The following is a 138,781-nucleotide window of genomic DNA, read 5'->3' on the forward strand; positions in this document are numbered from 1 at the left end:
GGCATTTTGGCATTTCAATTTTTGATAAACCTCATTATTAATAGTAATTATATGTAAAAAAAGAACTGGAACATTATGAGCCTATATATAATATATCAAGTTATTACCTTTTATAAGGCGAAATTGCATGTTTGATCTATAAAATAAATATAAAATATTTAAGTAAGAAACAAAGTTCCTGAATAATGAGTTAATCTGACAATGGAAAGCGAAGGGCATTCCGATAGTCGCTTTTGTTCGGTTATTGTTTCATTATTCCGCCCGTTGAAACGGCTCTCCATAGCTGGCCAATTTCAATTTTTGTTTTGCCTTTGTTTTAAACATTGTTGACGGCGCTGTTGTTGCCGTTGCAATTTCGAACATTTGTTAACGAATTTGTTTGCTTGTTGAACATTCTGAGCGTTCCGCACTTTTCGCATCGGGCATTGTTTGTTTGTCCGTTGTTGCACTGTTGCATTGTTGCAAGTGACGTGGCAGCAGAAATTCCCTGTTCACTGCAACACCCACTCACACCCTCCGCCCCCCCTGGGATTGCCTACGTGACGCGTTTAAAAAACAATCAATTTTAATTTCAATTTAAATTAGTTGCCGCCGTGCTCGCCACTCGCCCTTTTCGGCTTAATGCCCCTGCAATTCGCCATTAAATTATTTTTGCCCATTTATGCCACTGCCCTTTGCCACTTTTCGCGGCAACTGTAATGCAATTTAGCGCCGGTTGCCTCGCTCTATTGTTTAATTTCATTTATTACTAAATTCCGGCAAACAGTTGCAAAACTGAAAATGCAATAAATTTTACTTTAAAATGTTGCACGTTTTTGGAAACGCTTAACGACGAAGTTGTAAATCTACGAAATAAAAACTGTGTAAAACTAACATGTTGTTCAATTATTATTTCTGAAAATATTCATTTATTATATTTTTTATTTGGCCATTGAATATTTATTATATAAATTCTTATAGTATAGTCTTTTTTCGTGCTATTGAATGAATTTGTAGAAAAACCAATAATGTTTAGTTTAAAAATATTAATAATCATCAAAATTCAAAAAGAGATATACAAAAAATGACATTTTAATGTTAAATGAATTTTCCGAAAAATTATACACTTCCGAAACGCACTGTTTGTCAAACCTAAAAGCAAAAGCTAGTTTTATTTGCATTTCAAATTGGATTTTGTTTCATTTCATTTCTAAATATTGCTCACCTCTGAACTTTTTCACACATTGCATTTGCAAATTACTAAACATAAGCATATTAAAATTGCAAAGAGCAAGAGTTTTTGTGTTTGCCAACATTTATGTATTAACAATCAAAAATGTGTGACTCGCTTTTAGCATTGTTTCAATTTAATTTGGGATTAAAAAGCTAAACACGCGACATCAAGAGGAAACATTTCCCGGATTTGCGGAGCAAACAAAACTCCAACTTTTATGTGGTGTCTAACTTTGGGTTAATCCCATCAGAACCAGAACAGGTTTTTCCCCCACCCCAACTATATAATTTAGTTCGGGATTCGAGATCAAGTGTTGAGCTTAACCCGCAACCTAAATCAATCTGAGGGATTTGGGGAACTTCGGGGATTCCGGGATGCGAATGTATCTGCCGCTGGCGCTAAACTACTTAACAGCAAATTTTGCGTAATTTACGTCCTGGCCAGGGAGCAGATGGCATTCCAGTATCTGTATCCGAGGGATACATTCGCCTGGCAGCTGTGGCTGCAGCCGCAAACATGTGTTCCTTTAAGCAAGAAACAGATTTCTGGGAGGCGGTCTTTCAGTTCTGTGTTCTGGGTTAGGGGATAAATTATTGGGTGCGCCTTCTGGACTCCACCTCCTGTGTTCATCCCAAAGTATCTTTGTAGCCACACATACCCACATCCTCGTACACATTTGCGTATCTGCGGTTGCGTGGTCTTAGCCAGAACCGAATCAAAGCATTTAATGGCGCTTTTAATCTTGTTAATCGCCCCTTTCTGGCCCGACTGAGATTTTCAGATAGTTTCGACCGCCGGATGCCTTGTTTATGTGGGCGTGGCCCGAGAAAATTGCCATGCTACGTAGCGGATATATAGTTAAGTTGTGATAAGCCCCAAAGGTTTAGCAGCCGACAGTCGACTGGTCAGGCAAAGAAGCCCCCGAAATTGTTGCATACTTCATGGCGTCTTTAAACGGAGCAATGGATCTGGACGGAAATAAAGAACTTTAACGTGGGTTAAGTCCGACGGGGAATAAAAGGAAATCATCTTATCCACTTTAGCGTCCGTCAAGGACAATTTTGACATGTTCAAATCCTTTTTGCACAGTCCTCTCCCTCGCCCAATGAATATTATTTCTTTATGCAAATTTCCCCCGGAGCTGCCACTTGTTGGGGAACCAGGGAAACCCCCACCTAGTCCTCTTTCGCCCATTTGCGTGATATTTTGTTGAGCAAGACAAATGATTTCCATTTAATTTATTTTCACTGCTCCGCTCGTTTTGCTTGGCTCGTGGCGGCAAAAGGATTTAGCTGAATAAATTATAGGTTGAAATTGTTACATCTTAGATGGGCAAAATGGGGGTATATAGTTGAAGACAAGTGCAAATAAAGTAAGGGCGCAAGCCGCTGACAAATGTTGGCCGAAAGTGGGAGCTCTTTGTGCAGCCAGCGATACGCTGAACAACTAATTTACCGCCTCTCGATGGCTGCTCTTGAAATGTCCCCAAGATCTAGATACTAGGTTGTGTATCAGCACTGGTAAAAAAAGACTTATAAGAAAGAGAACTCATTTTTATAAAGTTTCGTATCACTTTAATATGTCCAAGATGTGAAAACATTACTTTGTAATGCCTTTTTCACTTTATTGCCATTTTCAATATCAATTTAACATTATTCAAAGGTTATAATGATGCATGCATATAATTTTGATCTTGACAGAAAAGTTGTGAAAATAAAACAGCTGTAATACCTTGATATAAATGTATATGTTATTCATATTTTATTTAAGTAGGTACTGTAAAGATCAGTTCCATTTCTATACAAGACCATATTGGGAAATGGTTCTCTTCCCCGCAATCAATTCCTTTTTTCCACCAAACCCCTTAAGCTAGAAAATCCCCAGTGCTGCATTAATTAGCCAGAAGAGAGAACTTGGTCCGTATCAGGTATTTTCGGAGGGCTTATGCAAACACGGGCAGCTGGTCAACTGGAATCTTCCCTCCAGACGCACACACGTGTGATTCCCGATCCTCCCCAGCCTTTCCCTCCCGCGATTTCCAAGTGGGGGCAACGCTCAGTGAAATTTCACACTTTGTCGCTTTGCATATGGGCACGTAAGTGCCAGTTGGCTGTTGGATGTTGCAAGTTGGCTGGGGGCACAGGGGGAAAATGGAGCTGCAAGCGATTACAAACGCGCCGACTTGTAAACGGCGGCCAATGTGCGGATTTCGCTTTTGGTTCTGCTTTTGGCCCTCTTTTCTGGCATCGCGTGCCTCGTTCGCGATAATGAAACCGAAAGGCAATGCGCACCGAGCCAACTTCCAGCTTGAGCTCTCAAAACATTGCCAACCAGGAGAGATTTAATCGGGAAGTTCCCAAAAACAATAACTCAGGAATAAATAAAGAAGGTCTGAGCATATAAGGTGGTTTTGGTTTGGTTTTAAGACCCATTTAAATGTTTATGGTACTTGCACTACTCCCCAAAAAATATTAGCAAACAGTCTTTAGAATTCGACAAATAGAAATACCTTTTAAGAAAAAAGTTATATAGTAATCGTAATTCATTAATTTCACATTAGTAGTAACATTTTTTTGATGTTTCTATCAACGTAAGATCTAGTTCATCTTAGGAGAAATTTGGTCTATACAATTTATAAGCTACTACTTTGGTTATGAACTTGTTGATCCCAATTTAAATATCTCTTTAGAATGTTTATCGAAAAAAGGTTAATTTAGAAAATCTTTTAACTTTAAAATTTACATTATGTTAAAAAAAATTTCATTACAATAAACTTACTTTATGAAAAAAATGTTCTTAAGGAATATACGATGTTTTTAATTTATAGAAAATTTCCAATATAGAGACAACATTTATAAAATACCATAATATATGCCAGTTGCTTCTATTTTGTATGCCCTTTTTAATTTATTATAATGTATTGAATGATTATTGGTTATTAATATATAAGTAAGAAAAGTAATCATAAAATGTATTGCCAAGACATTATTATTCAGCTTGACTTGAACTTTAGCCCTGCTTGATTTGTTTAAGACCTTTTTTAAATGAAAACGAAATCGAGAAATCGCTGTTGCAATCGCTCCTCCAACCGGGCGACTAATCAAGTGCGAATCCTTCGGCCAACTGGAATGTTTCCGACTCCTTTGGCGAGCTGCCTCCTGGAGAGGTGGAGGAGGATGTGGAGGAGCTGAACCTGGAGAGGAGGAGAATCTGGATAGGAGGAGCTAGCGATGCGTGTAACTTTTTCAATTAATTTGGCTAAGCTTGAGAGAAGTTCTGAGTTGAGCTCGGCTGAGACATGGGGCCCCGATCCGCCGCCTTCCCCCTGGAATCCACCGAGCTCCGGCTGAAACTGTTTACGGCTGAGTTATTTCAAAAATGTTTTGCATATCAGATTGAGTCTCTGAATCTTGGCATGGTAGCCCCGGGGCGGCACTTAAACGCCTTCGTTTTAATTTAATAAGAGCTTGCCAGGCGAACTGATGCTGATTCAACTGGTAACTGGTAACTGGTAGCAGCTAGCTGCTCTGCATCCCAAATGAATGCAGTCCGCGAAAATCCTCCATCTGCGGATGCTCCGGACCACCTCCTCCAACTTTAACTCCAGGTCGGACTTTGCTGCATGTCAAATTTGAATTTAGCTGCATTTTTACAACTGTTGCAAAGTCTCTTTCAGTTTTTCAGTATTCAGTTTGTAGTTTTCAGCTTGCAGTTTTCAACTCCCCGCTCCGGATCTGCATTTGGAATCTGCCGGTGGCGGCAGTGGAAATCGCATGTGAGCCAAGTCAGACAGTTGGCAATTTGCATAAATTTAGATTAGTGACATCTGACGTGAGTCTCTGATATGCGGAGCCCGGCTCCGCCAAGCGGCATTAAGTGGGGGTACTCGGGGCTTGGAAGATGGAGCCGATTGCCACCTCCTAATACTCCGACCAGATAAGACCCGACTTCTGTTCTCCTTGCTCCGATGGAACTGCCGCCGACAATGGAATATGATTTATGGAGTGCACTCGGGATGGGGCAGGGAATCGGGCCGAGGGGCTGCGTGAAATTCAACAGCTCAAGTGGAAAATTAATCGCATGCAAGCTCATTATGAGCATTAGTTGACTGTTTGTTAATTGTCGCCAAACGGGAAGCAGGATAACAGCAGTAGGAGCAGTTTCGGGTCTCAGGAAGGCAGGAAACCAACTTGAGCTGCATGCGAAATTGCCTGCAATATTTCAATCAAACTTGAGCCGACACAGAGCTTAGCTAATTGCAATCAGAAATGGCAAAGCCCCAAAAGAGCAGGCGGTTTCACAGAAAATTTACAAATAATATGCTTATAAGTTCGATAATTAACAACTATTTATATAAGATCTAATTTACGAAAGGTCGTAGGAATATTTGTGGCTTCTTGTTGGGATCGAAGTGCTCAAATCCCTTGCTCCAATCATAGCCCAGGGCATAGGCGAAGATCTTGCCATCGCCGCTGATGGAGCACCTGGTAATGGGTTGATCGTGCTTTTGGCTCTGCATCAACCTGCCGCTCATCCCGTTGCCCCAAAAGCAGAACACCCCATCGGATCCCACGGTGACCATGTTGTTCGTCACCCTGTTGATCTTCACCTCGTTGACCACATGGGTGTCGAGGAAGCCATCTGAAGCCTCCGAGCGATGGCACCTGGTGGGCAGACAGCCGTTTCTCTTGGTCAAACTCTGCTCGTACACCATGCCGTTGGTTTTGGCCAGGAACCAGCTTGTTTGGCCCGTGTGTTTGGCCTGTAATATGGCCAGGGATCGCACCTGGTGATTTCCCACTCCGGGCGCCTTGAGCCGCGCCTGCTCTACTGGTCCTCCATCCAGACTGAAGGCCAGGACGGACTGATCGGCACAGGCCACCACTGCCACTGGGTGGAGGACATCGGCGGCGAAGCTGCGCTCGGGAAGATCCTTTTTGGCCAGTTCCGAGGAAGTGCGCGGATCCCAGAACTATGGAAACAAAGGAATATGTTAGCAAGAGCTGTTCGTATCCCGTGGGTAGACCATGCTGCTAGAGACCACTGATATATTATATTAAAAATCAATGCTTTATCAAAAATATGTAATATTGAAATATCTGATTTCCTTGATAATTACCCTAATGGTCCTGTCCCAGGAGGTAGTCATCAGGTACGATCCCACCCAATGGCAAGTGCGTGCTCCTTGGTCATGGGCACCCACTTTCCTTATCTGGTTGGTCTCCAAGTCCCACTCGTCCACGGAGCCGTTGGTATCGGCCAGGTATATCTTATTGCCCGAATCGTTCCAAGCCGCATCCAAGGGAACGCCATCCAGGCACTTCATGACCTTGGGCTCCACCCTATCCGATTGCACATCCCAAATGCGAATCGACTTGTCCCAACTTCCGGCGCAGATGGCGTTCCAGGAACTCGTTCCCGGTGTGAATTCCAGGACAGAAATGGAATCGGTGGGCGGATCGGGCACCTCGTAGTCCTTCTTCTGCTCTGGACTTTTTGGGGTTGATTGATACATCATGGTAGTTCCTGAGTTTTAAAGCTGACTCTTTGATTTTTTAAAATTTGCTTATAGTAAAGTTCTTTGCCGACAAAAATATGAATAACTTGACATGTGGAGAATGACATTCATTACAAAACGCATACGATGTTCAGTATTATTTCTATCTGACATGGTAAGCAATAAATAGTTTTTAACACTAGAAAGTGTGGTTACACTTTTGTTAACTATGCGGAGTAGTAAAGGTATTCAAGTGCTTTAAAGCGGACTTTATTTTAACCCAGTTAAAGCATAATCCTCGACAGGATTTCGTGAGATGTTCAAACATTTTCAGTTACTTAAATTACATTCACAAAATTAAAAACGTATGCAAATGGGAAGCCCTCAAACCTTGGTATTATCGGATTTGTATGAAAGTTAAATCAAGCGCACTGATGGTTTCCCTGTTGTGTGGATTTTGTGGCAAAGACTAAAGCTGCGGATCGAAAAAGGCGGTGGCAACCGAAACAATTCCCCGGCCAATATGCGAACGGGAATTCCAATAAAATGAACAGCAAACCAAACAGTGCCCCCCCCCCCCCCCCTTTTCGTCCATGGACGTGCAATCCCTGCGAACGTGCAAATATTTTAACTAAAATGGCGAAGAGCAAGTTACTTTTATCTGCTTTGGCGCAAAAGTACGAATCGGTATTTGCGAGGGGGTGCGGTGCCACCCACCGCCCCTGGAATGCCACGCCCCCCTGCACACACACACACACACGCGCTGTTTTTCAGTCAACATAATTTAACTACTTTTATGGGCCAAGTAATACGCCGCTGTTCGGGGGGGGGGGAAAAGTCCCCCCCCACCGACCCACTGAACTTTCCCCGCCCTCACCACGTGTTTTCAGGTTTAAATTTTAGCATTTTCTTTCATCTCACGCGTCTTGTGTGCAATATTCACAATGTATTTTACACACCATGTGTTTGCGAGTGTTTGAGCCCCCCCTCGAGCACCCGCAACCCCCACCGCTACGCCCCTGGAAGCTCTTCGCCCGAGTTTATTGGCTTCGCAGCATACTTTGAAATTTACTGAGCTTCCCTTGTAATGCCTTGCTATATTGAAATTAATTACAAACAAAGGATGCTCCTTTGGGCCTGGAGGAAACAGCATGCTGTGCTATGTCTCATCCGAAACAAGACACCCCCTTCCCCACCGCCCATGGATCACTTTCAGCCGTGATGAAACGAATGTTTCGCCAGCGGGTTCTAATTTCTGATGTTTGTCTCGCATCAAATAAATTGCGGCAACTAAAAGGCCATTTGAAATAAGAGAAAAATATATACATTCTAGGGCAAAAAGGTACATAAACAAACTATTTAAATTGAATTTTTTGCAATTTCACGCTTAACTTACTTAACTCATTTGGCTATAATTGTTATTTTGATAATTGGCAATTGTTGTTTTTTCCCCACTTTTTCATCAAATTAAGTTCAAATGAAAAACTTTAAAGCCATGGAGGCCCAACAAAAAGCCGATAATTAAATTCCCAAATGTGCAACACAATTCAGAGCAATCTTATTTACACTTAATAAATATTATATTATCCAGCCCGCAAGGGAAAAAATTGCAAAAACATCGGGGAATATTAATGGTAATTGAAAAAGCCTTTGAAAAAAGTATTTATTTACGTGAGCTGCTCGTATCTATTGTTATTAAGTAGTATATTTGTTGAGTCTACAAAATACGTTCGCAATGGTATTACATTAATCTACATTATACATTAATTAAATCAAAATATTTATTGACTTTTGGGTTGTTTCCCTTTGTGCAGCCCAAAAATCAATCATCAATGAAAAACCCAACCAAGGCTAATTAAAAATGCTTTACTAAAACCCGGGCAAAGGGAATTTGTTCGATTGTGTAAACAATTTGGCAAGAAAAACAGGGCTGAAAACGAGGAATTTTCTCGTTTTGGCCGGGATAATTGCATAAGCACCAGAGAAATGCATTTGTTTGCCCAACTTTGATGAAGTTCAGCAAAAGTCGGCTGGCAGCTGCGAAGGAAGTGTCTTGAACCCGCTCAAGGCCGCTGATAAAAGTCAACACAAAATGTTGAGAATAAACAGAGAAAGTTGCGAATATATAAGGCATGGTATGTATGTTTCAGAAGAAAGGGAAAAACAATATTCGCATATTTGCACATTACAAATATAGAAGAGAAACGCCTCCCGAGAAGACAATTAAAAGAGCTTCAAATTGAAAGGGATTTTCCTGGCCGAGATTTTCAAGACACGCTGCGCACATTTAGCCAAATTTGATTTGGCCCAGACAGACTGAATAAAATGTTTTATCCCAGGGATTTCTTTTTCAGCGCCCTTTGTTCGTCAGATGATGTCTAGCCAGATGCTAATGAAATTTTCCCCGTTTGTGGCGCTGAAAATTGTCCTGCCACAGGAATTTAAAACTTAATCCCGAGAAGGGGACTTTTCTGAAGGCAGTGCGATAACTAAAACAAAACATTCGATTCAATTTCAGGTCGCAGCTGTGAAAAGAAGCTGGGAATAGAAAGAAAACCAACGAAATTTAATAGACGGTCGAGGGATTTGAATTTGCAAATTTATGGGACAGCTTAATGAAACGTTTAAAAATAATAATACAATTTTAGATTTTATAGAACTTCAATTTTAACTTTCCCTGGGTTTTTATTTTCAATGAATGTTATATTTCATGGATATCAGTCTTAAGGCAATAATGCATTTTTCGTATAAAGTAATCTAGAGATGCTCCTAAAATTATTTAGGTTGTTTCAAAAAATATTTATCACATTTTAAAGTCGAACTAAAAATGTATACAAGTTTGTATAAAATTGTGAAGTTAAAAAATTAGTGTTGGAGTAGATACTTATTAATTTTCCTTAAGATTATTTAATTATAAGTATGATTTTTATAAAATCGCATTTTCTTTTAACAATTTACATATATATTCAAGAATGTTTAAAAAACAGTCTAATCCGTCAGAACATAAAATATTAACTCGTTTCTAAATTATAAATTCTAATCACAATTAAATGGTCCCTCTAATTTGAAACATATATCATAGAAATCTAAAGTATCTACACCCAAAATAGCAAAAAACATATTCTTCATGAGTTGATAGTTTTTCTAATTTATTGAAATTGACATTTTATCAACTCTTCTATTATATTTCTTTTGGGCGTAGATCCCCCACGGCTTAGTTATTTCTCTTAAGGATATATCTCTCCGTAAGCACTTGCATCCGATGGATCCTTTACTCACGCTGCCATCTCTGAGTCTGGCTTCATTCCAAGGCGTCGACTGCGGTGAGACGGAAGTGCGGTCGAAATTAAAAAGGAGTTTAGCCAAATTGCTATTGAAGCGCCGCGAAGCGAGCGAGCAGCGGGAAAATTCGGGCGGGGAAAGGCGTGAAGCGTGGCTTTTGCTCCTGCGGTTTATTTGGGCAAAGTGCCAGTCCACAGGAGACCAAACAGTTGCTACTCATTCGGTTGGCCAAAGGGCCAAATTGCAACTGGGTGGGGGGCGGAGTGGATGGACGGGGTTACTGGGGAGCAGGATTTCAAGGGGGGCTTGTAAGGATGCTATCTGTTCAGTCGGGCGACAGTTTAATTGGGTTAGCAACGTCAACGGCCTGTCCACTGCTGGATCATTGGCGCTGACATGGGCCGCCACATCGCCCCTGAATCCGCCACCCATCCTGGTTTCAGCACCCATCGCCCACCACCCATCATCACCATCACCATCACCATACCACCCATCGATTTTCCTGTGCCTCACTCGCTTTGGATTATTTCGTAATTAAACGCAAATGCAGAAACCAAACTCACTCTTTGGCTGTTTTTCGCGCACTTTTATAATACCCTCTTTAATCAGGGTACATTATAGGGTATATTGAACTACTACCATAAGTTCTTGATCAGAAAAAGCAATATCTTGGGATCTTTGATAGAGTCAAAATATTAAATCCACAAAATTCTAGACCACCTAACCTATTTTGATTTTTAATGTATAATGTTGGATGATACTTAAATTGTCTATCAAGATCTCTAAATATTTTGTAAACAATCTTATCTATCCATATATTTGAATATATTTATTAAATCACAGAGTTCTAGACCATCTGCCGAATTTTTAATACCAAATTATAAAATTAAATAATATTTTAATTGCCTATCCAGATATGTAAATATTTTTTAAATAAATATTTTGAGGGTATCTTTAATGTCTTGCTTATAGATATCTACCTTACCTTTGTTTTTTTGGTATTTCATCAAACATCCCATTAAAGCCTCTTTTTCTGCGCCACATTTTGATATTCCTTTTTTTGGCCTTCATCGATTGTTGCTCTTGTGGCTGACTGTTTTTGTGGCTCTACTCGCTGGTGGAGGAATTAAATGGTTGATTTCACCTGTGCCGCTCACCTCGCTGCTTTGATCACTTAAATGTTAATGACCTTGTTTTCGTTTCAAGCTTAAATTGCGTTGGAAACTGCAGGGGAAATGGAGAAAACCATGGAGAAATTAACTCGAGGGAATTTTGGTATGCCATTTGGGGATTCTGTTTACCTTTATTATCTACCTTCTAAAAGGAAAGGTAATTAGAACTATTAACGATTTTTAATTATCTTTTTAAAAATGTAAGCTGGGCTTGAGGTATATCTATGAAGAAATAAACTTTTGGGTATTCAGTTTATCTGTATTCTCTACCATCTAAAAGGAAAGGTAACTATAACTATTAAATATTTTTAATTATCTCACTTTTTAAATATATATATATTTGCTAGCTAAGCTCTAGGTTATGGTTTATAATAATTCCATTACAAAATTGACTCTTAATATTTATTTTCTCCTTAATACTGCTGTACATTTACATTCAATTTAAAGCCCACTTCATGCACACGAGTTGTTTAAGCCCTTGTTTGCTGGCCAAATTTTCCAAAACATTTCATTCGCGGGCGGAGACCTTAACCCATCGCCAAGCTGCTTATGTTGTTTGCATTTTGTTAAACAAAAAATTAAATAACAGCTCCCGCAAACACCCCGCACACACACTTTCGCGCCCCCAGGGACGGTAAGTGCTATTATTTGTTATTTGGTAAATGCAACAAATGCCCCGCCCATGCGGAATGAAGGGGGGATCGGAGATCGGGGGACCCAGAGACCCGCAGAACCGCGATGGCAGCAGCAAAAACAGCAACAAATTGCAATATCTGCCAGGACACGGGAACGAGGACATGGGGACCTGCATCCAGGCGTGGCATCATAATTAATTCAAATTTGAATTTCCTTTTGGCGCAATGCACGCGCCATTTTACATAGAACGCAGGGGCGGCGGGTCAAAAGAAAGAGGGGGGTACGCCAGCGGTGGGTGGCTCTGCCACGCCCACATGTGTGGCATGTTACGGCATCGGGGTCCCAGCATAATAAACTGTTTAAATATTTAGTCGAAACGAGTTTTTAATACTCGTTGGCGCTTTTAGCAGCTGCCAGCGGTCAGTGAGCAGGGGTTGAGGGTTGGGTCAAAGGGCGCCCGAAAAGCTGACAAGGAAGAGGTAGAGAGGGTCATAAAAAAGGGCAGCTTCCGCCATGAGGCAGCTTTCAAAAACCCAAGTCCCGTATAATTACTGATGGCCCAAAAAATCCATAAGAAACATAAGAAGGCGCAGAAGTATACTCATTAATATATAATTAAAAAGAACAATGTACATATATAAAAATGATTTAAAAATATTGTTACATACAAATACATCTCTTTAATATAAATTTACAATTTGTTAAAACTGAAAAAAATCTTCTGCCTCGTTCTGTCTTTGTTTTTCCTTATAAGCCTCTTCGTTTGAAATTAAAATTCATTTTCATACACTTGATGCAGACTAAATTAAATTGAAAGTGAGCAAAACTCTCTGTTAATGGCATTCATTGCCATTTAATTTGCATTTAAGTTCTTCTAATGTTCGTACTCTCGGCTGCCTGCCCTTAAAAACCATCAAATAATATTCAGCAGGAACTAATTTGCTGTTCATGAACAAGAGCCCTTTCTCTCTGGAGTTTTGTGTGCACTTTCCGATTGCCGGAGCAGAAAAACCCAAAACTAAAACGAACCCAAAGCAGCCACAAAATTGCAAAACGCAAGAAAATTCACAGTGGCAAATGCAGCATTTGTTTCTTGCGCAATTAATGAACAGCATGTGCTTTGTGGATGATGGGGAGTTTGCTTATATGGGGGCACTGCATGTACCGCCTGTCATTTGGCTGAGTGCCGGCATGCGATCTCCTCGAGCTCGTGGACGAGGTGCGAAATGTGGCACGCATCACGGCCAAAAACCTGTCTAATGCACTTTTCGTTTAATTATTTATGACCTGCGTAGACGAACGGCTGCCTCAGCACTATGACCCTGGGGCCCCGTTTCGCTAATAAATCTTAAATGGCATTTGCATATTACAAAAATAGCCCACAGCCATAGAGATCGTAACTAATTTCTCTATCAACAGCTATGACAAAGTATCAAGATGGAGAGATTTTATTGCTTTTAATATTTAACGAAAATAAACAGTGAGTATATAATTCCCAATAAATGTTCATCAAAAACTTAAGCCTAACAAATGGCTTACTTTTAAAATTGCTTGACTTGGTAAAATGAAATACATTTTCATTGAAAGAATTTAGAGTAACAAATACATACCACTTAGTGATAACATCAGTTTAAAGTTTGGAAAATATGTATACAATAAGGTTAATAAACACAATAATACAAATATAATCAATTTGAAAAACTGTCACACTACGCAAATAGAAAACTTCGCCTCGCCCACTAATTTAAATTTTAAGAACAATGGTAATGGAAAATTTAGAAAGAATGATTTCCAGCCATCAGCGCCAAAAAGAATTGCCCCAACAACCGCCAATCATTCAAGTCCGTCAGCCAGTCAGTCAGTCAGTCAGTCAGCATTCCATCAGGATGCATCTCCGGGCGCCCAGTCGAGCAACTGGGTCACCGGGTGATTTTAGCTAAAAATGGTCTTGCTGCGCGCAAAATGCATTTCGCCGGCAAATGACGCGTGCCTCTTGCCTGACAGCCATTGTAGTTGCTGCATTTGTGCGGGGTGGTGCACTGGTGGCGCAAGGACCCTCGGCTGATCCACCACTGGCACTCGAACTGACAGCCGGCAAAACCCTAATTGAAATGGAGCTGAAGAATGAGTTTCCAGCTGGCCCGTGAGCTGTGGCGTAATTAGAAAATGAGCATGGAAATATTTGCGTGTGAAAGCCGCAGACGGCAGATAAATGAATTCGGTTCGAGGCGAAGCTGAAATGGCACGCAAGTTAGTTGGTTTATGCCATGTTTGTGGAACAGGCTGACTCACCTAATAAATATTTTGCAAACTACATGGTCTCCTGTTTGTCGACGACGGCCCTCTTGAGACACTCGAGAGACTCGTTGTCCTGGACAACACCATCCAATACCTCCCATCGTATTTCACCCAAAGTTCCCCGTTTCTTTCTCTGAAAACACTTGATCAGCCGGCGTCCTTTCTGCAACAGAGTAAAAGCACTGGGATATTCAATGATGACGATTGTGCCCAAAAACATAGCCATCTCAACGATGCGCTGCAGGTAGCGATGGCAGATCCATTTCTAAAAGATTAGAATATTAATTAAAATAAGTAATTGCACTAAGTTAGTGGGAGAACTTACAGGATCCGAGTGTTTCTCGATGTAGAAATCGTTCATAAAACTGGCCGTCACATATTGCATGGAAATAAAATCGGAGAGCTGTTTAAACAAATAGGACAATTACTAAAATTAGTTCTGTCTACAGTATAAACACATATATATAAATATAGTCACAAATATATAAATATAAATGAAGATGGGTGTAGTTTTATAGTACAAACCGTTTCCAAATGGCTGATAATCAGAACCGACTGGTTGACATTGGTGGCCAGGGCCAATTGAAAAGCAACCATTAGTAAGTCTTGGATATTATGATCAGTATAAGCCCAATAAATATTGCTGGTATCACCGGCGGCTCGAATAGTGGTTCTCACTTTGGTTAAATCGAAGTCGTCGATATTCTGAGAGGACATTTTTGATATATGTAACTTAGGGAAAAAAAATAAAAATATTTGCTCACCATAGGACGCAGTTGATCCTTATTGTTTAGACAAGGAACCAAAAACCAAACAGTGTACTCGTTAACCGTGATGTACTCGAATATGCGGCGCACCTGATCAAACACCTCCAATATAAACTTTCGCTCCGCCAGACGCACTGCCTCATTTACATGTAGACAGGTCTTGACCAATTTGCAGACCACATCCTGTGGTTGCATTGCCTGGCGATCAAAGAGCTTGACGAAGGTCTCGAAGGGGCTGTCGGGATCTCTGAAAGTAAATGTAATGATAACCAGAACTTAATATTCTTGGAGATGGTTTGTAAACTTATTAATGTAATAAACATCTTTATAACCAATTTATACGACCTGACCAATAAAACCTACTTGATGTTGCTGTAGTCGTCGCCTCCGCCTTCGCTTTGGATCACCTTCAGCCAGTTGCCGGAGCACTCCTGGTAGAGGTGCCGCAAATAATTGGTGGAGTGCTCGGGACGCACAAAGAACTTGGCGTGGAAGTCCTGGATGCTGGCGGTTTCACTCCTGCCTCCATTCATCTGATAGGAAACGGAGTCCAGGGCTGAGAAGGAATCGAAGCGGCGCTTCACGGTTACCCTAATGACATTGGACTGGAGCATCCTCAAGGAGGCCTCCTTGACCTTGCGCTCCTTTCGCCTCTTCAGACGCTCCATTGCCTGCTTTGAGGTGCTGGGCGTCTCATCCAGATCGCTTAACACCTCCTCGGTTCTCTGCGTGGTATCCCCCTTTGCCATGGGATGCAGCTCGAACTTCATGGAAACGCTTCCCTTGCCAATTTTCAGCAAGGGGACCTTGGAAAGACTTTCCTCATCCGGATATGTTAGGGAGCAGAGCAGAAGGATGGCCTGTCCCACGGGACTTATAGCAGGTATATCCACTGGCAGATCCTTGAACACTTCATAGATGATTATATGCACATTGTCGGTGGTCGGAAAATTTATGTTCACTGATTCGCAACCCAAACAATCGTTGATACTCAGCTGAAGGGATAGATCTCACTGATTATCCGAACTATTTTAATAATGCCCCAACTCACGGAAATAAGGTTTAGTTTGTGGTTTTTATTCAGCGCAGCTCCTCTGGACATGGTTAGTTTTATTTGCGAACCGATCCTAACTTTTGCTCAAACTTTTTTCAGCGTCCTCCAGTGTTGAACAGTGCTCAAATATGTTGCGACCTCTTGTAGCACACTATCGATAGGTTTCCTTATCGACTTATCAACTATCGATACGCTGCTATAGCGACTGTATAAAAGTGTTGGAAAATGTTCCCGGGAATTCAAAACGTAATTTTTAAAAATACAACGAAAGAACTAGTGACTATAATTTATAAATAATCAGCAAACTTGAAAAAATAATGGAAAATATTGAACTTGCATTAAAATAGTATAGTTGAAGTAGGAAATATAGTTGTTACTGACAGATTTAAGCTGATGGATTTATGCAGCCTGCTTTGGTGATTTTGTTTAGACTTATATTTAGTCTAAACCTTTTATAAAATAAAACCTTTTTTTCCTATTTAGATCCAGGTGATCTCTGGCCACTACTTTGTTGGGATTAAAATGGCTTGGAGACCGGGACCTCCACCCATTTTTAGTACACTTTTTCCCCAGCCTAACGTGAATTTATGAATCAGCAAGGAATCAACATTATTATGAGCCATGGCAAGTGAGCCATTAAATTGGCTTGGCCAGGACAACAGACCTGGTGCATAAAATTAGGATTAACGGCTTTCTAAGTGCCATCAAACCCCCAGCTGCCGTAACTCCCAAATGCACGCACTGAGCAACAATTAGTCCGAAAGTCTGCATAAAATGCGAGCTGGCCTTGGTAACTTTTAAAAAGCTTATTTGTTGTTTCACAGAGAGATATTAAATTTAAGGCAACGAAAACAAAAGCGACGAAACAAAACCAAAATTGTGATTTTCTTTTAATTTTTATGACACTGTCGGCAGAGTTTTCGCCAGCGATTTTACGACTCGAAAAGAAAAAAAGAAAAGTACACTGATACAAAACAAGGGAATAGTTAAAGTAAACATATGCATACATAAAATAAAAAAATTGTTAATGTTATTATAAAATAGTGGCTATACAAATTTTTTACAAATTAGACGTAGAATTCAATGCAAAACACTAAAACTAAATGATGTAAATCAAAAATATATGAACCAATTTAAAAAATAATAAACATTTTGAATGCATATTAAACATGTTAAATGACAGTAAAAACATTAACTATAATTGTAAAATTTTACATTAATAAAAACTACATACATATACGAGAATCGTACTACTTTCTTTTATCAGTGTCGTAAAGAAGAACATTTCCTTATCGCTGCTTTTGATGATGCCCAAGGAAATCATTTATATTTCTGGGCTCCTCTCTCCTTCTTTTTGGCCAATTTTATGCTTCTTTGCATTTTTAATGATGATTGCCATTTCTGTATTATTTTCCCTGGCGATTTATGACCTCTGCGGGCAGGACCACACGTCTCGCATTTAATTGCGATTTAATAGCCCAAATGATCGCCAAAAACTTTTGTGCGAACTTGGCACTGCATTCAACTATTCTATGATATGTGTGGTCGCTGGAAAAATGGTGGAGAGGAGGGTCAGATTCCCTGGCAGCTCGTAAAGCCAGCGAAATTATTGCAATTTAACGGACAACGCCGATCCATCCGAATGACCAGCAATTAGATGCCAGCCTTGGGCAAAGTAATTCCTGGCTTCGGATTCTCCAGAGAACCAAGGAACCAGAAAACCCGAGAGCCCGAGAAGAGGTTCCAGTCCAGTAGTCGTTGGGGCTTTATCGCCAACATAAATTTCTGCAGATAAAAGCGCGAAAAAAGCGAAACAGCATTCTCTGGCTGCGGGGGAATCCCCCCAATTGCAATGTCCAGAAATTATAGCAATTTGCTTGTCAAATTGTTGCCGACTTGGGCAATAAATCGTTGGCTTTATGGGCCGCTCCGCGTCGCCAGGTGATCGCGATAGAGTTGTTTTAGAAATAAATCCGCCAAAAAGGCTCTTGGCCCGGCCGACGATCCTCTTTAGTGGTTCGTAAACTTGTAAAATGTGCAATTTGGTCGGCCGGCTTTTACTTAAGTCGATCTTATTTTTCCTTTGCCCGAATGATTTCGCTAATTTAATGGTGCTTTGCCAGCAGTCCAGCCAATTGAATAGTTGGCAAAATCGCCGGGGGATCCAGATCGATGGGGAGCGATTGAAATATTGTTATGGTGATTTACCAGGCAGTGGGTGGTAATTTGTGATGTTTACGAGTGAAATGATGATTGGTTGTTGAGCAGGCTAATTTGAGAGGAATGTGCCAAAGAATTTAATAAAAATAATCACGACTTAGCGCTTAGGTTTGACTTACGCCTTCATTAAATAGTAATCCATTTATTACATTAATAATAAAATTTATTTTTTATTAATTTGCGATGATAAAGAAATGGTAGTTTCCTTGGTGTTCCTCTTAAGATATATTTCTGACTAAATCTATTTTTCAAATATTTTTTAAAGCGCTTTCACAAAATTAAAACCTAAAATTTAGCCATTTGCATTCAACGTTCAAACATCTTATGCGGATTCTTTCTCCCAACATATGTAAGTACATTCCCCTCCATTCCATTCCCAATCCGAAATTCTGACCATGATTCGCATCTGCAATTACGAACATTTTTATTGGCTCGCCTCTTGGGAAACCGCTTGCACCTGCTATTGTTCCTATTTTTACAGGGTATACGTATACAACTCGATATAGCAGCTTACATCAGCTATAAGAATTCACATCTAACTTGGTAAAAAAAATTTATTTTACAAATTTTATGAAGTTATGCTTATATTTACTTAATATACATTTTTTAAGAGATTACTTTTTATCTGTTGAGAAAAATATTACTTTACTTTAGATTTATCAAAAATAGATAGGTGATAGAAAAGTGAAAAGTTTAATAAGTTCCTATAATAAGTGTAGTTTATTAAGCAGCTCTTACATTGTAGCAAAAAAATAAATAAGTAAAATATTTTTTTAATTTATTTTAGTCTTTAATATTCATTAGGATTATATTGCATTTTTCGGTTAGCAGATTCCCAGATAATATGCCATACAAAGAATTTTGTTTCAAAAATATCTAATGCATTAAATCGAATAATATAATAATTTAAGAAAATGCTAATACATTTTGGAATACCAAATGAAATGTAAATACAAAGATAGATAATACCTTTTTGTTCCACATTAAATTTTGTAAAGGGTATCTTGAGGTCGTTCAACTCAAGCATAGCGTGTCGCATTGTTGTTGCTGTGGCATGCCAGAACCTTGAAGTTGCTGTAGCTCTCGTAATTCGAAATGTTTACGGTACATTTAATTTCATTTGGATTATTACAATATGCTTTAGGAGGCGACTCCGTTCTTCCCGGGATCCTGTCCTCCCTGCTCCACCTCCAATCTCCAGCTCCAGCATCCACCTCCATGCTCCATTTGCCAGGCCGAACAATGAGCCATGAAGATTGGGTGGTGCGGTGGATTAAAGGGGCAAATACCCAGACTCCCGAACCCGAACCCGAACCCAAAACCCCAATCCAAATCCCCCCTCTCGCCCAGTTTTTGGGCAGGTGTAGCGATGTAGCAAACGGACATATTTCATTGTTGTTGCCAAAGTGTAATTGCGAATTCCAGACAAATGTGAAATTTGAATTTACAAGTTTAACTTTTCTTGTGAAATCATTTGTTTGGGCTGCTTCTGTGGAACTCTCGTCACTGCTCCTTTTGTGGGGTTTATTTCGTTGTGCGACTCAAGTGTGCAGTTGGCAATTCTCGACTTAGTTCATTTGTTCCATTTCAACGCTTGCCAGCTGAAGAAGTCCTTCGGGAGGAGGAGCAAAGGAAGGATGAGGGGGTTCCATCTCCATCTTTTCGAGTTCCCCATAAACAAATGTACTCATGTCGCTGCTCCTTTCTCTACTTTCTGCTCCCATCTCGCTCTCTGCACTCACATACATCCCTTTCACTTCGATTGTCCCATTTTCGTTGCCACATTTCCGGATTGTGGTACTTCGTTCTGGCCAAAAATGAAAAGGTATATTGTCTCTGTTGAGGAACAGGCGTAGATACACGAGGTGATTATATTATTTTGATTCACCCTATATTTAGGATTAAAATAAAAAATATGGAAATATATGATATGAGTATCGAATAGGTAAACATTTCTTATAAGAAGGTTTTTATAATGATTCGTTGTAAAATGGAGTTTAATTTTACACGAGTGTTGCAATACACCTAGATTAATAAATATGTTAAAATAGGATTTAAAAACACGTTTAAATGACAATATATTTATAATGGTTATAATCAATATTTGAATTTGTATGATGAGAGATGATAAGTAAGTGTTGTTTGATTAGTAAAATCACATTATCTTTTGAGATGCATTATAAATATATTTTAAAAGATAGAAAGATCTTAATCACAGATATATAATACGAACATAGAACATGTTTGGGGATATTTATAGATTTATAGTTTATTAGTTTAAAACAAGGAAGAACGCTATAGTCGAGTACCTCGACTATCAGATACCCGTTACTCAGGTAAAAAGACCAAAGGAAAATGGAGATATGCAAGCAGCAAATGCGCCACCTACCGGCGGTAGACAGATTTAAGCGTTGTGGGCGTTAGAGTGGGCGTGGCAAAGTTTCTTTTAAATCAATCGATAGGTATTGACGAGACCAATAAATTTAAGTTAAAATTTTTTATCTAGCACGAAAATTGTGGGCGCCACAGGCTTGGGCGGTTTGTGGGCGTTAGAGTGGGCGTGGCAAACTTTTTTTTTAATCAATTAATAGGTATATACAAGACCAATACATTTCAGTTAAAATTTTTTATCTAGCATGAAAATTGTGGGCGCCACAGATTTGGGCGGTTTGTGGGCGTTAAAGTGGGCGTGGCATATTCGCGTAACAAACTTGCGCTGCGCTCAAGCCTACGGAATCTAAATCTGAAATCCCGTTTTCCTATCTTTGATAGTTTCCGAGATATCCGCGTTCATATTTACGATTTTTTGAAGTTTGTGGGCGTTAAAGTGGGCGTGGCAAACTTTTTTTTAGATCAATCGGTAGGTATTGATGAGAACAACACATTTCAGTTAAAATTTTTGTTCTAGCATCAAAACTGTAGGAGCCACAGTTTTGGGCGGTTTGTGGGCGTTAGAGTGGGCGTGGCACTCTTCTGAAACAAACTTGCGCTGCGCAGGAATCTCAGGAATCTGCATGCCTAATCCCAGTATTGTAGCTCTTATAGTTTACGAGATCTCAGCGTTCATACGGACAGACGGACAGACGGACATGGCTAGATCGACTCGGCTAGTGATCCTGATCAAGAATATATATACTTTATGGGGTCGGAAACGCTTCCTTCTGCCTGTTACATACTTTTCGACGAATCTAGTATACCCTTTTACTCTACGAGTAACGGGTATAAATATTTTCAATAATTTACATTAAATAAGTATACGTAGTAAATTCGTATACGTAATAAAATATAACAAATCTCATTATTACTCAAATAATTTAATATTACAGATAAACAAGGATAATAAAATCTATTTAAACTAAAACTAAATATTTTAATGACAGAGATAAAGAAGACATAACTAATTTAAAGTCTTTTAACACTAAATTTCAAATATATTATTAAGTATACGCATACTTTTAGGATCTAGGAAGAACCCCTTCTGAAAAATATAATCCCTTTAGAAGGTATTGTAAAGGCGCATTATTCCAACCTAGAGTTGGGTCCCTCTAGCGTATGGCTTATTTTGTTTCCTGCGCTCTGCTCCTTGAAGGACGGCATCCGGATCCAGCTGCAGCCGGAGAAGGCTTAGGCCGAGATCCCGGAATGCTCCACCTCAACGTGCCGCAAAACACCGCCACGAACGGAGGGTCCTTCAAGGCGAGGATATGCGGCATTCGTAGAAATTCGATGGTTCCTTCGTTTGGCATTCTAGTTTGGCTCTTGTACACTTGCCCGGCATTTTGTTAGCTGAAAGGTTGGATGTTTTGTGTGTGCGCTGGGGAGTGTGTGTTTTTTGTCCAGGCTTTTGTGCTCGAGCGTTGTGCCGAAAAAGTTGCATTTCACGTCTTGTTGGACTCGGACTTGCTCCTTTCTTGCACTCTGCAGTGCCGCTGATTTGGCTTCTTCATATTTTGCCAGCCATGGAGCCACCAAAGTGGTGCGTTCCGGTTTGCCGCATAAAACACACTGCCACGCCTCCGGCCGCACACGCCCACCGCCCACCGCCCCCCTGCACACACACGTACGCACACAAATACAATTAGAGACTTGGTTTGTTGGTTCAACTTGTTTGCTTACATTCAACTTTATTTCACTTCTGCTGCGATGGTTTCTTTCAGCCACTATCCCTCAACTCAACCCGTTCAGTTGGCCCAGTCGAGTTGGGCTGGCAGTGTGCAAAGTTTTTGGCCAACTTGCAGCAGCTAGCTCCATTGTGTTTTCCAAGGCCGGAAGAGCGGATTCTGATTCTACAAAAAGTGGGTGCCACGGGTGGCAGTCGGAAGCGCCTTAACTTAATTCTGCTGGATTTCTATGCATCCTCCAGCGAACGGGCGCTGGCACTCTCTGTTTGCTTAAATGTTGTATAATTCACTGATTTCTCTGTGGTTTTGTTGCCATTGTTGGATTTTTGTTGATGCTCCTGGCTGTGTGCGCTTCTTTGTGTGGCCATATTTGTGATTACATTACGTATACGTACGTATACGTAATGCTCACTTGGCGAGCTGCAGCAACTTTGCGGTAAGTCCTCAAGAAATGGAATAATTGGAGGGATTACTAATGAATGGTGGACATCAAGCCATAAAAATATTATGAAAGCATACAAATAAAGATAAAGTATTGGATTACAGGTATTTAGCTTTACTGTTAGGAAGCTGGCAACTTATATTATTTTAGACAATTTTTACTACTCATTATTTTTAAATTGTGAACAGAAATGTATTTTCTATTTCAATATTCAATATATTCAATATTTTCTATTTTCAAATGAACGTACGTCCATCTACTCAAGTGCCATAAGTTCCTCCCCTGTTGTAGTTTATACCTTGATCATCACTTTGCAATTTAATAAAATCTATAACAATTTTACATTGGGGATCTCCTTTTCCGACTCGAACTGTTTTGCCTTATTTCTGAAGCCTGGCACTCTGGCATCTTCCTTCGCCCTACTTTTCTTCAGTAGATTGCAATAAAATAACCCAAAATACTTTAACCAGGCCAATCCCAATTCCTGTCGATTCCCTCAAGGAAAACGTAAGAAAACGAACATGGACTGAACATTGTAAATTGTTGTCCGAAAATTTATTGGCAGCACTTATCAGATTCACTCATAAATCTGCAAAAAGCCCGTCTCCAAAGCCGTGCTAGCCGTCTCTTTCGCTCCTTGGCGATGCGTGGGTGGGGGTTTCTGTGTGTGGGTGGGAGTATCTGTGTGAAAAGTAGAGTACACACGGAGAAAAAAATTCATAGTAAAGAATTTCAGAATTTAAATAATTGCTTTATATATAAGTGCAGTTGAGATATGTAAATGTATAAAGGATTCATTAAATGTAAAAATATATTCAAAACTTTTTTGTATTTCCAAGATTATAGGCTAATTAGCTAGTTTGCATTTGGTCAAAAAATAAAATTGCAAGTATAGTCAAACAAGCTAAAATACTCTTTATTACCATTAGTTTGGTTGATAAGAAAAGGTATCATAAAATCATAATATCATTAAAATCGACTCTAATTTTGTTTTGGTTAAAATATTTGAAACCGTTCAGGGATATCTGATAAAACGATTTCACATTAAATCCGCTGTATTTTTGTTACCAAAAAAACTTGTATTATAAAATTCCGAATTAGGGAAGCTTGACCTTTTGGCGTTCAACCATTCTAGCATTTATCATGTCTTTCTCTAAGTGTACCGTGTGGGTGGGTGGACTGTGCGAGACATTTATTTGCATGCCTCGCCCGAGTTTGCCTCTCTTTCGGTGCTCCATTTCGGTCGCACAATCCACAAATTAACATGACATTTTTACAAGCCCAAACATGTGTACACATGGGCCCGAAAGTGAACCGAACCACTCGAAATTAATAGCCAGCAAAGCAGCATCGGGCGCACATAAGCCGCTCATTGGATGCTGATGTGGATGTGAATGTGGATGTGGCCTAAATGGACGGTGGGACCTTCGGCCGGACATTTATGGACATGGCCGAAAAAGTCAAACATTTGAACAGTCGGGGGCGTAGAACACCGGAGCGTCGAACAGGTTGCCATTTTATGCATCCATAAATTTAATTACTCAAAGCTGCAAAATGTGAAAAACAAAAGGCCATTAGCTCAGGTGGAAAATGACTGCAGACGAACTTCCATATCTCGAATTTCCTCTATTTAAAGTTTATAGGGCTATCCGGCCATTATGCTCTATATTCTGTAAATTAATTTAATGATAATAATAATTGTTGATGTAGCTTAACAAATACGAAAAATTCTCTTTAGGGTTTTTTAATAAAAAGAAGAAGCTATAGATATTGTCATTATAGAAACTATTACAGGATCAATGATTTGTTTTATAACTTAACTTACCTCTCTAAATAAATCAATGAAATGCACATTGAAAAACATGTATTTACCAGGTACATTGTACAATGTACATTTTTAGAAGAATAAATATTACCATTTTAAATATAAGTTAACTTTAAAGGTGAGTCTTGGAAATACTTCTTAGTACATACGGAAAAAGGTTAGTAATATATCATTATAATTAATTTTAATTAAATCATTATATTAAACCTAAAACAAACATGCCTAGAACATTATGTTAGTTTAGGAATTTAATCTGAGATTCTTCCTCTTTTACCCCCTATACCGTTCCCTTTCACTCAAATTTAAATGTTCGATAATCTGGGCCAAGAGACGTGCATACCCAGTAAAGAAGCAGGTTTTTCATTGACAGGAGACGAGTCCATAAGACTGAGACCTCAAACATGGCAGGAGACAGCCATATAGAGAGGGTGAAAAATCATGACAAAACATTTGGCCAACGAGTTTTCATTTTCTTTGTGTGGTGTGGTGCATTTTTTGCTTCATTCTTTTCCTTTTTTTTAGTTTTTTTGGTTCCACTTGAATGAGAATGACGAGAGGACGTCGACGATGATGAAGTTATCAGGCAGAAACAAGCCGAAAGTTGGCACAGTTTCAAAAAGTTTGGCCCACATAGAACGTAGGACCGAGATGAGGGGCTAACAATCAGAAAAGCAGACTGCAAATTCTAAAACAAGGCACACGAACTTTGCATCGAGCGAAAGAGACGGCACTAGTGGGGGGTGAAAGAGACGGGGCTAGGTCGGGGAGAAAGAGATGGGGCTTACCGGGGCACCGGGGACATCAGGCATTTCCGTCCAAGTGCGAATGAGTTTAGCTCTCGGATCTCTGTCAATAGCGAGGAGTGGCACATGGACAGGAGCCACAGGAACTGCCGGCAAAAACAACAGCGACAAATACAGCAGATACAACAACAATAACAGAAACAACAACGACAGCAGTTGACAAATGCAACAAACGACAAGTTAAAATTCATGTTCATTGTAGTTGCCACAAGTTTGCCTTTGCTGAGGTTAAAACACAACATTTCTCGACTTCAAGCCAACAAGCTGGGAATGTAAATGGTAATTGACAAACAGCAGCTTAAGTATTTTAAAATGATTTTAAGTGTAGTACTTTCGGTAAGCTAGGGATAAATTAAGAAACATTGTCAGATACTTGAAGGAGAATCAAAGTTTTAAGGGTCGAATGCCTTTTGGACCCAGAAGATTAAAAGTATATGCATAACTTTTAAACAAACACAATAAATTTGGGAGTTTTAATAATTATTTTATAATTAATATATATTCCCAAAAATCCATCAGATATCCAAAAACAAAGGTAGGTACTGGAGTTAGCAGTTTATTCCTTATAGAAAACCTGATGATTAAGTACTAAATATTAGAATAATCCTTATTCTATTTGCAAAAACCCAGAGCTCATCTGATGCCAAGTATTTCAATTATTAAAATTATTTTTAAAAAAATTAAAAAGCCATCCTGTTGGCAGCTTTCATTTCACTCACCAATCCAAAACAATACATTTGCGCAATACAAGTGGCCGGAATATTTTACAGCCTTGATATCTGCAGATGGAAAGTGTTTCTGCCACCTCACCTGACTGACTGACTTCCGTTTCGTTCCACTCTAGACAATAATATGACGTACATGTTAGGGCCAACATGAAGTTAAATAATAAAATGGCTATAATAAATTTCTGTTTTCTGTTTTGCAAAATATTTCCAGGAATTCGGGGATGGATTGTATGCCAGCCAGCCTTTCAAGCGGAAATTGCACATTTTGCAGAAAGTGCTCCCCCGGGGGAATCGGGATGAGATGGAGTATAAAAGGAATTAGGAATGCAATTTGAGGTTATGTTGGCAATGTGCAACCGGGCTAACTGTACCACCACCAACATGGCTGAGCACTGAGAGAAACAGGTCTAGTCTTTTCCTAATTTAAAAACCATTTGCATTATATAATATATAAATTTGAATATAAGAAATCTTTAAACATAGGTATGTTATGTAAAGTGAAATAATGCCCATAGACACCCAAGTTTTTGATTAAAAAATAACGGTATTTAATTTTAATAGTACAAGATTGAAGGAATTGGATGTTATTTCAATCTTAAAAATGGATTTCTTCAAAAACCTTGTTATTTGTATTACCTGTAAAGCATAAAATAAAGCTCAGGGCATATACGTTTTTCAATAAGAAATATCGTTATATCATTTTAGAAGTATGTACATGATTAAAGGAAATTTACGTTATTTCGTTGGGCGTTGTCGCATATACCTGTAAAATATCAATACTTTTACAATTTTAAAAGGCTTTTCTTACGAATGTAATCATTTTTAACAGTTGCGTTTGTCCTTACAATTTACCTTCGTTTAATTAAAACTCCCACCAAATTTCTCCAAGTGCATGGCACCACCAACTCATGCTGACCACATCTGTATGCGCATTTGTTTAGATGAGAGACGGTATGTGTGTGTGTCAGTTAGACAAACAGACAGTTGGACTGACACTTGGACAGATGTTGGGATACGTAGAGAGTCTGGAAGTTGGACCCGGCTAAGGTCTGACAGCTGGACCCAGAACTCCTGCTCCGCCACCGCCCCCCGGAAAACCCTTTCCCAGATATTAATAGACGAAATTTGAGTATTGCTTCCGTCATGAATAAAATTTTGCATCCAGGGGCAGCTGCAGCAGCGCAAGGGGACCGATGCAAGGCGCCCCCCCCGAAAACTTTTGACAATCCTCCCCTGGTTCCACACACCGCCACTCTCTCGAAAACTTCTCATCCAGAGTTGGACCATTCGCATTGTCCAGGACTGCAGTTTCCTTGCCCAAAACTTTTCAAATTGTCCATTCAACGTCCATTCAGCTGTCTGTTTTTGTGGCTTCGTTTTCTCATTTTTATTTTTACTTTTTACTTTTCTTTTAATTTTAATGACGCCCTCTGAAAAATGTGAAACGCTTGCATTGCCCCAGAGCTAAAAACAATTTCGGGTATGTGCATTTTATGGCCGCATCGGGATTCTTCTGTTCCCCATGGGTGGAGATGATTGCCCCTCATGTCTTTTCTTGTGGTTTTAGTTTTATTTCGGAAAGGAATCAAATGGAAGCTTGATAGTGAGGCTTGAAATTGTACTGATTTACTAAGTTTGACTAGCTAAAATTCAAATGTGTTAATACTATATTGTACAATATTTAACCAGTAAAAAATGTAGCAAATTTCGAAAACAAAGCTACTCAATAAGTGACAGCCTGAGCTACTATATACACTTAAAAATACTTTTTTATTCGATTCCCCCATGCATTTTTAAGACCAAATCTCAATTGAAAAATGCAATCTACATTTAATATCCAACTTAATCAATCAAAAACAAAAACCGATTTGGCCACAATCGTTACGGTCATCAAATGAAAACTCCGGCACTGCAAAATTCAAAATGCAGAAATTGAAAGAAACGCAGCGAAACGAACTGAGCTGAAACCACAGAACGAAATGCGGTAACACGCAAAACTTTGCTGAATCAACTACTAAAAGATTTATGGTATCAAAATAGTGCCACATAAAATATTCACACCTTGGCCCGGCTGCCAGAATCTAACGACTCCGGAGGGAAAGGGATTTTCCGTGGGTCGGAAAACGAGGAGAAAGCCAACCAACTGATGCCTTTGGCCAGATAAAGCCATTGTTTATACTCCGCACAGCGACTGGGTTGTGGATTGCATTTTGGCCATAAGTTGGCAACATTTTTTATGCGTTCATCATGCGGTCAGCATAAATTTTTCATCGCCACTGCCACTTTTCCTTCGTTCAATTTTCCTGCCCCTGCCCCTGCCCCCAGACATGTTGCCAATTTTGATGTCTGACGGCCATAAATCAAGCCGTTTAAAGTCGCCAGAAGAAAAACTACCACCGAATAATTCCTTTTTGGCCAGAACATATAAACAATTTATTCCACACCAATATGTTTGTGACCATGTTTAGTGTTCTTGTGTGTTTCAGTGTTTGTTGGGTTGTATGCTTGCGTAGGGGAAGTCGTGGAACAAAGTACGTATAGGCGAGTGCAATTTGAGAGACACCAATCATGAAAAAGTACGAACAACCAACTAATGATGGGCTCAAGGGTCATCAACGCCAATGGGGGACCTTGCTAACCGATTTTCCTGGAAAGAAAAAAAAGGCATTAAAGTAGGATTTTAAAGATCTGTGTTCTAGAGACTTTCCTAGCTCTAGGCTGAATCGTCGTAAGGTAACTAAAGAGGGATAAAATGTATATAGTAGACTTCTATTTTATTTAGAAGTGGACCAGCGGACAAGCCTTTTTCTCAAAAAATATAGAAAGGGTGATTCACTAAAGAATGTGGTTATACGGACGCTCTCTTAAACGGACAAAGATTATCCTAACCTTTAAATTAAGATTCAAATCGTGTAAAAAATTATCTTAGCCCTAAAATTTATGATTCCGTATACAGAAAAAAAAGGTTTTACCGAACCTTGAAATATATGATTTAATCTAGGGAAGGTTTAAGGTTCACTACTCACCACAATTGAATGATTGATTGCCCTTGCCGCACTTCGGAGATTCGTGCATGGATGGTGTGCTGTGGGTCAGAAATTAAAAGGGATTGCTATATACCGGATTAGGATGCTGAACCCCTGGGCAAGATCTACTTACTTCAGTCCATTCCGAAGTTCCCGGTACATGCCAGAGGGCGCCATGTCGTAGGAGGGCTTCATCCGGTTGACCTGCTGCTGTTGCTGGTGGTGATGACTCTGCTGCTGCTGGTAATGGTGCTGCTGGGGATACTGCGCCTGGTGGCTCTGGATGGGTTGGCTGTACTGCCACATGTTGCCGTTGGTCATCATTTGGCTGGAGTTGGGAGTGGAGCTCCAGTTACCAGGATGCGAGGGTGACGAGGGACAGGATGCAGCCATGCCCCCACCATTACCTCCGCCAGTCAGGCGACCTTGGTGCATCTGGGTGGTAGAGCCAGACTGACCGTACTGTTGCATCGGCTGACCCATCTGACTCATTGAGGTCATGGGCTGCAGGTCGGGCAGCACCGCATTTATTCCGGGGGCATCGATGGCTCCCATGGGATTACCCATCATGGGCATCATAGTCATGCTGCTCAGGGGCGTAACCGCTCCAATGGGCAGCTGAGTGGTCATCGTGGACATGGGAGTCATCTGGTTTCCAGCGGGCATCATGCCCAGCGGCATACTCTGCATGGGGTATGAGGACATCTGGGAGCCACCCGACATGGGCATCTGCATCTGCAGATTCATCTGCGGTGGGTTCAGGGGCTGCATGGCCATCGACTGTCCTTGACCCTGTCCAGGACTCATGCTCAGCGGATACTGAGGCACGCTCTTCATCTGAAAGAAACGAAAAGTATTCATTAAGAAACACTAATGAGCTCATACGGACGCTCTCTTAAGCGGACAAACTTTTTTCTTGACTTAGTTTGTGTTATTGAGAAAATACTATGTTTATTTTCACCTTAGAATCCGCGTACATGCCGTAATCAGCTTCGTAGGGCACTGAGCAAAAATTCATTTTTAATTTGTGGAAAATTCGTGTTAAATTCCGAAAAAAATAATACAAAGAATTTTTTACTCTAAATTTTTTATACCAATTTTAGAATTTTTGGTTTTACTTTTTTTTCTAATAGATCTGAATCTTACGATGAACGAAATACGAATGAGGTAAGGACCGAGTAACTCCCCAAACTTCTGACAATGGAGAGAAAGGTCTACTACGATTTCGGTAGAAATACATACAGAAAAGGGAGATATAAAATTTTCATCGCACTGGCTTTGGAAAACTAAAAAATGAATTCATTCAAAATGTCAGTGTAATTTGGTTTTTAGGTTATCCAAAATTTGTTGTTATCAAATCGATTAAATGGGACGAATAGGCCACAAAAACAGGAAGAAAGTGGAAGTGCAATTGAGTGGCCATCATCCTGAGAAAAAAAATGTGAAAAAGCTTGGCAAGAAGAAGCCCCTAAAGAAGCACCACATCTGCTCCCAGTGTCAGAGTCACACTCATTCCCGCCCAAGGATTCTAACTTCGAAGGTTTTCCACGACAACTGCTGCAAGTACAAGATTCGTCCGCGACCCATGAGAACCAACCAGTGCAATCTGGCCACCCAGTGCCCCTCTCGCACGATCCCCCTCTCTGCCTCTGTGCCACTCCTGCGACATCCTGTCCGGCGGAAGGTGGTTCATCTACCGGAAACCGTGGTCATGGACATGCGGAATACGGAGGACGCCCGCCGAGTGGCGGTCGGTAATAAAAATACCCTTGTCCGAACCATTCTCCCAGTTCCGGACACTGAAAATGGACGGAGTCTGGAGGAACTTCGCCAAATAGATCTGAGGCCACGGCATGCTTATAGAACGGGAAGGGAAAGACCTGTACCCAGCGACTTGGATCTCTAAGAGTACTTCCTTGAATAAGGAAATATGTTCCTTCTATAAAGGTCTTTCTTTTCAATGAAAGCTAATAAATATTACTTCGTTTCGCATACAAAGCGATATTTTGTTTATAGTTAGTTTTTTAGTATCCTTGTTTCCAATGGGTTCAGAATGGGAACCCAAAACTGCACTTCTAGATTTCATAACTTGGGGTATGTATACCCGATTTAGAAGTGGGATACCTCTTTGAATTCGTGTTTAAATTCTCTAATAGTCTACGTTTAAATCTATCTTTTTAACGATGGTCAAAATTGTAACTCATTTTCATGTTCGATTTATCCTTGTTTCCAATGGGTTCAGAATGGGAACCCAAAACTGCACTTCTAGATTTCATAACTTGTGTTATATAAACACGATTTAGAAGTGGGATACCTCTATAAATTCGTGATTAAATTCTCTAGTATTGTACATCAAAATCTATCTTTTTAACGATGATCAAAATTTTAACTCATTTTCATGTTCGATTTATCCTTGTTTCCAATGGGTTCAGAATGGGAACCCAAAACTGCACTTCTAGATTTAATAACTTCAGTTATATATACCCGATTTAGAAGTGGGATACCTCTGTAAATTCGTGATTAAATTCTCTAATAATCTACATTAAAATCTATATTTTTAACGATGGTCAAAAATTTGAAGCCATTTTCATGTTCGATTTATCCTTGTTTCCAATTTCATAACTTGAGTTATATGTACCCAATTTAGAAGTGGGATACCTCTATGAATTCGTGGTTAAATTCTCTAATATTCTACATTAAAATCTATATTTTTGCCGATGGTCAAAATTTTAACCCATTTTCATGTTTGATTTATCCTTGGTTGCAATGGGTTCAGAATGAGAACCCAAAACTGCACTTCTAGATTTCATAACTTGATTTATATATACCCGACTTAGAAGAGGGACACCTCTATGAATTCGTGGTTAAATTCTCGAATATTCTACACTAAAATTTATCTTTTTAACGATGGTCAAAATTTTAACCCATTTTCATGTTCGAGTTATCCTTTTTTTCAATGGGTTCAGAACCGGAACCCAAAACTGCACTTCCACATTTTATAACTTGAGTTATATGAACCTTTATGAAATTTTGGTTGATTAAGAATCTATGTTTTTTTCATAAAAGTTCTTCTTGCCAATAAAAGCTAATCCATATAATTTATCTTTTCATACAAAACCGTATGTTTATCCTAACTTAAGGGTACTTAACTCAATCCAATATTTAAACTTGCACTTTATTTCACTGTTTACAAAACTAACTCTCTATTGCACTACAATTTATTTCAACTTGCTCCTTCCGCGAACCACACACCATTACCCCCGGGAGTAGGGATTATTTAAATACCTTCAACTAGTTGCTTCGCCCCATGGGCATATCGTGATCATCCATAAGGCCACGCCCCTCCGCCAGTCACCTCCCGCCCCTTTAACCCACCCAGGCTGTCCAGGACAATTAATTTTGCCCCGGCTTGTCAGCTTATTGTTTATCTACATAAATACGGAACACGGAGAACGGAGAACGGCTGCCCTGAGCTGTCGTGTCATTTATTCTGCTCCTCCGCCCGTTCGACTTTCGATATCCTTACGGCCGCGGTGCAGTTGCCACACCATTTATGCCATTAAGTCATTAGCTTTGTTTAACAAATAACAAACTGTCAATGAGTGATTAACGATGTTTTTCGCATGAACTGCAATTAGCCGCCGCCGTGGACGCTCGCCAGCCGGAGTTCTTCTGTTCCTTCCTGACAAATGGGTGTGATTTCGCTCCCGGCGGTGTTTCGCTGGATCCGAGGTGCACTGGGTGGTTGGGGATGTGGAGGTGGATCTGGATGTGGATTGATGGGTGATGGGTGGCAGTTGTGGTGCTGGTGGGGTTACCGGGTGACAAGCACTCGTTATTGATGCGCCCCCAAGTTGCCGTCACTTGGCAATTATTGTGTATTGTGCTCCAAGTCAACGGCATTTGCCATAGTCATAGACATCGTCGTGGAACAGTCACACTCAAACTCATCACAGTCACCGTTGAACAAGCAGAGGTGGCACGTTTAGGAGTCAAGATATGTTGACTAATTTCAGAGGGAATTAATACAGAGTTTACAAACCTGTGGTTAACAAACCCTAGACTATTATTATAACACGCTCTAATGGTCTAAAAAATAATATACCTTAAGACTCGATTCTATTTATGTTTTTGGATTATTCCTTTAATCATTTTTAAGCTGATTAGCAATAACAATGTTAAGTAGACTTTTTACAGCTACAGTAATAATAAGACTTGCTCCACGTTGATTCCATAATTGTTGGAAATACACTTTTATAAGAAAAGCTTATAAGAACCAGTATATTTAACAAATATTTGAGCAATATAATAACCCTCTCAGCAAGTATAAATAATTATTGGCCCTTAAAAATATATTTTACTAGAATATTTTATTTATGTTTCGGCAACACTTGTGGTAATATCCGTGCTTAGCGCACATTAACTCAACACACGGAATGTAAAATAGAAATAATAATTAAGAAGCTCTAATGGATTTGACTTATCTTTGGTTCCTAAAAGTTGGAAGGGCACTTTTATTATTACAGATTGTGTAAAGTTCACACTGTAAACCCTTCCTTATAGACATTATTTCAGTCATACCCTAGACATTATACCTGCCAACTCTGATGGCAAGTGGGAGTGGGTGGTGGAGAAGGAGCAGCAGCGTCAACGCAATTATACCCGTTGACAAGTGTAATGTCAGCCAACCGCGGCTGCCATTCTCATTGGCATCTCGACGAAGCTCCATTTGCCAACCATCCCGCTGTTCCTTCTCCCGCTGCTGCTCCTCCTCCTGCTCCTCCTGCTCCTCCTCTGCTCCCCCTGCTGTTCCTGCTGTCGACGTGACGCGCTTCATCACTCACTCGCTGGCTGCTAACACGCTCCCCAGTTACCCACTTATCCAGCCCACTCCACTTAGCCACTCTGCTCCACGGGAGGACTGCGACTGGCGCCCAGCTCATTTCGATCCCTGCACTATGTTTCCATGTCCAGGAGCGGAGCAGGAGAGATTAAAATGGGGCCTAATATTTAAAATTATAAAAGAATTAATCTTAACCATAAAGCTTCTCAGAACTCGCAGTAATCGTTCTATATTGCACTTCTTTAAATACCAAAACAACCTCTTGAAATCAATTATATCCCCTTGAAAATATCTGAAGTAATATTTTATGAACAACGTAGGATTCTGAAAAAAACACCTAAATATAAAAAGAAAACAGTCTTTCTTGTCCGCATGTTAAAATAAATGTAGGTTTTAAAACTAGAAAACATGAAAATTAGGTGACAATTTCTTATCAACATTTAAGCGGACATGAAAACGTCTGTTAGACTTTAAAACCTAGTTTTAGCTTCCCGTATATTGTTCCATCGATTAAGGACCTTTTCGTTCGCATGTTAAACTAAAAGTAGACTTTAAACTTCAAATTTGTATACGTTTTCTAGGTTTAAAGAGTACTTTTAATTTAACATGTAGTCAAGTTCAGTATTAAATAGTTTATATATAGTAAGCACTCCCGAGAAAGCCTTGAACCGCTCCTGACTAGATATATTTACACTGTAATTATTATGCAAAATGCAATTGAGTCCATTATTTACGATATTGTTAAACTTCGTGAGCTGAGTGCTAAATGGGGTGAACCACATTGGATGGCGACAACAAAACTTTCAATATATATACATAGCTAATTCCATATTTCTATGTACATTTTACATACAAATATATTTTGTAATCAGGCAGCACAATATAAATGAGTTTGTGTGCGGTCGCTAATTGCCTTTGCCAGAAAGTTAATTACGGCGAAATTTGAAAATTTCAAAATTGGACTTGTCAAAAACATTTTGACGTTTCCCCTCAGCCACCCCGAAATTCAGCCATCAGTTGGAGGAAATTAGTTTTACAAACTTTTGCGTTTTTGCATTCGCACTGTTTTGGTTTCAGTTGACTTTTAACTAAAAGTTGCTCTCCCATTGTTGGGCTTCGACACTCATTATACCGCATTATTATGACTATTAGCACTCGAATATCAAACATAAATGAGGAAATGCCATTCATCAATTGGAGTGTTGATGTCCATTTGCATTACGGGCAAACATTTGCGCGAACTAATTAAATAGGTGCGAATGTCGGTTTCAAAAAACTGCATTTAATTTGCAAGCGAAACTAATTGTAAAATCAGCATTTCAGTTGGCTTTCAGCGATATATCATTTGTGATATGATTTTTGCTGGTGTCAGGGTGGACAGGAAATTAAAATGTCGTTTTAAATAACTATACAAGCTATAGCTAGTTAGGGAATGAATACAAGTTGATGCAACATTTTACGAACCCTACACCATATACTTAATACTATACCTTTGTTAAGGATTTAACGAGCTACCGGGAAATTTGCATTGTTCGTAGCAGCAAGAACACAATCTTTTTGCTCATTACAGGGAAGATACTGAGCAAATAGGGAGGACTTCGGAAGAAACTTTGCCAGTACCCTCCTCATTACTCATTAGACATGCTAAGGTCTTTGATTTAACACCTCACAGAGGAGCCGTGCTGGGGAGACAAAGGCCTCATTAATTAGGAATGTTAAGATGATGAAAACTAATCTGCTAAAAGCACACTCTCGCTACTTTTTAGCACCCCCATACCCGGTTATGCCCGCCTTCTGAATCCTTTAGGTGAGTCATTTGTCTGCCAGGATCAACCGGGATGGTGGGTCTTGCTAAAAGGGGAGTGGCTTTGGAGGCGTCATTGTTTGGCACCGGTTCACATGCGCTTAATGCACTTCCAAGGAGGCCCCGGCCTCAGCTTCACCTTCGACAATGTTGCTGGATAAGCACAGACGGCAAAACACGGACAACAAACTAAACCAGCTCCGAGGACCTGCGGAAGCGAAGGATCCCAGGACCAAGGACGTCAGGTTGAAATCTGTGCAAATCACAAAATTGGAAAAATCGAGGCGAAACGTGGGGAGGGGGCATCTGAAACACTGGAGAGACGAGCTAAATGCCAAGCGAAGTAGAAGCCGGAATCAGAATCGAGTCCTCCATTAGAGTTCGCCATAAAATAAGAAACTTGTATCGGTAGCTGCAGCTCCGCCAGTGGCCTCCGCTTTCCCAGCTCATTTTCCACATGGAGAAAAAGGTTTCCTCAAAGTGGAAAGCAAAACCACAGTGAAAAAAGTATAAGTTCAAGTCCAAAATGTATACCCTATTTTATATTTTTTTTATTTTAGGCAAATTATTAAATCGAATGTTGGGTAATCTATTAAAAACATTGAACTCTTAGACCTATTGAAAAATGTAATCCTTCCTTTTATATTAAAAAATCAGTTCGTGAAAAATAAAATATGCATTATAATGTCATCAAGTTAATTAGTTAGTGAAGTTAATGAGTTATGTTTATTATGACCATATGACCTTTTAATAAAATTTCGATTACCTGACTTGATTTATTTAAAATATTCAAAAAAGGGTCTGCCTCTTTAGTTTGTACGATTTATAAAATAAAAAAATAAAATAAAATGAATATTTGAAATTTTTATTTTGGTCATAACTTTTAAGCAAGTGTCATATTACCATAACCGTTGTTTGTTTTATTTAAATATTACAAAGTTAAAATTGTTGTAAAAGTTGTGTAATTTCTTTGGGGTTTATCTATTGGGTTTTAATTATGGCCTTATGACACTGGCTTAAATTAAATTTATTTAAAAAGTCATTACAACTTAGAGACAAATGGGTTCACAGATCAATCATACATTTTTTACCATTTATATACAGATATGATATGGGTAATACTTACTTTTTAAATAAAACCAGTTAGTTAGCTCAAATTTAATCTTGTGTCATATGGCCATTAGCTTCATTGCTGTGGAATACATCCCTAAATTCTGTTATTTTTTTTAGTTTTAGTCAAAAATATTTCTCTCACTGCACTCGTAAGCTCATGATGCCCCAATGCATGACGCTTGGCTGAGTGCAAATTCAATTAACTTGTTACAACACAAGCTAAGGATCAGCTTTGGCATCAGCATCTGCCCAGACGGGATTGGGATTTGTATCTGTGTGCACCGGAATCTGGGCCTGCAGATACTGCTGCGCCAAAGTAGAGTCCGGAAAAGGGCTTTCTTGGCCTCCGTCCTCCGCCGACTTTTGTTTATTCTATTTCGAATTTTAATTCCAATCAAATTGGTTTTTGCGGTGCGCGCTCAAACAAACAGTTATTCGATTTAGGCCCCTCGTCGGAAAATGCATTTTTCCTCATTCAATTAATAAAAGATTGCGAAGGCAAACATCCATAACCAAGTGACATTTACATTGGCATTGATGGACGGCCACAAATGGAACTTCTGGAGCCAAAGCCATTACATTTCGCATGCAATTCTCAGCAACTCAAATTGAAATTAATAATGAAATGCCAATTACTCAATGGATTAGCAGAGATGGAGATGCAAATAGATCTGCTGAATATTTTGAGGGTAAATTTACACAAAGCTTTTAGAGCTTAGAGAACAACATTTTATTTTATTTCAGTTTCCACAAAGCGTTTTTAAATAGGCCAACTGCAAAAGTTAAATTCCTGCTTAAACCCCTTGGTCCTAACTCAAATTTGGCTTTAAATAAAATTCCATTTCACCCACTCAACTGACAACAGCCGACGGGCAAAATATTCATCCTGGCCCCTTTTTTTCCGCCATTCTCGACAGTACCTTAAAAATATATCCCCATCGCAGCGGTCCATAATTTATGGCCTGTCCCAATGCCCGCTTCCATTATGAATTCATTAGCACCTGAGGGCTACGCAAAAGAACAGGGATAGCAGGAAAAAGGGGGGGAGTGAGTTGACGTTTCCAACAGAATACCAAAAAAAAAAGGGTTTCCCAAAAGCACAAAGTTCGGCGGCATGTTTCAATAGGTTAAAAATTAGGGCTCAACTTTCGGCACTTTAAAGTGGCTTAAGCACGGGATTCTTTTCAATGTGACCCGCCCGTATATTTGCATATCCCGAATTGTTATACTAAACCAACAGAGTGCTCCGAATCGGAATCAGTAGCGAAATCCCCTCGACTGAAACTGATTTACCCGGGACGCTGCATCGTGTGGGACGTGCTCCGCCGTTTTGGCCGCAAATCGATGGTCCTGTTGGCCAACAGCTGCAGCTCGCAACTGGCTGGCTGCATTCGCAATTAGATGGCCGAGTGGGTCTCTCAAGGATTCGCCGAGATTTTGCGGCGCTAAACAGCTAAATGGCCGTGACAGCTGCAATCGAACTGGGATGCTCGGCCAGCCAGCAATTTATTTTTCTGTTAGCCAAATCTTGCGCCATTTTATGACGTCTGCTCCTTGGGTTCCCAGGACCCCCCAGTCCCTGTCACCTTTAAGGCGTTGCCAGCAAATCAACGTCACGTCCGCCAATCCAAGGCGTCCATAAAAAATGTCTCCGTGTCTGGGTTCCCATCCTGCATCCTGCCATCCTGAATCCTGTCATCCCCTCGTCCTGCCAGTCTCCATTTCTCTGTGCGCACGAGTTGAGGAATAGTTTTGCTGACTGCTGCAAAAGTAGCCATCGCCATCCAAAGTCACCCTTTTTCCCCGGTTTCTGGGCGGACATGTGTGCTCAGGTTCGTCTACGTGCCTCGATCTGCTTACAAGTTCAGAGTTCCCCGGCGTTTCCTGTGGGCAAGGTCATCGAGGGTCAGCGAGTGGGGTGGTGGGGTTGTATATCCAGTTTATTTGTCGCAGTTGACAAATTGATATGGATTGAATGGGAAATCTGTTGCAGCGACAATCGTAGATGTAACTCGATATAATCGATCTAAATAATTGACCAATTCAATGATTTTTTCAGTCTATTTCAAGGTAGGATTGTTTTCATGGTTATACTTTAAGCAAATCTCAAGATGGTATATATGATATAAAGGTATTAAAGAGCACATTTTAAAAATGGTTTATGAATAAAATAAGCAAAATATATTCTTCCTCAATACTTACACAAACCTTGAACTCCACACATGGAAATATTTTATGATATAATAACCAAATGAATTTATAAACCATATCTCGTACATCACATAGATGGGAACCTTGAAATATGATGATATTTTAGATTTTTCTTTTTCAAGCTATTTAGTTTTGTTTTTATATATACATTTTTCCATCACAAAATCTTTTCTAAATTTTCTTTGGATGGTATAGGCTAAGAATAACCATACTCTACCAATAATAATTCTCAATCTTATATCTTATTGAAAACGTTCCCTTGAGAATATTAATAACCAATCAATTCAGATTGATAAATCATGTGTCCTCCATCTGATGGTCGGGTAACCTTTTGCTATAATTGCCCCTTGCCTTGTGTGAATGAAGCTTTACCTTTCGGCACTTGAAATGTCAAGAGTTCATTGCGTTTCCGTCTGAACTTTTCAACGATTCTCGTAGCTCGTATCTCGTATCGATTGTCGGAACACGGAGAAATCGGCCCATTCAATAAGTCAGAGTTCGGCATTTGTCATGAATCAGTGCCATTCCTTCACAGGTCTTAACCCCCTGTCGCCCACCCTGCCCTTCCTGTCTGCTAATGTCGTTGCACATTTAAGTCCACGTGACCATCGTGTGTATCCACCGGAGAGCCCCCTTCGAGGGGGCATCTCCGCCCATGTGCTGCTGAGTGTTCGTCGGTTTGTTTCACTTCAATCAGTTGTCGGTTGACTGCTTTCGTTAAGTGCCATCTTTGCATGTGTCCGGGGATCCCTTTGCCCCTTTAACATGTCCGTCACATGAGGATAGCACGCAATGCAGAACGCCCCTCCCCCGTTCGACCCCCTTTACAGACGCCCCTGGTCCGCACAGCCACATTGCAAATTATTTGGGTCTGTCACAGCCGTGATTTGGACTTTTGATTACTTGATTACGTTTGCAATGCGTTTCCTCTCTTTCTGTGGCACTGGGCACTGGACACTTGCTGGATTTTTCCGATGCCATCTGGCCGGGTCTTTGACATCCCTTCACCGACTCCCTTCCATTTTACACACTCAAAAAAAAAAAGAAAGATGCACTTTGGATTACAATCAGATTTATATCTTTTTTAAATCAATATGACACAATATGACTCTTTCACCAAGTTCAGGCTCATTAAAAAGAGTATGTGCTTTCGACATCCAATGTTAATAGCTATATTATTTAAAAAACTTCTTATTCCTAAGGATTTTTAAAAGAATTTTATTTAGTAAATTTGAATTTTTGAAACCACAACCATCAAAAAAAAAACTGGTGGTTAAGTTAACATTTTGTATAAAGAATTAAGATGATGAATCCTTTCTTATAAGGCGTTTAAAAATATTATGAAGCTTTTATTTAATTACTATTATAAGGACAAAACAAAAGACTACACCGATAAACAAAAACGCATTATATATAAAACTCATATTAAAATAAAAAACAAAAATATTTTAATGAAAAATTGACAAGAATATTACAAATTTTTAAATAAACTGTGAAAAACAATTGGTTGAAAACCAAGGAGAAAATATTATAAATGAATATATAAAATCCTTGGATGTACTTCGTTTTTTTATCAGTGTGTACCATATCTTTCTTCTGTCCATTTATTTCTCTGAGTGCACCAATGGCACCGACAAACGCCATCATCGGATGCGGGCTGGCTCTCGTCAATGATTTAAATGGAGGTCAAGTGGAGTTCTCTTGATTGACGCAGCACATTGAATGGTTCGCACTGCCTTCCTCCGATTTGCCCATCTTCTCAGCCCATCCGAGTCAATCTTTTAGCCAAAATGTAATTTGCACATTGATTACATGAAGAGAAAATGAGTTACGCTGCAATTTAGTGCCGCAAATGAAGTGAAACCGATCGGCAATTTGTTGATAGTTTTGTCCCCAGCTGCGTCACAGATTACAATTGTGGGCGGGGAGGGAATTGGGTTGTTAGATGACTGAGATTGGATACTCGGATGAGTCATGGACTGGAGCAGGTCAGAGGCAAGTCGGCAGACTAGGACTGACTTCGAAGAAGGCAAGAGATTTCTCCAGGCAAGGCAACTGGTGCATGAAAACAGCAAAAACAAATGGAATAGGGACCAAACAATCAAAAATATGAAGACTATCTTACCTCATATATTTAATTTTTGTACTGTACCATTAATCCTACTATCGACATAGTTATTAGTCAGACAACTAACTTATAACGTAAAGTCTTGAACCCATAAATCCTACGATCGAAGAACTAATGAGCCGCACACCCAGTTCCTGTGATTTTGTTCACCAACAGCCTATCTATATAAGTAAGGGTCTGAAAAATGTATATCGTAGCAACCCTCTTAAACGATTATACTCAACTCATTTCCTACTTGTCAAAGAAAAATCAGTATTCCTTTGGAAGTGAAAGTGTTTAGTTGCTAACGAAAACAAAATGAATGAGATTCTAATGCCGACGGACATTTGTGCCAGCATGGAGGATATGCAACTGCATACATGCATTGAAAAAGCGGTGAGTTCTTGAGTAATATGCACATATTGAAAAGGAATTAAGTATATATTTCTCAGCTGACCTGCTACTCCAGTGGTAAAGAGGACACCTTTGTGACCCTCCTGGAGGCAGGCATTAAAAAGTGCACAACTCCGTACGAATCCTATAAAGAGGATCTGGTCAGGGCCAATATCCTGCTGTCGGCCTTTTTAGCCAACATGGCCTTCAAAGAGCACGGCGAACTGCGCACGGCCCTAGAGGCCAAGCTTGAAAATATTTTCAAGGCACTGAAGGGCTACAAGGGATCTTGGGATCTTAACCGCCAGTTAATCAAGGGATTCACCCTGATGCTAACACCCAGCACGGCCCAAAAAGCAGATACGTATTTTGTCAACATACTTAAACAGAAGTCAAACCATATTTTAGCCCTGATTGGCCGTGGGTGCTTGGCATTCGATCGCCAGGACTACATAGGATCCCTGGGCTACTTTAAGAGCGTCCTGATGGCAGATCCTCGAGGATCCGCGGATGTTCGCGTAGGGATAGCCCACTGTTTTTGGAGAATGGGTGATCTGAGCCGAGCCCGTCAATTTTTCGAGATGGCTTTTAAGCAGAATAGCCGTTGTAACAATGCCCGTATTGGAATGGCCATTCTACAACTTAACCAAGGCGACGAACGTTCATACAATGAGGGTTTATGTCTCCTCAAAGAGGCCTTCCATATTGATAAACACCATTCAAGCATTCTATGTAATCTTGCATCTCATTACTATTCTATTGGCGATCACCTGATGGTGCTGAGATTGGCTGGAAATGCGATTATGTATACGGATGTCCCGGAGCTGCAATCTCAACTTTGGTACCAGGTGGCCAGAAGTCATCACGCCAGAGGAGAATATAAACTCGCTATGAAATATTATATGAATACCGTGGCTTTTGATATTAAAGGCTTTGTGCTTCCCTGTATGGGACTCGCCCAACTTTTCCTGAGGGACGGCGATTTCGACAATGCCAAGATCGGCCTGAGACACTTCCTCAGTTTTATACCGAACGAGTCCAACGCAAAGCAACTCTTGGAGCGAATTAAAGTTTACGAAAGGTCCAACAAGTCACGGAAAAAACTACCCGAAGAGGATTCCAGTAAGGCCGAGGAATGTGCCGAGAAAAATCAGCAGGATGTTGAGGGAGATGGAGATCAGGACTCCAAGGAGAGTACCGCCAAAGACTCCAGAAAGAGAGCTGCTACCAAAGAATTGGATACAAGTTTGGTTAAAGTACCAAAGTCATCATCATCATCAAAATCTACAAGTTCTAATGATGACGTTAATTTGGGAGAAGGCGAAATAACAAATCCCTAAGATATCTGAAGGGCTCAATAAACAAATAAAAAAAACTAGTTTGTTAAAACTTTTTTAAACTGGGTTCTGTTTTCCTCATCTAATACGAGAATATATACTTTATAGGATCAAAAACGCTTCCTTATACCTGTTACATACATTGTATTCGTCGCATAATACCCTTTTATTTTATAAAAACAATGTTTCCGAATAAGTCATTCAACTCGATGACAAAAGCTAACATGACATTGAGAAATCGACCCTAAGTGCTATAGATGAAAAAAGACTAGACCTGATAGGATTTCCCCTAAGTACACCCTTGCTTTTCCACCTGACCTCTGCCAATATTGACCCACCCCAGTGAACTATGCGAAGTGCTGAACACCTGCAAAAGGGGCCAAAGATCCTGCCAGCAGACAGTTTTCTTCGGCGGCTCCGGCACGTTTGGCTTTAACCAACAGAAAGCCGCTTAATTGCCGGCCATTTGACCGGCGGCGATGTTCACTCCTCCCCGCCCATTATCGTGTATAAATCAGTCAACACCCAGTCGCTCAATTTTCAACACTTGACTATTAAAAACTTTGGCGAATTTATTTAAGCAGTCGAGAGTGGAGTGGCGTCTCCCGGAGGCGCCAGTCGGGATCCGGAGTTCGCCGAGTTAATTGCTCGCTTCCATGTTGTTTATTCTTGGTATTTTAAAGAAAATAATTCATAAATTAATTTGGACATGGGGGAAATATGAGCGAAAAATACCAGAAATATTCGTTGGCCGAGCGGTGCGGAGAAAACGTTTTATGAAAAATCACCTCATAAATTTGCAGCTACGTGAACGGCAGCAATTATGATGGGTAGTGTACGGATGTGGTGGAGGGGGCTTTGAAAAGGGGGGGGCTTACGTGACCAGGTCGCAGAATCAACATCCACTTTTATTTACTCAACAATTTGGCAACCTTTTTGTTAACAACTTATCAAAAATTATGTCAAAATTGCAGCGCCCAGAGGGCCTGCGATGGCTGGATGTTGCATGGGTTAAGGTTAACCCACTGCGTCCTGGCCGTTGCCGCTGATTGGCATTCAAGCACTTCATTACAGCAATTGCCCCATTGAAGCCCAGCTCCCAGTGCGAGGAATTGAAATTTCACGCAAGTTGAGCACACAACAAGGAGTTGCCCGTAAGTGGGGGGTTAAAAGGGAAAAGGGATGGGGCAGGGCCCGGGTAGGGGTTAAGGGGGCGCGGCGGCAAAAGGGGGAGTGGCAGCAAAAGGGAGTGCAACACATGCAAAGCAATTTAAATGTCGGCCATCGCCTGAGTACCCGCTCGATTTTGCACTGGGCAAAAAGTGTGCATAAATGCCATATCATAATAATAATAATAATAAATTGAGTCCTTGACATGAAGAATGTTTATATTATTAATAACTTTGTAACTATATTTTGTCCATCTAAAGTTTTGTTTTGCCTGGAATACATCATAATACTGAGGTACTCGTAAAACCCCTAAAACCCACTAAAGTATGCAATGGTTTTTTAAAATATCTTTTCTATCTTTTAGGAAAATATTTATAAAGTTGTTTTCAAAAAGAGTTTTATGTTTTAAAATCTACCAATGGTACTAAAATACATTATAGCATAAAAACCTTATTTTGCAAAATTCAGATAACTAAATTAATCAAGTGATTAGAACATTAAGAAATAACTTATCAAACGTTTATTCCAAATACAAGTTTATTCATATTTTATGCAGACATAAATATTTAAGATTTAAATATTTTGTAATGGAAAATAATATGATACTTTAATGATACTTTATTAAACATGTCCAAACTCAAATCGATCCAATCAAAAATTTCCATATGGAGAATGCCGTCTGAAGAATTCGCGGTTTCATTTGGTTGAAGCTGAAATCTATCTGTGTTAGGTTATGTGGTCCCTGTTGGGTCCTCATATATGAATTATATAACACTTTTTTTTCAGTGCTTGGCCATTGGACATGCTCCCGTTTTTGCATTGTTGACCGCTGAGTGATGTAGGTTTCCCCCTCCTTCCTGGCCAACCCTTTTCAGCTTGTTTGGGGCTCCTCGCGTTTTTCGCGCCGCGCAAGCCGATAATTTATTAAAGGCGATTATTATGGCCTGGTTCGAACGAGTTTGCACTCGTCTGGGAACTGGGAACCAAGAATGGAAATGGGTTGGGGAGTGGGGAATGGGGAATGGGAATGGGACCTGCGTGTTGTGGTAATTTACTGCCAGAGGCAAAGGGGAAAAGGCGGCCCACAAGGGGGTTAAAAAAAATAAAAGCGACGATCCATTGGGATCCCTGGCAGTGTTGTACTTTGAGGTATTTACATATGAAATGTGTTAAATTGAGCTCTTTTTTAGCACAAGTTTGTTTTAGCGAACAAATTGCTGCCACCCCGCTGCCCCTTGTGAAATTATAGTTTCAACATTCCGGCAACTCAGTCGCGGGGCCCCACATAATCGGCCGACGATTTGATTAAAAAATCGCACAATCATCGCAACGAGGACCTGACCACAAAGGCGCCCCAAGGGTCCCTCGGCGAATGACGATGACGTCGGCGATGGCTCCTTCAACTAATGAAAAATTTGCATATCCCATGTACAGCACCCCCTCTCAAAAGCCTTCCTCCTTCCGAAAGCTGAAAGTTTGTTTTGTTTGGGGGGCGTGGCATCGTAAAGTGCATTCAACTGGGCGAATTTTTAAAACAGCACATTTGTGCCGCCCTCCTGTTAGTTTTTGTTTGTTGCCTTTTCACTTTGTGGTGCAAATTTTAATTGCTTTTATTTGAAATTAAAATTAAAGAGAGGTTTAAAGCGGTTTGCAAAATTAAAGGACGCGGTAAAAAACTGCATTTCATAGAGCTTTTTATGTACTACTTGGTTTTTATTGTAGGAAATTTTAAAGGCACTCACTTAAATCAGTATGAATATATTCATCAAAGTTTAGTTAAGCTGGTTAAAAAATGATTTTAAAGTGATTTGATCAAGTTTGCATTGCCTTTTATATCCTAGGTAAACTTAAAGATTACGCATAATAAATTATTGGGTTGAGCGATAATATTTAACATGAAAAATGAACTTAAATCAATCTATAAATTCTTTAAGTCATCTTAACTTGAAAACTCAAAATAAGAAAGGAAATAAGAGGCCTAACTAAATGACAGGTAGTTTGTTTAAGCCCTAAACTGTGCTAAATGTTTATCGATGGTCAATAGATTTTGTCAACCCAAAGGAAAACTTTGTATCTTTTTCAGCAACCCCATTAGAGCGACTTAAGTAAGCCACTCAAATCAGAATTGACAGCGCAATCAAATCTACGATCCTAGTTCCTAGTTCCTCCCAGTTGGTTTGGCCAATGGCCAGGATGGATATCTTTCCATATCCCTGTTTCAATCCCACCCCTTTTGGTCATGGAGCCTACTTTTTATGGGCCGCAAAACTTTACGCAAGCTTCCGTTTTGTGTTTCTGGTTTTTTTCGGTCCCTTTGGTCTCCCTGAGGAAATGTCCAATTTGACAGCCGAGACGCCCAAATTGAAGACATGTGCTGAATTTTATGGCTTTTAAATAAGAAACCATAAAAGCCAACAAAACAAAAGGACAGTCGACAGGGAAAGGAGCAAAAAGGAGTCAACAAACCGGAAATTGTCAAAGGAATCAAACTAAACGGAAAGCGAAAACAGCTCGAATGTACAATATATATATTTATTTAAAAATAGAATGATCAAATTTTATGCGCGTTTCGGGCAACGAAATGGAAAGTCCTTAGGGGCGAGTACTTCATAATGAATGAACACTGTTCCGAGGCGACGCCTTTCTGTCTTGGTTAGAGTTACAAGAGTCGCCGGGGAGGGCTGACTTCGTTAACTTGGCCACAGAGGGTCAGGGGTCAACCCAAGGGAAGGAGCCGGGGTCAGGGGTCAACGATAAAAGGTAATGAAAACAAACGAAACGAAACGAAACGAGACGAAAATGAAACGCATTGCAATGCCAAATGTTTTTATCTCGCTTTGACTTAAAGGAAAGTCCCCTCTTTTCCACTGAGTAACCTACCAGCAAATGCTATTTACACATCACAAAAAATAAAGAAATGCAACACTGAAAAAAGTAGAATAGTAAAAACAAAACAAGGAAGGACGCTATAGTCGAGTATCTCGACTATCAGATACCCCTTACTCAGATAAAGGGACCAAAAGTAGATGGAGATATCTCGATACCCGCGATCTCAATATATGGTTATGTGGGTGGCAGTCAGATTACTAACGATTCTTTGAAAGTACATCAATCATAAAGAAAAAACTAAAAACGAAGCTTAAGATTTTTAAATATTATTAAATTTATTTCATAGTTGGAAATCCCTATCTAAAATTTAATGAAAGGGAAAAAATAAAATGGCTAGTATTTAATATTAATATGATATCTTAGGATTTACTACCGTTTTTATCAGTGAAGATGAAAATGCTGGAAAAACGAGGAGACGACAACAAAACGAATTCATGATTCTGCCAAGTTAAACGCTGCCAGTGATAATGGTTGGAAATACTGAAAAACTACAGAGCCAGGGAAGAGGAAAAGCCAACTGTTGGTAGTAAAAGCATTTAGATTTCACTTAAAAGAAACTAAAAATGCAAAACGAATGCCGTGCAGCCCCCTCAAAGCGATGATGGAAGGAAATGAAATAGTAAAGGTGTAAGAAAATCAAGGTGGAAAATGGGAAGGGGAAATGGTTTTTCGGGGGGTACGAGCATGACCACAGTCCAATGGGGGTACACAATTCCCATTCAGGGGCAAAGCGGGTCTGAGAATTGCAGGAGTGAAGCTAAAAGCTTTGCAATCTTTGTTAATTGCGTGGTGCACAATGAAAATTTTGGTAGGGGGTGACTGGAGGTGGTAGACCCATCTAAAATTTCCTAGCACCTCAATTAAGACGAAAGCTCAAAGGGGAAAATCGGAATGCTCAGACAATGAGAGAGCAAAAGTTAAATGATTTAAATGTTCCCAACTGGGAAGCTAACAAGGGAAAAATCCGGAATGAAGTCTGATTTCGATGAAATAGGTAAGCATTGTTGGGCCCTTTATTTTCCTCTTGGGGAACACTTTTCGGAAAAGCCTCTTATCGAAGGCCCAGTTCATTCCCCCACTTATCCATCGATATAACCGATAATCGTCTTCTCTAAGCCGGGCACAAATCACTGCGATTTCTCGTTTTCCCCTAAAAGCGGTGTTGTCCATCCGATGAAGCAAATACTAAATGTGTCTTCTGGAATACAGTTCAACTTCATTAAGGACTCCCTAATAAGGAGGTATAATAATTCCAGTCTGGAAATGTTTACCCTACAACTCAATTTAAATGAGTATAAGTTTTTGAGCCCTTGAATATGTTTCTTTAGAAACGCTCTCAAAAAAGAAATAGGCTTATATGAAGAACATTTTTTAAAGATATTACTCTTTAGTTTTTTAATATTTTTTTTTATTATATGGTTAGTAATAATCCCGCAATACACATTTTCCCCCTTCCAAAGACCATATAATATTAGAATGCCTGCATTTTAACCCAACTTACTAACTAATTGGCTTTTTATTACTTTTATAAGTTGTTGTTTTTATAGGGTTGGTCAAAATTCTCTCTTAAAGACCGCATAGCCTTCACTCCCCATTTTTATCTCAGTAAGTAAACGAAACTAACTAGTCGTTATGTATAAGTCGGGTATTCCATAGAAGTACGACTGTAACTCTTTCTTTTCCCGGCTATCCCTGCTCTTTGTTTGTGATTCCCTTTCGTAGTTGCCTGGGCATAGTGTGACAAAATCGCTTGAGCCGGCTTAACGAGGCTTGTAATTGAATTATGCGATTTCATTGTGATTATTTCCAAAGCTCCCCTTCTTATAGAAGAGGGCGAAAGCGGAGCACTGCCTGGTTGCCTTGTCACTTCTGAGTAATGAGATACATAAAAGTTATTTAAACTTTTAAATCCGCGTCGCTGCCTTTTACTTTAGCATTTCATTTCACCCCCCCCTACCAGTTTTCCATCGGCGCCTGTTGGAATGCTACGCCCCTTAGGAAAGGGGAGAGGAAAAGGGGGCTCAGGGCAGGAGGCTAGTTAAACGTTTGAAAAGTTTTCCAACTGAGCCGCTGAAATGATTTGGAAAATTACAACAACCAAGGACCGCAGCAGGCTGAGCAGAGCAGATCAGAGGAGCTGACAAGGAAATACAAATGAGTCGTCGTTTTTACGGCCGCCCCTGAAGAATGCTGCTGTTGACAGTCGCTCTCACCCCTTGTTTTCCCCGAAAAGCCCCACCCCCACCCACGCTTTCGTGCATTTTCCACATGCCAGAGGAAAGGGTTGATTGGCATTTCTCGCAGAGTAAGCAAAAGTTTTTCTTCTCCTCTCTATATTTTTTTTGCCCCGACGTTTCTTTGTTTCAGTGGGGCGCCAACACCTCCCTGTCAGCCACCCGCACACTCAAACAAATGTCAATCACTCGGGAAAACCTGGCAAGAATTCCGAAAAGTGTTGAAAAACGGCATAGTCTTGGATTATATTATTCCAAGAAAAACTTTTACCTTTTTGAGGGAATGTTATCCATTAGCGAAACTCTTTTTAATAATAATGAGTTATATTTACTCTTCATAAACGTATTATAACTTGGCTAGTCCTGGCCAAAATATTCCAGGGAAATATTAAACCTGTTTCATAGAATGTTACCCAACACTCCTGCTTTAAATACGAAATTCATGTTACTTAAAAAGGCTTGTAATATTCCAACACATATTTGCTTTTATTACATTTTGGATTGTCTTAAATTAGTTTATAAAACAATTTTGGATAATATATATATTTTTTTAAAAAGATTTAATAGAACATGCATGATAATGTGATATTTATTGTATATTTTATAAGGAGTTTTTCTTGAGTGTAGTTCTTGGCACATAGGCAAGTGTTTCATTTTTTGGCTGATTGCGAGGGCTTGGCTCGGTACATCTCTCTATCCCCTTCTATTTGGGAGGACTGGGGCTCCCCAGCCCCATTACCCCCTGGCTCATTGCCTTTGTGGGCGCCTATTTGGCCTGGTTGAATCTCTCTGTCTCTGACGGCCTCCAACGGAATGCCGAAAATTCATTTGTATTTCAAAATCCCTTTTTGATGAACTCTACGTTTTCCTCCTGCTCGTGTTTGCCAGCCGCTTGCTGTTTTTTCCTGTCCCCAGTACGCCAACGTGTTCCCCCCTGGATTTCCATCTGTCGTCGCCCCTGCCCTCAGCCCCCCTACTCACTTTCTATTTTCCTGCTTTTCCTGGTGTAATGCGATTCCCTAAAATGTTTAAAGTTACAAAAGAAAAGTACTCACTTTATTACACTTAATTTGTTTTAGAAACACATTTTATCCTTTTACACTTGTCATCTATAATATTTTTTTAGGCCAAAATGTTTTATAAGAGAATACATTACCGTTTCTAGTTTTGAGAATTATTAACCATACTTTGACGAATTTATGAATAGGAATGTATATGTTATGACAAGGAATTTATAATTTTAATATCTACTTCATTTGTAGAAAAAACTATATAATTTAAAATCATATGATAAGGTTTATTTTATTTTTAAAAAAGGTTTACTTGACCATCAGTTTGTTTTTTCTATTAAGTTTCTTAAATGTCTTTATAAAAAACATCCCTAATCATATAGAGAATTTGTATACTATAACAAAATTATAAAAACATTCTTTTCAATGCATTTTTCAGGGTTTTCGGGTAACATGTATACCGGTGTGTTTTTCTCTTATTAGTTTACAAGAAACAGAAGTAGTCAAGTTCAACGAGAATAACTTTACTCGCCGTATAAAAAAAAGCTGAAGAGAGTCAAGAGACGTGGTCCCTGAAGGAGTGGAGTAGACCATAATGTCTGGGCTGGGAAAACTGTTTTTCCAGCAGTTCTCCCCGCCAGCCTGATCCCCAATCCAGACGCCATAAATTATCATGGTAATGTAGATTTGTGCGAGACGCCAGAAGGGTCCGTATCCGGCCGTATTATGCCGGAATCAGAACCAGAACCAGAATCACAGGACCCGGACCGGCCTCAATTACCTTTTGTCTTTGGCCGAGGAAAGTACCAGTACTCGTTGAATCATAATTGCAGTTGCGGATGGCCCTTGAAAAACTTTAATTGCTTGGTTGGGGTATGGATTGGGGTGGGTGTGTGTACTTATATAGTGAGTGGGTGGCAGGCCTTAAACCGATTTATTTGATTTATGGGCTGTAGGTGCTTAGTGCTGCCAGACAGGTTCCCCTCTGCAGTTCGCATTTCGCCAAATTGAATCAATAAATGTAGCTCGCAAAAAAGGGGAAAAGTTTTGCGATTATAATTTATTGTGTTTTTACCCCCACAACAGTTGGTTGTTTTTTTTTGCACTTGCAATTAATGTCAGACACACAGACGACAAGGAGCGGAGAAAGAGACGGAGACAGCGGCGGGGAAAGAGACAGAAACATAGAGGAGACGAATAAAAAACAATAAAAGCGAATTACATTAAAATTACACAATCAGCAAAAAGCAGCGACGAAAGAAGAAAATGGAAATGGAAACCTTGTTACACTGCACTGGAAAAAGCGACGAATTGTGACAAGTTTGGGAGGCTGAATATTGTATACCCTTTTTTATTTTATTTAAAGAAAGTGTTGTAAGAGCCCTTATCTCCGTAGAATACCATTTCTGAATCTATGGTAAGTGGAATAACTTTTAGGAACCACAGCTGTTACCATTCGGTTAGTGCTTTCTTAAAACAGTACCCCCAAAGCACAAAAATAAAATCATCTATACAATACTTAAAACATTTCTAGTCAAATCTACAATGATATATGATATGTATGATATTAAAAAAATATATATATTATAAATTTATAGGCTAAGAAAAATAATTTGGAGAATTCAGAAAATTGCCAATATTAGTTTAGTGTATATACTATAATATATAGTACCAAAGTCTGATCTTATCGAAATAGTTGTGCTCCCTGTGAGGGTATAAAAAGTGAAACGACGATGGGGTGGGTTAGGCGGATTATTTCAGCGGGGAGTCTTGGCAACAGGTTCTTGAAACGCAATTGAAATTGTTGCTAAACGAGTTTTAATTAGACAGGCGAAGCTCGGCTGCTGCAGCTAAAAGCGGCTAAAACAATGAGCTGGCGGCGGGATGAAAGCCAGGTAATTCCGCAAAGGGGCAACTAATGGTATCCTAATTAGATGATAGTCGGACCAGTCAATGCGAATGATGTGCTGAATTGTGAATGATGTCTGTGTGTCGCTTGTGCCGAGTCCCCCTGCGTTAAAATCAAATCGGAACTGCAGCGAAAAAAGTTCACTTAATTACTTTCTTTGGCGAATTAGCAAAGACGGAAATGAACGCGGAGATGAGTGGAAAATGGAGAAGGGACTGTGAGAATGGGGAGCGGATGATTCTCCAGAGACAAGACCCACAGAACTGGCAATAAAATAGCTAATCACTGCTGATGGGACTGCTGAGTGGAGTGCCAGGGGATGGACTAAATATCAAGTGAGCAGCGCGAAATTAACTTGCTGAATTGGAGAAAGATGGTAAAAAAAGAATTGGGGCTTAGGGAGTTCCTTGAATTTATAGTACATCTATTGAAAATGGTATTTAAGGAACAACATAATTTTATAATATTTTAAGGCAAACAAAGCTCTTGATATTATAATATTTAATGATAGGACTCCTGTCACTTTCCAGTATTCTCCAGTAAATCAAGTTACATCACTGACTGAAATCGGTTTACCTTTGAAAAATAAATCAAGGGCTGTTATAGAATCGGTACGAAGATGAATAACCACCTACAGTCTAATAATACGTACCTCATTCCAGCTTCCATGCGCCCAGATGGCTCATGGCGAAAAGCTCGTAGGGTGAAGGAGGGCTACGTTCCACCGGAGGAGGTTCCACTGTACAAGGTCAGGTTCAAGGATACAGAACCCTCTGTCAAGTGCCCAATGTTTATTTTAAACGGGACCAGATACAAGAATGTGTGGGAAGAAGCCAGAGAGCAGAATTGTACCAATCAGCCTTCTATTAACAGAGAGGTCAACTTGATATCGAGGACACTTCAAGATACTTTGAAGTTACAATAAAATTACAGAGCTTAGAAAAAATCGACAACATCACTTAATAATGGGCATTTGGTGAACAGAAACTTCCATATTCTCAATAAGCACACAGCTATAAGATTCCAATTATTACTATATTGGTCCTTTAAACAGAAGTTTGTAAAACCCTTTAGTTGAAACAAATGTTATTCTCGAAATCAGTTTTATAAATAGGATCCTTTAAACAAAAGGATAGAATAACTTTTGAATACAAATTTAAAGAAAATAAGCACTGACCGTAAGCTTGTGATTTTGTTTTTAAATGACCACTTAAGATATTTGGGTATTTCTTTTTCCAATTTGGCTGATTTTTAGATACATTGCGGGCAAGAGAAAATAGATAGTGAGTTTCTCAACAAATTGGGTAATTTAAACAGCCCTCGTGGACAAAAGTAAAAATAGTGGCATTTTTGTCATCTAAAAGTAAGAATCACAGTAGTCTTTCCAAAATAAATCTCACAAATAATGATTATTTTCGGTCCACGACAATAAATATAAGTTATCTAATACAAGTTTTACCCGGTGCTTTTAAAAGCCAACATATTAAATATTTTATAATTAAACATAATTGCTATTTTGAATTTTTTGAGTTATGCTTGCGTTTCCGTTCAACTTTAATATGGCCCGCAAGAAGTCGACACTTAATTAAGCCAATGAGGTAATTATCATGAATAAATCATGGGCAGCTAAATGAAATGAATGAGCCCATAAGCGATGTGGCAGGCACGTGAAGTGGAGACACCTTCTGCTCCATCCCCTCTTCAGAGACCCGGTCTTTTGGGCATACCCCACTATACTGTCCAGACCCAAAAACAGACGGACATTTGTCGCTGGGCGAGATTGATTGAGCGTAACCTCGACGCGTTTCTCATTGTCGGGCGAATCGCAGAAATTTCTTGGCGTTTCGCTGTGTGTTAAATTGCTGGAATCGCTGGGGATTGCGAATGGGAATGGGATTGGGAGTCCCAGCCCCTGGACAAACCATCTAGGCTGTGGCCAGCGATGCATGCCATCCATCTGGTCTTGTATCTTTTTTTTCGTATTTTGTGTTGCCTTTTTTTCTATACCTATAGATATATATACCCCCGTTTGAGGATTGCGCGAGCTGACAACGGAATTGATTTAATGCCTTTTTTCCAGCAGCCACAGGTGGAGTCCAGTTGTCCAGCTGTCCAGCTGGGTCTTGGCTGTCGTCCGCATCTCACCGATTCGACTGGCTCCCCTTAATTGGGCTCACTTTGGCGGTGGCTGGGCCACTTTTTTCCACATCCCGCCTGGCAGAAAACATTTTAATTATGGCCGAGTGATAGGAACAATCGTATGGGCATTCCTGGGGTCCAGAGGCGGGGTGTTGATAAGCGCATAATTGCCTTCAATTAAGCTGGATAGCTGGCGGCAAAAACTTGTGGGACACCTCCAAGTCCAAGTTAATTGAGTTCTCTTGGCTTGAGAGTAAAATGAGAATTTCAACAAAGTTTTGCTGAAAAAAGTAGACAATAGTTGACTTTAAAGTTTATATATCAACTCTGTATTACCCGTAATATTTATTTATTATTTAAATATCAATAAATAAACATTAATTTAAGGTATTTTTACTACAAATTTTGTATACTCTTTAAGTTACATAACATTTATTTCAGTCAAAAAATATTATTTTACACTTCCACTCCACTGGAATGTTTCCAAAAATAACATTGAGCAGAATATTTCAATAAAGTTTTTATTGCTTTGTTTTATTAACCCGTAACAAAGCCAGCTGAAACCATTTTTAAACAATTGCACAGAGTCCTTTTGAAAATAAACACAGCTCAGGTGTCACAGAATTTTCTAGTGCCGGCCAGAGAATAAATCACAGGGCATCAATTATCTCAATCGGGCTTGCGTTTAAAATTAAATCGTGACATGTCGACCCAATCTGTGTAGACTCTTGAAAATCCCCCCAATCCACCCCATTCAACTGGAAAATACCATGCATTTTGCTGTCCTCTTTCATTTCCAACTCTGAAATTTTCATTTTCCAAACTAACAAAACAAAAAATCAAAAACAAGAGCAGTCGGAGAAAAGGAATTTGCATTTTCCTCACATTTTTTATGGTAAAATTGAAACATTTATTTATAAACAGAGGACAGGCCAGGCTGAAATCGATAAATAAAAATAGGATAAAACGGCAACAAAGGACGAAACATCAAAAATGAAACGGCATTTCAATCAACACACAAAAGTGTACCATCGAAGTGGATTGGGAAGGGAATGGGAATGGGAATGGGAATGGGCATGGGTTCGGTATTGGGATTGGTATTGGGAGGAGGAATGGCTTGCAGCAAGCCCGGATTCTGGTTTTGGTCGAGTTTTTGCCGATTTTATAGGGTATTTCTTTTTTTTCGGTTTCTGTTCTGATTTACCCCACTTTTTGTTTGTTGCCAGCAAAATGTTTTCACACCAACTTGGCCCGGAGAAGATTTTTTCTGGGCATTTAGCTCGCTTTTGTGATTTATTCGATGCTTTTCGGCATGTTGCATAAAAAGAGCAGCGGGGGCGGTGCTTACTGGCCTTTTTGTTTTAATTAAAATACCAACTTTAATCAATCGCCAAGGCCCGTATCGGAAATTGGGAAAATGCAGCTGAAGGAGGGTCACTTTAATGCCCCAGCATTTAAATGAATTTCAAGATGAGCAACGTGCAGTTGGAGTATGGGTTGTTTGAGTTCGACGAGCTCTTGTCCACAATTGGTTTTCCATCAAACAAATTGAAACACTCGCTCAGTCACTCAGTTAGTCAGTTAGTCAGTTAGTCAGTCATTCAGTCAGTCGGTCGACTCTCTTGACTGCACTTAACTTAAAAACGTTTCATTTTATATGGTCCTCCTGGTCCTGGTCCCCACATCTCCTCGGTGCTTCGTCTCCGGGGACTTTGGTCGAGGTTGAGGTTGGGCTCGGGGTTGGTCTCGGGCTCTGGGGTCGGGGATTGCGCCCATAAAGTATGCAACTTCATTGATAACATTTATTTCAAATGCACTCAAAAACCACTCAATAGTATGAAATTTGTTGCAGTTTACCTGCTCTACACACACCCACTCGAACCACACATGTGTGTGTACTCCATCCCTGGGGAAAATGTGGAGCGTGCTCGTATCGCATGTCGCCGCTTTAGCCCTGGCAAATGAGCAGCCAGATGAGCATTCAAATACTGGGTATACCAGACTTGGGTATACCTCTTACAATGCTATCAAAAAATAGTTTTATTCATCTGTTCACTTTTACCAAAAAGCACAAACAAGAATTTAAAATTGGCTTGCCCATTCTGTAGATTAACATCTATACATTTATGATATGTCATAAAAAGTCCCTTCTTAAGTGGCCAAATAATGTAATTTAAGTTTTTAAATCTCCCCTTGTTTTTTTCGTATACTAATAACATTTGTATCTCAGCCTCTTTAGAATGTGTTTTTGATTCCTTCCTCTCAATAAATATAAAAACATTTTCACATTTTACAAAAGTAGAAATATATGTATTGCCAAAAGCATCATATCATTCTGATATCGAATATGCCTGGGTATAAATAGTTCTTTATTATATTTCCCACATGCTTTGCATGTCTGCCCTTTCCCGCCCCAAAAAGAATGTAACAATATATTTTGCCTTTGTATTACATAAATTTCATTGAAGTGCTTCCATTCATTTCCGTTCGATATGTGTGCAGGCAGGCTCTATAAATATTTCACTGGGGAGATCGGGCAAAAACACACACGTGCAGGGAAATTCAAGGATTTACATATATATCTTCACATATATCGATGGGGAAAAGCAGCTGCCGCGTGCCTATCAGGTTGACATTCAATTAAACTAAACCTGGCCAGGTCCCAAGGGCTTTACAGCCATCTCGTACCCGTAACCTTGAGCCACTGTAAATGGCATCTTTCATCTGGCACTTGAGTGAGTTTTCCCAAAGATACTAGTAAATGTGTGTAGTAGGGTAGTTAAAAAATATAATATTATTATAACCCTTAAATTAATAAAATTGTGTTTTAGTAGTGTTCTCAAAAATAACTTATACGACAAGTATGCCAGTTTAAATGTAGTCCAAACAAAAAACGTTTACCCATTTATAATCTTTAAAACGTATTGATTATTAGTTGGAACAATCATAAATATAGCGGAGAGCAATAGGAAATATTGGTTTCCGGATTAAAATAAACTTTTGGTCTAAGGCAACAGTGCGTATGGGTGATAAACTTTGAAGCCACGGCGCAATAAATTTATTTATTTATTACTTAAATGTGAACCGCCCTGACATTCATATACATATTCCACCCAACACTCGACCGCTTTTCACTTATCCTTGAACGCAAAAGTATTGCATTCTTGTTTAATTACACTCATATTTTTCAAAGGCCTAGAAGTTCTTAACAGTCGGTTGCAATCACTTGGCGTCCGGAAATTAATTGCATTTGAGGAATTTTATTGGTAAACGCTTCATCGAATGTCTTTCTTTTGTTATTTAATTGCAAATTAAAAACTTGACAGCACAATCATTTGGTTCAATTACCGAAGATGTTACATGTGTTTGCTAAGCTCTGAGAAATCAAATAAATAATTTGAGTACCTTGACTTTAAAGCTCCTCTGCACGGCATTAAATTACATTTGCACTGCCTGAAATTTCTGGGAAATATATAACCAGGGTTTACCAAATGATTTAGCTGTCTGCCCACAATTTCATTCCCAATTAATGTTAGTTGTGCGGCCTTTAAACCTGATTATATTGCATGCTTCCCTTTGTTTGATATTTCCCCGGCCGCTTCATCAGCAGCCATAATTTCCATTATAACTTATTGTCTTTCTAATTGAATGAACCGTGGATGGAAGGAAGGGACCGGGGGCTGGCCTTGCCCGTGGCAAAAATCTATTCATCGTTGTATTTGCATACAATATGCCAGTTATTACACATGGATATGGCCAAAACATATATAGTTTTGTCCGAGGGAATTCGGTTGATTGTGTCTGGGCTGAATGGCTAAAATACGGCCAGTTGGCTTGCCAGGGTCGATTTTTGCATAAATTAGGCATGCCTCGCTTACAAAGGGTTTTGTATTTGTATTTGGAGGAGTTGCCAAGCTCTGCAAATTAGGTTACGTCGTCAATGTTGTGGAAAATAAAATAAATACACTTAGTGTACGTGTTCGTGCGATTATGAGGAAAAGTGCTCGGCAGATGGGCAGATTTGACCCAAATTCCTGCCGGATGCCACACATGCAAAAATGCAATTTCATTAAATGCCCAAAAAGACATAACAATGCAAAGAACTCTGCACAGATAACAAATTACTTGCCATGAATAACAATAAGGTGCAGGACCCCCTCTTCGCCACCCAATCTCCTTATGTTGCAACTGTAATGAATATCAGATGATGACGATAATGATAGAAGTGCAACGGAGCGACATTCACGATGACAATGCTGACAAGCCGATGAACATAAAAGATATGAGTCGGAATTTCCATTGGGCTGGTGGAAGTGTTCCAGAAGGTGTTCTGGTAAACAAATTTTAACGATAAAAATTTAAAACTTCTCGTTCATGTTTATTCAAATATTTAGAGGTTAATTAGTGCTTAAAAAAGTATTAAGATCTTTTAAGAACTACATTATAAAGAAATGCATCTAACAAGTATCAAAATATAAATTTCAAATAATAAAAATTATTAAGTTTTATTTTTACTATTGAATATGGTATATTAGATACTGAGAAATTGTTTTTCTTCGAATTTCTATCTTTCTATAGAAAATAATCAAACAAAACCAAGACTTGTTCTATAATTTTAAAAAATATTCTTGGATTTTTCTTTGTAATGTGAATGTAAATCTTATATTGAGAAATAGTATTTCATCGACTTCCTTTCTTCCTTCTTTAGAATGTGTACACACAGAATGAAAACATTGTATTATCCTTTTCCAAAAAAGATCCTGGGGTGTTAAATTGAACTTGTATGGATTGAAAGCCAGCTTTATGAAAGACATACTCCAATTATTTTTGTCTTTTTTGAGAACAGCTCCATGGCAAATTGCCAGTGCCAAACTGGAAAACAATGAGTAAAATTTCATTACCGGACGATGGGACGATTTCCACTACAAAGATGAGAACGCTGATGGGATGGCACAAAAAGGGGTAATAGAGGAGGAGGAGAAGGAGGTGCTGCAATCTTGACGGGCATTGAAATTGAAAAGAAAATGAATGAAATGTCGAGGAGGGGGTATAATGGGGGGGTTCTGTAGAATCAGGACCCAGAGAACAGCTTACTTGGCTGAGCTCCCTGTGAAGTCCTTTCCCAGTTGTCGGTCCTCATTGCCATTCTTGCTGCCTGTCAACGCGACTGTCATCTCGTCCCGCCTTATCCCCCTGAAACCCCCCAGTTATCCTCTGGTTATTTGCATTAAAAATATTATTCATTGCAATCACAAGGATTTGCGCAAAAATGCCTGCAATGAGCCGTTGTCGCTACACAAAATGCAATTGCCGGGAAAAAAGGATGAAAAGTGATGGAATGAATCCTTTTTGTCTCCAGCGGAATAAGCGAATAATGATATAACTGTGACACAGTTTAAGTGCCGGCACTTGTAACACTCGAAAAGCGATTTGAATTTCACAAGATTAACGATGGCAAATCAATGAATAAAATTCATAAAGCGAAATGGTTATCGAACATCCAAGTTCACAAACTGTTTTTAAATTAAAAAGAAATTATAAATCATTTGCATTGCAGTTAACAAAATGGTTTTCCAAATTGTTAATGGCCTCAATCCTCTTACAATCCATTCAACTTGTTAAAGGCATAAACCCATCAGCAAATTAAAAAAATCGTATTAATAAGAAATCCTCCTTTAATCGATTAAACTGGTTAAAAATGGCCATATGCACAATAAGCTGGCCGACAACATATCCGCTTTCTTGTTTTATTCTGGCCAATGATGTACAATAATTGAGGCGATTTCAATGGTCTATAATTAACTGGCTTTGATAGCTGATTTCCATAATTGCCTTTTCCACTGGGCCGGCAACTAATTGCCGCGAATTTCAACAGATATGCGACTAATGTGCAGTTGCCGCCAAAGTAGCAATAAATGGAGAACACACAACGGCAACATCTAGCAGCAACATCGCCCAGCAGCAACAGCAACGGCGACAGCGACAACAGCAACAGCAGCGGCAGCATCAACAACATCTGCACTTTGATGTTGCCTCATGTTGCACGAAGACCAGGGCCGGGGGAAAGGGGGATTCAGGGGGCTCTGGGGCCTCCAGAAGGCAAGCCAAACTGGCAGCCCAGAGCTGATAAATTGGAAGTGCATTTGACGCTGCTGGCGGAGAAGATGTTGCCGCAGTTCCACTGCAGAAATGACTTGGAAATTTGTTTGTTCTTATATATAAATATTTATTTGGTGGAAGGACGGCGAAGCCATTCAATTAGATATTAGGTTTAAGATTGTTAAACTCACTAACAACTTTAAGACAACACGAATATTATATCTTTAAAGGGAAGTCATACGAAAGAAATGCTTGAAATTAATGTGAGACTTGGACCTCCAACTTATTTCCTTCATCCCCTATTAAAAGGCTTTAACATCTTAATTTATAATTGGTTATAAGTAGGTATACCTTTATACAACATACTAAATATGCAGCAATAATTTAATTTTTGTGTAAGCTTTCTGTGTCTTAAGAAAGAATTCTCAAAAAAATCTTTCATTGAAACATAAAGTGTCGTTATACTTTTCAAACCGCAATATATCAAATACCACGCGTTAGGAACGAAAACCATATATGCAGATATGCTTAAATTGGTCTATATTAAAAGTGTCATTTGTGGTCCTGAACTATCTTCTACAATCTATTACCCTTTTGAGAAAATTGAAAAGGTTTAATATAAAAACTCTTACTAAAATATAAGTATATATCTATATAAAATATAAGTATATATCTATAATACTTATATTTTAGTATTATTATATTAAAATAAAATTATTATATTTTTTTCCAAATTATAATTATTTTAATATTTATTATCTACTTAAAAATATTTACTTACTATTTCCCACTATATTCTTGAATCTTTTCCTCTGTGTATGGTTTTTGTTGCTGCTGCCGTTCCTAATATGGGTGATGATGTTGCTGTTGCATTTGCATTCGCTGTCGCTGCTGCTGTTCTTGTTGCAGTTGCAGTTGGTCTTGGTCTTGATGGTGTTGCATATCCAGCGTCCCTCCGCCTCAGTCGGTTAATGAAACTGCCAGGCGAGGCATCGCTGCCACATCCGCCGTCTCCCGAGCAGCCATCCAGCTGTCTCCGTCTGTCCGTCCCTGCCCCCGGAGCAACGCCTTGGCCGAGTGTTGCTGCTGCAGCTTCGGCCTGTGACAGCGGCAACATCATCATCACCAGCAGGCAACATCATACCATCCAATGCCACCCCGCCCCCCAGGATCCCCACCCACCGGGCCGACGAACAGTCACGCTTGCTTGTCAAACACTCTGGCAGACTCTTACGATCTCCGCCGGCTTCGGTTGCACCTCCTCCTCCGCCATCTCCACTGTCTCCTCGTCCTCCTCGCTACATGGCAAAATCCATTTGCATATTTGCATCCTTATGCCTGACAGTTAACGCCCCCCGAGCCCCAATCCCCCCCCGATTTTCCACCTTTTCCAAGCGGCGCGCTTTTAACGACAAAGTGTGAAATTTCATTGAATTTGAGCTCGTTGACAAAAGTGGAATGGCAGCAACAGCAACAACTGCAGCAGCAACATTGCAGGTGTTGCAACTTGCTGTTGCTGCTGCTCTCGTTGTTTTGCAAATTAATTTAAATTATGGTTGTTTCTTTTTTTGGACAAGCTTTTTATGCCATATTAGCTGAAGGCTGGGGAAAATTTTGAAATGGAGAAGGGAACCAGCTAATTTGTTGGAAATTGATAGCCGCAATTAGTCTGCTATTGAAAACGACCCCATTGCTGTGAAAACATCCACTTTATTAAAGTATGCTAATTTTTTGAACAGGCAGTGTAAATCGAATCTCCAACCAGGTGTTCACCAAAAAAATTAAGATATTAATTATATTTTAAATGTCTAAAGAATTCGCGTTTAAACGCAGGCTCTCATGTGGCAAACCAGGTAAGCTAAGCCAGTTAACCATTTATAAGAAACATTTTCTGCATTAAATGTTGTTTTAAAAATTTCACAGCAGCCACTTCAGAGCGATTTAAACTTAAGCCACTACATAAATCTAAATTATACTCATTTACGGAAACAGTTTTGACCCATTAACCCATGTTGCAGCATTTTTTCCGCCACTTTTACTCCACTTACCCGCAATGAGGATTCTCCGAACTTGAGCCACACGACTTTGGCTTTAAGTAATTTTCTAATGACACCACAGAGGAAAAATGACTCTCGGGGACTTGGGGGTTACCCAAGTTGTCTCCCATACCCAACGCCCCTTATTTTCCTGCTCCTGCTCATTTTCCGGGCGGCTCCTGCTGGCGACGTTCATTAGATTAAAAGCAATTTACAGTAAAACTTTTTGCCACAAAACGCCTTCTGCCCCGATGTTCCTACTCCCCATTTTCCCCACCCCAGTCCCCCCGTTGAGTTGCTGCTTCACACACGTGCTGCAACTCACATGTGCCCCAAAACGCCGTGCAAATGTTGCCACCAACTCCTCAAACACTTACAAAAAATATTAAAATTCGTTAACGGAACCCTTAACTTATAATATAAAACGTAAGCATATAATAAAATAAATTAATGAAATGCTAGCGATGTCTTTAAGATTTTTAGATACGTTATTTATAAAGAATATTATTTAAACATTCCCAAGAACTAAAAATATTTTTTCTTTCATATCATCAATATATTTTTAAAACTACCAAATGAAGGATTATAATTTAAATATCAGAAGACCACAGACCAATATTTTATACAGATAAAATACGGTTTTCCAATAAAACCAAATAAGCCTGAGTTTGATTAAATGATCTTATTTCTTGGAATAAATATAAAACTCTATAATATTCATAGGTCCCTAATAACTAAATAATATATATACAAGCAAATTTTTAAATATTTTATTATTAAATAAAATTTATTCCTGTGTAGTCATTTGGTGCTTTTTTTTGGAATTCAACAAATTTGCGGATTTGGTTTGTAATTTATTAAATTTATCGCATGCTCAGAGCGCCTTAGCAGTCTTGGAATGGGGTGGGGGGTTGGAAAACCCACCCAGTGGGCGATGGGAGTGGATGACCTACGCCTGCTAATGTCTGCGGTTGCGCTTTTCCGGATGGGATGCTATGGGATGGCATGGAATGGCAAGTTACTGGGCCCCCGGACAGGGTCTCCAGGCAGTGGCATCTGCAACATTTGTTGATGACAACCCAAAGACACAGAATGCAACATTTGGTGGAACATTTCGTTGGCCGTATTTTGTGTGCGGCACGCCCATTTAGGGAAGTCATTCGGAGCTTAGAAGTTATTATTTTGATTTATAGAAAAAGTTCGTTTGGCGAGCGAAAGTTGCTCGTATATTTTGCACAGTGGTGGGGGAGGGGGGCTCAGGGAGTTGAGAAATTAGTAGATAGAAGTTGTTTTCTCTGAAATTTTCTATGCTTTTAAAAAGGGTACAGGATTAGAATAAATGGTTGAGCATATGGTTCCATATTATATTATTTTACAAGGCTAAATTCCGTAGTTAATAATATAATTTCATAAATATACGAGGAATATACGAGTTCTTAACTCACAAAACAATAATTTTGTACATCTATAGACCAAAAAGAGTTACTATACAGGAAATTTTCTCTAAAATAAATGATGTGCTTAAACCGTTTCTAATTTGGTCTGCACATTGTCTTCGGTAAGTTTTCTCTTGGTCCATCCACTGGAGCAGGGCAAATCTTTATCAGGGCTATCTTTTTGATCTTTCTTTTTATCCAGGTGCCCCGTTCCGCAATACGAGTCATGAAGTTCGGAACAATCCGTATTGCAGATATTCCGCCAGCCTGTCGAATTAATGTGGTACAGGCGAACTATACCCCCTGAATAGGCATCTTTACTAGTTGCATGATATATCGCTCGTCTGGCCAGATCATAGGCCTCCTGATCGCTGAGATCGTGACGGTAACCGGTGTCCAAAACCCCAAGCGCATAGGGCGATCCACTACCGACGGAGAAGACCTGGCCATGTGACCTCATGCCCTCCGAGTCCACGTAAATTAACTTGGGGCCCTCGTCGTCGAAGCCAGCCAACATCATGCCCATCACCAGACCCATGCCCTTGTACTCCGTGGAGATGTTGCAGATAATCCTGGCTGCCGTGTCCACAGTCATGCGTTTCCGGTAGCGAAGTTGGTGCAGTCGGCACTCCTTGGCCAAAACTCGATCCCAGTAGACGCAATCGGCTGCTCCACCGGCCAAAGTACCCAACATATAGTCGTTCAGCTCCACTATTTTCTTCATCGTCTGGGAACCAATATATTGACCAGAGGTGGCTCTCGAATCTGCACACAGGATCACTCCTCCGCGGTACTTAAAACCCAAAGTGGTGGTACCATGGTCGAAGTTCATGCGAACTCCACAATGGGCCAAGATCTTTGGCAGATTCTCAGCGGGCTATAGGGAAAAGCTTGGTTTTATAAGAATATTAAATACTATTATATTGATGTACTTACTCTTTCAAAAGGTGGCGCCATCAGGGCATAGGGATTTTCAAAATTACTGGTGGCCTCCCGAAGTTGCTCCTGCTGCCATTCGGATTGCAAATCATCGAAGCGCCTCATAAAGGGCATTCGATTCATGCCGCAAATGGCTTCCAGAGCCATTATATGTAAAAGTGTACTGGATAGTGGGAATATTAGAACTAAATAAAATGTTTGAGGACTTAAATCTCTAAGAAAACTTAAATATATGAAACATGTAGCAAAAGTCAGGCTTATTTTCTTCCTTTTCGCTTAACATTAACATGATATATTATTTGAAAAGTTTGTTGCTTTAAAATATAATATGATAAGATTATAAAAAGATTATATGTTTAACAGATTGCACTAGATTTTATTAACTTTGGCACCTAATATTTAAAGTAGCGCCTTGGATCTTTAATAGTATATTTTGGGATCTTAATATTAATAGAGTAATTTGTACTTCGGAAGTAGAAAAGTAGAGCTAACTTACTTAAAAACCTACTTAAAATCACTGGAGATTCAGTAAGAAAGTGTGAATTCCTATAAGTTCATGTTGGTAAGGTCACATAAAAAATCTAGGTCAGGTGGCAAGTAAGTAAATCCTCTTACCATAAAGAGTAGATGAGATCAGAATCGCAGTTCCCATCAAACTTTACCGTTCCGATGAGAGTTTCGCTCCAATGAGTAATGCGCAGTGGCAAGGCCAGTCTCCGATTCCAAATCCATTGGCATTTCATGGTTAGTGGGTGAGAGTTGCCGTTGGACATTCCATTACCACCCAAGTGGAATCGAATGGACCTTCAGTGGGCAGTGGATAGTGGGAAGTGGTGGCGCCACCGCAGAGATACACGACATTTTAATTGGACTGCCCGGGACGGGACATCATCGCCACCTGCGAAGAGATGCGAAATTCAGCCTAAAAACGGATGAGAAATGGAAGGTGTTTTCGCAGCGACCACGCCCCCTTGCAGGGGCAGTGGCAAACGGATTAGCCGCTAATTAAACGCCAATTGGAAATGTTTGCTAAACTGTTTGAGTCCATGGGTCGTCGAGTGGGGTTCGGCTCCCTGATATATGTCGACTCCCACTCGCGGACTCCCCAGCTTCAGATCCCATTCCCACTGCCTCCATTAGCGGACGCCATGTGTCACTGATCTAAATTTATGCAAATTGCCGAGGACTTGGGATTCTGATTCCCCCGACTCCCCATCACCCATCCGCCACATTGGCACATTTCATTTTTGCACGCGCTTTCGATTGCATTTTGCATTCCTGCCCTTCCCTTCTAATGGAAAATGCAGGGGGTGGCAGAAAATCAGGGAAAAGAGGAATGGCTGCAGAAGAAAAATCGAGGGAAAAAAGAGCCGAGTTGGATAAGCCTTTCCTTCCTACGAAATACCACCGCTGTCATACCCTGCATGGGGATTATATATTTTATGTAAAATAACTTTACTTGATTTTGTCACGGCTAATAACATTAAAGTTCTTATGGAATAGACAGAAAGGTAAGCTGAAACGTTTTAAAAGGTTCTACGATGTTTTCAACTGGCTTAAAAACTTTTATAAAGCTCTAAAGTCAAACACATTTGTATAACCATCGAGACCTTTTGTAAAATTAGGCAAAGCTGGTTAACATTTTTTCAAAGGTCTGTAGAGGTATTCAGAACATATTAATATAATATAATATATATATTTTTAGGCTATTTATATAGTAGGTAACAAAAGAATAAGATATTTGGTTTCTAAAAGGCTTTTAGATCTACTTAAAATAAAATGAAAATCAGAGGAATACTATTTGATATTTGAACCATATTTTTTTTAAAGTTTAAACGTCAAGAAGAAAATCCAAAAACAAAGTTCTTAGAAATTCAAGAAAAATATATTTTAAAATATTTTAATTCATTGGATAGGTATTTGTCTTATATGGCATTTTATAAGAGTCCTTATATGATATAATAAAAACTATACCATGTTAGGGAATACTATTTAGCAAGTGCATTCCAAGATTCGACTTCTAAAGCTGACATTTTCCCCTTGTTTGTAGCTGCTGGATAGTTTTGACTGCCAGCGCTGATTATTAAATCACAGGGCAGGGACAAACTGAAGCCGGGGCAGCAATCTGATATGCAAAATCTCGTCTATCCCAGACGAGATGCTACTCCACGAACTCCTCCTGGCCGTCAACCCACCCGTTTCCCCCTTCGCGGCATCTGTCCTGCGTTAATTACAGCCCAGTTTTGTGCACTGGCAACAACTTGTTAAAAATTTCCGCTGCCAGTTTATTAGAGGGCAACTAACTAAGGCAGCAGCGTGGAAGTATCCCCATTCCCTTTCCTTTTTCAGCCTGAAGTGGCTGGCAAATTACTTAGTCTGAACCTGTTTTAATGACTAAAATGACGCCAAGTCAAGAGCGAGTAAGGGATTTGGGCAAACTTGAGCTTTCCGTCTGCAATTTATTGCAGAGATGGGGTAGAAAAAAGAGATAGCATTTACCATTGTGACATCCAAGCAATTTAATATGAAAAAACTTAAATAACATTAAATTAAATACTAAACTACAGATAAACTATCAAAACGGAACTATGAAAAATTAAACAAAATAAATCCAGCTTCTTCCTTCGTTCAAAGTAACTTAGTAAATACCAGACAATGAATAACTTTGCCCTCAATCCACTTACTAAACTTTCCTGAGCCATAAGAAATAAACCACCTTGTTGACAAGCCTAAGAATATTCCCCGAATCTTTTCAAAGAGTTCTTTTTAAGCTCTCGATTTACAAAAACAAAACTCTTTTGGGAATTTCTAAAATAAAATTCAACTAAGGCACTTTTGGCAACGAATATTTTATTTCACTTTCGTTTTATTTACTTTTGCCGCTTAGCATTATTGTTTTAAAATCCTTCAAATCCGTTGTTTTACTGCTTATTGTCCGCCCCACCCAGCCCACCAACTTTGTTGGCAGCAACTTTTAAGCTTGCTTAAGGCGCCCAACAAGACTTGGTCCCGGAATTACGGAAAACTTTACCATGCAGCGCGATGAATGGGGCATCAAATACCAGCCACCCACTGAACCCCAACCACCGCCGTCCAATTTGTAGTTCATCATCTGTCCCGCGGACCTGTCAAAGCCTTGTGCGAAATATGACAGTGCGCCTAATTGAGGGAGCCAAAAGGCGGCGGGGATTTCCCGAAAACAGTTTTGACATTTGCATTTAATTTATTTTAATTGAAAAAGGCCCGCAAAGCGGATTAGCTTGTCGAATTCACTTGCTGTCCCAGCATTTTCCAAAAATATGCACAACAAAAAATACTTTCTAAAATAATAAACCTTTTGGAAATCAATCAAAATTGCTCTAAAATTCAATAAAAATCTGTCCCAATATTATCCAAGAAAAGATTAAAATATCACTTAATAATTGTGACCAGATTTTAGATAAAGTTATATAGTGTACTTTTGTTCTATGGTGCACTAAAGAGAAAAAATCCTTTTAAATATACCTACTAGTAAAAATATATACAATTTTAAGTTACTTAAAATTATATTTGATCTTTGTTTGGAGATATACTTAAATATTTTTTTTGTGTACCATGTAGAGGACAGTCAAGTTGGAAATTGTATAACTTTTACGCGAAAGTTGCTTATTAGGTCAAGTTGGTCTGACAGCTCAACAATCCGGCGGAATCAAAGTCAAAACAAAACCAAACTATTTTTACAGTCGGCAGCCGTCGCTGTAACAAAGTATACCATTTTTACGATGATGCATTAAATTAAAAACTTTGGCCCAGAGTGAAGTAGAGTCCATTAGCTGGCCCAAAAACATACGAGGGCGAAAATGCAATGCCACGCGGCGGCAGCAGCTTATTTATGGGCGAGATTAAAATTTTTTAAATGGAAAATAATTCCCCGAGTGCGGCCATAAAACAAACTCGCCAGCCCCTCAAACTTTTTCATCATCTCTTTTGGAATCGACATCTTGAGAGGGCGGAATAACTTCTTGTTGGTTTTAACGACTTTGCATTGGTTTTCATGGCCGAAATGCCGAAAGCCGGCGAGCTGGCTTTTATGGTTGACACAACATATTTGCCGGCATTCCAAGGCAATTGGCAACTCTCACATATCCGGAGATACACATCGACTTCCCCATCCTAATTGTTGCGCCCAGGATTTTATGGCACTTTGAGAGCCATTAATCCGAATTTGATATCTGCCTAATTAGTTTTCCCTGCTTGGCTTTTATGGCCGACAGCCTCGTAAATTTTCATGATCGATTCGGGCGGCAAAGCGCGAAAAGAAAACTCCACCCGCCCACCGATAAGGATCCTCACACATCGTTTTTCGGTTGGTGTATAATTGAATTTAATTAATAATACTAATCATTCCTCTTCAGCTTTCCTCTTTCGCGTCGTTTTGCTTTTTGGGCAAGAGGATAGGCGGTCCATGTAGAAATCTATTACCATGTCGGGAACTATCCGCATGATTTTTTCCGCTGGCATTTTTTCCAACTTTGTTTGGCCTTTGAACTGGATGTAGTAAAATATATCCCCATTCGGATCCGTAAAAACTGAATCAATTCTCTTTATCGTCCAGCCATTGGAAAGGCCATTGGACATGATCTAAAAAGAAATAAGGAAATAGATATTAACTTTAACTTTTTTAAATAAACATGCGTTTTTAAAATGACTTAAATAAATGCCAATGCAGTTCAGTTAAAAGGTACCACAAAATGGTACCTAGGTACTACACAGCACCGAAAGGGAACCTTTTGAATCCTTAAGTCTGGTTACACTGAAGGGTGCTAATGTTAAGTTAAAATGTACCACAAATGGTGTCTAGGTACGTATCTAGATACTGCACAACACTGGGTGGGTATCTTTTGTATCTGCAGGTCTGGTAACACTAAAGTGCGCCTACGAATCCCATGGTGCACTGCCCCTTTGCAGACCCTCTTTTGCTTCCACGTCAAACAATGCGAAATGCACTTTGATTGTTGTTGACCAACAAACAGGCACGCGTCCATCTCATCTCCATGGACAACAGCGAAAAGTGGTAGTGACCAGAGGAGCTGCTAATGTGGCTGCCACTTTGTTAGCACGTTTTCGCGTTTTGGGCCAAGGCTTTTTGCCACATTTTCGCAGACGGCCTTTGTCCATTTGCGATGGGGAACCGAAAGACAGATGCAGCTGCGCCTGGAATTCCACTCGATTCAATCAAAGCATTGACATTTCCTTTCCCCAATTGAGGATCAGGAAACCATGCTGCCGCTGCTCTACGATTAAATGGGGAAAATCACCTGCTGTGAACACTTAATGCCAATCAGGCGAGAAATCGCATGCCAAGGCGATTATATAGCAACTCACCGCTTTAATTAGAAAGATACACTTCAGCAGGCTAATATCTTCAACTTTTTTTACTTCCAGCAGATCTGATCCAGTTTTCAGCTGTTCCGTGCAATCGCGTTCAGTGTTGGTAGTCGGCCAAATTGCCATGGCAACGTGTTATCGATATTTGCTATTACATAGATGAGGTTATTTTTTATACCGTAGCGCACACTTTTTCCCTTGCCTTTAATTACGAACTGTCGCACCTGAGGCCAATTATCGGGGAGGGAAAAAAAGAATAACACGAAGTGCCTGCAGAGGTAAAACATTTTAATTAATTGAATTGTGCATGTCATGCCGATAGGTCGATGTTTCCGCACACATGTAAATATTTCAATGACTTTAATTAACCAAAAACGTGGCAATTAATTGACTTTGCCCGCTCAATTTAATTAATATTTGTTGTTGCCTATTTGCCAAAGGATGTGCAACATTTGGCTGCAATTAGGTCGGGATTTTGCCCGCCAGGCATTAATCAAATTGTGCGGCGATGGCCAGAAGGGTTTGAAAAATGGCGGGTAAACAACTGATTAAGAACATTTTTCAGCACTGTTTTCCGAGGTTTTTCGCACATTTTCTTTTTTGGGGGAAAACCGCTTAGGAAAGTGTCAGGCAAAATGAAATTCTTTATTTTAATAATGCAAGTTTGCACATTTTTAATTGTGCTGCCGACAGCTGCAAGAACTTGGCTGCTCACTTGACCCACAAAGGTGCGGCCACTGCAATTGTGGGTGAAAGCCGGGCGAAAGTGGGTGGGGTCAGGTGGTGAAAGTGGGTGGCCAGGTAAGGCGACAAAAACCGCGCTTGCCATAAAGGGACGCTGCAAGGACATTACGACTAAATGTAAACAGCTTAATTAAAAAATAAAACTCCGCTCGGCACGTACAAGGAAAAATAACCCTGTGTCGGAGGGGGGAAAATCCCACACATAACACCACCCACCACCCACTTGGAAAAGCGGGGGGGGGGGACTTTCCCCGCATGTGTGTGACGCGCTCTCTTTATTTGCTTAAATGCACAAAAGTGTTTTTAATTTAATTTTTCGTCTTTTCGCACACACTCTCTTCTACTTTGCTCTTTGGTGCAGCTCCTAATTAAAATGAAAGTAATTTTTCATCAGCCACTGGGGTAAAGTAAAATAATTTTCTTGCCGCCCTCCCCTCGGCACCCATTGAAGTGCTCATTAAAAATGTTTCAAACCAGTTGCAGTCTTAAATGTATGTTTGTAGCTCTAAAAAAAAAATAAAACGTAAACTGAAATGTTTGCCATGTTTTTAGCGAGAAAATTTGAAATTATTTGCTCGGCAGTCTGGCGCCAGCCTTCCCACATTTTCCACTCCAATGTCGTCATCGTCGTCGTCAGCTGTTCAAGTGTTTTTCCAAGTCGAAACTTTTCTTTTAAATATTTTCCATACTTATCCCCAGTCATGTGCTGCAAAAGTTTTATGCATACGCATTAATGTGAAAAGTGGGCGGAGTTGGAGAAAATGGAAGATACATACTCCCTTTGGATGGTCCTCGGAAAATGCAAGTACCCTTACTCACTGCATATGTGGAAAAATCCATTGACGACGAAGGGTAATTAAAAAGTTTTCCACTGATAACTTTGGTTTTAGGCTTTGTTACATATCATTCCATTACTTATTGGGGGGGTAAACGCTTTGAATCAGTAATGCAAATAAAAATCGAACAAAAAAAGTTTATCAAGTTTCAAAGGGCCTTTAAGAAAATTGTTCTAAAATATATTTTAATTATTCACAAAAAATACATTCGTATCAATTATCCTGTAGGGTTTTGTAGTAACTTAATTTTTAATATCAAACGAACTTCTCATTTTTCTAGGTGTAAGTAAAAAGCATTGAAAGTTCACAAAAATAAAATTAGAAAAAAGTTGGTTTCCAAACGATTAAAATAAAATAAAGTCCTTAAAGTCACGGTAGTTAAAAGAAAATAAGCATAAATTCTTTATAGTAAAGCTCTTTAATTTAATTTCCGTAATCTTGTTAATATATCAAATCCTTATCCAAAACATCAGGATCTGCCCTCGCAGTGCAGTCAGCCATGAAGTGCATGTTTCCCCAATTTGCATGCCAAATTGTTTACTTCTCTCATTTCAATGTGCTTTATCAATTTGAATTTGAGTTGAGTTGCATGTTTGGGTTCTCTTAGAAGAAAAGCCCGGCATGTGAATTAGTTTTCCCAATGAAATTTCCGCAAGAAACCATGAAAAATTGCTGCAGATTTCGCGGGATAAGCAACAATTTGATTTAGCGAGTTGACTGCACTGGAATGTCATGCATAAAGTTTTGTAGCTCTCTTGATGGGCGCACACAAATGGCTTTCCCCCCACCTCAGCCCCAAAAAGAAAACACCACCCAGCCACCCACACGAACACCCCTGATATCCACAACCACCCATCCGTAACACCTGGAACCACCCTTCCTCCAAATGGCGCTATCAAAGCCGGCGAATGTCTATTTAATTGTGTCTGCTACGGTGTCGGCATGTCGATGTTTGGACGCCCCACCCACTCTCGGATGGGTGGTGGGCGGTGGGTGGTTGCTGATGGGTGGTAACGGGTGTTTTCCAGGCGGCAGCATCAAATGCACTTTAGCCCAGGGTCCCGTTAACTGATGGCCAGTGATGCGATCTATAGATTAATACACATCATGTACATGTAGCTAGAAACAAGTACTACAATATAACTGACCGCAGAATGTAGAATTATTAATTTGGAGTTATGTAAAAGAACGATATTTTATATATTTGGAGTTCAATATAATATTATTTCAAGATATGGAAAAAAACATTTTTTTTATTTTTAATCAGCTTTACAACCACTTTACAAATTACAATCAATTAGTTTTATATATTTGCAAATATATTTAGTTTTATTTTTTTATTTTTTTTTTTTAATTTTATGTATATCAAAACATTTTATAGGTAAATTCAATTTGTAGTATTCTATTATTTAAAAAATGAAAAAAAAATTATAAAAATAAAATAATAAATAAAAGCTGGGCTGAAGATTATCAAAACAACTTTCAAGTCTATTCTTGGAAAAAAAAAACAAATGTACTACTTGCATACCCAAAACTTTGTATAGATCTGTAAACCATTTATATTATTAGCCAATTGGAGTGGCCCAGTCTTTAAGAAATAAAAAATTATGATCATTGAGACGTGTGGACGGCCGATTAGTGAATGTCAAATCTGCGTTTCGCTGAAGAACTGGTTCGATATTTATATAGCCATAAGTATATCGATATGTGAAGGGCTGCAGCATTCTTATTGTCTTTATACACTTTTCACATCTTGTTAGCAAGCTACCATTTTCTCACTGGCAACTATTTAAAGTTGTATAAATTTCAAATTATATATTTTTAATAACTTATACTTTTTATAACTATGTAAATTAATATTTGTGAAATTTATGATACGTTGTTGAAAATATTGAAACCCTTTTACAATAAGCTAAGTTTCAGTTAAAATATAAATTTAAAAAAAACTTTAAAAATAGTTAAAAATATCAAAAAATTTATTTTCTAAAATGTATGACATGTATGTTGTTAAGAGTACCTAAATGAAATGCCTAAGAAATTTACAAAATTTAGAATTTTATATGTAGTATTTATGTATTTATATATTTAAAATACAATTTTTTTTTTCAAAAGGCCAAGCCCAGCTAGAAAAGTGCCAAGTGATTGACACCGATGGTGGTTTTCGCTTGGAGTCGCAGGTGTTGCAACTGAGAGTCTGCGGTGTGGTTGCCACACCTGCAATTTAAGTCGCTAGTACATACATACATGCCGATGGGAGAGTGGGTGGGTGGAAAGGTGAGTGGAGAGGTGTTCGTGTGGGTGGTAAATGAAGTCATAAAGTCTGATTTCGCCTGTTCATGCTCATTATCACGTAGCGATATCGTGTAATCGTCATGCTCACGATAATGATGATGTTAACCAAGTGGATCGCTGTACCGTGTACACCCCTTCCACAACGCCTTCTTTACCCCTTCCAGAACCCCTTCCATACCCCTTCCACACTACTTTTCCCATCTCTTTCCCTCTGGCTGAATCTTTTCCCATTTATTTTCCAGCATCTGCGCCACGCTAGTAAACTTTCTGACCAAAACTGACACATTCATGAAACAATTTAAAAAGTCATTGTCATCGCAGGATATAGTTCGCGTCTCCTTTTTTAACTGTCCTGTCAATGGCACCGTCATTTGTTTTGTTGCCCATTACGGTCAGTGTCCCGAGTTGAAAACAAAATTGTCATTGCTCTGCTCCAAGCAAGTGCTCCTCGGTTGAGGGCTTTACTCCGATTGGAGCTGAAGTATGTGCCGAGCCATAGCCATCCGTTCCACCAGTGCCCTATATAGGGCACTTCCGCTTGGTCAAGGAGTTCAGGTCCTTACTTCCCTTATTTCCGATGATAGGGTGTCTTTAGGTCGTGGCCTTCAAATCCCTGCCAAGTTTTGTGTGCTCCTCGAAAGTTTCTAACTACGGGGTCTCAGCGCCTTTGTTTTCGCCGCTTACGTGACAGAGCAATTTCGAAAATAATTTCAAGTCTTCAAGCTAAAAGGCTCTCTGTAATAGTCGGGTGGCTAGTTAATAAAAAAAACATAGACGTATTAAAGATGTAATAGAAAAAGCTAAGACTAATTTTTAAATGTTTTAAAAGGAACAAAACAAGAATTTTAAATCTACTTCAATATTGTGGTAATAAAAAATGCTTAAAAAATAAAGTACATAAAGAATTCAGCTTCTCAAATGTTTATTTAAAATGCCCAACATAAGTTAATCTTAAGATCCCGCAAAAATTAGTAAATCAGCCGATGGGGAATTTCTGGAGAAAATAAAACATATTTACAATCCCCATTAATCGATGGTGTTTTGGCTGGCAAACGTTTACTTAAAATATAGTATCCTATTATACCAACATAGAAAAAATATTTATTTCAAAAGTTAATCCACCCAAAAATTAGTAACTCATTAAATGGGGACTTTCTACAGCTGAATGCTCGCCAGGGGAATTTCCCAAGGAATGTCCGCACAATTTTGATTAAGGGACAATAACCTTGCAGCAAATGTTGCAGAAATTCATTATTGCATCGTAATGATGAAAGGGCCAAAAATAAAGCAGAGCGAGGAGCAGATGGCAATGGCTCCCTACAGTGTAATTTGTGCGAGCCAAAGCCACAGGATTTTATTGAGCGGAAAATTAAAAGCATAAAATTGCACGCTTTAAATTTGAGTGCAGCGGCAAAGTGAAAAGTGTGGCAAGCAGCAAGTGGCAAGTGGCAAGTGGCAGCAACAGAAGCCGCACCCGCAAAGTGTCGGGGCATATCGTGGACTCCAAGATTGCGCCAAGAAAGAGGGAAATCAATGGGGTTTTCCAGGCCCTTTTCCCACCCATTTCCCGGAGCAACCTGCAATCTGTGGTTTTTGGACTCACGCGCATACTAAATTCAACTTATTGACAGGCTTGCACTGAAACGTGTTCCGATAAGCGGCCAGGTGAGTGAGTTGCACCTGAAGCCCCTCGATTCTTTTCCTGGAAGCTGACTGGAAAGATTTCCCCACTGAATAATGGCCATATCGGCATTACTTCGCCCATGAATCTTGCCACCGACGGGGGACAAATGTTAATTACAAATTTATGACAATTCTGGCGTGGGAAAATATCAGGTTTCTTCTAGGAACACCTTAAGATGCCTATAAATTTGAAAAAATTTGTCTAAGACAATTATCAGTCTTCTTATAAAATATTTTTATTGAACAAACCACCAAATGCTAATTTTCAAATTAACTACTGAAGTTAATTTAATGATTTGAAGCGTATATTTTTTATTTATTGAAAATGCCTAACATAAGTGTTATATACATCGTATTTAATATTTCCTGCCTTAAATGAAAAATTCTATGTTCAAGTTCAAATACTAACATCTTTTGACTATGATTTGCCGCTATTTATTTTCATTATTCGTTTTTTATATCAGAACTCTTAAATAACCAAGTTAAAAAGGTGTCAAGTGCTGACTCTTGTTGCATATCTTATCATAAGTTTTCCAACGGCTTTATTACATCTTAATTAATATGCAGTTTTGTTTTTGAAGGTTTGACCCAATAATTTACAATATTATACCTAAATATTACAGCACGAGGATACTTCTCCAAGTAAATGACTAAGTAAACACATTCTAGTCGAGGCTGCGGCCCATTCTGGTCATAACCGGAGGCATCCACTCCTCGAACTGGGGAATCTCGAACAGCGGATGGTGGTTGAGGATGTCGAAGCGAACCACCTTATAGGTGGAGATGAGCCACTGGCCCATGCAGCGACTATTGTCCCGCACATTGCCCATTTTGGTGGGTTCCACGGAGTAGTCCCGCCGGAAGCGCATGAAGACCTCGGCAAAGATCAGGGGATGTGGAACCCTTAGCTGGGCGGGATCCACATAGTCCTTGAGTAGCTCGGCCATCTCCTTAAGTTCCGCTGTCGAACGGAAGTCATTGGATCTCCGCAGAGCCACAAAGACCACATCGATAAAGGCGAACCGATGGTCGTAGTGCCGCAGGAGCTGCACCTTCAGAGGAATGGCCCGCCGGAAGTGGTCCTTCTCGAAGCGCATCATCTTGAGCCTCCAGTCGGGAGGATCGTCCAGTAGATCGTGCTTGACCTGCTTGAAGCCCATGGGCGTACTGCATCTTTCCACATTTCGGTTGCGGCGACGCCTCACAAAGTCCGTGAAAACGGCTGCCGCCTGGAGGGAATTCTCTATGAAGTGCCTTTCCGAGAAGTCCCAATCCCACATGAATTTCAGCCGGAGCAGGGACAACTTGGTGGCCAGACGACTCAGCGGACTGTAGACATATACCATCAAGGGCAGGGACACCTGGTGCGGCTCATCCTTGGCCACGGAGAAGTCCAGCTCGAGGTCCAGTGATCTACCCGGACTATTATCCTCCTTCCGCGGACCCTGGAAGCTATGGCGCACCTGGAGGGGAGCTCTTCCGGGATTCCCCGGTGGGCTTAGAGTTCGCCTGGGAACCCTCATCGATCGCTGCAGCACATGACCGTAGCAGGAGCACTTGTTCATCAGCAACCGGTGTATCCTCATCATTACATAGTTTAATTTGGTTAGAATTTTGTCAAAAGAAGAAGCCGGAATATTCAAACTGAACGGAATACATGTGTACGTCAGCACTTGGCATTGAATGCTCGGAGCGAGGATTGAATGATAGACAATCCCTGCCACTTCAATTAATCCCGCATTGTGGATTTGCACTGAAAGAAATTTACATTAATTAGCTCATTTTTTTGGATCGAAATATATTGAAAGAACTAACTTCTTGTTTATAATTCCCAACTTCATTTTCAGAACTACCTACAATTCATAAGTTCCTTAATAGGATATTTTTATAGACCTTCTTGTGAAAAAATCCTTTATTTTTGTAAATAATGTAATGTTGCTAGGTTTTTCGTAAGTACCTTTGGGGTTTGAAATAATTGGAAATATATTTTGATTGCCCCTTATTTCATATCATTTAATATCATTTCATATCATATCATATCATATCATATCATATCATATCATATCATATCATATCATATCATATCATAGCATATCATATCATATCATATCATATCATATCATGTCATATCATATCATATCATATCATATCATATCATATCATATCATATCATATCATATCATATCATATCATATCATATTATATCATATCATTTCATATCATATCATATTTTATCATATCATATCATATCATATCACATCACATCATATCATATAATCATATCATATTGCGTTTATTTTCCCAGTGTAATTTCCCATATTGGCGAAACAACAATAAGGTCCTAATTGAGCCGACATGGAAGGGAACTCAATCCGCCCGAGAGACAGGTGGGAGGAACTACATACATTATTCGCCCGACTCCCGAAGGAGATGTGCCTGGGCCTCCGTTGATTCGGCAGCATGCAATTATCGAATGCATTAGCAAATGCAGAGTGCCTCCGAAAGCCTCCTCTCACCTTTAGCCCACCCAGCCCACCTGGCTCACCCACCCGCATTTGTTTGCCCAGGCGTTCATTTATCCCGGTCCGGGCGAAGGAAAACAAACAATGGCAAACAGGGAGACACGCCCACCTGGCATCTCAAATGGAGCATCCGCCCACCGACTTCTACATCGGTTTAATTGTTTGACAATTGATTTCGATTGTAGGGGGGACTCCCTCCACAATAAATGCAAATGTTTTCGGAATAATTAAATGAAAGTCTATTGCATGTGTGCAACTCACGAAATTTTAGTCGAAACAAGGCACTTGATACTTTGTAATCAGCAGAGTAACTTAAAACACCGGCAATACAAAATAGCCCAATTAATTTATTATTGAAGAGGTTAACGATTGAAACTGATATGGCCTTTAGCCTTTATTCGATGTATCAAATACATTGGTACAAGAATAGAAAATTTAAAATATTAAGTAAGCCATTTTGAACTGAATATGCAGATACTTAATTTAACTATTTAATGTGTAAATGTAATTTTATATTAATAGGTACTTAATAAAATATCGAACAGCCTAATGATTTATGTTTCTGCAAATATGTTGAATGTAAAATATTACGCATATCACGTAACAAAAAACAAGCTTTATAAAACCTTTGTGTACTTCTTCAATTATTTAACAAAAGGACACATAAATAACTCCTGAATTTTGCACAATCCTTTAAAAAGTACAGTTGCCTCCGATGAGTATGCAAATCCCTGGTAAAACCGATTCAGTTTGATGCCTACGCCCGCTTTAACTAATTCAGAAGACAACGGGAATGCCCATCCATCCATGTTTGATGCCGTAGATTTATCAAACGAAATATGAAATGAACGAAACGGAATAAACCTACGACAATGGAGTTTGGAGTATGAATGTTTCAGAGGGCATGAGGGGATTTTCGGGGCTCACACACGGCCAATGGAGATGGTGTTCCGTAGCATTTGGGCACACAAAATCCCCTGTAATCCCCGGGAAAATAAAGGGAAAAACAGAGAGAAGTATCGCAATAAAATATGTTAAGTAAATACGAAAGGGGGTGAAAGGACAGGGAAAACTAAACAATAAGCCAAAAAGTACGCTTGATTAAGTTTAACTTCCGGTCTGTTATAAATTGAGCATTTATGTGGGATTTGTTTGCGAAAACAGTTTCTACTTTGTTGGTCCTGGTCCCGGCCAAAAATCTATGGCATCCATCCATCGGCTTGCCAAACGAGACAGATGTTTAGGCCAACTCACATACGCACACTGGCGTATGTCTATTTCCGGCGGAAGTGGTGAATAAAACATGAAACGAAATAAAATGATGGCCCAGAGGCAGAGGTGGAAAAGAGAACTTTTAGTGGCCAAAAGTGAACATCCGTCGGCGAGGCCAGAGATTTTCCTACTGCTTTCGGCATTGTTGAATTTTATTTTGTTTACTTGGGCGCAAATGGCTAAATTATTCCTGAACCAGCCAATCGAAGGGTCGAATAAAAATTAAATGGCAACATTTTATCGAGCAATGCAAAGGAGTCTGGCTGCAACTCCTGGCACCTAATATCCGTAGATAAAATATTCAATTTCCCCCGATGACAAACTTAGGAAATAACCATCAGAGATTCACCTGCTCGAAAGATAAGTTATAGAACGACCTACTATGCTATTTCTGCAAACATCTGTTAATATTAGGCCATACTGACTTGGCCAATGAACATCTCAAGCAGGCAATTGAGTCGGCAAACTGAATATTATAATCATTCGGTCGTTGAAATCCCAATTATCGTTATTGCCTCCACCACACAAGATATTGCCATCCTTATTTGACCATTAACTGCACTTCAGGGACCGAAATCCATTTTAGAGAGTGCTTCATTAACGATCTGTGGCTTCGTTGACCGCAAATTATTTTACCAGGATTTGCACTTTTGTGCATCTGCAAAGGAGCCAATGCAACTAATTCCGAAATTCCAATTTCAAGAGCTTTCAGCCGGATAAGACTCCAAATGGCCAAAAACACTTATGGCCAAGTCTGGCTTAAGAATTTATATATTTCTAATCCTCAGCCGATAGAAGATGGTATCAATATTGCTAGTCATTTATTGAATACATTTTTATCGAGATTGAAGGAACAAAAGACTAAATCCCACAAGTATAATAGCTTAGGTTGAGAATATTTTACTTATTTTATTGTTTGCTGTTAGTATGCATAAGTTGATAAGACAGTTTTACATTTTTGTTGGTATTATCGACAATAGTAAGCGATACACTTGCTGCCAAAGCCATAGATGGGATCATATTGTCTTGTGCTGGGAGAACGGGAAGGACAATGCTTAAAGGAGTTGAAGGAGTTAAAAGAGTTGAAGGATTTGAAAGGATTGGACGGCGAACAGGGAAATCTGAAGCTCCTGCAGGTGGGTCTGCACTTTAGGGGATTTGCAAATCTGCAGACCAAATCGTTTGATGGATAGCCCTGCTTCATCTCCATTTTAGGCGGGGGAAAGCTCTTCGATTTCTTTTTTTCTGGCTTATTGGCACCGGGTTTCTTTTCTTCTGGTTTTCTCTCAGACGGTTTCTTCTCACTCGGATGCTTCGGTTGCTCGTTCTTCTCAGTGGGGTTCTTCCCACCTGGTTTCTTCTCACCCTGTTCCTTTAAAAGCACCTGGGAAACTCGGCTCTCGAAGACCGCAGTAATTTTGTCATTTGATTTCTTGCCATTGGGTCTTTTTACAGAAGCCTCCTTTCTATTGGTAACCCTCACGTGCACGGTGCTCACATTGTCGTATTCAGAGGGTAATCTCTTCTCTTCTTTTGGCACCTCAGGTGTCATTACCTCATCTTTATCGTCCCAATTGTCACTACTTAACATGACAAAGGGTTTGCTAAGAAGAAAATTAATATCAATGACGTGGTACCTTTAAGGAATTTTAGTAAACAAATTTTAAGAAGAGAGAACCTTATAGGACTGTCTTTTTATAATCAACAAAAATCAAAAAACAAAATGTAAAATGTTGGTATTTGATTTTCTTGTTCATTATAAGATGGTTTTTTACAACAACCCTACCTTGCATCATCATTGTTGGCAATAGAGGTGTTTTGTTCAGACTTCGTAGCGCTGCTTTGGGGCGACAATGGTGGACTGATATCCCTTCCGGATTCAGAGCGGCTCATGTCTTCCCTGGGTGTGCGGTAAATGGACTTATGGGAAGACGGAGTTCCTCGAGAGGGTGTAAGTGAAATGGGTGATCGGGGGGTAGCTGATCGGGGGGTAGCTGTTCGGGGGGTAGCTGATCGGGAAGTAGGTGATCGGGAAGTAGCTGATCGGGGAGTGGGTGTACGAGTCTTCGATAAGCGCGATGCTGGTGATCCCGGCGCACTTCTGCCCTTCTTAGTGGATCTCCTCACAGTCTCCTTAGTGTCACCAAAATCACGCTCAAAGGTCTCATATTGGTGGTAGAGCAGTTCCCCCGTTTCAGCTTTAGAATCGGCTTTGGGAACTTCCGCCTTTGCAGACTCCACCATGGACTCCAACTCCGACTGGCGCAGCGTTCGAAGGGGTGTCATGTTATCTTCTTTGGACTCGTCTTTAATGATAGTATTTTCTTGTTTTTCCTCCTGTAACTTTTTTCCAGTCGGAGTCTCTGCGATGCGTTCACGGGCCCCGGTTGGGAAATGGGTGACGGACTGAATTCGTTCCGTGTAAATGTCCTTTGCGCCGGTCTTATGCTTCACCTCCACTTCCTTTGTCGTAAGTTCGGTGACCGCTATATATTCAACCGATGAATCTTTATCCTCCTCGGAAGTTGGTGACTGGATCTGGTCTTTTGTGCTCTTACACTCCGTCTCATCCGTTTGAACGCCCATTTCATGGGTTACACAGTAGCAGGGTCTTCTTCTCATTCCATTGTAATGATCGTCTTCAAAATCTTCTTGGTATATATTTATAGGATGTTTTTGGAACAAGATTCCAGGAGGTCGCTGTAAATAGTTTCGCGGAGATTGTTGACCTAAGTTTTGAGTAGGCACCTGGTAACAACACTTTCGAGGAGATTGCTGTGAAAATTGCTGGGAAGTTTGCTGTGGAATTTGCTGCCGATATTCCTGGTTAGCTTGCCCAGGAGAATGCTGCCCATAGATCATTTTTCTAAGAGGCTGGCAATTCCGATTTGGAGGAAGTTCTTGGGGAAGTTTCTGAGGGTTTCCCTGGTGGAAATTCTGAGAAACTTCCTGAGGAACTAATCTCTTCGGCCAGCAAGGTCGTTGACAATTGTCAAATGACGGTTGATTCTCCTTCGGCAAACCACCCATGTTGCAGCATTTTGCGGAGGGGGTGCACTTTTCTTGGCAATTCATCAGGGGACTGGACATATGCATTTCAAACCGGCAACGTGGACATTGGCATGGTTCACACATTGATCTGCAGTCTTGCATTCTTATAGCCATTGTTTTAACAACACTTATCACGTATCATTGAACAACGGTCAACGAGGACTTTCAGGCTTCAAACACACTAATTTTACTTTGGAAAAACATCGAAAAGGTTGTTTTTTAGATGGAACAGACAAGGCATGCCTGCAAATTTTTAAAAATCTTTATTTTTCAGATTAAACTAGAGAATTTACAAAGAAGAAATATGATAATTAGCTTTGAAATAGGAGGTTCTATCATTTTGATTCTCAGACGCTAGTGTTTTTCTAAGAATGTTTCTAAATTTAGGAAAGGCTTTATTCCTGAAGCTCAGAGTTTAGAAAAGTTAATCATAAGAACCTCTGACTTTAGCATTCATGTTTAGCTCATGACACAAAAACTTGTTTTTATTCCCCACATGTTCTGATCGAGAACTTTTGATTTTTGCAACACATTTTTTTAGAAACTATAAATTGTAGAGTACAAAATTTGGACACGGAACCACCATGAGTTTCCACAAAAAGTTGAATGACTTCCATCGGAGGTTGGACTTGGCCAAATGGTATATGGGCGTGTCCACTCAACAGGAGACGGTGATGTTAACCATGTCGGAGAGCCTTCGTGATGACTTTGAGCAGGGAACGGGTGAGAAGATGTTCAAGGCCCTGATTGCTCTGGGAGTCCAACCGGTGATATCCAAGAAGAAGATCAGTCGGATGGTTCAGCTGAGCAGGAACAATATCCTGGCCTTTCTCTACTTTGTGATGGAGGGCTACTACAAGACGTGCCAGAAGGATGGTGTCTATAGCATTAACGAACAGTTGCTGATGAATGCCATAGCCAAGATCGATATGTTGGCCACCATTCGAGGTCTGGACACTGTGCTGCCGAGACCTCCAAAAAAAATACCCGAGTTCGAAACTCAGTCGCTGGATTCCGTCAGCGAAGCAGAGCGTCCATCGAAGAAGCGCTCCAAGAAGTCCCCCTACTTCCAAAGTCAACCGAAACCCGTTCAGAGAACCTCCTGTTTGACCACCAAGCTTCCGGACTTTGTGGTATCCTTTAAGTTTTGGCCCAACAACGGACCTCCTAATTATGGCAAGGACGAGGAGGAGCCTTGGTATGCCCTCTACCGACTGAATCCTGGCCAGCGTTTGATCAAGAAAACCCTCTCGGAGACTCTGGAACGATATTTTAAGCTGGGTGGCTTAGAGGGAAATCAGGAGGAGGAAGAGGGTAAGCCCAAGAGTAGGGAACCCGAGGCAAATATGTGCCTGGTGCACAAAGGTCTGGTGGTGCAATCGCAGCTCTTGAGGGATGAACTGGCGGTCAAGGCAAGGGATCGCTGCCTAGAACTCCTCGACGTGGCCGAACCGTATCGAAAACTCAGGAAGGCGAGGATTGTGGCCCAGTTGGAGCACGACATCGATATAATCATGGCACGCCATCGCAATGCGATGCACTGCGACCAGACCAAAGTGCTGACCATTGAGAATGCCGATTGCGTCCTGTGCCAGAAGATGTTGGTATCGCAGCCCTGGCCAGATCCCAAGGATCAGGGTAATCTGGCCCTGGTGGGCGAGGACATCAGTGTGGCCCACACGGCAGCCATCGATACTTACCGGGGAAAGAGACTCGAGGGAGGAGGAGTCAAGCCGGTAAGTTTTAAATCGGTTGTACCACTTTCCAATATCTGTTTTACATTATTAAATGGTTGAAACTACCTAAACCTTTCCTTTACAGAAAAATAAGGATAAGAAGGGTAAGAAGGCAAAAAAGGTAGAGCCTCCGCCGGAACCTCCGAAAGAAGAGCCCAAGAAGGTATCGACCTGGAAGCCTCCACCTCGCAAGCTGGGCAACAGTGCCTTCCGTGTACATAACATCGACTTCAATGAGGAATCCTTGGAGAAATGTAGGACCATACTAGATCCCTTGGATTGCGAGCTTCCTCCGGCGCCAAGAAAGTCGGCTGTATCATTTGTTTTGGCCAAAGGAAAAATCCAATCGAACTCCGAAACGTGCAAAATGCGAGCCCCCACAAAGCAGGTGAAGAAGAAGTTCTTCCGAGGACCGCGATCCAATAAGCCCTACAAGTTCAAGTACCATCGGGTCTTCCAAACCGGTCAACCCAGACCCTTTGACTTGAAAAAGATAGTGACCAAGTCGTTTGTCAAGGCGTTGGGTAAATCGGAGGAAGAACGTGGGCATAATTCATGTAATTATGACTGCCTAATAAGGGAGATGATGATTGAGGACGAGGTGCCTCCGGAAAATGAAATGGAGAAGAAAGTTGCTCCAGAGCCACAAGCCCCACAAGCCCCACAAGCCCCAGTCGACCTATTCGATGATCTTGATGGGGACATGACCTCCGATGACAGTCGGGAGACCCTGGATCATTCAAGCAACCACAGCTGTCGAAGCCGTGTGGATTACAAGGCGGAGATTGTGGATGCGGTGGTGCGCTGTGCCAACGCCATTTGGCAGAAGCAGGCCACCATGAAGCGGGGCGAGATGGAGCGAATGGGTAGGATGACCCCGCGAAAGGCTCTCACCTACAAGGAGACCAACCAGTTCGATCCCGACAATGCGGAACAGATGAACCAGTTGCTTAAGGATGGCCTTCGAGCTCTGCGGAAGGAACCTCGCTTTGTGCTGGCCAGTCTGCCGGAGGCCCACAAGTTGCCCATTCTGAGGGAGTGGGTCAAGAGGAGGTACGGAAAGACCTACAGCCAGAAGGAGCTCGACGAGAGTATTTTGGAGGCGAACCGGATTTTCGAATTGGTCTCCATATGCCAGAGCAGTCCCCCCGATCCGGATCTCATGGGTATTGATCGTCTGCCCAGATCCCACGAGAACTTTGACAACTACAAACGGATCAAGAATAAGGTGAGTCCTTTAAAAGTAGTTAAAATTTAATTAATATATTAGTATATAACATTCCAAATATAGTAATTAAAGGTTAAGCAACTAAAGATTAAAATCTATCTTGCTCTTTGCAGGCTGCTATCGTGAAGCAAACCTTCCATGACCAGCTGAACGAGCGTTACTTGGAGACCGTGGGTTCCGCCTGGTATGCGATGGGCAACTATTTGGTACCCGGGGGACCTCCTCGCAGGACCTTTTTCGCCTACATAGCCTCGAACCCGCAGGAGATAATGCGAGCGAAGGTCTGGAACGGAGAGTATCGAAATAACCGCGCCTTCCGTGAGAAGAGGAAGGAACAGGAGAGGCTTTTGGGCAAGCTGGATAGTTAGAAATAAAAACACTTTGGTATTTGAATCTCAGATGTATTTGGGTTTGTTGCGGGCCACTCTCTTCCCGGTGATTCCCTTGCTGGCCAAATACTCCAGGATGGAGCGCTTGGTGTGCGCCCTAAGTTGGCAGACGTCGAACTCGAGCTCCTTGTTGCAACTTTCGGAGTTTTCCATCCTTCGGATTAGGTGAATAACATGGAGCAGCACTTCGCCGTCCAGCTGTTGAATTTTGGCATGCAAATCTAGATCCTCTTCGGTGGTGAAAGGATTCTGGTGACTTACAGGTCCTGAGAAGGCGGGCGAAGACCATTCTGGGGGACTTTCCCTAATGGAAGAGGAAACCTCTGGAGTGCTCGGTTCATTATCTGTCGATGACGAGTCATCCGATTCATCCGAGGAGCTCGAGGAACTCTCATCTTCAGCACTAACTACCTTGCCATTGGTAATGTACAACTGAACTTGGGCATACATTTCCTCGAAAATAATCTGCAGCTTTTTGGCCATTTGGTAGCACAGGTGGTCAGGATTCGTGAACAAGTAGGTGTTGTAGAAAATCAGCCTTACATCCTTCGCAAAATCCGCGGCACTCTGATAGCAGCCCGCATTCACACGATGTCTCACGGTAGACAGATCCATGGGTTCCTTTACAATGTCATGATATTCGTCTAGGCCCAAAAGCTGGGCATCCAGGGGTTCATAGAAGACCCAGGCTATATTCTTGTAGGAACTGGAGAACAATCTCTTGATAATGGCCTTGCAGGCATTAATTTCCGGCGATGAACTCTCTTGTTTTCCAGACATTCTAGAAAAAGCTTGGAATAGCTGAAAATTCCCTGTGAAAACTAATATCTGCTACCTTTTTGACACAAGTAAAAACAGCTGGAGGGAAAATCCAAAGGTCTATAGTATATTTTAGCAAAGCTGTCATCTTTCACACACTGTTTTTTTAGTATTTTTAGATAGGATTTAGGATTGCCACCTCAACCCGAGAGGAAAAGTCAATCCACAATTGCGGTTAGCCAACAAACTCAGTTAATTATGCAAGTGTTTCTGCTCCGTCCGAAAATGTATTTGAATTTTGTGTGGGCTGTGGGTCCTTTGGGGAAATGCTTTTTCCCAATCCCTAGCCCGGGGGTAGTTAATCTAATTTTTTGGGACCCATGCAAACAGCCCCTTTTTTCCGGTGAATGTATTTGGACAACTCCCTTCGAGATATTAGACCCAAAAATATTTATGGTCAACTAGCTGATGTCAGCTATTTTTGGGGCCATAAATATTATGCGTATAAGTTTTGTCAAAATATACAACATGCATCATTTTTGGGCAAATATTTGCAGGGCTTTCATTTGGATAGTCAACAAGTTGGGTTTATAAAAAGTTTAACAGAAATCCTGTTTAAAGACATCTAACAGTAAGATTGGGTTCCACATGCCTATGGAGGGGAAGTCCTGTGGCTCTCTTCCACTGTTAGCTTGCCATCCACAAATGAGAGGAAAACAGGCTCAGGTTTTTCATTTCTCTCGCTGTTAACTTACCTGCCACAAAAAGTGAAAATTGGGGAGCAATCCAGCCGAGTCTTGGCCATATCTTGGGGCGTCTCTTCAGTCTGCTGCTGGGGTTTTAAGGGAATGGTCCTAACAGTGGGTCAATATCCTGAGGAATGGATTACACTCCACTGACCCACTTGCGTCTGTTCGATAATATCAATAATTTTTGGTACTTAACCTGTAGATAGAACCTATTAAATAGAAATATTATTTATCTGAAAATAAAATAAAATATAATATTATTTATCTGAAACTATCAATATTATTTATAACTATATTTAAGACTCTAGAAATTAAATTGTATCAATATAGACTAGGCAATAAAAGATTGTAATGCTACAACTTTGAGATTAAGTACTCGAATAAAAAGTTAAAATAAAAAAAATAAAAAAATTAAATTTAGATTCTTGTAAATAAAAAATAAATAGGTATTATAAGTATTTTTCCTTGTTTTTTTTTCGTTATAAATTGTTTTCTTCCCTTGGTACACACATTGTTATGCTAGTTAAAATCTGTTATTTTTAATAACATTTTGTAAGATTATGATTTCTATATTATAAGGTGTAAGTTACAAGTGTTATTCATAAACGTAAATACCATCTTTTTCTCAGTAAATCTTTGTTATCCCTCAACGTAATATTCTTTTGATCTTGTCGATACGTCAAGTGCTGTCTTCGTTTCATTTGGTTGTCCGTGGTAAACATTTCCCTTTCTATCGCCGATTTCTAGATAAAAATCTTTTTCATTTTTTACACACAAGTAAAACTGCGACACTCAATCAGTTGGCAGATGAAATTATACACCTCGGGACTGGGGCAGGTGCTAAAAGGATCGCCGGCGGGATAGGAACAGGGGAAAAAACGTCAAAGACAGTCCTTTCCCCACTTCTCCCTTATCCAGAGCATCCCTACCTGGCCATCCCGCATCATCATCCCATTGGAACCAGGCAATATATGGATAAATATAAGAAAAAGCGGCAGCGGCGGCAAAAAAAAAGCGGCAATATGAAAGCCCTGCAGAAAAAAAAGGGGAAAAGAAGTACCAGCATTGGAGAACTCCGAAGAGATATGAGAAATGTACATTTGGACAGGTTACACAAGCTGCCCTCTGAGTGAGCGCGAACGAGATGGGGCGAGCGGAGCGAACGAGAGGGGGATACCAGAGCGAGAGAGACAGACACAGCCAGTCAGATGTCAAACATTCTTTTGACACTTTGTCATAGCATCTCTCGGTGACACTTGTCAGCAGTCGGATTCGCATTTCGGTGGAATGGATGCGCCGCAGTTGATTTATACTGCCTTGTATATAGATTTGGTCCTATATTCATATGTGTACCCGCTCGTATCTTAATAGCATTTACTTATGAGTCGCCTGGATTCAATTTTGCTTAAGCTCGATGAGACCTGGAAGATAACCATTCCTTAACTTTTCCGCCTGACGAACTATCTTTGGAGAATCTTTGTAGAATCTAACCAAAGAGTGTTTTGTTTCTTGCCTTACAATTTGTAGTGAAAGCAGAAACAATATTTTTGATAATATTTGTTGAAAAAGTTATGTAATTGAATCATTTTTCATATTTTCACTTTCCGATACCAAACAGTAAATTTTATCAAGTATTTACCATCTTCTAGAAATAAATTTAAAATAAGTTCCAAGCTAATTTTAAGATTTTAAAAACTTTATTTTATGAATGTGAAGTGGATGAACACATTTTATAATTTATATGAACACAATATTTTTGATTTATTTTAAGACATGTACGGTCTATAATTCGTATAGAACTATTAAGATCCGTAGATTACCACTTGGGACCTAATACCAGCCGACCGGGCAGAGGTAAATTGGATCGTGACCGTGGTGGCACCCACACCGCCGGCGGTAATTTGGGCAGTAGCACCTCGATTTCTCATCAGATCCGTGATTTTGATGTATGTTATGGTCTTAGCCGTTCCAGCTTGCGTTAGAGTGTACGTCCTCGTAGTAGTACCAATCAACTGTTTAGATCTTGTTATAGTCTCACTAGCGATGAGGGTATCAGTTGTAGCTTGTACTCCAAAAGTATAGTTGTTTCCTTCACTATTTCCGAAAGCCGCATCTATGAAGCAGATATGTGTGCCAACCAAGAGTAAAATCACGCCGAAGAGGTACATTTTTCGGAAGGTTGTTGTTCTTTGGTGAAGAGATGAAAGCTAACTGTTGGTTAAGACAATGCAGCGATTCGCTTTTATAGGGCTGCCTAGAGTGGTAAATTTCATAGGTTACAGATGACCTATATTGATAATGGAAAAGGTCGAGAAGTGTCTGTAGCACCTGGGCAAACATATCTTAAACGCGACACATTCTATCTTGTTACACGATGAAAATGAAATCACTATTGGGAAAAACAAGTTCCCGACTATCGGGTGCCCGCCCTCTTTCATCATTACAAATTTTGGGTGCCACAAATATTTGAATAAGAAGAGCATTCGGATGTGATTATATCGTGTTTTATTACCAATTAGAAGATATCAGTCAATTTAAAGAACGGGTTTCGATATTAAACAGGTTTCAATGCATTTGCTGAATCTCATTATCTATGGAGAAAGTGAAATTTTCTGTGAATTGTGTATCAGTTGATTTTTAGTTAGCCCGTCATGAAATAAAATGGAACCATTTGATCTCATCACTGATAAGTTCAGCATTCGCTTTTCTCAGAAAAGTTTTCTTTTGGATATTAATTTTTAAGGTTATTCTGTTATTCAAATGTATAACAGAGAATTGTAAAGTAATCAATAGATTATAGAGTAACTAACTGGACCCACCATCTTACCATCATACCATCTTTTTCTCAGTAAATCTTTGTTATCCCTCAACGTAATATTCTTTTGATCTTGTCGATACGTCAAGTGCTGTCTTCGTTTCATTTGGTTGTCCGTGGTAAACATTTCCCTTTCTATCGCCGATTTCTAGATAAAAATCTTTTTCATTTTTTACACACAAGTAAAACTGCGACACTCAATCAGTTGGCAGATGAAATTATACACCTCGGGACTGGGGCAGGTGCTAAAAGGATCGCCGGCGGGATAGGAACAGGGGAAAAAACGTCAAAGACAGTCCTTTCCCCACTTCTCCCTTATCCAGAGCATCCCTACCTGGCCATCCCGCATCATCATCCCATTGGAACCAGGCAATATATGGATAAATATAAGAAAAAGCGGCAGCGGCGGCAAAAAAAAAGCGGCAATATGAAAGCCCTGCAGAAAAAAAAGGGGAAAAGAAGTACCAGCATTGGAGAACTCCGAAGAGATATGAGAAATGTACATTTGGACAGGTTACACAAGCTGCCCTCTGAGTGAGCGCGAACGAGATGGGGCGAGCGGAGCGAACGAGAGGGGGATACCAGAGCGAGAGAGACAGACACAGCCAGTCAGATGTCAAACATTCTTTTGACACTTTGTCATAGCATCTCTCGGTGACACTTGTCAGCAGTCGGATTCGCATTTCGGTGGAATGGATGCGCCGCAGTTGATTTATACTGCCTTGTATATAGATTTGGTCCTATATTCATATGTGTACCCGCTCGTATCTTAATAGCATTTACTTATGAGTCGCCTGGATTCAATTTTGCTTAAGCTCGATGAGACCTGGAAGATAACCATTCCTTAACTTTTCCGCCTGACGAACTATCTTTGGAGAATCTTTGTAGAATCTAACCAAAGAGTGTTTTGTTTCTTGCCTTACAATTTGTAGTGAAAGCAGAAACAATATTTTTGATAATATTTGTTGAAAAAGTTATGTAATTGAATCATTTTTCATATTTTCACTTTCCGATACCAAACAGTAAATTTTATCAAGTATTTACCATCTTCTAGAAATAAATTTAAAATAAGTTCCAAGCTAATTTTAAGATTTTAAAAACTTTATTTTATGAATGTGAAGTGGATGAACACATTTTATAATTTATATGAACACAATATTTTTGATTTATTTTAAGACATGTACGGTCTATAATTCGTATAGAACTATTAAGATCCGTAGATTACCACTTGGGACCTAATACCAGCCGACCGGGCAGAGGTAAATTGGATCGTGACCGTGGTGGCACCCACACCGCCGGCGGTAATTTGGGCAGTAGCACCTCGATTTCTCATCAGATCCGTGATTTTGATGTATGTTATGGTCTTAGCCGTTCCAGCTTGCGTTAGAGTGTACGTCCTCGTAGTAGTACCAATCAACTGTTTAGATCTTGTTATAGTCTCACTAGCGATGAGGGTATCAGTTGTAGCTTGTACTCCAAAAGTATAGTTGTTTCCTTCACTATTTCCGAAAGCCGCATCTATGAAGCAGATATGTGTGCCAACCAAGAGTAAAATCACGCCGAAGAGGTACATTTTTCGGAAGGTTGTTGTTCTTTGGTGAAGAGATGAAAGCTAACTGTTGGTTAAGACAATGCAGCGATTCGCTTTTATAGGGCTGCCTAGAGTGGTAAATTTCATAGGTTACAGATGACCTATATTGATAATGGAAAAGGTCGAGAAGTGTCTGTAGCACCTGGGCAAACATATCTTAAACGCGACACATTCTATCTTGTTACACGATGAAAATGAAATCACTATTGGGAAAAACAAGTTCCCGACTATCGGGTGCCCGCCCTCTTTCATCATTACAAATTTTGGGTGCCACAAATATTTGAATAAGAAGAGCATTCGGATGTGATTATATCGTGTTTTATTACCAATTAGAAGATATCAGTCAATTTAAAGAACGGGTTTCGATATTAAACAGGTTTCAATGCATTTGCTGAATCTCATTATCTATGGAGAAAGTGAAATTTTCTGTGAATTGTGTATCAGTTGATTTTTAGTTAGCCCGTCATGAAATAAAATGGAACCATTTGATCTCATCACTGATAAGTTCAGCATTCGCTTTTCTCAGAAAAGTTTTCTTTTGGATATTAATTTTTAAGGTTATTCTGTTATTCAAATGTATAACAGAGAATTGTAAAGTAATCAATAGATTATAGAGTAACTAACTGGACCCATTCTTCCTCTAAAGATTTTTATAAAGTGAATTACAAACATACAAATTAATCGAATGTTGTGTCATTAGATAAGTGTATTGCAACAGAAAATCATTTCCAAGAATCCATATCATATCCACTTTTTATGGCCAAACCTTATTAAAGAGCATGGTATCTTCAATAACTTGATTAAAAACAAGAAATTGCGCTTTAGTGGAGCTCCACGACTATGAGATATCAAAAAGTTTTGAGGTCTAGTATATGTATATCTCGACGTTCAAACAAATATACATCGTCATATGGGTTGACAAGACTCTTTGCAAGCAGTTTGTTAAGGTTGTTTCTTAAAAAGTCTTATCAACATCAAGTTCCCCACCTGTTTTTTAACTGTCAATAATAAAAAAATGTATGTGTTGTTTAATTTAGATTCGTAAGCCGATATATTTGTATTGTTTAATTTTAGTTTTTAGTGATTGAATAAAATAATTATATATACTATATAATATAAATATATATATAATTTTATATTATGCATTATTATATAATATTAATTTAGGGTAGAAACATTCACACTAAGCCTATTTCGTCTAAATCTTTAAACTGTACCACCTAAAATATGGTAATTAGGTCCTTAGCAACATTGGTTTTCCAGTGCAAAGGGGTTGGGGATTTTCCAAAGCTTGAACAAACCCAATTAGCGCCCCGAATTGAACGAACAGTTTTGCTATTTAACTAGCAAGTTGACGGCCATTTATCAGGGAATCTAATCTAATCCTTTTACTGGTCAAATAAATTAAAATGGAAAGCCTTTTTCGGCAGCCAGGCACCACTAAATTACACCAAAGATAATTAACCTGTAGGGGCTGCGGATTTTCCGAAGGGCGGGAAAGTTGGAGTCTCGATGGGGTTGTGCGGCACTTTATTAGGTCTTCGACCCAAAACGGCGGAAGCGAAAACGACGGAGGAGCATCATCACCCATGCCCAAGGACCAAGGACGAAGGACCCGAACCCCGAACCCAGAACCCAGAACCCAGGACCAAGGAGCGAAAGGAGCGAACTGAAATTACAAAATGGCGCAAATTATTGCGGCACAGACTCGACCTCGTTGGCTATTTCCGTCGGCAGGCATTTTTCCAAATGAAGTTTGCAAGTAATCATGAAAAAGGTAATTTAATAAAAGCAAAATCGAGCAACATAAAACTAATTTACGGCCTGAAATTGCCTGTGAAAAGCGAGTGAAAACACAGAAAAATGTTTGCCAAAGGAGGCTGGGGTCGCCGAGTCCTTTGAAGTTCAAGGTTAAGCACACTTTCCCCATCTTTCCCGGGCTTTCCACTGCGGTCCATCCGGCCGTAATAATGGACTTGTGAAAAGCAGCAAAGAGCAAGGATCGATTCAATAAAGGATAAGCCGTCGCATGCATAAGCTCCTTGAGTGGCTGAGTCCCCGACGAGCGACCCAGTGCCACATGTCCGGCAATTGCACAGCAGCAACATCGGGAGCAACGGCAGCAACATCAGCAGCAACAGCAACACCAGGAGCTACAGCAGCAACATCAAGACCCACAACAGCAGCAATGCCAAATAAGCGGCTCAAACGGGTCGCAAAAAAGAGCAGAAAAACTGACACTGTAGCAAAATGATTTCCTCAAATTTTTCCATAGTCCCACAACTGTTTTCCCTTCTCGGAAAATGTTTTTTGGGGGATCTCCATTTGTAATGTTGTTAAAATTATAGAAATGGTTTTAGTATTTATCCTATGCTAAGTGGAACATGATTATTTGTCAGTCCTCTGAATAATTTCATTTCAAATTTTAATACTATCATCATTATAGAAATTGAACTACACTATATATGCAGTAAACAGCAATTGTTAAGATAGTTGACTTCTAATGTTCATACAAAAAATGTAACTAATACAAACAGAATATAATACTATAATTGCTATTATTATTTAGATGATTTGAAAATGTAATGGTAGACAATATTTTTTTCCGTTGTTGATAGTGCTTTGTTTTTAAGCACTATACATTTTATACAAACATTCTTCTCTAATTATACCATATTATACCAGCAACTTAATCATAATCAGCACTTACTTTACATGTGCATTTTTAAAAACATTTTTTTAAAAGTGGTTTTGTACCCTACAAAACCCTTCATAGCCACACATACGACAAAACAATTTAAGAGGTTATTTATTCCACAGATTTTTGTGCCCCATCCGCTCCAATTTTCCACTTTGCTCATTTTTGCTGGCTTGCGTCCAAGCTCTGAAAATATTTGGCCACAAAATGTTACAAGGCCAAGAACTGCAGCAGAAAATATGGCTAAAAATGCTAGAGGACAACATGTTAAAGTTTAAGCAAATATGTTTGCCAGTGAGCAAAGTACACCCCCATTGGCCCTTGGCCCCCAAAAATATACCAAATTCACCCCCTCAATGCAGCATTTTACGAGCAGGCAAACATTTTTGGCTTCCTTGCTAGGATGCGAATCGAAATCAAAGCATTTAAGCAGGAATTTTTGTGTGTGTGTGTCCTTTTGCATTATTTAAAAGTTGCTTTAATGCCATTTTATGTTTCGGCACGCCAGCGAAAGTGGAGCAAACCATCTGGGAGCCACGAAGGCGGCGGGGAAAGTTTTCTGGCCTACGCAAATGAGACCCAATTCCGCAAGGAGTGCTGCCAAGGAGCAGGTTCGAGCAGTAGGTCACCACCAGAGGAGCCTTATATGCCTTATGTATTCCGAGGTTGGCAGAAAAACGTTTAAGGAGAGCTTAAGAATTACGTTTTTCTATGTGTCTAGCTTGGGCGGTAAGTACTTTGCTAATTATTGCAGGTTTTGGTATACTATTACTAACAACAAACAATTGTAGTGAATTCTGCACTGTCCTTAACCTAAATACTAAAAAATAATTATTGATTTCAAATTTCTTAAGACAAATTACAGAGAAATGAATATTTTACTTTTGAAATAGTTGGAATTGGGTTTATACAAAAATCCTTGTTAAAAATCATTGTTTTCTTTTCTTAATTTCTTAAGAAAAAGTATAGAGAAATGAATATATTATTTTTGAAATAGTTGGAATTGGGTTTATACAGAAATCCTTGTTAAAGAATCATTGTTTCCTAATTGGAAGTTCCTAAAATTACGGATATATATATACTTGTTGCTCGCAAGTAAATAACCAATAACCAAAGTATAACCAATCTTTAATCAATCTAATCAGCACATTGTTCCGGTTTTTCATATTTGTGCTTGGGAATTTTTCTGTTCCCTCATATTTTCCCTATTTGCTCGATGTTGGCGTTGCGGCTATCTGCTAAATTCCACATAAGCGTTACCCATTGGACCATATACCACATGCAAAAATAACAATCTGTTTCCACGGCTCTCGCAGCTGGTATTCCTTACCCTCTGACCATCGCCATGCAGCCACTGAACATAATCTAAAACAGAAATGTTAAAATCCATTTTAATTTCTATTATGCAAATTTGCTCAAGTGCCATGTGTCGGGTTGTCGGGGCGACGTCAGATTTTTAGCCCACTCCAGACCAGAAGTGGTCTGCCCCACTCGCAGCACAACCATTCGAGATGGAAGAGTGGTTCAGTCTAGTCGGGTTCGGGTTCGGTTCGCCTTGCCCCGAATGCATAATAACTTTATTACGGTGGGGATGGAAGATGGCATGGGGTCCAAGATGAGGGGTGCGAATCGAGGACTGGACTGGACACAGTCGACCTTTTATAACTTGAACCATTGGATGCTAAAAATGAGTTTGGTCATTGGGGACTGAAACCTCTAAGTGTAGGAAATATTGCATTTTCTGGATCTTTAAAATTTAATTGACCTATATTAACAGTTAGGAATGCTGTACAATAAAGTTAGTTAAAGTTATAATGTTATGATAAGAAGATAAACAGATGATTCCATTTGTATCTCTAATAATATCTAGAAAAGTCGACTGGACTGTCAAAAAAAAATACAGTCGACCTCTTATAACTCTAACTATCGTCTGCTAGAAATAGATTTGTTTCTTGGGAACTTGGGTCACACAATGGAAATTTATGAAAAAATATTATGTTTTTTGGATCTTTATTGATGATGATGACCTCTCCTTGATGATACCTATCGTTAATGGTTAACTTTAACATCTAGGTATGTATACTTGATAATAGGACCTTCGGATTTTTTGCGTCTATATCAAAAATATATATTATAATATTATTCCATTAATATATCTCTTAGCATAGAAAACAAAATAATACTCAATGATTTCGAATTAATACAATTAAGAACGTATATAATATAGATGCCCTACTGTAGACGGTGACCTGGAGCTCTAGCTCCCGTGGCATATGCGGCAAACTTTCCTGCTAAAATAATGTTGGTTGAAATATTTGAATGCAGAAATTTCATAGCTGCATCCTTTCATTTTTGACATGGCCAATTCAATTTGTGAAAATATGGCACAAAGGCGACCGACAAAACAAACCGGCGAACCCGACATACTGGCACATATATAGTGAGCCACATAAAGTGGATAGTTTTGAGGCCAGGGGAGGAGCCCAATTTAAACGCTTGCCGAGTGACACATGCTGGGAGACTGGGAGGTGGAGGGACTGGAGACTGGAGACAGGACACGGGACAGTTGGGAGCCGAGCTGGGAATCGGAGGAAATGGAGGACAGGAGATGGAGTTGCGACAGGAGCCACATGGCTGACGACAAAGCAAAGTGGGTCAAAAAGAGGAAAAATGCGAGGCATTTCTCGCGGGTGTCACACACACATATGCGCCACTCCTGCTCCTTCGCGCACATGTTAAACATCCCCGCGCCCTTGTCATGGCCTCCACCCACTTTGACCCACCACCCACTGCCACCCATCACCACCCCCTCGCCCGCGTCTCCCGCCACAAAGGCCCAGCGGTGTCAGCGGCGGCACTTTGACATTTTTGGAGCAATGTGCCCTGCGGCTTGAGCGGGATGAGGAGTGCTGACTAGGGGGGAGTGGGGAGGGGGGCGGATGCGAGGGGGGTGGATTGGGAGGGGGCGGTAGTGGGCGGAAGCCGAGGGCACGCCCTCTGCTCGGGTGAAAGCCAAATCATGTGCGGCAACAACAACAGCAAATGAACAAAAACAACGCAAATTCACTTTCAATCCAAAGTAACCAAGGTTTGGATACTCTTAAAAATAAGTTCTTTAAAAATAAAAAATATAATGTTTTCCTTAAGAGTAATAAATAATCGAGACGTGCATTACTGCCAATATGAACTGTCTTCATTGTAATATTTTTCTGACTTTATCTACTTAATCAAAATAGTTCAGATTTAAGAAAAGTGTAGAGTAAGAAAAAAATTAAATCCTTAAAAAACTTTTATTTGTCTATCCATTTTGTAGATTTCAAGATTTGAGTAAAACCACAATGAGTTGGAAAATAATAAAAAAGGTAAGTTAACCATGTAAGGAATTCCTTTTTTTCTAATAAGTAAAAACATTTCTGAAGCTTATTTAACTAATTTATACATTAATTATTACTTAAATTAATAAATTATTAAAAAAAATCAATGTATCGATTTAAGCAAAAACAATACAATAATTATTTTAAGGCAATTGAACTGATATACTTATTTTATTTTATTGAACTAATTATTATAAAGAAGGACCTAATCTCCTGACTATGTCTTCTTCTGAAGCATGCTTATAAAATTAACAATATATTATGAAATATAAGGGAACATAGGAATTATATTAATTATATGTAAACCTAAAAGTATAAAAAAAATGGTTAAATTATGTAGATATATGAATTGTTTAATTAAGTAAGTAGCTACCACTACACCCCCTATGTAAGTATTAGTTTTTTAAACTTTACTATCACCTTAAATAAATAAATAAATATTAATAGCCTTTAAATAAATAGTTTGTCAATATCCACGAGATAGGCAATATACCCTCCCAAACCCAGAGAACCCCAATGCAACATGCAAATAGAATAAATGGAGCAGGATCCGAGGAATGGGGAATACGAAATGTGGCGAATGGAGGGCGAATTTGGGAACGGGGGACGCCGGGGAATTAAAGGAACCACGACATTGATTTCGCATTTGGCATTCGTAGCCGCCGTTTGGAGACCGGAGTTCGGGGATTCCCCCGGGGAGCGGTGCGAATCAGTTTACGTATGTCAATGGCGTTCGTTTCCTTTTGTAATAAAATTTTATGAGCCGCCGTCGCCTCGGCATTGTCAATTTTTATTGTTATTGTTTCGGCAACATAAACTTGAAATCGATTAGAGGGAAAGGGCGGGGAAGGGAGTTCAAGGGGAACAGAACCACAAGTTTCCGCAAGTCAAAAGCTCAAGTGACAAAGTTTTATTTTGATTTATGGCCCGGAATCAGGAAAGCGCATAGAATTGCTCCAAGATCTTTGTTCTCCAGCCATTGCCGCCAAGAAATCAAAAGTCATCGTCAGTTGGCCAGATAAGTAAAAGCCAGAAAAAAAAGTAAAAAACGAACCGAAACCAAAAGCCAAAACTTGGCCAGCAGGCTGAACAAATAAATCACACAAATTAAACACAGAGTCCAATGCAATTTGACGTCGCAAGTTGCAAAGTTCTTCCGCCAGTACTGGGGGGGGGGGGGGGATTTTTTGGTGGTTTTCGGGTGGTTTTTGGGAGGTTTTTGGGTGGTTTTTTTTGCGGTGGTTCCGCAGAAATGAAGACGCAGCAGATTGCGCCCGCCGCTTTTATGATGCGGCCAGCAAAAGTTGGTTCTTAGTCCGGCTTATTTGCGCGTCGCCTTCATCCGGAGATTCTTTCCCCTCGGTTTTTTTCTTTTTTTTTATGCATTTCCCTTAATTGCATCAACTTGGAAATTGTTTGACCAGGGAATTGGCCAAATAAATTGTTGACAAAGAGGGTAAGCGATACGCTGCGGGGGATGAGTGGCTATATTAGCCTTTACACGTTGGATTAACCGTTTAAAGTTTGGTAAATAGCCCATTAAACATTATTAAAACATGAAGTTTCTTAAAAAGATGGGGCATATACACGATGCCGTCAAAGTGTATGAAAGGTAATGGTAATTTAAAAAATAAAACTAAATACACATTGTTATATTTTATACATTTTATTAGAATTTAAGTTCAGAGGCAGGTTTTACAAATTCAATTTGTTATTGAATATATTAAGTCATCGTTAAGAAATAGTATTTTGAAAAGAATTAATTCGCGCTATTATTAGATTATAATAAATATTATCATTATAACACAATTTAAAATGTATTGAATTTGAAAATCCTTTTTAAATAAACTATCTTAAAGTATCCGCCATAAGACCTTTGAAATCACTGCCTGAAAGTATGCGGTGAAAACTTTTATAATTAATTTCAGAGCCCCAGTGATTTTTAGGCACCTTCTATTAACCATCTTGGTGTACAATTCCTTGAGGTTATTTTTACCCACAAATAATGCTCTAATGTTATGTGCCCAAATCCCCAAGCATACTTCCCAATTCCACTGCCTGGCTAATCAGTTCGATTTATCAAATTCCCATTAACAATCGATAAATTCGAGTCCCCAATTTCCGCTATCTGCCAGCCAATGATTGTGGCACTCCAGCTCCGAAGTTTCCGATTCGAGACCCGGTCCCCAATAAGAAGATGATGAGATGGGGGATCAACGCATTCACACGTAAGTCGTTTGTAATTTAGTCGAGTTCATAATCATAATAATTATGGGTGTGTGCGAAGCGTGGGGTGAGGGTGATTCAGCTTATGGCAAAGTACTGTTCGGAGTTTTCCCGTTTCCGTTTCAGTTTCCTTTTATTTTCCTTTTTTTTGTGCTGATATTACTGAACGCGGGCTTTTTTCCTCGCATTTCCTGCATGTCCATAACATGCGCAAATAACATAATTCGTGGCATTAAAATCAATTTTCATCTTTCCCCAGACGCCGTCAATTGTAGCAGCTGCTTCCATCTGCTTTCCCCTGATTTCCTCGCAGTTTTCTCCGCTTGGATTCGCTTCCGTTCTATTTGCCATGAATTGGCCATGGCATTGTCGTGAAAATAATGCAAATAGTAATTTCTGGAATTGCCTTTTTGGCTGCCATAGTCAACTTCTGGAAATAGCCATTGCCGTAGTAGCCATCGCCAGAGATTTCTGGCGGCGAAGCCTCCTCTAATGACAATGGGCATCATTTTCATTCCCATTCCAAATTTATTCCGTCGTTGTCTGCGGTCTGCGAAATGGCGCCCAGCAACAATGTTCCCTAAAATTGTCGACCAGACAATATTTTCCACACAACAACAATCATAATGGACAGGCTGTGGGGAAAATTCAGGGAGTGGGTCCATATATTTAGCCAGGCACTTCAGTCTTAAAGTTTATACCAAAACAAGATACAATGGCTTCATGATTTCTAAATTAAATTCTTCTACAAAGTTTTAAATTTGTTAAAATATTTTACAAATTATAGGAAACCCAAAATAAATGTTTGTACTTGCGGGAACAGATTAAAGTCTTTATTTTTTGAATATTTGCTTAAAAATAATTAATATAACTACCTAAAAAAATTATACATTGCCTATAAATCATCTTATTTTTTGTTTTCCGCGATATTATTATAATACTATAATAATAAGCCTTGGGCTTTAAAATTACTAATGTAATGTATGCTGTGAAAAAACGATTTTTCAGTTCAAAATTTATTGTTGCATACTTTTAGACACTTTCATAAGTGATTTCAAAATAGCACTAATTTCTGTGGTAACCTACACAGATTTTAAGTTTTGGCCACTACAGTATTTTTCTCAAGACAATCAAGATGGACACTTTGCCAAGTGGGTGCACATCCAAGCACTTTAATCTGCAAGATCCATTTCCAAAAAATCCCTTATCTAGAGATTCAATTCCTTAAAGGCTTAACCGAAAGTGTCAAAGCCAGGAGGAGTGGCAGAGGGGGCGGAGGGACTTTCCTGAGAGGGTTCTCAAAGTGAAATAAACATTACAAAATAATATAAATGCGAAATATATATGGCAAGTAGGGCGTAGAGGGGCAGCGGGATACAGAATGTGTGAAAAATGAAGGGAAATGCCGCGACGCAGAGGCGGAAATGAAAAATGCACGAGTAAGAAGGAACGGAAATGCTACCAACGGCGATAAGAATGCTTAACAGCAGCAACTACAACAACCAGAACTTAAGGGAACAGAAGAAGCAGAAGCCGTAGAAGAAGTAAACCAACAATGAAGAAAAGAGTAATGCTTCAAGAGTGGTACAAAACATTGCGACTGAGAAGTGGATGGGGTTCTATGGGGGTAGCAACTGAAAAGAAATGAATTACGAGTCAAATATTGCATTAATGAAAAAGGGTTTTAAAATCAGGGATATATTTATGTAGGTAGGAATATTACACATTTTTATTTACAAAAGTAATGTTATGTTATCATTGCAACATCTTTTTCTTTAAAAACATTTAAAAAATTCATTTATTAATGCCGCAAACATCAATTCTGGTTTAAAACACATTAAAAGTGGTGTCAAAAAGTATGCTTTGATATATTTCAAGTACGCTAGTCCTAAATAAAGAGAATGACCTAGTTCTCATAGCATACTTTTAGACACCTCTTTAAGAATTTCTAAACTATTAGAATTTTCTGTGGTTCGCAGATACAATATACATATAAGTATTAAATTATCATGTAAATACAAATACATTTCACGCTTTAAGAGATTTTTATTTACCATCTCAACAGTTCTTGAGATATATAGATTACTTATTTCCCCTTGTTCTTATCCTTTCTAATTTCTCAATTGTAATGAAAATATAAGCCCTTCACGTCCTCTGAATTCATTGTTTTGTTTTCATGACTTCTCGACTCTCATCTTAGTTGCTCCACTTGTGACTCCATTGGCTCAGCTTCTGAGCATGTGTCATTCAATTGCAAGTTAAGCGGCAAATTGAGAGCCCCGAGGGCCATCTGACGTCGCCTGATTTGCGCTAATTGCGAGTGCAAGCGCCCGTGAATGCGTCCTCGAGTGGGGGAACTCAACTGCAGTCTACGGACCACTTGCACTTCCACCTTCGACAGCAACTCCACCCTCGCCTTTTAACCCACTCAAAACGGGAAGCAGAACGTGCCATTTGGCCAGATCATCAGGGCACGGTAGAAAAATATTACTTAATATAAATATAGCCTATATTTACAATCATATCTTTAAAAAGATTTCTCAAAGTATGCTACAATATAGTTTGAGTGCATAAGACCTTAGAAATTCCATATCCCATTTTTTACATCATACTTTTAGGCTCCGTTCTATAAAATAGTACATTTTACTGGTTTAATTGGTTTTCCCTTAATTTTTTTTAGTGTATGCCATTGGATTTCTCTTCATGTTTTAAATGTATTCCATGACTTTTGTTAACCATATAATTTGAGTTAGTATAATTACAATTTTTCTCTCTCTGTGCCAGCTTTTACTTTACTTTACTCCTCTTCAAGAAGTTCTTCCTGCAAGCGGAAATTTCAGGGTGCCAAATAAATTTCTACAGCGTGTCTGCTTGGCTTTTCACACCCTCCAACTTTTGGCTTTTTCGAAAAAAGGGGTATTCCCTGAGCGAAACAAAAGGCTCGAAGGAAAGATAAAAAAGAAAGGGACACCGGCGAGACACGAAATGAGTCATTAGGCAATAAGCAAAAAAATAAAGCAGTTAGGAAACAACAGTCAGAAATTTGCACACGCGCTATCAATTTGAGGCTCAAACAATGGGACATTTTACCCCTTCGACGGGCTATTTGTCTCCGCTTTTCCGCTTTCTTTTTATTGTTCTTTGGACGCGTGCCGGCAATCAAAAATAATAAACACCCCTAATTTTGAGGACTAGCAGGAAGAATTGATGGCGTTGATAAGCACAGTGTCCCCGTCAAAATGAACCCCACTCCCCAGCCCATCACAATGACATGCCCGCACTCCTCAGTTTCGGTCTCTCATTAAAATCAACACCCAGCTCCGCTGATGATATTTCAGACCTCGTCATCGTCGCAGCGTCATTAATATTTGGCGCTTAGGCAAATGCAGCCGCATGAATTGTGGCTAAATCCACCCCACTCTTTGCTCTCCACTCGCAGCATCCTGTTTTGGGTGGTTCGACCACCCCATGGTTATTATGCACTGGGAAAAATACCATCCTAAACCGGATGAACCATGAACCTGAACAATCCTTGTGAAAACACAAGTCCTATAATGATACGGACCGTTTTTCTATCCGCATGTTAAACTAAAAGTACGTTTTATAGATCTTATCCCTGCTTTTAGTTTAAAACTAAGTCGAGAAGGGGGCTCTAAAAATATCAATTACTATCTATTTTCTTAGATCCATATTTTAAATATTTTCCTAAGCTATTTAAATATACAACACGTAAATTTTAGATAACTCTTACCATGTTAAAAAATATAAGTTCTTACCTTTTTTCTCATTGAGGAATTTTTAAAGTATATGTGTATGGGATAATAGTATATGGGATAATAGACCCACCGTTATTATTATCGTGAAGTAAGAAAAAATCTCAAGGGGTTTAAAAATTCTTCAATTGTGGTAATAAAACTTAGTTCTATCGAATTCATAATATATTGTAGCATAAGACACCTTTTACTAATAAAAACTCTGCAGTTTTGATATTTATACTAAGATCTTACGAGTTCAGAAAATATGTTTTTGGTTTTTGAGTGATTTTAAATATCTGTGATTGAGTTACAAAGCATATATGCTTTATATATATCATACTTTTAGAGATATATCTCTTTTTGTTATGTGTGTTCCCGATTATCCCCATTAATTAGACCAAAATTTCTGTCAGTGCATACACAATGGCAGGATGACGCGTTGTTTTGTCCCATTTGCAGAGGGAGCAGGATCGGGAGAAGGAAAAGCAGCACATGCAAAAGCAAAAGCAGCAGCAGAAACAGGACCAAAAGCAGGAGCAGGAGCGACAGAGATTTGGATCTTTTGGTCTATTGTTTGCAGCATCGAAATAATGCCGTTTCATGCATATGCATTCACGACGGGCTATCAGGGGTGGGGCAAATCGGGGGTTCCTCGGATATAGAATAGGGAGAAGCACTGTGCAGACAATCAAATTTGATGTCAGAATGTGCCGGCGAATAAAAGCGGTCTGTTTAATATGCATATATGCATCACAGTCCCAGTTTCGGTTCCAGTTTTCATGTTATCCCGCTCTTCCCACTCTCTATAATAGCCCCAACCAAATTTTATACCCCATCCTCATCCTTTTCAGCCATGTATGTGTATGTATTTGCCAAAGCGCATCAAAATAATGAGCAGCCGCCCGTAAATATGCTTTAAAATTTTACGAGTTGTCATGGGGGATTAATGGGAGCCAAAAGGATATAGGGCTGGGGTTCCATTGTTCAGCAGAGTTGCCGCGAACGAAAATTGAAGCCAGATTAGCCTGATTGTGTACCAGTATCAAGTGGCGAAACGTAGTTCCGATTGGATATGAGAAATACACGGAAAATGCATATCAATATCCATATATATGAACCCTCCTATGAAATGTCTAAAAGTATGTTATGATATATTTAAAACCCAAATGTATTTTTGACAACATACTTTTAACCACCTTTTTGAAAGATTTTCAATTCCTAAGAATTCTTTGTAGATATTTCTTAAAGTAAACCTATCTGATATATAGAATTAAATTTGTGATATCGTTTTTAATTTCCATTAGTAAACATGTCCCAAATAAAATTATAGTTTTCCTCAGCTTAAGCATGGGATTGCATATATTTCAAATCCACAATAGTTTTATCTTTTTCCTTCTGTCTTAAAGTCAGGTGTAGAAAAGCGGTGTGGAGGTCTTCCTAGTCATGGTCTTGGACTTTGAAGCCTTTTCCTATTGGTTTTTCCCTTCGATGCGTGCTAAAAGTGTTTTTCTTTGGACGCTTTCTTTTTGCTCTATTCCAGGGTAAACAGAAACTTGCCAACAACAAAAACAACAACAGAAATCAACTATAAGAGGCACTTAAAAGAAACACATAGAAGAGCTGGAGAAAGTGACTTGAAAAAGGAGGAGAAAGTGGCTCGAGGAAAAAGGGAACTCGATGCCGTTTCCTCGGCTGGTTGCTTCTGTTTTTGTTGCCAATGTTGTGCCAAATGGGAGGTCGGGGGATTTGTTTTGCACTGCCAAGGTCAGAACCCACACAAAGTGGGGCCAATCAAGTGCTCGTTGAGGTGGTCAAGTGAATTATTGAGGCATGGGTTACATGACTTGGACGAGTCAAATTTGCATTAGCATCAAGTGGCTGACACTCTCAATATTTATAGAGGTGTCGAGCGATTCCATTTCGATGATTGCTTATCGATTTAATGGAAATTAGCTATCACAATAATTAGCCACTCAAGTGTATAAAATGGGGAAATGTATTGGATTTGAAGAATATATACAACAAGTAAATAAATTCATTACTACAAAATGATTTAAAAATTAGATAAATTGCAAAAATTAATCATTTGAACATGTAAATCATTTTTAAAGATCCTGCAGATCCTCAAAATGCTTACAAATGCTTTTACGCACTCCAAAGATTGCAAAACACACACTTACTAATAATGCCACTAAAATGCTGCTTGCGCCAGATGGCGCCACACAAATTTAACTTCTACAAGGGAAATTTCCGTTGCAAGTGCAGCAATAAAATATTTGCAATTTAATTAAACGAAATTAAACAATCCAGCCAGCATTTGTGCAAACATGTGTGGCAATTGTGCTTGCCTCGTAATCTAAATTTGTAAGTTGCCATCTCTTTGCCCTCCCTGCCCCCCTGTACCCCTTTTTCACCGCCTCTGGCCTGGGCTGTCCGTCCGTCTCTCTCTTGGCCGGACAAGGGGAAGTTTTCGGGCTGCTGGTCCTGTTTCCACTTTTGTGGCAACTTTCTTGAATGTCTCACAGCCTGGAGGCGCCAGCAAGAAATAGTTTTCACGTTCTATTTCTTTCCGCCCAGAATTCAAACAAAAGTGCCAGGGCTGCGGGGTAGGAAGCAATAAATGTAAAGCAAAGTAAGAAAAGTTTTTACTCTGATTATGATAAGGGCGTCGGGGTGCGGCTGGAGTACTCGCATTTGGTCAGCAAATCGATTCGATTCGGATTGTGAATATGCAACAGACCCCGCACAATCAAAACATGCTAGCCAGTGCAGAAATATTTGCATAAATATTTGCACACGCAACCACCGAACCGACCGGCCAAAGTCAATAAAGAGGATTTTCACATTGGCCAAAAGTTTTTAATGAATTTATTTTCCCTTGGCGGCATTAAAACAACGAACAATGAACACCTCCCACCTCCGACCTGCCTTAATTTACGACATCAACAAAATGTAATACACAAGTTAGACAATAAAAAGCATCGACATCTCCCATCGAAAGGCAAACAAACCAGCTGCACAGCACGGAAAATGGAAAATGGAAAATCGGAAAGCCGAGGAACAATGAAGCTGCAAAGCTTACAAGGGGGAAAAAATGCACTAATTGAAATATATTTCCCAGTCACGGACTTAATTTCAAAGAAAACTTGGCAGGTGAAAAGGTCAGTGCTGTGAAAAGGTTTCCAAGTTCATTGTGGGCTTTAAACTGCATTCTAAAATGATGTATTCAAGAAGTTATGAAAGGAGCTCTTCGCAGGGAAAATTAGTAATAAAAGGAGATTTTTTTAAATATCGAAAGCTTATCATAGTTGAAAACATAAAAAAAACTGTTTATAAAAGAAATAAAATAAGGAGTTTTTAAATAACACTTAGTAGCACTTATTGCTTTAGTACTACAATTTCAAGTTGTTAGAATGGTCTTAAAACTTGCACTTTGTTCTAGCCCTTAAAATTGGTAAATTTAAATGTTCAAGAAAGGAATTCGAGAACTAAAAATAATTTTATATCAAGATTTAGTTACCGAAGAAATATTACTCATACGTGACGTATGGTTTTGATAAAAGGCAACAGTACGTATGAGTGATACTATATGTAGCCAATGCGTAGACCTTTAAACGTTGTTTATTTATTAATTTTGATATGCTCTAAATAAGGACCTAAAAAAGTCGATACAATTGTGTCCTGTAGATGCCCCAAAAAGTATGCAACAATATATTCCACTTGCTTAATTTAACTACTTAAAGTTTAAATTAATTTTATTTAAATTTTAAACTAATAATAGGTTATCATATCTATTATTTTCTTTTTTTTTCTTCTTTCAAAATCCTTTAAATATATAATATGTTTGCTAGAAGCACTCATCACTTAATAATTCCCTTTGATACAATTGACAGCCGTTTATAAAGCAATTTGTGAAGCAAAAGAAAACCTTGCAACACAATGGTAATCACGTTTTCAACTCCTTGGGAGTAGCAATTGACCCGATTGCCGGCCATGCGGCATAATCGACAATCGTTGCCAGGAATTGATAATCTAAACACTCCAATTGAATTGCAATTGCAGCTACACACAAATAATTTGTCTCACTTAAATGGGGTAGATGGGGCATAAGCTTGTCGTATTCAATTAGGGGTAATTAGACCATTTTCCATTTTCCAATGGACAGCGAGTGGAGGAGTGTGCCACGTGAACAGCAATCCAAGTCCATGTATGTGTGTATCTATGGACTCGCACAACCACTGGACAGATAGACAACGATAGATACACCCGCACACAGGAGCAATCTGCGAGGCACGCATCGAGAAATTCAATTTTAATGCGGCTATTACATAATTTGATCCCTGCCCTGCCAGACACTGAATGCATATTAATTAACGTTCAGAATTTGATTGTGTGCCAAACTGCAACGGCAGCTGAAGGATCCCCGAACTGCAGCCAAGGCGTATTCCGGCTGAAATCCAGAATTATCCCCAGGCATTCTGCACTCAAAAGAGCCAACCAGGCATAAAACTTTCCCCTGAAATTACTTACACACTAGCCTCGAGGTGGGGCAATAAAAAAATACATCAATTTTAAATTGGGGGAATATAACTTTTTAAGCTCTCAAGAGCATAAAGGAAATGTTTAGTGGTATCAATGAATCAATATTAACATTCTTTAACCAGCAAGGTACAAGTTTTTAATGTGACATTTTAAAGATATCAATTATATATATATACTAGAAATAATAAATATAAGAAATAGCAAAAACGCTGAACCTTTTATTGAAGAAATTTAAGAAAGGAAAAATTTGGAACATATTATTTTGGATAGCACAATCTGTATATAATTTTTAAAGGACACTTCAGTCGCGCAATTAATTTGACATTTCCGCCGTATTCTCTTTTGCTGGCGTCGCGTTCAGATTCAATTAATTTGTGACAAATAAATAAGCAAAAAGTAGCGCTAAAATGCCGATGTCCAGCGTAAATATTTAACATGAAATAATCCGGCATCGCAGACCGTGTGTGTCGAAAAACATTTGCACATCAACTGGACCAAATTGTTCTGCTCTGTTTCTGCTCTGTTCTACACGCACGTCAAGCTGGCATCACATTTAATTAATTTAATAACCGCTTTTAACAAGCATTAATAGCGTTAATTTTTCTGACAGGGCCACTTTTCATTTGCATTTGCATTTATGCATGCATTTTCCGGCAATTTTTAACGCGGCATATAACGATGCATACTATTACTATGTTTATGCTAAGGGTTTCATGATTTCTTAAAAGCGTGAAATAAAATTTGCTCCTGTTTATGCGACACCGCCGAATTCATGCATTCTATCAATCTCAGCTGACAGAGGTGCCGGACCGGTGGAAAAAGGTGTTAGCGATTATTAAACCGATTATTTTTTCTCGATTCGCATGAAATAATCTTGCTAATATTAAAGATAAAGTATGTGCAAGCCAATATAACATCTTTTTACCGTCAAAATAAAAGATGAAAACTAGTTTCCATTGGCACTAAATGAACAAATAATTTGTTAAATGTAAGGTGTATTTATGTATTTATATCGATGTGGCAACTCCGATAATTATATAGAGTTGCCGGAGTTTAATTGTCACCAATTCACGCTTTGAGATTGAATTCATAGTCAACTTTCGTGTGTTGCCGAATTCACGAAATGGCGTTTATGCACACTCGAACCGGCTGAAATCGCGAAATGAAAGCGTGAATTCGGCATCGCATAAACACAGTATATATAAGATGTATGTGCATACGCATTTCCTTTGTGGTCTCAATTATGGGTCATCAATTGATTGATTCAGCGCGATATTTACTTGAACGAACTTTACTTCCGAATGATTGTCAAGGGAATTTTTTAAATGACTTTATGTAGTTTTTAATATAAACATTGCCTGTGGTAAAAATAAAAGGGAAGGTATTTATTTCGGGAGGCTAGCATTATCTTGGGATCCATTTCTCAATGTCATGTTAATTTTTTAGTGGTTATATATAGATATTTAACATGAACCTAAATTGCTTGGCAAGACAAATTCTCAATGTGATGTTTATTGAAAAGCAAAACCTAATTAATAGAAATAAACAAAACTAATGTTTTCCGAAACAACATTTTAAGCTAACATGACATTGATAAATCGGCCTTTTTAATGAAATGTTAATTTAATTGATTTAGATTTTGCCAGAAATTCATCTAGGACAACATGAGCAGCATGTCAAAATGACATGTCCTTCTAAACTTCCTCCTCAGCTCAAAATATTTTCTATTAATTGTATTAATTTGATGGCTAAGCTTTCAATCGAATTAGATTTCATCGTCTCCAGGCGATTGTCAGCTGTAATCCTGCCAAATATTCCTAATTGCCTCTTGATGCAGTCAACAAAGAAAACAAATCTGTGATTCTTGGTAACTGCAAGTTTAAGTGGCTGCGATACAAGATTGCATAGGCCATCAAATTGGTTGCAATTGGCAGTTACTTTCGCCTGATTGACGCCCTAAGTCTCACTTTTGCACTGCTATCCATTAACCCCCTGGCACATCAATTACAACCGATTAATTTGTCTAATTGACAGCCAGCTTGTGAATCCCAGGATCCGCTGGAATCCCATTCAGATGACAAACAAAGGGGATAACTAAATGCCGGGCCGCCATTTCCATGTTCTTTCCACATGTCATCGTCATCATCGGTGGGTATATGGCATTTGGCAGTGAGGAATACATATTTTGACGTACCCGTGTAAACGTCAAATGCCAGAAAGGACCAAGCCAAGCAGCTCCGCCAAAACAAAGGAGCTGCTGGATGGATAGTGTCGGTGTGTGTCCCGTTTCCCGTGTCCCGTGTCAGGCAATCCACAATCCACGTCCACCAGTCAAAGTCCTGACAGGACCCGTTTCTGACAGCCGGCCTCCTTGAGTCCCACTCCCTGACCCCTGACCCCACCCAACTCAGATTCCTTATTCCTTTCAATGCCGGCTCCAAGATTTCATCGCCATCGCCTTAATTAATGCCGAGAGCATGGAACCTGACAGCTCGCCGAATCTTGGCCAGAATTAGTGGACACAGGTGTCTACCCCTGAAAATCCTTCAAACTATTTCAGGATACGTGTGCTTAAAAATAGTAAGGTTTCAAGTAAGGAAAGTAAGTGGAAGAAAGTTCTTGAAAAACTTTATGTATCTAATATAATTTCTATCTAATATTTTTTTAGAGTTGATCAACCAACTTAATGGCTAACTTGAAACATATCAGAAATGGGAAAATTTAATAATTTAACAACAATAACTGAGACAGGAATTAAATTAAATCATTTGCATTTAAATTGGGAATTTATAAATAGTACAATTTTTATAAACGTTTTCCAATAGCTTTAATAAAATCACTGGAACAGTCTTTCTGCCATTTCTGATTTATTTTTCCCAGATGAAGTGCTTTTTGTAGAGCTTCTTCGAAGGGCTTGATACCTTTTAACTGCACCTTAAGTTGTTCCAATTCTTCCGCACTTCGAAGATTTCCAGCCAAACTAAGCAAGAGTCCTGTAAGCTCTTTCTTTTTGAATTTTTCACTAAAGAAAGGATTATTAAGGTAAGTTTCGTAATATGATATATGATAAACTTACCCCAAAATCTTGGCATGACTTAGGATATAGTTCCCTGTGGGACTAACCAAATGTCCCCTACTCAAAGCTGTTTTTACTGCCAGCATGCAACAATCGCTTAAAGGTTTCTCATCGGAATTTATAGTAAAGTTCAGAAACTGCTCGAAATTCGTATAGTTTCGACTGCAACCGAGAGACGATGCCAATATCCTTCTTTGAGATTCATTCGTAGTGTTCTGGAAATGTCCGTATACGTCCTCGAATTCCGAATCGCCTCCTTCTTCCAAAAAAGAACAGTAGGCAACCTGTTGGAAATTGGAGGGCAGTTCCAGATTGTCACCATTTCGATGGGATATAGTCAGGATCTTGGCCTGATTGGTGCAATCATCTACGTGGTAACGACAGGCCTGAGAATACACAAAATCAGCAAATGGAATATCCTTGATGGCAGTGTTTGATCCTGTTATTCCGGATAGCTTTGGAAAGCTCTTATACAAGGTCAATATTAACTTTTGCATGTAGATCTAAGTACATAAATAATAATTAATTATGGTAAACAAAACTTTAAATAAACTCACCTTAAATTGCTTTGCATCCTTATCATCCAATAAAGGTCCCAGTTTATTTAAGATATTTACAGCCCTCTGCCAGGGTCCAAGTTCCCGCTCTTTTTCCAGATATCTCAAAAGATCAAAGGCTATATCATATGTCTGTATTTGCACTGCAGCCAATGCCAAGAGATCATCTAGCAGTTGAGCTCTGTTTAATCTATGAATACCACCAAAGTTGGGATCATTCAATAGGCTTTTTATTATCAAGCGCCAGTTTTTTTCATCATAGTTAACCCTAAAAATGGTGCTAACTTGAGGATTGAGGATGATCCATTCATCGGAGGATGGGGTTTCCAGCAACTGCAGTTCTTGTGTGGCCAAAGGGCACTCCAACCAAAACTTTGGGATAGTTTGATCAAAGTCGGGTAGATTTTGTCTTATAAAACTCAAGGGTACCCACCAGCAGGATGAATCACTGCCGATTTCCTGACCTTTGAAAAATCTTGTTTGCTTGATGGTTAAACTACCCGTCTCGAAGTTGCGGTTAAGGGTAACCAACGGATATCCACCCTGCAGGGTCCAAGAATCCATGGCCCTACTCAGACTAAAGTCCAAGGGAATTACTTCCTTTTGCAGGGCAGCCTCTTCAAGGGAGTTCCAGAGATCCCCTTGATCCACATTTCTCAAGTAGTATCTGCTCAAATAAGAACGAATTCCCTGGAAAAATGCCTCCTCTCCAAGCAGCTTATGCAACATGCGCATGGTCAACGATCCCTTTTGGTAAACATATTCCGTAAATTGTCCGAGAATCTCTGAAGGATCTTTAACATCCTTTGAAATAGCGGGTACGCTACCATTCGAGTCCTTGTCAAAAAAGTTTGCCAAATCCATATCTATAAATCGTTCACCTCTTGTTAGTTCAGGTTGTAAGGCATCCAATGCCAAATAGCCAAAATAGGTGGACGGACCCTCTTTTAGCCAAAGATCATTCCACCATTTCATGGTAACCAGATTTCCAAACCACTGATGGGCATATTCATGTGCAACAGTAGAGCTCGTTCGATCCTTCTGCTGCTGGAGATTATATCCCATGTTTTGGGGTAATCTCTCTTCGTTGTAGGTGACCAGACCCCAGTTCTCCATCGCCGTAAATCTGTGAGTGGGCACCGTAAGCTGGTCAATTTTTACCAGGGGGAAATCCATTTGAAATAGATTCTCATAGAATGTTAACAGTTTGGGAGCTATCTCCAAGGAAATCATTTCCTGGTCCAATAACTTTGGCTCCATCCAGTTGCGAAAGATCACTCTGTTGTGGGTCGTACTTTCTTGGGTGGCTGCGTTTTTCAGATCATGTACAGCATAGGCTACTAAATAAGTCGAGGTCTTCAGAAGCGGCTCGTGATCGCACCAAACATAGTTTTCCAGACTTTCACTGAAGGAATAATGTGTAAAAGTTTATATTGACTTTGTGAAATTTCTTTTTTTAAAACAAGTAGATAGGGACAGTAAGAATTCTCTTTATCTCATTGTACAGAGGGAGTATATACTTACTGATCTTGACATGCAAGAATGGGTGTACCGCTAAGACCCGTATAATTTTTGTGATAACCCAGAGTTACATTAAAGGTAGATTTCCAGGAGGGTTCATCAAAGCAGGGAAAGGCCTGCCTGGCAAATGTGGGTGAAAATTGGGTGACTGCAAGATGACTAAAACAAACGTGTTATATACATAGCCCATGAAATATTAATCTTTAAACTTACTGAACTTTTTTGGTAATCGCATCCGTGTAGTTACTTTTGTAGTAGCCACTTTGGGAATCATTTAACCTGGCTTCAAAGTACATTTCCAACTGATAGATCTTACTTTTCTCCAATTCACGACTTAAATGCAGGGTATAGAAATTATACACCTCATTTGTTTCAATGCTAGTAACGCTGATTTTTTCATGATCAGACCTAACTAACGTACGATCCTCATCTATCTTTAACTTTGCGGAGTGTAAAGTTATATTTTTGGTCGACTCCCTTGCTAGAATGTCTACTTTTACAGAGCCCTCAAATCTTTGATCTGTACTATTTAAATGGGTAAGCACTCGCAAATTGTAGTGTAGAGGTTCCAGTGCATTAGGCAAGCGATAATGATCGTACGTAGCCCATGTAGAAGGAATTACCAGGATCAAGAGGACCAATAAATATTTGTTGAGCTGCGACATGCTGTAAAAGAAAAATGGGAATTTACTGATCAGTAATGTCGTTTTTTAAAAGGTTTTACAAAATGCTAGGCCTGAAGTAAGAATGGTTTATCAACTAATCAATCGGTACATGATTGATAATGATAATGCACCTTATATATAAGGAAAATATATACCCATGCACCTTAACCACTGCTTTCTAATATCATTTTACAGAAACCAATTGAACTGTATATATACCAATTTATACGTGACATATATATATATTTATATAATATATATAGTTGCTCTGATATAAGATATTCCAGCGTAGAAGAGTATAAGATCGTATATAAAGTTATAAAACTTTTAGCAATGGAATACAAATTTCGTAATACGAATAATTCAGAGTAAAACTGTAGGTAGGCTTTGACTCACTCTTCATCAGTTTATTTATATTTAATTCTTTGGTTAGTCTTTTTTGTTTGGAATATGTTTTTGAGGTTTATGCGTGGTTCGAGCACCTCCAAAATTATGTGTTTAGCGCGGGGTGGTGGCTATGGCTACACTCCAACCACTTGCCAATCGCTCCACCCCGCAGCACTGCAACTTCACCGCGGGGTGTGCCACATGTCCAGGAGACGCCTCCGTTGGAAGCTCGGGATGATGCAGTTGCTCAGCGGACTGAGGCACCGTTACTGCCTGTGGCGCCTCCGCCGCCTGCTGGGCGTGGCCTTCGACGAGGGCGGATTCCAGGAGGGCACCCGCCAGGCGGCGGCCACCATGATCGAGGCAGTGCGTCAGGCGGATTGGCCCTGCATCCGAAGCTGCTGCACGGAGCGCGGATCGGCGGATATATACGGGTTGTCCCAGGTGCGCAGTTCCTACGGCAGCTTGGTGCGCTTCCAGAGGGAGCACCTGAGACATGCCCTTCCGGTGAGAGTGGTTCGTCGGTGGATCGACGGACGCTGCTATGTCCTGGTGGACATGCTCTTCGTCGGCCTGCGGAATCTGCTGGATCTTGGTAGTGCCGAGGAGAAGCAGCAAATGATCCAGCGGATTCAGGGCGTCCTGGCAGATTCGCAGATCGAAGAACAGTTCGATCCGAACAATTGCCGACTAGCTATAGCCGAACTGGTGCTCACCTTCTGCAAAGAACTGGGGGAATCCTCCAGAGTGGATCCTCCAGATTCGGAATCGGAATCGGATTTAGTTCAAGATATGGCAAGTGAAGAGCAGGAGAATGGCTGGCTAGTGGACTCCTACAAAGTGCACCGCTTCAAGCTGGTTAGCTTCAGTCCAAAAACACTCAACTTTCGCGTTATAGAATTTATGAAACCGGTTCAGCAAAAGTAACCCGAATTGTCTGTGTTCATAAGGTGTTTATATTGAGGCACTCTAAGCAACTGCAGTCACGTGCCAATCAATGCTGGTTCAACGATCGCCAAAACCGAATAAGCATTATTTTTAACCGACTGCGAACATTACGCGACTCAGGTCTGAAGAGAACTGATCGGTCTGGAGGGCAACCTGATATATTTAAAGCCTGACTTCGAGAGGTGTGTTGTGTGTCAGCTTTCACTGTAATTTTAGTAAAGTTTTTTCTACGTGCACTCTTTTATTTTGGATAATGAATTATTGGGAAATTATATTAAATTATTTTATAAACAAATTAAATGGGTTTTAAAATTATATAGGATTTAGGTGTCTCTACTTTATATCATAGTTTAATATTTAATATAATAGTTTTCCATAGTTGATACATTATGAACTAAAGCAATTCAGTTTTGACGCATTATTTTTGCTTTAAAACAGCACCCCTAAAAAAGAATGAAGGTCTTTTCGTAGTTAGTAGCGAAAATATATAGAGCTATTTATTTATATTTTAACAAATTAAAGATAGTATATAATACTAAAATTAATATTCGAAAACGGAGGGGCGTTGGAAGGTCAAGTCCTTCGGCCCGCATATTTAGAGCTAATAATGCTAACACGTCAAGCGAAAAAGTGTGTTCCAAAAAACCCTAAAGCAGTAAGTAAAAAAGCCTTAACTCAGTACACTTCTGGTCAGTACTGGGTATCAACTGGATTTTATTAATCCTTGTATCTGATAATTAAAACTGGAACTCAAGCCGGAAAGGAGAACAAAACAGTCGCCTTTTAATTTGAGCCGGAGAGTAAGAATAATTTGTCAAGCTGCTCCGGCTCTTAACCCATGTTCGCACACTTACACTCCAGATGCTGCTGGCTGTAAGAGTGAACTATTTGTGTCCGGAGCCCAAGGATGTGAAATGGTAGGGGGGAACTACGGGGAGCAGAAGGAAAATCACGGCGTGTCGCTTTCGAATGGAACATAAAAAATTGAGGGCTTAATTAAAAAGCAAAAATGTGCTGCGATTTTCCGCTTTTTTAACGCCAACAGCAGCAACTTCGGCAGCCATGGCCCCAAACCCGTATCCTTAACCCCCCTCCCCCAAAAAAAAAAAGGAAAAACGGAACACATTTTCCAGGGCCAGGGACCAAAAAGAAGGGAAGAGCAGCAAAAACTACTTGCTGGCGACTTTTTATGTGCCCCATGTTCCTTGGAACACCAAGGAAAACCAAGTTCCATTTGAAATTTCCGGGCCTCATGTGTCTTTTTATTTCGTCTCCTTTTCTCCTGCCCCGTGTTGGGCGCCTTTCCTTCACTTACAAATTAAGCTTTTCCATTGCCTTTCTTTTTTGCTTTCTCTGTTTTCATTTTTTGGCAGGCCAAGACCATGACTTTTGTTGTTAATTAAAGTTACGGCTAAAAACGTGAAACTCTCAAGTGCTCATTAAAATTGAAATGCGACTGCAGGAACAAAACCAGGAGCAAGTGTGTGCCAAATAATGATGTTTCAGCCAGGAGTAAATGGGACTATAAAGTTCAACCTTTTTTCAGGTACAAAATTCGAATTGACTTGTGGTTCGGGTAAAATTAAAACTTTTTGTTCATCATGAAAGCTAAATTAGGGATTATAAAATTATAGAAAGCAAGGTAAAAATAGTGACGATCCTTACAGTTTTTTTTATTTTTAAAAGACTGTTGTGATTCTGACATAGTCAGAAAATACAAGCTAATGTATCTAAAAATCAGTCGAATAAGAACCAGAAAAAAAATCTAAGGATGCCTTTAAAAATAAAATATCACAAGGTACCCACTTTTTTAACCCTGGCTAAAAACAAAAGTTACATTCGATCAATTAAACAGATTTCTTTGAGCTATGATTAAGTAAATACGGTTTTAAAGAAGGATGAATTATAATGCCGTATCACAAATAAACCTTGTGTTTAAAATGTGGCACTCCTTTTATGCAGGAATTCACAAATCATTTGTTTGCCAAGTCCAGTTACAGATCCAGTTGCAGTCGCAGGACTCTACATAAACTAGCAGTGCTCTCCTCCCGAAATCAGGGCAATTGCAGAGCTTTAAAGTGCTGCTTGGCAGGCCACATAAATAAATGTTTGCACATTTACTTTACAAGGCTTCCCTCCCTCCAGTTTTTCAGTTTCTGTTCCCGGATTGCGGGTGTTGTGTTCGCTTTGTTGCTCCCAGCACGTTCATAACTCAACTCCTGCTCCAAGGATGCGATTGCGGAGGAGGATGTACCTATAGATGTGGCTAGGATGTGCCGGAGGTGTTGCTACCCAGACGCTTTATTTACTCGCCATTCGAAGCCGCCTTCAAGTTGCAATCCCGATACTTTCGAACTGGGTAACGTATATTGCATTGTTTCTTCCCGTTCCGCTGGCTATATGCGATTCTCCGGAGAGAGATTGCCATAACTTTGTATAGTGTAATGGCAATGCAATTGGATAAATTTGGCAGCACGATGAACTGCACCCATCGCCGGGGATCGAGGGCAGTTAGTGGGAGCTCAAATTGCAAGACAAAAAGCTCCGGAGCCCCAAGTCAATTTGGCCAAGTCTCACTGGCGGTCAAAATATCGCAATGATGCAGTGAACCCTGGACTAACTGAATGGAATCGCTGCAATCACGTCCCCAATGGGCATATTAGTATTACTAGCTGACGAGGATGGATTAGGATGAGCTGCAGGGGTTGGTAACTAACTGCAATCTAATTCTGTGTCGGTGGGAGGACATTTATCGGTATGGTTTTTACAGGGTATCAGTCAGTTCGGGGGTAGTTACCTTAGGTAGGTATTTTAGAGAAGGGGGGTTTTAAAATAATATGATATAAGTAAAACAAATGATTTGGAAATATAAAGGTCTTTTACAGAAAAGAGATTGATATATAAAATACTAAATAAGATAGGCACATGTAATAAGATAGGGGAATAAATAGGTATCTTATAGAGAGGAGATAAGTAAATTAATTATAAAGTAAGATAAGTAAAATTAAGGACTCCAAAATATTTTAGACTGTGGTCTGTAAAGCTGTTTTAACTAAAGACTTAACTCTTTAAAACTATATATTTATAATAAACAATTCAGGGAGTTGAAAGTAGTGATCCAAAAATAAAAAAATCAAATTCAGGGTATTGCCAGTGTTGATCAATACCCTATTTTCTGGCTTATGCCGGCTATAGGGTTATAAGCTGAGCCGACAATGGCCCAAGTGCGACGAGGCACTGGCTCCATTTTCAGGGCAGTTAGCAGAATGTCACGTAGCAAATGCGACAGCGTGGTCAACATAATGAATGGGGCGGCCACCCGCTCCGCCCCTCGAACCACGCCCCCTTCCCCGCACCTATCCGCCTTTGGGACAAAGAGTGCAGCATCCTGCAGGTGCAGACTGCGAGTCCTTAGACCCGAAAGAGTGCTGCCAACGCGACTATTTTTCAGATACATCTGGATATTTTCCAAATCTACTTGTTGGTGATTTTTAAAATATACTGTTGGTAATATATGCCTTATATCACTGACTGGATTAACTTTAAAAGAGAGAAAATGCATCTCCTAACAACATTTTATAAACTTATATATTAAATCAATAAATAAATAATGTTTAGGTTGTCGTGAGTTTTATAAATAATTCCTGCCAGTTAGTAAAAAAACAAGTCAGCTTTCTAAAGATCTAAAATTTTAGATTAATAGTTTACATAACTTTCAAAAAAACCATTGCATACCCTAGCTATTTTAAAATTGTTCCTTTCTCTATTAGTTAATTAGTTTACTTACATCGAGTGCATTTATCCTAATTTATCTGTTTATCAAATTCAAAAGTAATATTTTATATTTCGAGTTTATCAAGACTTTAAAATGTAAGAACATCATCTCTTTTTAGTACTTTGATATAAAGATAAACATGATTAAATTTGTTTTTATCTAAAATTCTAAAACCGAAATAAGAAACCACTATTTATTCGAAATACTAGAATAGCTATAAGCAGATTCTCAAGCTATACAAGTTTTTTGACCATCTTGCGGACATAATGACCCACAATTAATGCCCAGAACCATAATAGCTAAAAGCTAGTTCTTAAGTTCCACCCACTCCTACAACATCTTGTGGGCACCTCTGCCCGGATCTGCCCCTCGCATCGGCGGTATCCATTCGTGTCTGGTGTCCACTGATTGCTCTGGCGGGCGATTGCAATAACCTTTGCCCATGTCGACCATGTCACGACATCTCCGCTCGGCATGGTATGGTTTTGGGGGCCGGGCCAAAAAGGAACCCTCAGACAGTTGGCTCCGAAAAATGTGTCGATGCACGTGACATTTTCGGATGCAATTTGCAATTTGATTTCGCTCCCCGGGGTTGTCGGGGGCTGGGGAGTCCCGATCCAGGCTGCAGGTTGCAGGTTGCAAGTTGCAGATTCAGTTTGTTGCCTAAGTTCAAGGATCAAATTGATTCCCCCGTTTGGCAGCAGCAGGTGTGAGATGTGAGCTGCGTCTTTGCATTGTTACACTTGACCAATTCGGATTGCAATTACACACCTGACTGTTTTCCCCGCCTCCTTTTTCCGAAGCTGACTTTGGGTCTGCAAAGGTGAAAACGCCATAGTTTCTGGTGGGTCAGGTGTGTGTGGGTGGGTGGTTGGGCTGGCTGAAAATTGCCGAACAACGATTTGTGTTGGTTTTGGCTTGTTTTTCAATCTACTTTCTTTGTTTGGCGTCGCCTTCATGCCACACCACTACTTAGTCTGTTTATTGTTTCTGCTGCGCGCTGTGCAATTTGTGGGGATTATTTGTGTGGGGCAAATCGGAGGAGTGCCATCGAGAAAGTGGAAGACGGACAATTAGGAGACAAGTGGACGGGACACTGGGTTAATTGAAATCTTCTTTGGGGGTATGGCTTAATCACGAAATTATGCTGGGCACCCTCAGTTCTTTTAATTCTCTTTTAGCTCGTTAAATAAAAACATTATGGAACAATAAACAACCGGAATTAAATCAGGGTAGTATTTTAGGTACCGATATGAAAATGCTTTTTTAAAAATAACAAAAATAGAAATGCTATTTTATCCACATTAACTCCTAGATCTCGGAATTATTTATAGTACTTAAGAAAATGTAAACACCATAATATTTATTAATTAAATATACACAATTTTATACAATTGAGATACATCATTATACCCGTTACTCGTAGAGTAAAAGGGTATACTAGATTCGTCGGAAAGTATGTAACAGGCAGAAGGAAGCGTTTCCGACCCCATAAAGTATATATATTCTTGATCAGGATCACTAGCCGAGTCGATTTAGCCATGTCCGTCTGTCCGTCTGTCCGTCTGTCCGTCTGTCCGTATGAACGCTGAGATCTCGGAAACTATAAGAGCTACAATACTGAGATTAGGCATGCAGATTCCTGAGATTCCTGCGCAGCGCAAGTTTGTTTCAGAAGAGTGCCACGCCCACTCTAACGCCCACAAACCGCCCAAAACTGTGGCTCCTACAGTTTTGATGCTAGAACAAAAATTTTAACTGAAATGTATTGTTCTCATCAATACCTACCGATTGACCTAAAAAAAAATTTTCCACGCCCACTTTAACGCCCACAAACCGCCCACAAACTTCAAAAAATCGTAAGTATGAACGCGGATATCTCGAAAAATATCAAAGATAGAGAAACGGGATTTCAGATTTAGATTCCGTAGGCTTGAGCGCAGCGTAAGTTTGTTACGCGAATTTACCACGCCCACTCTAACGCCCACAAACCGCCCAAATCTGTGGCGCCCACAATTTTTATGCTAGTTTAAAAAGTTTTAACTGAAATGTATTGGTCTTGTCAATACCTATAGATTGATTTAAAAAAAAGTTTGCCACGCCCACTCTAACGTCCACAAACCGCCCAAGCCTGTGGCGCCCACAATTTTCGTGCTAGATAAAAAATTTTAACTTAAATGTATTGGTCTCGTCAATACCTATCGATTGACTTAAAAAAACTTTGCCACGCCCACTCTAACGCCCACAATGCTTAAATCTGTCTACCGCCGGTAGGTGGCGCATTTGCTGCTTGCATATCTCCACTTTCCTTTGGTCCCTTTAGCTGAGTAACGGGTATCTGATAGTCGAGGTACTCGACTATAGCGTTCTTCCTTGTTTTTTGTTTATATTTAACTAGAACTAAATGCTTAGAAATGTGTCTCATTTAACTGGATTTGGCTATGCATTGATTCTTAGTTTCGAGTGGATAGCATTATATATATAGGCTAAAATATTAAATAGTCTTTAATTTCTATTACTTCTTTGCTTAATAAGAGATTATTTAAGCTTATTACTAATTTATTTAATAATGAAAGCTCCTAGTAAACAGCAAAGTGTACTTACATTTGCACTCGGCCTCTGGAGTTAATAGCACCCTTGTTAACGGATGTGTGTAGTGCCTTAACCCCCGAGCCCCAACTTCCCATCCCTGGTTCGACTTCTCAGGTCACTTGATTGACCTTCTGTGAGTGGCAAACGGTGTTGAGTGTCAGTCAGCTGCAACACTCCGCCCAATTTCCATCTCCATCCGGCCAATCCTTGGGCCTTCGATTAGTGGGGAACCTAATTGGGGCATCGAACCAGGCTCGGAGAAATCTGTCGGCTGGGTTACATTTGTGTTTCAATCACCGTACATTAGGCACACTGCCCACTGACCTATTTGGAAAACCTCAAGATGAAGAAAGCCGGCGATTTGTAAGAGTGTTGGAAAGGGGTTTCCTAATGCCATCATTTCATATCCCTTCTATAAATAGCCTCTCACTGCTGAACAATCGGGATCTTCTGAAGACCCCCTCCGGAAATTCTATAGTGAACTTCCTAGTAAAACCAATGAGTGTGGAGATGAATACGGCGGATAAGCTAATCACGGGGGCCAGGCGCCAGCGGATGATGGAGCTTTTCGAGCAGGATCGCGCCTGGGAGGCCGCCGAGTTGTCCCGATTCGGACTTAGCTGCATCAAGGCCCCGGATTGCTATCCCTGCTGCACTCCCTTCGAGTGCTCCAAAGCCAAGTTTTAGTTTAAAAATTGTATTTCCCTCTTAAGTGTTTACGTTTTCTCTCACAGAATTAATTCTGCATGAAAATAGATCACAATAAAAATAATATCAAATCGAATGATAATAATATTGTAACGTTTTGGTATTAAACTGGTCTTTAATTTTATACCAGTTATGAGTGGGTTGGCTATTATAAAATGTTTAAATTAAAACAATTTATCTTGACTGTTAAGAAACAACTTTTTTGAGAAATACATATTTGGTTAGCCTGGTTTATGCACAGAGAAAATTCTGACGTTCTTATCTGTGTTAAAAAATGGTCTTAAACAAAAGAACGGCATTTTTAAGTTGAAATTATTTTTTTTTTGCTCGAATCAAGTTGAATTGGCGGTATTTATTTACATTGTATATCTCATTGTATACTTAAAAGTTGTTAAATAAACTAAATTTAGCATTTCTTGTACCATTTCGTTCTAGTATTGAGAACATTGGTACCAAAAAGTACTTACACGGTTTTTAAGAACGAATGTTCTCAATTCAAGAACAAAGTTTTTGGATATTTCTCTTTCTGTGATAAGTTATCTTTGGTACCAAGGGTTCTTCTTGAACAGCGTTCACAAAAAAACAATATTCTAATTTTGTTTTCTCAAGTAATTTTTTTGTAAAATTCTACCAAACCAAATCATTAGTACCAACAAATTAAATAACATTTTCTTCAGAATGATAAATAAAAACTAGTTTTTAAGAACGAATAAAATGTAATCTTTATTTATATGCATTGTTCATGTTCTTGGAAGATCTGAAAAACACCTATTTTCCCGGTTCCTGCGGTCAACTGTCGGCTGTGTAATAAATTGATTCGCTGGGCCTTGTCTGGGGCCATTAATCTATTTCCCGGGCAGCGCGCCACGCCCCCAGCTGGTTTTGTTGTTCATTGTTTAATGAATGGCAGGCAAATTTCGGCGCCTTTGTTTCGAGATAAAACCCTTTTGGGCGGATCGTGTTTTTCTGTAGGACTTCTCTCCATTTTTTTGCCTTTTTGGGGAACAAAACACAACTGATTATGGCGGCAGGCCTAGCTCAATAAAAGCGCCACTTGCCGGGATTAATTGAAAGCCAAGGGAGAAAAGCATGCTTTTTGCTCACTTTAGTTTCGGTTTTGGTTTCGGTTTGGTTTCGGATTCCTTTTTTTCCTGGAGGATAATCCTGCCAGCGCCCTCCATCATCATTTGTCATTGTCATCTAACGGAGTGTGATGGCCCGCTCCATTTTGCAATAGATGAGATAAGAGGTGGCCATGGTCTCCTTGTGCCCCAACCCGATTTCGCTCAGTGCACTCGGCTGCACTTCCCGCCTGACTTTTGAGCGTGATTTTCTTTTCCGTGTGCATTCAGCGATGCGCTAATCAAATTATAAATCGTGCCCATTGGAAAGTCGTTCGATGCAGGGACCCCGGTCCCCGAGAGTCGACATTGTCATCATCAGCACGGGCAATCATAACTCGCACAAAGGGAAAGCCTGCATTTTCCCCACTTTTCTCGCCACTTTTCCGCCATTTTTTTCAGGTCCCATTTGAGGTGCTGGTGAGGCCATAATGGATGTCGGGGCAGCTGCAACTGGGTCGTAGGTCCATTTGCACTCTTGGCCCTTTGCTCGTTGTTTTTCCAAATATTTATACCCTCTCTAGGGTCTGGGAATATATATTACATCCTTAAAATTATTTATACCGAGATGGATAAGTCAGTAATGATTTTGGAATTAGTTTAAAATTAAATGTATGGTTTTACGTGTTTTTCATTATAAACGTATTTTATCTCTTTATATGATTAAAACTTTTAATCTAAATTAGTTATATCTACTTTATCAATGAACCGGGACTTAGATTTATTACTAATTATCAGATGGTAAATTGGTAAATGTTTTCTTAATATAATAGATTAATAAGGCTACTATAACTCCGAAATTAAGTTCAGGACTAGATTTTAGGTGTATCCTAACAGGGTATTCTTACATCCTGAACCCAACAAATGCATTTCTTGCATGTTTTTTCTTCTTATGTAATGTTTTTCCACGAGTAATGGAGAAGGGCTCCGGAAGGGGGGAGCGATGAAATGGGAGGTCCTGGGCTCAGGTGTTGGCCTGGAACATTTCACATGGGTCGCATTAAACAATGCCCATTTCTTTAATTAACAATTTGCATTTGCTGTGTTTCCCCGATTTTTTTCTGAACCCTCTTTGTTGCTCTTAATTGGTGTTTACTTTGGTCGGCTGTTGTTTTATGTTCACTTGCAATAATAGAGCTCCGCTTTCAGTAATTCCGCCAGGGACTGGCAGGTATGTAGGTATACGTATTGATGCAGGACTTACCCCCTTATGATCCCCTCTATAATCCCCAACTGATGGAATTTCCTGCATTCCCCTGGCCTTTGTGTGCCCTCTTTTTTTGCTAATGACTGGAAATCCCATCCAATCATCCAAACTGCTTGGAACTTTGTTTGGGGCTCGACCTCCGGATTCTCCCCTTGGCACGGAGATAGTAATTTATTTCTTAAAAAGTGAAATCCATTAACACAAATTCTTTGGCCCACTATCTTTTCACATCTCTGTTCGCTCCCCCAAACGGGCTCCCCTTTTTTTCTATATCTTTATGTCTTGCCCTGACCATTCACGTGGCTCTTATGTTCCGGTTTTCCAGATTTTTCCAGCTTTTCCGCCTGCTGCTCGGCTGCAGAAAAATTGCAATCACCTTTGTGATTGTGTTCTGCCTTTCAGCTTTATCGCTCGGCATTCAACAGTTCTCGCTTTGTGCACTAAAAGTATTAAATTTCTTCAAATATTCTCGGTATATGTTTGTGTGTCTGGTTCATGCAACTCCTGGCCATTCCATTTGCGGGGATTCCCCTTTTTGACTTTACTCATCGACCGGCAGTAAGTCACTTTTAAATGCTTCTCTGTGCGTTTTCGGTATTATCGTGGTAAACGATATATTTTTAGAGTGCACCAATGTGTTCTACTGATATATTATGGCAGTATTTAAAAAATATATATTTATTTAACCCATTCAAAAATGTTAAAATTTGTGATATTTCAAGTAAAATCTATTTGTTGAATTAATCTTAAATTTTTTTTCAGTTTTAATCGAAATAAAAAATTAAACATTAAAATTTTTTTTAGTATAATAGATGTATGTACTTAAGAGTTTTAAAAACGTTATACTCAAAATCATTAAATTAAATATATAATTAAAAAATATAATTTATACTAGAATTCTATTTTTTAATTATATATTTAATTAAATGTAATGTATATATTTAATTTAATGTCTAAAATGTATGTATAAATTTTGGATACCCTTAAATCTTTCTCAAATATATCATTTACAAGTTATTTTTTATTAAACTAATTTTAAATAGTAAAAAGTAATACTGAATTTAGCATTTATAGTGCAGTAGCATTGAAAATACCGCACAAAGCTAAAAAGGCGTTAAGATCTCGTATTTTTGAAGATGGCGGAGAAATAAAAACTCAGAACTCAGTTCTAAAGAATCTTTAAAAGTGATCGGTCGAAAAAGTAGCTACTCGCGCAGAGGCGACACAACCGAGGTTTATTTTATAGAGCATACATAAATAAACATACACCCTTCCAGCTGGCGAAGAAGTCAAGAGGGTAAGCCGATACTGTATGAAATATGCTGAGTTTGCTTTTAAGTGCCTTTTCCTAGACGGCCATGAAATTTTTGCTCTTTTGGTGCGCAATTTGCGTGCTCACTGCCCCCGGAAGTGGAGGAGCGGTCAAGGAAACAGTGGACATAATACGTTTGATCCAGGACGTGACGCACTCCATCCTCAAGTCATGGGATCTGATCAACAAGATGCCCGTGGCCGAGATCACCGCGGGGGCCCTGATCTACGAGAACCAGCGCCAGATGATGAGCAAGATCGAGGAGGTCAGCGGAAACATCAGGAGTCTGGAGGAGCAGCAGACCAGGAGCACCGCCCTGACCATTGAGACGCTGCTGAGGGAGATGCAGGATAAATCCAACCTGCTGCACAGGCTCAACCAGCTGAGGGACTTCACCAAGTACATAGATCTCCGCCACATACAGCTGCAGGGCTACGAGCAGCACCAGGAGTCCCTGGAGCCCAGCACCCTGATCAACTTTGCCAAGTGGAACGTTAATCCCGGCTCCAATTCGCTACCCATATTGCTGCAACTGCACCACGACTGTCTCTACCTAGGTGACGCCATTGCCCCCGAACAGGACTACAAGCACTCCCTGCTCTGGGAGCTGACAGCCAGTTTTGAGGTGTCGCCAGAGCAAATGTGCCGGGCCAGGCAGTCGGCCCAACAGTTTGCCTACCAGCTCTTCACCAAGTGGGTTTTCACGGAGCTGAAGGGCTACACCATGATAGAGTTCTCCTGGATGATGCTCCGGCAGTTCGGGCGAGGAAACTTCACCCAGGAGCTGCTGCTTATGCGCGAGAACCACCAGAAGCGCATGGAGCACGCCCAGCAGGTGCTCCAGCAGGTCATGTCGCACAGCAACCGCCTGTACTGGCGCTGCGATCCTGGAAAAGATCAACACGTGGAGGGCAAAACCTTTGACCGCGTCACACGCCTGCTGCAGGGCTTCGTGGAGAACGAGGTCAACCTGAATCCGGATCAGAGCTGCCGCAGCGAATGCCCCTATTACCATGATACCCGCTCGAGTGGCTGCTATCAGCCGGAGGAGGAGTTCTGTGGCCAGCAGCCCACCTGCAAGGGAAGACTCTACAACTGCAACTACATCGACTCGGACATGTCGATCTGTCTGGCCTCCAACAGCTCCGCAAGGCGCTATGAGTACATCAACTTCGGGGCCGATAAGCAGGGCCAGGGATGCAAGTCCAAGGTGAGGGAACCCTCCTCCTGGTCCAGCTGGGTCTTCTGGCGCTGCCACTACTGCTTTTGCCTCTGCGATGAACCCGGACCCAAGTCAGATCGCTACTTCAACCTCCGTGACTCCATGTCGGACTTCAAGCAGAACAAGATCGTGACTGGGGTCCGGTTCGTGAAGAGCCAGCGCGTCTTCCACCTGCAGCTTCAGCAAGGCGAGCTCCTGCCGCGAGGAGCTATCAACAACAGCTCGCTGGAATGGCTGCCTGTGGAGGATTACAACGTGAGTGATGTGGACATTCGCGATGGCTACGACTACCACACCCTGAGCATGGACAGCAGAGCCCTCGACCTGGATGAGATTTCAGTTAATTCAAGCGACCAAGTGGTCACCGGAGTTCGTTTCCGGATCTTCAAGAAACACCTCAACCTTGAGGTGCGTTTCAGCTACTTTAATTTCTCCACTGGTCTTCTGATCGAACCGCTGACAAAGAGCTACTGGCTGGGCAATGAAAACTCCCATCTCGAGGGTCAGCGAAAGAAGTTAATCCTAAAGGAGAGTGATTTATCCACCGCCTCGGAGCTGCCATCGCTACCGCTTTCCAAGGACAACCAGTACATGGAGTTTGGCAGCTCCAGCCAGTTGAAGGATGCGGCCCAGAACACTTTGCCTTTCGTAGATGTCCAGGAGGTGGTTCCGTATCCCGCGGTTCCTCTTGCCGGCTTGGGAATCTACTACAAGGGTCGACCTGGGTACGGCGGCTTCTTCGCTCCCAAGGTGGTAACCTTTGACTTAACCAAAGGGTTGTCGGAACCACGTACCTAAAGGTCGGGAACAATTTTAATTTGACGAATTTCTTTTATATGCCAGCATGTGCCAAAAACCAAAAGCTGCAATCAAATATTAAACTAAAATAAAAGATTCCCAGAAATCAGAAAAAGAATTATATTATTTAAGACCTGTGCCAGAATAACTAAACAATAAATGTTTCTTAACAAATATTCAATAAAATATATGGATTTGAATTTACGATTAAGTTGGAACATTATTGAATTGGGAAAAAATAAAGTTTTAAAAAAAACTAGGCTTTTTTTTTCAGTATTCCAAATGCTTGGGAAACAATTAAAAAGAATATTTAAGGCAGAAATTGCATGATTTTCTTTATTCTATAAATAGGTATCAGTCTATTGTATTTCATATTCAAATTTATTTATAAATCGTTTTGGAATGGTCTATGAAATGCTCTGTTCTCAGCAAGAATATTAAATTTATTATACATTTCAATACTTTGTTATTGAGATAGCCATGAAAAGGTGTCGAGGTAGTATTCAGTTTATTATTGTCAACTTTACATTTTAATAGGTATACTACACTTTTAAACACTCAAACTATCCTAGCCACGTGCAACAGAGAATTCAAATAACCGACTTTAGCGCGCGCCACTTAACAGTGCTGTTAACTTGGCCGGCGAAACGGCGAGAATCCCTAGCGCGTCCCAAGAACCGCAGGCGGCTTGATCTCTGTGACATTGAAGTTGCGATTTTGCGATTGAAACCGCTATTAACCACATGTTATCTGGGTTATTGCGACCGCGGTTCATCCAAAATCTTAGCAAAGCACTCTCTCTAGGGGCACCCACACTCTACTCCCAGATCCGCAACATGGACGACATTGCTCTGGATGCGGCCAAAAAGACGGCGGCCCGCACGGCCGTGGATCAGTGGGTCACAGAGGATACGAAGATTCTGGGCATCGGTAGCGGCTCCACCGTCGTCTACGCCGTCCAGCGGATCGCGGAGCGTGTGTGGAAGGAGGGAGAGCTCACGGATCTCATCTGCGTGCCCTCATCCTACCAGGCGCGCCACCTGGTCCTCGACTACAACCTTAATCTGGGCGATCTGGACAGGAATCCCAACATAGACGTGGCCATTGACGGGGCCGACGAGGTGGACCGGCATATGGTGCTCATCAAAGGCGGCGGCGGCTGCCTGCTGCAGGAGAAGGTGGTGGCCTCCTGTGCCAAGCACTTCATCGTGGTGGCCGATTACACGAAGAACTCCATCCGTTTGGGTGAGCAGTGGTGCCGCGGAGTGCCCATCGAGGTGGCTCCCATGGCCTATGTGCCCATCAAGCTGCACATCGAGGCGCTCTTCGGCGGAGAAGCCTCCCTGCGGATGGCCAAGGTCAAGGCGGGACCCATTGTCACGGACAATGGCAACTTCCTGCTGGACTGGAAGTTCATCGCCAACAGGGAGTACGACTGGGACGAGGTCAACCGGGCCATCACCATGATTCCGGGCGTCCTGGAGACGGGCCTGTTCGTCAACATGGCCCACAAGTGCTACTACGGAATGGCCGATGGCACGGTCAAGGTTCAAAACAAGTAGTTGTAAGGGGATTACGAATAAAGTTCAACTATCTAACATGTTTTCTTGAGAAGAGTTGGGGGAGCCATTGTGGCGCTCCTTGCATTTATCTATTACTGCGAAGTTCCTTAACGCTGAAGATTTTCTATAAAAAAAAAATAAAAATTGAGTTACTAAACCTACACAAAACGTATTTCTTAATTGTCTTTATAAACGAATTTATTCTTTGAAATGATAACAAAATGTGGTTATCCGAAAGTCGCTACAAGGGATTCCTATTAAACTTAAATCACTGTCGTATTGATAACGACTTAGCAAGATAATTATTAGTTATTCTTAAGAACTAACAAGTCGTTTATCATACCATATCCAATGAGTCAATAGCGAATGTCATTCCATAAACGTAGTTTACATACGCTTTTGTATACTTTTGTCTTGATTTCAGCTACAAAAATAAATAAACATTAAATAAACTACGTCTAGAAGGCCTTCTTGGTCCGCCCAGGGAACAGGGTGTCTTTCAGATACTGGAACAGTGATAGCAGGCCCTGCTTCTTGTTCCGCGAGAAGTAGTTGCTGACCACGTCCGGACTGCGCCGGCTCTGGTCGCTGACGGTGGTGGGCAGGACGCTATCATTCGTGCTGAGTGAGACAAACAGGGCGAAGGGCACGATCCACATGCAGATAGTGAAGTAGGCCAGCACCTGGAGATAAAAACAATATGAGATTAGGGTTTAAAGTTAAATATTTGTTATCTCGGGTTAGATCAAATTAAAAATATATATTTGGGGTATATTAAAGGTTTGAATATTTGAGTTTTAAGTTTACTATAATTAACCTGGACATAAAAAGGATATGAGTTTCGGGTTTAAAGTTAAATATTTGCTATCTCGGGCTAAAAAAATTAAATATATATATTTAGGGTATATTAAAGGTTTGAATATCTGAGTTCTAAGTTTACTTAAATTAATTTTTCTAAAAAAGTTTTGTTTTTATAAAATAGTAGGTACTACAACATAAGAACATTGTTATGGTATTGTAATGAATGAAGTATTAACTTTTAGGTTCTCCAACTATAGTTTAAATAAATCAAAACATTCCTAGTAGATAATTCCACCTTACCCACGAAAAAATCCTTAAAAATAAATTAAACAGAAACCAAAAACATTAATAAATTGAAAAAGAACCCAAAGATGGTATTATATGTAACGAATGCGCTATTTATGACTAATGATTTATGCAACACATAAGATTGAAATATTATTGAACCTTTAGAACCCGCTGATCCCAACTCACCTGCGTGAAAGGCACATAAACGGTGGTGAAATACTGGAAGGCCAGGAAGTGATTGACCACCAGCATGGTCAGGGATCCCAGCAACGGAAGCGAGAGGAACCGCACAAAGGGGAATCCTCCCATGATTCCGAGGTGGAAGCCCTGGGCAACGAATCCACATATTATCAGGCTCCACGGGAGGTCCTCGAAGAGCATCAGCAGGATGTAGATGAAGATCGTGAAGCTGATCAGGAAGAGGATGCACTTCCTCGCCGCCGTGGTGTACTCCTCGGCTAGTTCAGCCAGATAATAGAGTCCAGCCACTGGGAAAACAATTGCAGACGTTGCAGTTGAGTCAGAAAATCGGATAGCGACACCTCACCTATGGATAACGTCAGGAATACGATCTGTATGCCCAGGGATATCCAGCCCAGTATGTAGAGGAAGGCCATGGTGTGTACTTGGACCAGAAGATAAAGATATATACGTAGTTATATTCGGCTAAAATCGGCCGACAAAACAAAACAATCCGATCAGTGTGTTGTATGGCAGTTGGCTGTAAATACTAGACCTATGGAATGGTATTTTAAGGCCACTCTAGAATGTAAGACAACTTTTAGCGCGCTTTTATTTGTTGCTATAAAGAATGTTTTAAGGTCATTCCTTATACTTTTTATAACTTCATTAAGTCCAGGATAATATACAAAGGAAAACTTAGATTAATAAACAACTTATTCAATGGGTTGAAAAACCAAAACAAACCGATTGGTGTGCCCATTTTCCACAGCCCATTCAGTCACATTTCGTTTGGTATTTCTGGAATCCAGCCATTTTCCCGCCAACTGCGAGCGGTCTTACAGGCTTTGCAAAAATTTCGAGCGCGTGGTATTTTATGCCGCACGCTTTATTTCGCCACTGGAAGTAAGTTTAAAGTGTTTGGCTGCGAATCAGCGGTGCGACTAGGACTAGAGCAAGTGCACCCAAGTCCCGGGAATCCAATAAGATGTCTGAGGGCAGTGGAAGCGAGAATGCGCCCGGAGCAGAGGCGTCGGCAGAGGCAGCGGCTGAGGCAGAGGCGGCGACTGAGGCAGCGCTGATGGCAGAGGCCGTGGCTGTGGCCTACCAGAGCGAGGATGAGGAGGATCAGGAGCATGAAGAGCCTGCCGACCACCAGGAGGAGGACCAAGAGGAGCCCGCCGAGCAGCAGGACGGCGAGGGCGAGGGGGAGCCAGAGGGCGAGGAAGACGCCGACGGCGATGGCGACGCCATGAGCGTGGAAAACGCGGAAAACGAAAGCGACAGCGGTGGCAATCCGGAGGAGGCTGCTGCCGCCGACCGCCGCCAGGCCACCAAGAAGGAGCTCACCCAGATCATCGACAAGTGGGAGCAGCAGCAGACCCAGAGTGGGTACGATCCAGTGCCCACTCTAAGGAGGTAAAAGGATTTCTTTAATATCCTCCCATCATTTTTAATATATTCCTTTACTCTCACAGCTTGGCGGAGATCTTTGAGCGCGAGAAGGACGTGTACCGGCGGAAGGACCCGGATCCTTTGGACTCTCGTCATCCTTATAGAGCCGATCCCAGTTGCCAGTACGGATTGCTGCTCAAGCTGCTCTTTCGCAAGGACACCTTTATGAGCAAAGTAAGAAATGGGTTTAAGGGTATTTCTTTTTTAACGTAAGGCCCCTCCTATAAAAAAGATAAATTAAGATTTTTCTAGAAACCTGAACATTATTCATCAAGAAACTAAACTTTTTTTTTGAACTTCCAAAACGCATTCCAAGCTAATATCGCTAGTTATTATAATAGCAATAATAATCTACATATGTGCTGGAAAAATTGCATTATCCTACTTTGAGCAAATGGGACTCTTCTAGTAAATGAGCGATCTATTAAATTATAAATTGTTTGCTTAAAACTTAAACCAGTATTAGTAGATCTTTAAATCTTTGAATAGATACTCTCGTAACTATATAAGTAAAATTGTTTAGAGTATTTCGCCAATGAATAAGAATATTAATTTACCATTGGAACTATTTAAATATTAGATTAAGGTAGAATATTAATTCATTTTCCCAGGTTAAGGGATCCTGTTGCTTTACATTTACCCAAAAACAAAGTACTACATGTATTAAATCCATTCTTTTATAGTTACTCAACGACTATCTGCGAGAGAACTACTTCAGTCGTCAGAACGTGAGCCGCAGCTCCCTGGAACTGAACATCCTGGCCTGCCGGCTCATCCTGGAGATCATGCCAGGCATGGAGACCTCGGCCGTTTTCCAGACCGCCGAGGGCGACGGAACCATCAACCGTATCTACTCCTGGGCGGAGGACAGCATTGAACCACTCCAGAGCTACGCCACTGGACTCCTAGCCGAAGCCATGGAAGTGAGCGACATAGCCATCAACTTCCGCGATCAGAACATCCGCCTGGTGCCCAAGATGATCAAGCGCCTGCACATGTTGCTGGCCATCAGCAAGAGTCCGGATGCCAATACCTCGCAGCACAACCAATCGGCGGACAGCAGTTCGGCGGGAATGCTCAGCTGGGTGGCCTGCGCCAGCAATGCCTCCGCTCCCCAGTCGCCGCAGCACAATGGCAGTGGACTGGGGGCCAGTTCCTCGCAACACGGAGACGCCTCCAACATGTCGATTCTCTTCGAGAACAGCAGGGATGCTTTTCCCGTGTCCCGCTATTACAAACGCATGTACATCCCCTTGCATCCGCCGACGGCGGACACCAGCCAAATGCTAATCATGCGCTTCCTAACCAGCCTGGGCGAGTACCAGGAGTTCCTGGCCATGGCCTTTGAAAACAATGTGATGCAGCTGATTTTCGGCTACCTAGAGAACTTGGATCGCAGAGACACTTGCCTGGCCTACGAGGTTCTCAAGTATTTGGCTTCTCTTCTCTGCCACAAGAAGTTTGCCTTGGAGTTTATTTCCCACGGCGGACTGGAGGTGAGTTTTAATTAATCTTACTAAAGAAAAAGTTTCTTTAAATTATTTTTTACTTGTTGCAGCTTCTTCTGAAGGTTCCACGCCCCAGTTTGGCCACCACAGGTGTCTCCATTGCCATCTACTACCTGGCTTACTGTGAGGACGCCATGGAGCGCATATGCAGTATGCAACGTCCCCTCATTTCGGAGCTGGTGCGCTACGCTCTTTGGATCCTGGGTCGCTGCCACGACTCTTCCAAGTGCCATGCCACCATGTTCTTCAGTCTGAGCTTCCAGTTCAAGGTCATATTGGAGGAGTTCGATGCCCAGGATGGGTTGAGAAAGCTCTACAATGTGGTGAGTAAATTGCAATTGCTTGGGTAGACCTAACTAAGAAGTTAAAGCTAACTATATCATTCCCCTTTTACAGATCTCCGTGCTTAAGATCCTGGATCCGAGCCACAATGACAGCGACAACGACTCTGATATCAACGAAGACGTGGAATGTGCTTCCCGCCAAATGGTGCGCCATGTCTGCGTGGCCCTCAAGCGCTACATGGAGGCGCACTTCTTTTACAAGTACAACAGCTTTCTGTGCCAGCACAACGCGGCCTCCTCGTCGCCCTCCTCCACGCACTACTTCAACCAGAATCCCACGGTTGCAGCCAAGCTAACTTTCGACCAGCTGCACGACCAGATTCGCACGCTCCAGGAGCACACCTCTATTCGGGCCCACTGGCAGCCGGTGGATCAGCTAATGAAGCTCGGAGGAATCACCATGCTCCTCAGGATCATTGCCTTCAGCTACGATTGGGTGAACAGTGGACGCTCTGAGACGGTACGATCGGCCCTGGACGTCCTAAGTGTGTGCTGTATTATTCCACGGGTCTATGTGGTGCTCTGCGAGCGACTGCTGATGCTGGACAAGACCACCACCTCGGGATTCTGCTCGGTTCTGGGCGCTGCTGCAGGGGAAATCACCTCGGATGCGGAGGTGATCAAGTCGGCGCTGGCAGTGCTCTGCCACTGTGTCTGCTCGCCCATCATCCGAAAGGATAGCGGCACCAGCCTGATCAAGTTCGGCAACTCCTCCAGAAAGAACAAGGCCAACCACAAGTACGCCGAGGAGCTGATTGAACGAGTATGGGAGTCGGTGTGCTCCAACAATGGCATAGTGGTGCTGCTTTCGCTCATGCAGACCAAGGGACCGATTACGGATGCGGACTGCATCAGGGGAATGGCCTGCCGAGCATTGGCGGGACTAGCTCGCTCCGATCGTGTGAGACAGATCGTCAGCAAGCTGCCGCTGTTCGCTGGCGGACAGCTCCAGACCCTGATGCGCGATCCCATACTCCAGGAGAAGCGCGCCGAGCATGTGATCTTCCAGAAGTACGCCTTGGAGCTGCTCGAACGGGTGTCGGGCAAAACCAAGCCGCTGAACAATCCGCTGGATCCGTCGCTCTCCAACATGCACAAAGCCAATGTGATTGCCCAGACTCGCATCCAGTACAACAAGCAGCAGCTGTATCAGCTCATTTTCGAGCACCTGGAGAGCAATGGCCTTTCGCAGACAGCCCAAATGCTGCAACGCGAAGTGGGTCTTCCCCTGCAGACGCCCACCACACGAAGCTTCCATCAGTCGCCTTTTGATTACAAATCACTTCCCAGCGGGAGTAGCTCGCTGTCCAGAAATCGCCTGCGAAGCCGCATGCAAGATGTGAATGCAGCGATCATGGGAAGCGGAGACCTGAACAGGAGCTTCGGAGAGGACTCGGCGATAGCTGCAGGAGCAGGCAGCAGCTCTGCAGGGGACGGAGTGAGCATACCGAACTTTGGCTGCCTTAACACAACGCAGACGCCTATCAAAATCAGGAGGACGGACAGAAACTCGGTGAGCCGCTCGATTCAGAAGTCATCGCTGGAGCCTGGTGGCATGTCAGTGGGTCTGCCCGACGATGGCCAGCTGCACCCGAAGAGGATCACCCTCAACACTATCGTCACGGAATACCTTACCAATCAGCACTCGCTGTGCAACAACCCGGTGACCACCTGTCCGCAGTTCGATCTGTACGAGCCGCACAAGTGTCCGGATCCCAAGCCCAGTCGCCTGTTGAGCTCCAACTACAACCTGACCAGCCGGCATGCTCGCACTCAAGCTGGTTTCAATACCGGTCGCTTTGACCGTCGCTATGTGCACACGCACTTTTCTCCGTGGCGCAGCATTCGATCGGCGGACTACGAGGACCTAGAGTTCACCTGCTGCGACCTGGTGGGCAAGTACATCATCGTGGGCACGCAGCAGGGCGACGGACGAGTGTTCAACATGAACGATGGCGTGGAGCAGTTCTTCTCCAACTGCCACAACTTCAGCGTTGATGCCATCAAGGCCAACAGAGCTGGAGATCTGGTTATAACGTCGAGCTTCTGGCGCACGCCCACCAGCATTCTGTGGTCCATTGCGGACGACGAGTTCAAGTTGAAGCTGCGTCTGCCCGATGTCACCTACTGTGAGTTTAGTCAGACGGCGCAGGATCGCCTCCTGGGCACCCAGAATGAGGTATTAATTTGTTTTGTTATTTGTGTTCCTTTGAATTAATATCTTTGCCTTTGCCTTTCAGTGTTGCACGCTCTTTGACATCAATACTGGGTCCAAGGTGGCGTCTTTTACGCCAACCATACCTAATCTGTACACCAAAAACAGAGCTACTCTCTGCAGAACCGATGAACTGATTTTGTCTGGTAAGGAATGAGTTAATGTTTAATCAGAAAATCGTTTTATAATCTATTAAATTTACTTTCCTAGATGGTGTTCTTTGGGATGTGCGTTCTGGAAAGGAGATCCACAAGTTCGAGAAGTTCAATCAATGCATATCGGGCGTCTTCCATCCAAATTGCCTGGAGGTAAGGTCTGAAATTGAGAGGGGAATTCCTTGCTAATGCTCCCAACTTTTCCTTAAAGATAATCGCCAACACCGAGGTGTGGGACCTGCGCACCTTCCACTTGCTGCAGACTGTGCCCGTGCTGGATCAGCGCAACTGCACCTTCTCGCCGATGCACGTGATCTACGGGGCCAGTTTGGGGGCTGATAGGGACCACGACATGGACCCGACCACCTACGACACCAGCTTCAACGTGCTGGACGCATATGACTACTCGAGCATTGCGACCATTGACGTGAAGCGCAACATCAACGATCTGAGCGTCAGCGCCAACGGGAGTCTGATCGCCGTGGTAGAGGACTACAGCGGCTACGAGTCCAAGCAGGAGACCTATGTGAAGATCTACGCGGTGGGCGTGAAGAAGAGCGAGCGCTCGGAAGAGGTGCGTGCGGTTAAGGAGCTGGCCAGCGAGGTGTCGGACGCAGTTGCGCCCGCGCCTGCGAACGCCAACGATGTCGGCGGCGCTTCGCTGCTGCGCGTCTTTGAGGAGGCATCAGTGCGCCCACAGCCGGCGGAGAACGCGGCGCCCGCTGGCCTCAACGAGGAGGAGCAGCTCCGTCGGCTCAGTCCCGCTTTGCACGCAAGTCCGAATCTTTCTCGCCAACATGCACCCAACAGCTCAATTGTTGGGGTGCGACGGCGGGCACGTACACTGGGTGGCAATGGCAGTGGCGGCGGGAATGGGAATCTGAATCTAAATGGCGGTGGCGGAGTCGGAATCGGCGCTGCTATAGATCTGAGAACCCTCATGCGGCGGATGGATGATATTGAACTAAATATTATGTCTATGCTTGCAGGAAGATGATGAGGAGGTGCCCGAATCTGATGAGGATGGCTCGGATACGGGCTCCGAGAACAGTAAGTTGGATTCGATCTGCAGCGTATCCGGTTAGCCTAAATATCCTCACCCCGTAGCTTTTGCTCTAGGTCCGAATTTCATGGGATTCCCCCTGCTGCGCAACCTGGGACTCGGCTCGGACAACGACGAGGACGGAGACCTGGATGAGGACAACGACGATGGGGATCTGCTGGACTCCGATGACGACATGGACGACGACGACGGATCCGACAATGGCGACGACGAGGGCGACTTCGAGGATGTGCTCGAATACTTCGACAGGAGCAGCTCAGACGGTAACTCAAGATCTCTAGAATCCGTTCGTGTACGACTTGTATTTTCTCCTCCCCTAGATTGAGCCCCTCCTAGTCCACACCACACCAACACATCAGCTCCTCCACCACCGATCCACCGCTCCATTGTTCTCCTACTGTGTCGTCTCGTCTCCTTCGATCCTCTCTGTTGTCCGCAGCGCGCCTGGAGGATGAGATACCAACAATCGTCGTTAGTTTTAGTGAATCTAGATATTAGGCTGTTACACTTACAATTTAAACTGTTATTTTTGAATTTTGTACAAACCATACATACGAATGCCGCAGGATTGCATGGTAGCCAGCAAATGATTATTAATGGGATCGCATCGTGAATACCGACTGTGAGAATCAAATCTGTAAATTGTCCAACAATTTCCACTGTACAAACCTAAATAAGAACTGTATACTTTTGCTATAAAGGAAGAAACGATCGTGTTAGCATCAAATATTAGCAACTAGGAACAATTGAACATGTTTTGTATAATTTTAAGCCCTATTTTTGTATCTGCTTAAATTTGCAGCGTTTTCGTGCGCATACCTTAATGATCAGAAAATAATTATATATTTCGTTTCAGAAATTTGAAAATTGTATTTGTTTTCGTTTTGCCCATGAAGTGAACTATGTATACCAGTGTATTCCGAGTTGATGAATTTAAAT

The 138,781-nt window shown here is 40.5% G+C and overlaps 20 protein-coding genes across 25 annotated transcripts; 8 read left to right on the forward strand and 12 right to left on the reverse strand.

The window, feature by feature from the left end:
* Positions 1–5,551: 5,551 nt before the first annotated feature.
* LOC119550907 (mRNA export factor) lies at positions 5,552–6,840 on the reverse strand. The gene is made up of 2 exons (XM_037859896.1): positions 6,333–6,840; positions 5,552–6,185 (listed from the first exon to the last, which is right to left on the reverse strand). Exons 1-2 carry the CDS (start codon positions 6,729–6,731, stop codon positions 5,574–5,576), a joined length of 1,011 nt encoding a protein of 336 aa, XP_037715824.1. The 5' UTR covers positions 6,732–6,840; the 3' UTR covers positions 5,552–5,573.
* A 6,621-nt stretch (positions 6,841–13,461) lies between these two features.
* Positions 13,462–16,275, reverse strand: LOC119550545 (protein ORD). Its single transcript, XM_037859275.1, has 7 exons — positions 15,917–16,275; positions 15,229–15,860; positions 14,863–15,112; positions 14,624–14,803; positions 14,424–14,501; positions 14,093–14,363; positions 13,462–14,034 (listed from the first exon to the last, which is right to left on the reverse strand). The coding sequence occupies exons 1-6, from the start codon at positions 15,965–15,967 to the stop codon at positions 14,112–14,114; spliced, it is 1,443 nt and encodes a 480-aa protein (XP_037715203.1). The 5' UTR covers positions 15,968–16,275; the 3' UTR covers positions 13,462–14,034; positions 14,093–14,111.
* Positions 16,276–28,462: 12,187 nt separating this feature from the next.
* LOC119550447 (putative uncharacterized protein DDB_G0288537) lies at positions 28,463–30,246 on the reverse strand. Of its 2 annotated transcripts, none has more exons than XR_005219474.1 (4): positions 30,046–30,246; positions 29,218–29,921; positions 29,085–29,170; positions 28,463–28,705 (listed from the first exon to the last, which is right to left on the reverse strand). XR_005219474.1 is itself a non-coding variant. In XM_037859123.1 (4 exons), the coding sequence occupies exons 1-4, from the start codon at positions 30,100–30,102 to the stop codon at positions 28,671–28,673; spliced, it is 855 nt and encodes a 284-aa protein (XP_037715051.1). In that variant the 5' UTR covers positions 30,103–30,245; the 3' UTR covers positions 28,463–28,670. The 2 variants fall into 2 exon arrangements, 1 of the variants encoding a protein (XP_037715051.1); XM_037859123.1 differs by having other exon boundaries at positions 29,085–29,143; positions 30,046–30,245.
* A 133-nt stretch (positions 30,247–30,379) lies between these two features.
* LOC119550448 lies at positions 30,380–31,076 on the forward strand. Its single transcript, XM_037859124.1, has one exon. The coding sequence runs from the start codon at positions 30,451–30,453 to the stop codon at positions 30,988–30,990; it is 540 nt and encodes a 179-aa protein (XP_037715052.1). The 5' UTR covers positions 30,380–30,450; the 3' UTR covers positions 30,991–31,076.
* A 10,366-nt stretch (positions 31,077–41,442) lies between these two features.
* Positions 41,443–42,895, forward strand: LOC119551431 (RNA polymerase-associated protein CTR9 homolog). The gene is made up of 2 exons (XM_037860773.1): positions 41,443–41,558; positions 41,615–42,895. Exons 1-2 carry the CDS (start codon positions 41,481–41,483, stop codon positions 42,893–42,895), a joined length of 1,359 nt encoding a protein of 452 aa, XP_037716701.1. The 5' UTR covers positions 41,443–41,480.
* Positions 42,896–63,763: 20,868 nt separating this feature from the next.
* LOC119550639 (proteasome subunit beta type-5) lies at positions 63,764–64,973 on the reverse strand. The gene is made up of 2 exons (XM_037859477.1): positions 64,751–64,973; positions 63,764–64,691 (listed from the first exon to the last, which is right to left on the reverse strand). The coding sequence occupies exons 1-2, from the start codon at positions 64,898–64,900 to the stop codon at positions 63,900–63,902; spliced, it is 942 nt and encodes a 313-aa protein (XP_037715405.1). The 5' UTR covers positions 64,901–64,973; the 3' UTR covers positions 63,764–63,899.
* A 4,160-nt stretch (positions 64,974–69,133) lies between these two features.
* On the reverse strand, positions 69,134–70,246 carry LOC119551432. The gene is made up of 2 exons (XM_037860774.1): positions 70,118–70,246; positions 69,134–69,373 (listed from the first exon to the last, which is right to left on the reverse strand). Exons 1-2 carry the CDS (start codon positions 70,244–70,246, stop codon positions 69,134–69,136), a joined length of 369 nt encoding a protein of 122 aa, XP_037716702.1.
* Positions 70,247–76,190: 5,944 nt separating this feature from the next.
* On the reverse strand, positions 76,191–77,353 carry LOC119550792. The gene has a single exon (XM_037859724.1). The coding sequence runs from the start codon at positions 77,262–77,264 to the stop codon at positions 76,341–76,343; it is 924 nt and encodes a 307-aa protein (XP_037715652.1). The 5' UTR covers positions 77,265–77,353; the 3' UTR covers positions 76,191–76,340.
* A 3,038-nt stretch (positions 77,354–80,391) lies between these two features.
* LOC119551821 (neurofilament medium polypeptide) lies at positions 80,392–82,895 on the reverse strand. Of its 2 annotated transcripts, none has more exons than XM_037861383.1 (2): positions 81,256–82,895; positions 80,392–81,052 (listed from the first exon to the last, which is right to left on the reverse strand). In XM_037861383.1, exons 1-2 carry the CDS (start codon positions 82,632–82,634, stop codon positions 80,437–80,439), a joined length of 1,995 nt encoding a protein of 664 aa, XP_037717311.1. In that variant the 5' UTR covers positions 82,635–82,895; the 3' UTR covers positions 80,392–80,436. The 2 variants fall into 2 exon arrangements, with proteins under 2 accessions (XP_037717311.1, XP_037717310.1); XM_037861382.1 differs by having other exon boundaries at positions 80,392–81,073; positions 81,256–82,892.
* Positions 82,896–82,967: 72 nt separating this feature from the next.
* LOC119551820 lies at positions 82,968–85,884 on the forward strand. Its single transcript, XM_037861381.1, has 3 exons — positions 82,968–84,256; positions 84,342–85,484; positions 85,598–85,884. The coding sequence occupies exons 1-3, from the start codon at positions 83,105–83,107 to the stop codon at positions 85,850–85,852; spliced, it is 2,550 nt and encodes an 849-aa protein (XP_037717309.1). The 5' UTR covers positions 82,968–83,104; the 3' UTR covers positions 85,853–85,884.
* LOC119551822 (bromodomain-containing protein 2) lies at positions 85,770–86,709 on the reverse strand. The gene has a single exon (XM_037861384.1). It carries the CDS (start codon positions 86,651–86,653, stop codon positions 85,880–85,882), a length of 774 nt encoding a protein of 257 aa, XP_037717312.1. The 5' UTR covers positions 86,654–86,709; the 3' UTR covers positions 85,770–85,879.
* Positions 86,710–89,067: 2,358 nt separating this feature from the next.
* On the reverse strand, positions 89,068–89,582 carry LOC119551067. Its single transcript, XM_037860190.1, has one exon. The coding sequence runs from the start codon at positions 89,547–89,549 to the stop codon at positions 89,184–89,186; it is 366 nt and encodes a 121-aa protein (XP_037716118.1). The 5' UTR covers positions 89,550–89,582; the 3' UTR covers positions 89,068–89,183.
* A 1,705-nt stretch (positions 89,583–91,287) lies between these two features.
* On the reverse strand, positions 91,288–91,802 carry LOC119551122. The gene has a single exon (XM_037860306.1). The coding sequence runs from the start codon at positions 91,767–91,769 to the stop codon at positions 91,404–91,406; it is 366 nt and encodes a 121-aa protein (XP_037716234.1). The 5' UTR covers positions 91,770–91,802; the 3' UTR covers positions 91,288–91,403.
* Positions 91,803–111,187: 19,385 nt separating this feature from the next.
* LOC119551433 (aminopeptidase N) lies at positions 111,188–114,201 on the reverse strand. The gene is made up of 5 exons (XM_037860775.1): positions 113,750–114,201; positions 113,540–113,695; positions 112,016–113,420; positions 111,459–111,961; positions 111,188–111,404 (listed from the first exon to the last, which is right to left on the reverse strand). Exons 1-5 carry the CDS (start codon positions 114,199–114,201, stop codon positions 111,188–111,190), a joined length of 2,733 nt encoding a protein of 910 aa, XP_037716703.1.
* Positions 114,202–114,590: 389 nt separating this feature from the next.
* LOC119550813 lies at positions 114,591–115,766 on the forward strand. Its single transcript, XM_037859754.1, has one exon. It carries the CDS (start codon positions 114,652–114,654, stop codon positions 115,513–115,515), a length of 864 nt encoding a protein of 287 aa, XP_037715682.1. The 5' UTR covers positions 114,591–114,651; the 3' UTR covers positions 115,516–115,766.
* Positions 115,767–122,127: 6,361 nt separating this feature from the next.
* Positions 122,128–122,672, forward strand: LOC119551360. The gene is made up of 2 exons (XM_037860681.1): positions 122,128–122,266; positions 122,326–122,672. The coding sequence occupies exons 1-2, from the start codon at positions 122,247–122,249 to the stop codon at positions 122,588–122,590; spliced, it is 285 nt and encodes a 94-aa protein (XP_037716609.1). The 5' UTR covers positions 122,128–122,246; the 3' UTR covers positions 122,591–122,672.
* Positions 122,673–126,085: 3,413 nt separating this feature from the next.
* LOC119551500 lies at positions 126,086–128,419 on the forward strand. The gene is made up of 2 exons (XM_037860865.1): positions 126,086–126,236; positions 126,292–128,419. Exon 2 carries the CDS (start codon positions 126,298–126,300, stop codon positions 128,269–128,271), a length of 1,974 nt encoding a protein of 657 aa, XP_037716793.1. The 5' UTR covers positions 126,086–126,236; positions 126,292–126,297; the 3' UTR covers positions 128,272–128,419.
* Positions 128,420–128,925: 506 nt separating this feature from the next.
* On the forward strand, positions 128,926–129,873 carry LOC119551523 (ribose-5-phosphate isomerase). Its single transcript, XM_037860910.1, has one exon. It carries the CDS (start codon positions 129,015–129,017, stop codon positions 129,831–129,833), a length of 819 nt encoding a protein of 272 aa, XP_037716838.1. The 5' UTR covers positions 128,926–129,014; the 3' UTR covers positions 129,834–129,873.
* Positions 129,874–130,200: 327 nt separating this feature from the next.
* On the reverse strand, positions 130,201–131,633 carry LOC119551524 (protein TEX261). Its single transcript, XM_037860911.1, has 3 exons — positions 131,470–131,633; positions 131,109–131,410; positions 130,201–130,516 (listed from the first exon to the last, which is right to left on the reverse strand). Exons 1-3 carry the CDS (start codon positions 131,537–131,539, stop codon positions 130,292–130,294), a joined length of 597 nt encoding a protein of 198 aa, XP_037716839.1. The 5' UTR covers positions 131,540–131,633; the 3' UTR covers positions 130,201–130,291.
* Positions 131,634–131,929: 296 nt separating this feature from the next.
* LOC119551858 (protein mahjong) lies at positions 131,930–138,701 on the forward strand. 4 transcript variants are annotated; one of them, XM_037861435.1, is made up of 11 exons: positions 131,932–132,521; positions 132,581–132,731; positions 133,241–134,053; positions 134,116–134,388; positions 134,462–136,588; positions 136,650–136,770; positions 136,835–136,932; positions 136,991–137,353; positions 137,769–137,829; positions 137,887–138,105; positions 138,163–138,701. In XM_037861435.1, exons 1-11 carry the CDS (start codon positions 132,091–132,093, stop codon positions 138,165–138,167), a joined length of 4,662 nt encoding a protein of 1,553 aa, XP_037717363.1. In that variant the 5' UTR covers positions 131,932–132,090; the 3' UTR covers positions 138,168–138,701. The 4 variants fall into 4 exon arrangements, 2 of the variants coding, with proteins under 2 accessions (XP_037717363.1, XP_037717365.1); XM_037861437.1 differs by having other exon boundaries at positions 137,899–138,105; XR_005219555.1 differs by lacking the exon at positions 138,163–138,701 and having other exon boundaries at positions 131,930–132,521; positions 136,991–137,829; positions 137,899–137,986.
* The last annotated feature ends 80 nt before the right edge of the window (positions 138,702–138,781 follow it).

This window comes from Drosophila subpulchrella, chromosome 2R (genome assembly GCF_014743375.2).
Source record: "Drosophila subpulchrella strain 33 F10 #4 breed RU33 chromosome 2R, RU_Dsub_v1.1 Primary Assembly, whole genome shotgun sequence".
NCBI classification, from domain to species: domain Eukaryota; kingdom Metazoa; phylum Arthropoda; class Insecta; order Diptera; family Drosophilidae; genus Drosophila; species Drosophila subpulchrella.

What these genes read in the sequence shown, in the direction of transcription:
- LOC119550907 (XM_037859896.1), bottom strand. Translation starts at nt 6,731, where the DNA reads ATGATGTATCAATCAACCCCAAAAAGTCCAGAGCAGAAGAAGGACTAC. An exon ending in CCTGGGACAGGACCATTAGG is followed by an intron (nt 6,186 to 6,332) that starts GTAATTATCAAG and finishes TTGTTTCCATAG; the next exon opens with TTCTGGGATCCGCGCACTTC.
- LOC119550545 (XM_037859275.1), bottom strand. Translation starts at nt 15,967, where the DNA reads ATGTCCAGAGGAGCTGCGCTGAATAAAAACCACAAACTAAACCTTATT. An exon ending in GACGACTACAGCAACATCAA is followed by an intron (nt 15,113 to 15,228) that starts GTAGGTTTTATT and finishes ATTTACTTTCAG; the next exon opens with AGATCCCGACAGCCCCTTCG. An exon ending in TCGAGAAACACTCGGATCCT is followed by an intron (nt 14,364 to 14,423) that starts GTAAGTTCTCCC and finishes CTAATCTTTTAG; the next exon opens with AAATGGATCTGCCATCGCTA.
- LOC119550447 (XM_037859123.1), bottom strand. Translation starts at nt 30,102, where the DNA reads ATGAATTTTTGCTCAGTGCCCTACGAAGCTGATTACGGCATGTACGCG. An exon ending in GCATGTACGCGGATTCTAAG is followed by an intron (nt 29,922 to 30,045) that starts GTGAAAATAAAC and finishes CGTTTCTTTCAG; the next exon opens with ATGAAGAGCGTGCCTCAGTA. An exon ending in CAATCAATCATTCAATTGTG is followed by an intron (nt 28,706 to 29,084) that starts GTGAGTAGTGAA and finishes TTTTCTTTCCAG; the next exon opens with GAAAATCGGTTAGCAAGGTC.
- LOC119550448 (XM_037859124.1), top strand. Translation starts at nt 30,451, where the DNA reads ATGGGACGAATAGGCCACAAAAACAGGAAGAAAGTGGAAGTGCAATTG.
- LOC119551431 (XM_037860773.1), top strand. Translation starts at nt 41,481, where the DNA reads ATGAATGAGATTCTAATGCCGACGGACATTTGTGCCAGCATGGAGGAT. An exon ending in ATACATGCATTGAAAAAGCG is followed by an intron (nt 41,559 to 41,614) that starts GTGAGTTCTTGA and finishes TATATTTCTCAG; the next exon opens with CTGACCTGCTACTCCAGTGG.
- LOC119550639 (XM_037859477.1), bottom strand. Translation starts at nt 64,900, where the DNA reads ATGGCTCTGGAAGCCATTTGCGGCATGAATCGAATGCCCTTTATGAGG. An exon ending in TGGCGCCACCTTTTGAAAGA is followed by an intron (nt 64,692 to 64,750) that starts GTAAGTACATCA and finishes TTTTCCCTATAG; the next exon opens with CCCGCTGAGAATCTGCCAAA.
- LOC119551432 (XM_037860774.1), bottom strand. Translation starts at nt 70,246, where the DNA reads ATGGCAATTTGGCCGACTACCAACACTGAACGCGATTGCACGGAACAG. An exon ending in GTATCTTTCTAATTAAAGCG is followed by an intron (nt 69,374 to 70,117) that starts GTGAGTTGCTAT and finishes ATTTCTTTTTAG; the next exon opens with ATCATGTCCAATGGCCTTTC.
- LOC119550792 (XM_037859724.1), bottom strand. Translation starts at nt 77,264, where the DNA reads ATGATGAGGATACACCGGTTGCTGATGAACAAGTGCTCCTGCTACGGT.
- LOC119551821 (XM_037861382.1), bottom strand. Translation starts at nt 82,634, where the DNA reads ATGGCTATAAGAATGCAAGACTGCAGATCAATGTGTGAACCATGCCAA. An exon ending in GCCAACAATGATGATGCAAG is followed by an intron (nt 81,074 to 81,255) that starts GTAGGGTTGTTG and finishes TTTTCTTCTTAG; the next exon opens with CAAACCCTTTGTCATGTTAA.
- LOC119551820 (XM_037861381.1), top strand. Translation starts at nt 83,105, where the DNA reads ATGAGTTTCCACAAAAAGTTGAATGACTTCCATCGGAGGTTGGACTTG. An exon ending in AGGGAGGAGGAGTCAAGCCG is followed by an intron (nt 84,257 to 84,341) that starts GTAAGTTTTAAA and finishes TTTCCTTTACAG; the next exon opens with AAAAATAAGGATAAGAAGGG. An exon ending in ACAAACGGATCAAGAATAAG is followed by an intron (nt 85,485 to 85,597) that starts GTGAGTCCTTTA and finishes TGCTCTTTGCAG; the next exon opens with GCTGCTATCGTGAAGCAAAC.
- LOC119551822 (XM_037861384.1), bottom strand. Translation starts at nt 86,653, where the DNA reads ATGTCTGGAAAACAAGAGAGTTCATCGCCGGAAATTAATGCCTGCAAG.
- LOC119551067 (XM_037860190.1), bottom strand. Translation starts at nt 89,549, where the DNA reads ATGTACCTCTTCGGCGTGATTTTACTCTTGGTTGGCACACATATCTGC.
- LOC119551122 (XM_037860306.1), bottom strand. Translation starts at nt 91,769, where the DNA reads ATGTACCTCTTCGGCGTGATTTTACTCTTGGTTGGCACACATATCTGC.
- LOC119551433 (XM_037860775.1), bottom strand. Translation starts at nt 114,201, where the DNA reads ATGTCGCAGCTCAACAAATATTTATTGGTCCTCTTGATCCTGGTAATT. An exon ending in GCGATTACCAAAAAAGTTCA is followed by an intron (nt 113,696 to 113,749) that starts GTAAGTTTAAAG and finishes CGTTTGTTTTAG; the next exon opens with TCATCTTGCAGTCACCCAAT. An exon ending in AGGATGCAAAGCAATTTAAG is followed by an intron (nt 111,962 to 112,015) that starts GTGAGTTTATTT and finishes TTATGTACTTAG; the next exon opens with ATCTACATGCAAAAGTTAAT.
- LOC119550813 (XM_037859754.1), top strand. Translation starts at nt 114,652, where the DNA reads ATGTTTTTGAGGTTTATGCGTGGTTCGAGCACCTCCAAAATTATGTGT.
- LOC119551360 (XM_037860681.1), top strand. Translation starts at nt 122,247, where the DNA reads ATGAAGAAAGCCGGCGATTT. An exon ending in ATGAAGAAAGCCGGCGATTT is followed by an intron (nt 122,267 to 122,325) that starts GTAAGAGTGTTG and finishes TTCTATAAATAG; the next exon opens with CCTCTCACTGCTGAACAATC.
- LOC119551500 (XM_037860865.1), top strand. Translation starts at nt 126,298, where the DNA reads ATGAAATTTTTGCTCTTTTGGTGCGCAATTTGCGTGCTCACTGCCCCC.
- LOC119551523 (XM_037860910.1), top strand. Translation starts at nt 129,015, where the DNA reads ATGTTATCTGGGTTATTGCGACCGCGGTTCATCCAAAATCTTAGCAAA.
- LOC119551524 (XM_037860911.1), bottom strand. Translation starts at nt 131,539, where the DNA reads ATGGCCTTCCTCTACATACTGGGCTGGATATCCCTGGGCATACAGATC. An exon ending in ATTCCTGACGTTATCCATAG is followed by an intron (nt 131,411 to 131,469) that starts GTGAGGTGTCGC and finishes TTGTTTTCCCAG; the next exon opens with TGGCTGGACTCTATTATCTG. An exon ending in TTTATGTGCCTTTCACGCAG is followed by an intron (nt 130,517 to 131,108) that starts GTGAGTTGGGAT and finishes TTTTATCTCCAG; the next exon opens with GTGCTGGCCTACTTCACTAT.
- LOC119551858 (XM_037861435.1), top strand. Translation starts at nt 132,091, where the DNA reads ATGTCTGAGGGCAGTGGAAGCGAGAATGCGCCCGGAGCAGAGGCGTCG. An exon ending in TTTCCCACGGCGGACTGGAG is followed by an intron (nt 134,054 to 134,115) that starts GTGAGTTTTAAT and finishes TACTTGTTGCAG; the next exon opens with CTTCTTCTGAAGGTTCCACG. An exon ending in GGATACGGGCTCCGAGAACA is followed by an intron (nt 137,830 to 137,886) that starts GTAAGTTGGATT and finishes CTCACCCCGTAG; the next exon opens with CTTTTGCTCTAGGTCCGAAT.